Raw genomic sequence first — 144,179 nt, 5'->3', positions numbered from 1 at the left:
ATGGTTAATGTGTGGATGTTGCAGTTACAATGGAATGCTCAAGGGACAAGCTCTCTTCTTCCCATGAGTTAAAGGTCTCTGAGTTTGTGATTTGACTTAAGCATGAAAGTCAGCAAGTGTCACAGTCCTAGAGTGGCTTAAATCAGATTTCTAACATGGTCCTATAGTTTTAGGGTATCAAAAAAGTTATTGTGGTTCATTCCTACAATCCTAACTTCTCAGGAGGCTGAGATTGGGAGAAACACAGTTTGAGTACAACATAAGCAAAAAAAGAAAAAAAAAACCCACACACAAAAAAACCCAGATTAGCAAGACTCTATAACATCCGATACCTTTCAAGACTTCGTTTCAACCAACAAAAAGTGGGTAGAATGACATGCATCTGTCCTCGGAGTTACTCAGAAGTAGGAGGGTGGCAGTCCTAGGCCATTTGGGGCCAAACTTGAGGTCTTATTCAAAAAAAACAACCAAAGCAAATAGGTGTGGGAACACAGTAAATGTGGTATATACTGTGCATGCCTAACCAGCTCACGGCCCTGACTTCATTCTCCTGTAGTGCCATACAAAAGTCAGATATTCAGTTGCTTACATGCTTCAGTCCTGATCAACTAGCCAATGATTGCCAAAAGTCCCTGCAGATCTAACCATTCTTATAATATCCCAAGCCAGCCTGAAGATTACAGTTGCATGATGAGCTTGCTTGTAGTAATGTTATTTCTGCTTTGTAACTGTTTTGTTATTTATCCAAATGGATACATTTTGGGAAATTTTTACAATCTTTCTCCACAGTAGTATTTTCCAATGACACCCAAGGGCCTGTGATAAGAGAAACTTCCTTGCTTTGATCAGATTCTGGATTCCCCATATCATGGTGAAGAGAGGACAGTCAAAGCCTTCATTCAGGGCTGGAGCTCTGAAGGGGGAAAATACAGTTGTCTTTCCTTATTTGGGGTTTCTCTTAAACAAAGCAGTCATTCCTAGCATGTTCTCATTCCAATGATCTTAGTTAAATATAAGATACTTTAAAAGTTTTCTGACATGGTGTTTGGTTTTGTATAAGATTAAAAAAGAAGCACGAGGTTTATCTGAAATAAAGATATCTCACACAAAAGAGGGCAAAGAAGTTGAAAAAAAATCCTAACAATGAGTAGGACTTAGAGAAGAAATAAATGGAGAGAATGTCACCATCTATCTTAGCATAGTCCACAGGAAAAGGGAAGTGTACAGACCTGGCACAGGGTGGAGGCATGTTTGCGAAAGGAGGCTGGGGAAACAGTGAAAATATTGTGGCTGATTGATATTTAGAGAACCAGAACCTCCTCATATGACAAATAATCATCTAGTTTAGACACACTCTGTGTAGGGTATGACTTATTTTAATATATTCACACAGAATTTTGTGGTGTTGTTTATGGCTGGAAGGAATTATCTCAAGGATATGTAACATGACTTTGCAAAGGTTAAGCATGGAGAAATGTATGCCAAGAAATGAAGGTGTCAAAGTTTGCTCCTGGGGAGATAGAGAATAGATACCAGGATTTTATACTCGCTCTTACACAAACCAGTTTTTATAACATTGGGCAAGTGACCTGCACCTTTTTCACTCTAAAATAAAGGTGATAATCCTGAGAGTTGTTTGGGAAACAGTTATGATACTACTTGTCAATAGTCAACACTAATTCCTTTGATTGTTTCTTGAAATAATAAAACAAAGCAAAGCTTCAGTCTGGGAACATGTCCTGATGGTAGAGAGCTTACCTAGCATGCACAAAGCCCTGGGTTCAATTCCTTGGTACCTCATGCACAGAAGAAATTAGACTGTGGCTCAAGTGGCAGAGCACTAGTCTTGAACAAAAAGTGTCCAAAGACAATGCCCTGACCATGAGTTCAAGCCCAGGACTGGCAAAATAAATAAATGTCCTTCTCAATGTATTGGCCTTCAAAAACTCTGACAACTAGAACACTACTGATTCTGAGGAACATTTCCATTTAAACTGGAAAGCAACGACTCCATTTGTCCAGTGACATTGTAGAATTCTCTTCACTACCAAGTGATGGGGAAAGCTCACGATCCATGCAACCAGGATAACCCTATTTCTTGTCACTAGAACACATTTTCACATTTCCAGTTGTCCAGTTTTTTGGTGGGGGTGGAGCTAAGAATAAGAGACATTAAGTCACTTGGATTTAAAATGATTGTCTGATTTTATATTATTTCTCCTTTGACACATAGGTTGCTCAGTCTTTATTTTTATACATTTGGTGACTTCCTAGATACTGCTATTGATTTACCCTTCATTCTATAGAGTTCATAGTTATTGTTCATTGTTGTTGTTCCCATGGCCTGGCATATAGTCGATATTGTTATAATATCTACTCTCACTAGGAAATAATGCACATTTTTGTTGGATATCTTACTCTATGAATGTTGATTAGATTGAACTGGATAGTATTAGAATTTTATGTCTTTTTTTAATGTCATCAATTTATCAAATATTAGGAATAATGTTAAAATATTAAATGGTGTTCTCATTCTGTTTCTATCAATTCTATTTTGCACAATTGTTACTAATGTGCACACCTTAAAGATTATTTTACCTACCTAATCAGTTCTTTGCCACTGTGGAATACCCCTTAGTATCTTTATTAAAATTCTTCTTCTGGACATACTAAATCCACTAGCAACAATGTTCATTGCAGCACTATTTACCATAGCAAAGATATGGAATCAACCTAGATGTCCCTCAGTTGATGAATGGACCAACAAGATGTGGTATTTGTACACAATGGAATTCTATGCTGCTGTCAGAAAGAACGACATTGCCCCATTTGTTAGGAAATGGAAAGACTTAGGAAAATCATATTAAGTGAAGTAAGCCAGACTCAAAGGAACTTAGGCTCAATGGTTTCCCTCATTTGTCATAATCAGTAGAAACCATGGTCTCTCCTAGCAGAGATTTGCAATAGAGCAAAACCTTGATACATAAGGCCATATAGTATGACGCTAATTGAAAGGACCTCTAGGATATAGAAACAAAAGCCATATAATGAATGATTGTTGTCCTTAAGGTACTATGTTATCTCTTTTGCTGTCCCTTGGTTATCTCATATTGTTACAGTATCTCACTTTGTTATCTGATATATTGGATATATTTGTATTTGGTTATTTGAAATTGGATAGGGAAGGGGGGAAAACAAGATGGGGGTGGGGGGAGGGTAATGGGGACCAAGACATGAGAAAGGGTATCAATGTATGTGAATTAATGCACCTTCTATCTGGCAAATATCATGTAACCCTTTTATTAATTACAATAAAAATATCAAAAAATTCTTTTTCATGAAGTCTGCTTCCTGAAAGTAATAAAGCAATTTTGTTACACTGGGTGATGGCTTGACATATCTTTAAATTTATTCTTATACTTCTGTTTGTGCCAGTTCTGTTGCTTGAACTCAGGGCCTGAACAATGTCCTTGGGATACCAATTAAGCCAAGCACCACTTCCAGCTTTATCTGTGTATGTGGTACTAAGGAAGTGAATCCAGGGTTTCGTGCATGCTAGGCAAGCACTCTACCTCTTGGCTGTTTTCCCAGCCCTATTCTTATACTTTTAAATTGTGTGTAACTTATACTTAAATTAGTTGTTACTGTTGTATAGTTGATATTTTTTCTCTTTTTCTTTTTTTCCCACTAGGGCTTGAACTTAGGAGCCTGGAGATGTTGTTCCTGAGGCTTTTTTGGCTCAAGACTAGTGCTCTACCACTTGAGGCATAGCTTCACTTCTGGCTTTTTGGTGGTTAATTGAAGAATAGTCTTAAGGATTTTCCTACCTTGGCTGGCTTTCAACTATGATCCTGAAATCTCAGCTTCCTGAGTAGCTAGAATTTCAAGTGTGTGCCACTGGCATACAGCTTGATTGTTTTCCTTTTACCCTATTGTGATAAACCTCTTTTACTCAAAATGTGTAGTCAATTCACTGTAATAAAATTATTGATAAGTTTATATGCATTTTTGTCTCCTGGATATTTTTGTTTCTTTGTTTCCTCTCTCCTACTTATTTTGGCATTACTTGTTTTAATATCCCGTGTTATTGTTTAAAGACAAAACGTCCTCCATAGACTCAGTGTAGCAGATTTGGTTACCAGGTGGTGGTGGCAGTTAAGGAGGATGTGGAAAGTAGAGGAGGTGAGTTGAGCCAAAGGCAGGAAGGCATCAGAGGCCCAAGTGTAAGGAATATATCTCGTCCTGTCCCCACCCATCTGGTTTCTATCCAACATTAGATGAATGGCCTTTCCCTTATATTCCCACTGCTGTGATGGTCTGCCTTTCTACGGATGGAGAATCAACAGAGTCAAGGATTTTGGACTGAAACCTCCGAAATTATGATGTGACACAAATAGTTCCTCCCTTCAAAATATTTGTAACATCAAGGGAAAAGTGACTAACACAGCACATTTTTATCCGTGTTGGTTTTTGTATTTTGTAATAATTATCCTGGGGATTGTGGGGTGCAATCTGCACACACATACATACACATATACACACTCACAGCTCACATGTGCACAAACATACTCACACACACATGTTCATACACACATGCTCACACACACATCGCTGTGTTTCAATAGTGTAATTCTGTTTGCTTGTTATCTTTCAAGCTGTTGTTTTCGCAGTTATTGGATTTAGGATTTAGGGACTGTCTTGTTGTTGCTTTTTTTTAACCACTTAAAAGATCACATAAAATAGCCTAGAAAATTGAGAAAATTGAGCAGAAGATTTGGGTTGGGAGAGATGGAAGAGAATGATGGAAGGGGTACACTCATCAAGGTGCATTGTATTCATAACCTGATTTGTTGAAAAGCAACTCCTTTGTATCACTACTTACAATAGTAAAGATATAATTAACAAATAACCAACCAGCATAATGCAAGAGTTTTCTCAACTCTGCTGTTTCTGGTTAAAATTAGGCAATTATTTATTTTAATATATATTATGTATGTACTATATGATTAATCATCATGAAGCATAATAGTGATATATATATATATTTGTTTACTCTAAGATTAAATTATGACCTTTTCTTTCCTCCACTAGAGATGGAAACATTTGGCCTTTGCGTCATGTAAGATCTGAGAAGTCATTTGGTTGTTTGAGAAGACAAACATGTACACTTCATATTCTGCTAATAGGCTGCTTGCAATATCGACCTTTATTGATAATTGTATATGGCCTTCCACTGATGGGATAAATATCCAAATAGCCTTCAGCAGAAGAATGATTCACCATGGCTGAAAGCAATCAATCTATGCCTCAGTGACACAATTTTCTCTCTCTTGCACTACTAATTTGTTCTCTCGTAGTCCAAATGAAATAGTCCCTTGTTTATATAGTCAAGTAGCTTTTCAATTTGTTTGTTTTTGTAATACAGTACATCTTGTCTCGTATGTCCCGGACATAGGAATGTCTCCTCTACACAGTTGTGGTCTCTTTGAAGACAGAGGTTTTGCTGACACATCTGCAGCCTTCACTGCAGTGCTGAGGGACAGGTATGCCCTGGACATATCACTGGTATGGTCTGTACCTTGGCTTGAGTCTTCCTTCTTCACTGATTAAACTTAGTGTGGATTTCAGCTGCATACCTCTGTGTTTGCGGAATTAAATCATGGTAGTCATGCTGGCTCGGGTACATTTCTCTACGGAGCCTCGAAGAGCCTCAATGCCATCTAAAAGCCATCCCCCAAACAATAAACTAATAAATAATTGATTTTATTTTTACCCTTGTGAAAAGGCCAAATATGAACAACATTCAATGACAAATGCTTCAAAACACTTTAAAAGTCAATTTCCCATCTGTTTCACTCTTAGACTCTGTCTCAGAGAGTTGGTGCCTAAAATCAAGACATTTCTCAAGGTTCCCCCAATGTGGTTTAAACTTCGTCATCATAGAAGACCTACAGTAGTTTTTAAGCATCCCCATCTTTATGTCTGCATCAAAATTTCCTTTTCTGTAGCCAGTCACTGTTCCTCATTTTTCTTTTTCTTTTTTTTTGCCAGACCTGGGCTTGAGCTCAGGGCCTGAGCACTGTCCTTGGACTTTCTCAAGGCTAGAGCTCTATCACTTGAGCCTCAGCACCACTTCCAGCTTTTTTCTATGTATGTGGTACCCAGGAATCGAACCCGGGTCTTAGTGCATGCTAGGCAAGCACTCTACCACTAAGCCAAACTCCCGGCCCCACTGTTCCTCATTTTTAAGTCCACCAGTCTTCCCACTTTCTTATAGTTAATATGTGTACTTTAGCCTAAGGAATCATTTGGATAAGGCTCTTACAGCTGAGAAAAGCTTCGATGTCAGTAGTCCAGGACAAACTTTTCTACAGCTTGAATGGGTACAAAGAGACACTGTAAAACTCCTGCTTTCATTTTTCCTTCTCTTACTAAAACAATCAACTACAAATGGAGAATGGTGAGGAAAAGGTTGGGTAAATTATAAAAAGGCTGGGCAAAATTATAATATTCAATTTATATACATGTTATACATTACATATTACATATAATATATAACACATATTATATATGACACATACAACCCAACATATATTATATAATATTATATCTAATATTATACATATAATTGAGACCAATGGGGGAGAAGAATGGAAGGGACGACATTGACACGTTGAATTGAAATCCCTTTGAACAAGTATATAAAGATGATAAAAAATAAAATAAAACTATCCACCACATGCATATTTGTTGCAAATGCAGTTCACACAGAATTCTGGTAACTAAGTAATGTGACAACTTTTTATGGAAAAGAACAGCAAAGATTCTAATGATACAAGATTAAAGTTTAAAGCAATTTGCAGAATACATATAAAAAGTTCTGAAAGTTGTGCTTCTCATTAATACACTAGTAATGATTTCTTTAAAAATATCAGCTATCACCATAGTTTCTTTAAAAAAGGAAAAAAAGAATACTTTTATCATGAAACACTCTTCTTTTTCCTGGTGCCTTAATTATGTGATAATTCCCCAGTCAAGCTCTGTATCTCTATCTAGGAAGCAGGTTCTCTGTGTGTGTGTGTGTGTGTGTGTGTGTGTGTGTGTGTGTGTGTGTGTGTGTGGTTTAAGGGGATTTGAACTCAAAACCTTACTAGATAAGTGCTGTACCATCTGAGCCATAACCCAGGTTTTCTTTTATTTTTAGTTATTTTTCAGATTGGTTCTCAACACACTGGGATACTTCTTATGCCTCCTGAATATACCATTGGCACCATATATGGGCTGGTCAAAGATATGTAGCCAGTGTCAGATTCAACTTTTTGAATGCCAGGTTTTGAGCCTGTGAGTCAGGAAGATTCTAATTCACCCAGAGCCCTCTAAGCTTGTGCCCTAGGGGCAGTAAATGTTCAAGTCAAGGGGTGCCTCTGAGGAGTGTGGGAAAGTGGGGCAAGCAGGCAGAGTTCAGAATTCAGTACTAGGAAGGGAGACTCAAGAGAGGTAGGAATTATGCCTGCTGGAGGCTCATTCAGCAAGAGGGAGAAAGCTGTGGAACTCGAGCAGTCTGCCAGCCGTGGACTTGAAGTTCTCAGTCTCCCCAGGTGACCAAGCCCACTTCTGACCACCAACCACAGCACCCACCACACCCAGAGTAAACTTCTTAGCAGATCCAACATCCTAATTGTCCCTGTTCGCCACTGCTTCACACTGTTCCCACTGTGCCAAGGTGACCCCAGGCTCCTCGACTGGTAATTGTTACTCTCAACACGATGCCTGCCTAGAGTACCCAAAATTTGGGGAGCAATACTACTGATCTCTTTTCCCATTTTGACCTTTTCTGCAGAGGGAGTTCTCTCTCAGCCTTGCAAAAACTATTGCCTTATTTTTTTTTTTCTGTGTATGTGGTACCAAGGAATCGAACCTGGGTCTTGGTGCTTGCTAGGTAAGCACTCTACACTAGGCCAAATTCCTGGCCTATTGCTTATTTTAAACAAGAAGTTTGAGTCTACTTTTGTAAGGCTAGTTAGTTGACTTCAGGTTCTCCTCCTAGGGAGTGAAGGCTGGAGCTGTGGACTAGGCCTTACTTTTTTTCTGCATTACTTCCTCTTTCTCCATGTTCCTTAGATGGCCTGTCAATTAATGCTCCACTCCCTGGATTTCTAATGCTAAAGAGAATGAGAAGCCAGGACTACTTGGCTACTCTGACTTTTCTTATTCACAGAGTTGAAAGGATAATATTCCCTAGCCCACTATCTTATCCTGGAAGACCTTTAGAGTAACATTTGAAATAAGGTATATTTGTTTGTTTGTTTGTTTGTTTTTTGCTCAATGCTGGCGCTTTAGTACTTGAGCCACAGGCTCCACTTCTGGCTTTTTTGGTAGTCAATTGGAGATAAGGGTCCCCTGGGTTATGCTCAGATCTCAGCTTCCTGAGTAGCTAGGATTACAGGCATGAACCAGCACCTGTCAGAAAATATGGATTTTTAAGATCCAAAGAAATTGAAAATCCAATTAACCTCTGAGTTATGGTGTAACTTCTGAGAGGTTTATCATCTTGCTAGTTTTTTTAGTTAAATTTAGTCTAGCACTTTCAGCTGACCTCTGAATAATAGCGTCTTTGTCTCAGCCACTGGTCACACAGTCTGATAAGACCTGTTAAGATTATGACCAAGCATAGGAGATTTCTTATCTGAAACCTCTGTTCATAAAATAAAATAAAAAAGCTCTCCAAGTTGAGAAAATCATCCTAAAATGATTGCAAGCTAAGGCCAAATAATGCAGAATACCATAATTGTTTCCTTAATGGTTATATATTTGTTCATGATAGGGACAATTAAAAATAAATAAAGGAAATGGTTGAAAGAATTCATTAGGTAGCATTTGTATCTTTGAAACAAGAAATCTGCATATTTGGCCTTTTATGGTCTGCAACTTATGATACCTTTAACTTTTTTTTTTTTTTTTTTTGCCAGTCGGGCTTGGACTCAAGGCCTGAGCACTGTCTTTGGGTTCTTTTTCTCATGGCTAAAGCTTTACCACTTGAGCCTCAGCACCATTTCTGGCTTTTTTCTGTGTATGTGGTACCAAGGAATTGAACCCGGGTCTTCGTGCATGATAGGCAAGCACTCTACCACTAGGCCAAATTCCCAGCCCCTATTTTTTAACTCTATAATGGATAATACTGTTTAGATATAGTGACTCATGCCTGTAATTCTAGTGATGTAGGAAACATAAGTAGAAGGTCCAAGCCTGGGCCCAAGCACAAAGCACGGAGTACATCTGAACAAAAAAGTGGGAACTCTGGGTATGTGACTCAGGTGATAAAACATTCACCTACAAAGGCACAAGGTACTCAGTTAAAAACCCTTGTCCCACTAAACAATAATAATTTAAACATAATAATATGGATGGTACAAACTCATACACACAGAAGTAGAAAGCATTCTTCTTACATTGTATTTGGATTCTTTCCTAGATGAACAATGTGTGGTACAAGACTCTTAAAATATGGGAAAGTTTGAACAAACGATATTCCATGATACACTGTGTCATTACCATCTTGTAGATGCAAGCAGGCATTACAGGAGGTATTCAATACTTGGTTTTAACATAAGCTATGTGTGAGATTATTCTTCCCAGCTATAAACCCATATAAGCATTCTGGGGACATTTAATATAAGTAAGGCTAAGCTGTGATGCTTAGTATCTTAGATGTACTCAATGCATATTTGCCTTTTGGTATTTTCAACTTAATTATACATAGTTTTATCAAGCCATACCTGGTTACAAGGTGATTAATAACATTTGCTAAACTTACACGTGGTTTTCAGTTTATAACTAGGTGGGAAGAAACAAATGAATTTATAACTTTAATATAATCTTTAATTTTATTTTATTGTAAAATAATATACAGAGGGATTACAGTTACATGTCTTGTCTAACATTGCTACCCCTCCTTTGTTTTTCTCCTACTTTCCCTCCTCTCGGACTCCTTCCCCCAAGCTGTAAAGTTCATTTCCAACATATTGTCTTGTGAGTATCACTGTCAGATTGGTTCACCTTATGTCCTTTGTCTCACCGTTTTGTTATTCCCTTTCCCTTCTTCAAATCAGACAAACATATGTAAAAGACTAATAAAGTTTATAACATTTTAAAACCAAAGTACACTTCTTCCTAGTGTTTCCATAGACTATTTGGCCCTGAATAACGCGTATGTGATCTGATGCTGCTTTCTGTCTAGCAGACTTTCTGTATGGCCCTTCTTGCAGTCTTCCTAAAACATGGCTTAAGGGATGGAAGGGGAGGCTCTGGGGAGGGAAGAGAAGACAATGGCTGGGTGACACACAATACTATATAAGGAGTTAAAGCCATGTAGGTACATCCAGAGCAAGGTAGAACGGAGCAAGAGGAGTTTTGGTGAGTCACCAGAACATTTTCAAGGGGCCCCTGACTACAATTTGGAGAACACCAAGTTTTCGTCAGGAACGTTCAGTTTCCCTCCACCTGAGGGCTCCGGTGTCTAATGTTTGTCTTGTTATCATTGGTGATAAGAAATAAGGACTCTAAGCTTGTTTCTCTCCCAAAGCCAGTGTGACCAGTGTTTCTGAGATTATCTTTCATTAGTGCCTGCTCTTAGGGTTTTGCCTTTGCCTCAGGGTAAATTCACTGGCACACTGGGCCCCTCCCTGCACAATGTGGTACTTTCCCTGGCACAAGAACTAAGGTTGAAATTCGAGATTGGCTTTATGGGTGAGGTTCCTGTTTGCTCAAAGCCACCTCCTATCTTTCCCTTCTGAAGCCACCAAAGAAAACTCTGGAAATCCTGGAGTGACCCTTAATTAACTCAATAGGAGGAGGCACAAAGTAGCTAAAATAGAACGTCTTTCTTTTCAGTATAGCAAATATAGTCTGTGCCCAAAAGCTTTTTATGGAGGGATCATTTTTCCCAAGCTTGATCTATTATCTGGGTAAATGGAGACATTCTTTCCTCTGATCCTTTCAAATGGCCAGGTTTTGAGCAGGTAATGTTTTTAGCTTTAGTAGCCATGCTTCTGGAGTGTCCAGCTATCATCTCCAAATGCATTTCATTGTTTTAAGGGGGAAGAAGAGAGGTAATTCCAAGCTGCCTTTCCTGGGTAAAGAGTAAAGCAGACATTGCTTTGTCATCTGAAATGAGTGAGCTCATGTTCTTCTGTATGCCTCCCTCCCCTACCACCTGCTGTTTTATCAAAATATGTTTCCAGGGACTTTCAGAACACTCATCTTCCACTCTGATGTGCTGGATCTCTGGAAGCATTGAACATCTTGTGGTTTGTTTTGGTTTTCATATGTAAAATCAAGAGTAGATATTAAAGTGGTTGGAAAGGGTTTTTGAGGGGAAGAGGGCCTCCTTGTGTTACTCTGAGCCCAGACTTCCTAAGAGGAAATGGGATCTGTACACAGTTCAGGGCGCAGATGCAAATCAAAACAAAATAATTAGCCTGGACATGAAATGACTGGGAGCCATCATTTCAAGTCTAACCTTTTGAAATAAAGCCTTAGGTCTCACCAGTCTGTTATCTGTCTTTAACTGAGCTCTGAGGAAAGGCATATGAAATTTATCATCTTGGTTTTGGTGCACACTGTATTAGCTTGGCTGCTCCCTCCCACTCTCCATCCTTCCCTTTCTTCTTCCCCTCCTTCTTTCTTCTTTCTATTTTTTGAGATCTTTCTAATTAAAGTTATCTTAGGATTCTGACTAGTCAGAGCCTGCCTATATTGACAAGATTGTATGGTCTGAAAATAATGCTATAAATATCCATACAACACGTAGGAAAACAGGTGTCCCATTCCTGATTAGCATTCTAACAGAAGCTTGCTGGAGACAGTTTAAAAAAGGCACACACACGAAACAAAACATATTACTTGACAAGTTATATTTTAAACATAGGCAACATTTTAGCAAATAAACTATATCAATTATTTTAAGAACATAAAAACTGTACATATTTAATGGAGTAACAGGATGTTTGAATACATGGAGTAATATTTAAATTAGGTTAAACGTATCTATCTCTGCAAATGTTATCATTTCTTTTCGGCAAAGAAGTTTCAACCTCTTCCCTCTAGCTTTGTGACATTTACAGCACATCACTGTTATCCGTAGTCATGTGACTCGACAACAGCATACAAGACGTTTTCGCTCCTCATTATAACTGAATATTCACTGTCCAATCTTTACTTCCCTCTCCCTTCTCTTTACCTTGTCTCCCCAGCCTTGGGTAGCCACTAATCCACTCTCAACTTCTATGAGATGGAAAAACTTGCTAGATGTACCAATGTACGTTGGCTGAATGAGAAAAACAAAACAATAAAAAATAAGTATGTTCAAATTAGTCTCAGTTTTGAAAGACATCAGGATCACTTCTTCCAGTGTGATTTCTGTGTCTTTCTGTGTGTGTGTGTGTGTGTGTGTGTGTGTGTGTGTGTGTGTGTGTGTGTGTTTTCCCAACTGGCTAAAATCAGGCACTGCCTCTTAAAGTATTCTAGCATCCCTACAAGCACTGTTTATCATATAATAAAAAAGGTCCCAGTATACGTGAATTATATTCTCTAAGATCTATCATCCATGAACAGATTCAAGACTCAGGGCAACCAATAAAATAAGCTGGAGTTTAGGAAGGGTTCTAACAGGATGAGAGGACGAATAGTTAAGTCTTTAGCCATAAAAATCAGGCTCCAGGATTGCATTGCTCAGCAATTTTCTGACTAGTTTTTCACCTATGCAAACAAGATCATAAAAGGATAGTATCTGGTCAAGATACTCTCAAGATTTAACATTCGATTAGTACAGTCAAGATTTAACATTCGATTAATATATGAAAACTATCTGTACAAGAGCCAAACTAGATCTATTTCATATTCTTTTTGGAAGTTTTCACTTTTGAACTCTTATAAATCCCTTGGAACCCTCTTCAAATTACTGACGAAGTTGACCTTAACTCCTCAGCTTGATTTCCAAGATCACTGCCCACACAGAACAGAACATAGTCCTTGTTTATTTTCATCACTAAACTGAACACAACACCCTGTGAGGACAGAGGTCAAGGATTTGCTTGACTATGTCCTTGGTTCTCACCATGTTGATTAACTCAGAGTAGAGAGACAGAGAGACCAAGCCAGTATTTCTTCATTCAATCAAATGGGGAGGCAGGATTTTGATACCGATTCTCAAAGTTCAGCTCAAAAAGGACAGAAATGGGAAGGGAACACACAGGCTGAAGAGTGGAAAGCTGTGGTTTGTAACTCTTCTGGGTAATGGTGCAGTGCCTTTGCCTCTGTGCCTTAATTTTCCTTTAGGAAGTACCTTTCCTTTCAGGGATGTCATTTACATTGGAATGTTGAATTCTCCACCATGATTCCTTCACAAAATTAATTAATTAAAAGGGGATCCAATGAAGAGCTTTTACTTCATATGATTGTTATGATCATTAAATCTAATCAATATGGGGGCCGGGAGTTTGGCCTAGAGTGCTTGCCTAGCATGCATGAAGACCCGGGTTTGATTCCTTGGTACCACATACACAGAAAAAGCCAGATGTGGTGCTGTGGCTCAAGTGGTACAATGCTACCTTTTGAAAAGCCAAAGGATGGTGCTCAGGCCCTGGGGTCAATCTCCAGGACTGGCAAAAAGAAAAACAAAAGAAAATAAAATCTAATCAATTTGGGGTGGGCTGGGGGGAGCTGTGTCACTCCACGTTACTCCTCATAGCGCTTAGATCAATCTGACATTTACTTCACTTCTGTCTCTTACTTTGGGATAAAAGATTTTTTTTTCAATTACTAGACACCTAAACCGTTTATCTGGAAGTATGTGGTCAAAGTGGCTGCTAAAGATAACTGCATGCTTAGATGAATGGATAGATGACTTAGTAAGAGAGTAAACAGTATTTCTCTTTCTTTTTTCTTTTTTCTTCCAGTTTTGGGGCTTCAGCTCAGGGTCTGAGAACCATTCTTGAGCTAGACCTCTACCACTTGAGCCACAGCACCACTTCTGACTTTTTTTGTGCATTCAGTCCTAAGGAATTGAACCCAGGACTTCGTGCATGCTAGGCAAGCACTGTACCACTAGGCCAAACTCCTGGCCCCAAGACAGTATTTTGAACAACATAGTTTGTTTTCACTGCCTGTATGCCTTCTGCATGCATGAATAATTTCTTCTTTAATTAATCTGCATTCTATATCTGGCCTATCTTACAGATTATCTGTCTGTGGATAGTATCTTTTCAGCTTTCACCTTAGATGTTTGCTCTTTCATTGTAAGGACTTACCAGCCCATCCCATATTGTCTTTGCATGTTAAATCCTATATCGATTATTGTCTCTATTACAGCAAAGATTTCATGCTGCTTGACTCAACCTCAGCCTAACCCAAGTCTTAAGTAACTCCGTGTTTGGTTCCTGAGATTTCAGCTCACTCATTGTTGATTCCATGTATGTGTCATAGATAATTCTTAAATCAATAAATTGATAGCTTTGCTATGTTAAATATGTCTCAATAATATCTTGTTTTAGATATACTCATATGAATAATCTAGTTTCATTTTTCTCCAATTGTATTGATATTTTAATAAATACATGACCATATTCTAGTTTTTCATTTTAATTTTAGAAAAGGCAAGACTTTTCCTGGATTTTATCTTTTCCAAAAGATAAAATTTTTGTATTTTTTTCTTACCACTCAACCTATTACAAATATCATTTACTACAATTCTATGTTTGAAGATGCTCATAACTGTTAATAAACCAGCCAAATTCTGTGATCCTTCCAATTGATAGGGAAGGTTTGCTTGTATCTTTGCCAGAACTATGTACTATAATTTTCTTTTCAATAATAGAAGAACTAAAGTTCATTTTTACTTTTATTTCCAACTTTTCACTGTATATGAAGTTGAATAGTTTCCCATTTGCTTACACATTTTTATTCCCTGTTAGGTACATTGTCTTTTCACATAGTTTATTAATCACCTGGTAGGAAATGTGTTAGCCATCTTTGTACATAAAAAAAAATTACCACAGGTGCTACTAAACTATATTTTTAGTAGTATGAATTCACACCACCCAGCTAGTGTCTGTTTAACATAAAAGTATAAATGAGCCTAGTGCAGTGGCTCATGCCGGTAGTCCTGGCTACTTAAGAGGCTGCATTCTGAGGATTACAGTTCAAAGCCAGCCTGGGCATGAAAGAACAAGAGACTTCTATCTCTAGAAAACGGGAAGTGGGGCTTGGCTCAAGGGTAGGGAGGTAGCCTTGAGCCGAATAGCTCAGGGACAGCACCCAGGTCAGTTCAAGCCCCATGACCCATAAAAACAAAACAAAATAAAACAAAAAAAACTAAAACTATAACTGCTATAAATGAAGAGTTGCCAGTCACTTGAGAGAAAAATTTCAAATGTCAAATTATGTACCTGTATGCCTTGTGGTGAAAACCAAAGTATATGCTAGACATTGACACCTTTCTCACAACTGGCCTCTGTTTCCAATTGCAAACCAGGGCACTAAGGAAGAGACAGTTTCTATTGACCACGTATCTCAAGCGCACACCAAGCTAATCAAATCCTGCTTCATCCCTGCTAGTTCTTTGTTTAATTAGGCAAAAAATGGTTAACCAATCAGAGAAAGTAGCATCAACCCTATTGACCAGGAAAGTATACACAAATAGAATTTAACTGTATTTGTTTCTCATTTCACATAATCCACAGATGATTGTTAGAAACCTTCAAAAAGATGGAACTTTCAAGTGTTCCATTTCCTCAAATAAACCCTCAAACTAACCACAGGAGTAGCTTATATTTTGATGCAAGGCCTTATTTTTGAGAACTAACAGATGCTTTATTTATCAGGAAATTCCCATAAAATAAGTTTTACAAAATCCATAAAATTTCCCTCTCAGTATTGGAGCCCAGGTTGATGATGATTTCAAGCTGTGGACATGGCAGAACAATGGATCCCAATCCTGGCTGTTAGTATCTGATTGGAACCTTGAAATGTATTTGTGGCTACCATTTCCCCAATATTCTGGTGCAACTAGTGTGGGATAAGACCTAGGATTTTAAAAAGATCTTTTTCTTCTGTATTTCCATCCATAAACAAATGAATAAGCTGGGTGCATGTGGCTCATGCCTATAATCCTAGCTTCTCAGGAAGCTGAGATCTAAGGATCCCAGTTTGAAACTGGTTCAGAAGAAGCGTCTCTATGAGACTTTTATCTTCAACTAACTAGTAAAAAGAATGAAAATAAGGGTATATTAGTATAGTTCAAGTGGTAGAGTGCAAAAAATAAAAAGAAAAGAAAAAGGAAAATAGGGCTTGAATGCAGAGCCTCTTACTTTAAAGACCTCTTGGTTTAGAGGCCCTGAAGTTCCATTACTGGTACCAAAGGAAAAAAGATGAATAATAATAGATATTATCCTAGTTCTCAAAGGAAATGATTCATGTGGATGATTTTTGTCTCTTCATTTGCTTATTTGAAGAAATGCCTAGAAAGTATTCAGAAATGTAGAATTCAAATGATACAAGTTAATCCGGATTTTGTTTATAAGTACTTGTTTGAGACATTACATAAGTACAGTTAAGTTCTATTTCTGTATACCATTGTAGAAATATAAAAATAGGTCAGCGTCACTTGTGTTAATGTTCTGGCACATGATCCTTTTTTTTTTTTGCCAGTCCTGGGCCTTGAACTCAGAGCCTGGGCACTGTCCTTGGTCTTTCTCAAGGCTAGAGCTCTACCACTTGAGCCACAGCACCATTTCTGGCTTTTTTCTATGTATGTGGTACCGAGAAATTGAACCTGGGTCTTTGTGCATGTTAGGCAAGCGCTCTACCACTAGGCTAAACTCCTAGCCACCATAGTCCATGTTTTAACATTGACTCTTTTTTTTTTCCCTTTCTCTTCCTGTACTTTTCAGTGCAAACTGAACTTCTTCCTACACCTCCTTACCTAATTGCCTGACTGCAATGCCAGGCAATAAATGGTTGTTGACTGACTGGACTGACTTGTCTATTGTTTGGCAAGCTTCATAGACTCAATAGTAATAGTGCTATAGTGACCTCTGTTGATGAAACCAGGAAGTTCAGTATGCAGATAGCAGACTGATCTTGATGACAGTTCAATGGATTATGCCCAACTTCAGAAGACCAGAGGAAAGATACCAAGGATGAATGAGTGGGAAACATCCGCAATGGGGAGGCTTCACTGCTGATCTGTCTCTGTTGGAATCCTGCCCACATCCTTCACAGCATGCCTCATTCTTTCTCTCCATGAACGAAGTCAGGGACCTAAGATTCAATTACCTCTCTTAAATGATTATCTTAGTTTGTCATCATCCAAGGTATTAAACATCTCCTACTGGGCATCCATTTTTTTCATGAACTACCCCAAGTATTTTAATTATGCTAGTTTTAAAAATAATCTCTTCCACATTTTAGCAGGATAAGTCCCTGTGTTTTAGAATAGATTTTTTAATCTCTTCTTAGATTTTGTTTGATGTACTCTCACTATTTGTATACTGACACATGGAGCCATTCATTTGGCATCCATCTCCCCCACTGCCCTCTGAACTCCCACATCAATCTTAGGGTTTGGTGTAAGACCTAGAAGGAAAAAGAAGGACCTGCTTTTAGTGAAGGTAACTATAAAAGACGTGAAGTGAAGGTCCTAAGGCCAAGTAAAAAGGGGGAAATTTGGCCAGGAGTTTGGCCTAGTGGTAGAGTGTTTGCCTAGCATGCACAAAGACCCAGGTTTGATTCCTCGGTACCACATACACTGAAAAAGCCAGAAATGGTGCTGAGGCTCAAGTGGTAGAGCTCTAGCCTTGAGAAAGTCCAAGGACAGTGCCCAGGCCCCGAGTTCAAGCCCCAGGACTGGCATACAAAAGGGGAGACAGTTGTCCCAAATTAAAAGTTTCAGTGCTCTAGACTATCAGCCAGCTAAGAATCAACATGGAGAACGCAGCTCTAAAACAAGTGTCCTGGTTTCAACCTCCACACTGATATTGATATGGCATATGGTCCTATTTGTCCTACTAATCTGCTGACAACTGTAAGTTGAATGGAAATAAATGGGTGATGGAGATATTCATTTAAATAGAGATGCCCTGTTAACACAAAAATGGTATCTACCAAAAAAATGAGGATGATTGAAATTGAAATGTGAAAAGGAAAGAGGACCAAAAAATGAAAATTGAAGCATGCAAACATGTTCTTCTCTGAGTGAGAAATGAAAACGCACTGAATCCCACTCCATTCCCCCTCCTAAGCCTTGTCCTATGGACCCCCTCACAGTCAGCCTATGTTCTAGGCCTCTAAACAACAAGAAACAAATGTGTACTCCAAAAATCACTTCAGATGGAATTCAAAATAAAAAAATCCATATCAAATTATCAAACTATTTTAGGACTGTTTATTTTTCTTTACACACCCTGTCCCCAAAACTTTTGAAGAGCACTCAAAATGATATAAAACCCAAGATAATAACAATAATAAGGTAGAAGCAAAAAAAGAAGGGAGGAAATCAAAGATGGGTTGAATGAGCCAGAAGCAAGGTTAAGAATACATATAACCATGTTAAACTGTGTACCCTTATATGCTGACAGGACACCTGTGTGACTTTCAGCCTTCTAGTAGCCATGATTTAAAGACTGGTGTTGCCAATGAATTTAATAGAGGGTAACCATGCCTCACATTATTAAACACAGGGAGTACATGGTAAAATAAACAATGTCCATGTAAAATTTCATAGGGCTTTTTCTGCATTTATTTCTCCTGACAGAGTGTCCAATGAAATTTGAATTGCAGATGAACAAGGAGATGGTACTTGCAATAAACAACTGCTCGTTGTTTTTAACCTGTGACTGAACTCTAACACGGCACCTGTACTTTGATTTGCTTAATATGGCAACTTGGATGAATGTTTCATATCAAAACAAAAACGGCATGGCATTTTTTCTATGTAATTGCTTAAACATACAATCAAAATGAGGGCCTACATTTTTCCCCTCATATTTAACTCAATAAACATGTATTTTTTGTTGGTGTATGGGATTGAACCTACTCCTTTGTACAAGAAAAACATGATCTGTCACTGAGCTATCTCCTTCCCCAAACCTCAATAAATATTCCTAAGAATAGTTTTTAAAATATGGTCTCCAAATTTTGCATTCTTGGTATAAAAATTTAGCTCAAATATGTTACAACCCAAGATGAACCCCTGATTTGATATTCAAGAATACATTGTATTTAACAAATGAAAATGGTAAATATTAAGTCCCTAGAAAAAACTTAAACCTTGGCTCTATTTACTTGATGCCTCTTGTGGTGAACACTTGTTTGTTTCTTTTTTGTTTCCTAAACAGCACTGTCCATATCATCTTCACAAAGCTGTTTTGCACATAGGTAATGGGAGAACTAGAAATAAAATCATAGATGATCAGTCATGGACTCAGAGATTCCACAAGTTTTTGCTATTGTTTTGTTTATTTTATTTGTTTGAAATGCTCTCTTACCACATAGGCTTTGAACTCAAAATACTCCCGCTTTGACCTCTTGAGTCTACAGTTTAAATAGGGATTTCATCCAGGTAATGGTGGCCTGTAATCCTAGCTATTCAGGGAGGTGAGATCTGAGGATCAACTTTTGAAGTACTCCACCCAGGCAAGTCGCTGAGATGCTTACCTGAACTTCCTGAAAGCTAAAAGTAGAGTTGTGGCTCAGGTGGTATAATGCCAGTCTTAAATCAAAAAGCTAAGAGACAGCACCCAGGGTTGAACACATTAATTTGCATGCCAAACCACAGAGTAGGAAGGTGCTTTCCAACACTCTTAGTGGCAATAGTCATTTTGGACATTTTAATCTTTCCTGGTCTTATAGGTTAAAAGCTAAACCAACCAAACAATACAAGGCCTCACTGTTCATCCTGAATCAATTTGTAATTTGATTAGGAAGAAGGTGTAATTAACCTCTTCTATCTTTAGCAGTGCTGTGTCAGGACTCCTATGCTCAGCTCCTTTGTATGTAGCTAGCTCCAAAGGGCAGCTGTGAGGATTTGGAAAAGAGGTGATGGCAACACCACTCTGGGGAATCTTGCGGGGCTCATATTCCCATTCTCACACAGGCCAAGTGAGTGGTTCCAGATTACTCATCCTTTGGTTCCTGGAATGTCTATGTATGAGAGACTGACAGTCCATGGGGGCATATGGATGTGGGCTTGGGCACTGCAGAACAGCTGAACTCTGAGGATGATATAGATCTTACAGCCCAGGATTTCAAAGTTCTGTGGGCACGGCCTGGTTTTGAGCATCTACTCTTCCAATGCATTCAGTCTTATTTGGGGGGGGGGGAAAGTCAATGTCTCCCTTCTGTTTGCCACTATACATGCTGCCAGAATTATGCAGAGGTTAATATCATGTAATGCATAAGAGATACTCACTAGACACTGCTTTGGAAATAAACTTTACAACTTAGTGGGAGGGGAGTTTGGAAGGAGGGAAAGCAGGAGAAATGAGACAGGGATAACACGAATGTAACTGTAACCCCTCTATACATTACCCTAACAATAAAATAAAAGAAAATGAAATGAAAAAAAGAAAATGAAAAAAAATGCACGCATTACTTCACTTATGTAACTGTAGCCCCTTGGTAAAAGAATGTGTACGGTGAAGTAATGAGCCAACATATGGATGCTATGATAATTGGTTGTTAGAATTTTAGGTACAAATTTTCTATGGGATTAGGAAATAAGTCAAAAATTTAAATTAGATAAGTATCTCTTTAGTTCCCTCGCCCATTTTGTGATTAGTTTGTTGGATTTGGGGGGATTAGTTTCTAAAGTTCCCTGTAGATACTGGATATTAAGCATTTGTCTGATATATTATCGGTAAATATCTTTTCCCAGTTAGTTGGCTGTCTTTCTACTTTAATTGCTATGCTTTTATGTGTGCAGAAACTTTGGCAGAAAAGTGTATGAGAAAATGTTCATCATCCATGGTCATAAAGGAAATGCAAATAAAAACAAACCTATGATTCCACCATACCCTAATTAGAATGGCCAAGATTTTGAACTCAGACAATGACAGATGCTGGCAGGGTTGTGAAGAAAAAGGAACCCTACTGCACTGATGGTGGGATTGTAAACTAGTTCAACCACTCTGAAAAGCAGTGTGGAGATTTCTCAAAGAACTGAAAATTGACCTTCCCTATGATCCCACCATACCACTCCTGGGCATCTATCCTGAACATCATAACCCAGGATATGATGAGGACACCTGCTCAACTATGTTCATCTCTGCACTATTCTCAATAGCCAAGCAATGGAAACAATCCATATACCCTACTGCAGATGAATGGCTACAAAAATGTGATACATGTATACACACACACACACACACACACACACACACACACACACACACACACACAAAATAGCCAATAGACAAGATAAAATAACGGAATTCACAGGGCAGTGGATGAATCTAGAGCAAATCATGTTGAGACAAATCAGACCAAAGGAACAAAAGGGGCATGGTATCCTTAATATGTGGCTATTAGATCCAAACAGTACAAAAGTGAGGATTTAATATTGGTGTACTCATTGCTATGGACGTGGTATTGGAAATATAAACACAACTACATAGACATAAAAACTATGACTCTATAGACATAATGTTTTATTACATAGATTAATATATATCTATGACATAAAAACCCTCAGCCTAATTTTAATTATGTTCTAAAATCTAAGTGCCAGTGATTGTACATATAGATTCCTTTCCTGAATACTTGTTTGTTAAACATGCCATTTGAAATAAGATGTAAAAATCAATGTTAATAAATTATTTAATTAAAAAATTAAATTAGTTATTACTAGAGTAATCCCATTTATAGAGGAATATGATCCATTCTTACCATTAGGACTGGCTATTTTTAAGAAAAAGATATGGGATCATAAGATAATTTGGGATACACACACACACACACACACAGGAATGAAAGAACAAAAGTTTGTGGATTCCTGATTTCTGTGATACTTATAAACATTTGTATCTACAGAAAAATATTTTTATTCCTAGAAGACCATCAAAATAAAAACACATGAGTGCCAGTGAGTAAATGCAATCTTGTCTTTTACCTGGAAGAATCTAGTCAGTAAGACACAAGTAAAGGCGATTTGAGATTTGGGAATTCTACACTTGCTTTATGAGGAGTGGAATTACCCACAAACCTCACAGAGGCCATATCTAGAAGTGTCTTCTTACTCCATAGCCATGGTCTCTTGTGTCCTATCTGGGCTTTACTGTTCTTCTTAAGGATGCACTAGGTCCTTGACATGTCTTGTTATGACTATCTCAGAAGTGCATGTAATATTTGTTAGTTCATTTGTTTCACAAATATCATGTGTACTCTATAAATAGCACTATCCTATTTATCACTAAACTTTAAGTATATATATGCATACATGCATACATATATGCATGTATATGTATATATACATATCCATATCAAAAAAGGTCATGAGACTCTTAATAAGTAGCCAAAAAGACTGAAAATGGAGCTGTGACTCAAGTGACCAAACATCAGCTCCAAGTTGAAAACAACAGGACAGTGCCCAGGTTCTGATTTAAAGCCCAACTACTGGCCAACACAAAATAAAAACAGATACCTAAGTAGGAAATTAAAATCCCACAAGGTGCTTTAGAACATGTCACTCAGGCTTAAGTTGCGAGGTTTCACTAAGAAATGCAGCTAAGTCAAGAATTAAGAAGACAGGAGTTGAAAAGGCAGAGCAAAGAAGGACGTACACATATTTATATGCAAGAGAGGCAAAGACCATGAATGCTTAGGAGTTAATGTAGTTAGACTGAGTTTAGGGTTTAAGGGGAAAGATTACTATGGGTATGGAGTGGTGGAGTGTTTTTCTGTTATTGGCTCCTGTCACTTAACACAGATTCATCCATGTTGTTTCCCTTCTTCTATAAGGCAGTGTAATACTTCAGTATGAGTGTACAATAGATTTAAAAGAAAATATTTGCACTGGTGGCTTACACCGGTAATCTTAGCTACTCAAGTGGCTGACATCTAAGGATTACGATTCTAAGCCAGCCCTGACCAGAAAATCCAGGAAACTCTTTATCTCAGTTAACCACTAGAAAACCAGAACTGGTGCTGTGGCTCAAAGTGGTAGAATATTACTTGAGCGAAAAAAGACAGTGCCCAGACCCTGAGTTCAAGCCCCACAACTGACACATACAAAAAAAGCCACACTAGATTTTCATTGTTTCTACTTCCTGAATGTTGTAATACTATGGAATTAACAGAGCTATAATGACCAAAACAGCTTGGTACTGGCCCAAGAATAGGCCTGAAGACCAATAGAATAGAAGTGAGGACCCAGATATTAACCCAAAGACCTATGGCCACCTAATCTTTGATACAGGAGCCAAAAATATAGAATGGAAGAAAGACAGCCTCTTCAACAAGTGGTGCTGGCAGAACTGGCTAAGCACCTGCAGAAAACTAAAGTTGAATCCTTCCTTGTCACCCTGTACCAGGATTAACCCCAAATGGATCAAAGACCTCTAGGTAAAAGCACATACACTGAAAACTTTACAACAAGGAATAAAAGATATACTAGGTCTCCTTGGCACAGGTCAAAAACACAAAAAAATCAGAGAAAGTCTAGATAAGTGGAACTGCATTAAATTGCAGAGCTTCTGTATGGCAAAGGACATAGTTAGCAAATTAACTAGAAAGCCTACAGAGTAGGAGAAGATCTTCATTAACCATACAACAGACAAAGGCCTCACATCTAAAATTTATCAACAGCTCAAAAAATTGAATCACTCTAAAACTAATCTCCAAAGAAACAACCATCCCATTAAGAGATGGGCCAAAGACTTAAAGAGAGTCTTCTCTGAAGAAGAAATAAAAATGGCCTATAGACACATGAAGAAATGCTCAACATCTCTGGCCATAAAAGAAATGCAAATCAAAACAACTTTAAGATTCCACCTCATTCCAGTTAGAATGACCAGGATCAAGAAATCTAATAACAACAGATGCTGGAGGGGATGTGACCAGGAGGGATCACTACTATATTGTTGGTGGGAGTGCAAACTCATTCAACGACCATGGGAAGCAGTATGGCAGTTTCTTAAAAGACTAAACATAGAGCTCCTCTATGATCCAGCAATTCCACTACTTGGCATTTACCAAATCGTCCAGAAACAAGGACATACTAAATCCACTAGCACAACAATGTTCATTGCAGCATTAGTTATCATGGCAAAGATATGGAACCAACCCAGATGTCCCTCAGTTGATGAGTGGATCAACAAGATGTGGTATTTGTACACAATGGAATTCTATGCTCTGTCAGAAAGAACAACATCACCCCATTTGTAAGGAAATGGAAAGACTTAGAAAAAAATCATATTAAGTGAAGTAAGCCAGACTCAAAGGAACATAGGTTCAATGGTTTCCCTCATTTCTAATAACCAGTAGAAACCTTGGGCTCTCCTAATAGAGATTTACAATAGAGCAAAACCTAGATACATAAGGCCATACAGTATGATGCTAAATGAAAGGACCTCCAAGATATGGAAACAAAAATCATATAACAAGTGATTGTCCTTAATGTATTATGTTATCTCTCATCTCTTTTGCTGTCCCTTGGTTATCTCATATTGTTACAGTATCTCACTTTGTTATCTGATATATTGGATATATGCATATTTGGTTATTTGAAATTGGATAGGGAAAGGGAGAAAACAAGATGAGGGGCAGGGGTGAGGGGAGGGAAATGGGGGCCAAGACATGAGAAATGGTATCAATGAATGTGAATTAATGCACCTTCTATCTGGTGAATATAATGTAACCCCTCTATTAATTACAATAAAAAATGTATAGGAAAAAGGTAAAAAAAAAACACTATGGAATTAGTACAAGAGGCGAATAACTCAGGATCTTAATTTACTTTCTTTTAGATAAATATTGCAGAAAATCTCCATACTCTTTTTCCATAATGGCTGTCTTACTTTGCCCTTCCCCTAACAGTATGAAATTATTTCCCCTTTCCCACATCTTATCCAGCATGCCTTGCCTTTTGTTTTGGTTGGTGTTGTGTTGTTGCTGTTGTCGTAATAGTCTTTCTAACAAGTGTAAGGTGAGATAGTTCATCGTGATTTTGATGATCTTTTCCATATTTTTCCATTATCCTGTTGGTTACTTAACTATTTTCTTCAGCAAAATGTTTATTCAAGTCTTTAGGAGGTACACTTAAAACTTGTCCTAGAATGAGGAGAAATAGAGTTGCAAGTGGAGGGAGAGGGAGAGAGAGAGAGAGGGGGGGGGGGCGGGGAGGAGAGCACGCAAAGCACTAGTGAACAATAAGGATAGTGAGGTTTTCTATGTGACCCAAGAGGATGAGGATGAGGCTGCAAGGAAATGGGTATGGCTGGAAACGAATAATTGGTGGGCTGTTTTCTCATTCCTTTTAAAAGGGAGGGTAAAGTAGCGTGGGGGAGTTGGTGAAGGATTATGTTTAAGAAACTAGAGAGAGTTTGAGGGGAAAAATAACAATATTGGGAGGAAAGACCAAGGAAACTTGGCTGTTTTCTTGGCAGCACTGAAAGTTCAGATGTGGCAAGATATCATGGATTTATCATGGCCCAAATCTCAGTGCCACTTACCACAGTGCCTGTGAACATAGGTAGGAAAGTAAGTTGACATTTGCCTCATCTAGGAAAGCCTTTTGTCCAGGGTGATATAGTAGGATAAAGAAACAAGGGAATTTGAAGCTGCTGGTTTATTTTACTCAAAACCAGCACCTTAATGTGTACTTTTAACATTTTCACAAAACTGATTGAAGCCTTGGGAATTTAGTTATTTTTCATGCTTTTCAAAGGAAATCAACTCTTTAGCCAATGATAAAGAAATAGATTTCATATATATATATATATATATATATATATATGTATATAGCCAGTCCTGGGCTTGAGCTCAGGGCCTCTACTGCTTGAGCCTCAGCACCATTTCCGGCTCTTTTCTATGTATGTGATACCAAGGAATCGAACCCAGGTCTTTGTGTATGCTAGGCAAGTACTCTACCACTAGGCCAAACTCCCGGCCCCTTTTTCAAGTATTTTTATTGTAATGGATAGAAGGGTTATATTATATTCACCAGATAGAAAGTGCATTACTTCACAAACATTGATACCCTTTCTCATGTCTTGGTCCCCATTTCCTTCCCTCCACCCCAGCCCTGCATCTTGTTTTCCCCTCTTCCCTATCCGATTTCAAATAACCAAATAAGCATATATACAATATATCAGATAATAAGATAAAATACTATAACTATATGAGATAACCAAGGAACAGCAAAAGAGATGAGAGATAACATAGTACAAGAATTTTTTTCTTGTCTGTTGTGGAATTTGAACTTGGGGCCTGGGTGCTGTCCCTGGGCTCTTCAGCTCAAGGCTATCACCTTACCCCTTAAGCCACAAAACTACTTCGGGCTTTTTCGTGATTAATTGGAGATAAGAGTCTCATGGAGCTTTTAGTGGCCTGGCTGTCTTTAAACCCTGATCTTCAGATCTCAGCCTCCTGAATAGCTAGGATTACAGGCGTGAGCCACCTCGCCCAGCTCCACAACAATTTTAAAAGTAAGCGAAGAACATTTTATATCATTGCATTATCTAGAAAATCTTCCTTGAAATGAAATCATTTCAAGCATAATTTTTGGAACGAGACACCACAGAATGCCCAAGGATGCAGGTTCCCATATCCTAGAGTGTAAATACATGTGAGGAGAAACAAAGGTGTTGGTGGAAACATGAGGACACCATTGGCCTAGTAAATTGCACTGGAACATCTTTTGGCCAGTAAGTCATGTTCAAATACAAACAATTTTGGGCCTTGAGGTGGATCCCAGGTACAAAGAGAAGAATGTGGGTCTATGTATGAGACAATTACACAATCTAATTAAAATATTTTTTATAGAACTAAGCTCTTGTTTTCTTATTACAGACTATTAGAGGAACTGGTTTTACAGCCCTGTTTGATGTTATTGAATTAGGCAACAGGTCCTAAGAACAGGTTCTTAAATAGCAAATACTGGATTGTATTGTAGCATTTTTTTAAAAAAATAAGCTAAGTCTTACCTTGAGCCCAATGTATACAAGATAAAAGAACTAAAACATAGTATGTATTTTGGTTGTCTTTGTATTAAGATAAAGTCAAGCAGTGAGCCACATCAGTTGATAAGAAGGATTTTACTGTAGCCAGAGCCTAACTCCTATTTTTAATTAAGTGGCTACTTCACTTTTTCCTTTATCTCTTTCTCAGCCCTAATCTACAGATTCCCACCCTAAAAGACACAAAAAATGGTGTCATAAAGAAACAGAATAATCTAAGAAAGATTTCAGACCAACTGAAAATACATATGAAAGCAAGAGGTTTATCTTTGTGATTATTGTTCTTAATGTACTATGTGAAGTTACTTCTTTTCTTTCTTTTTCCACTTATGGTTAATCTCATTAGGTTATTGTATCTGACTTTGTCACCTGGTATATTATATATACACTTATGTGTTTATTTGAAATAGGGAAGGGAAGGGGGAAAACAAGATGATTGGGAGGGTGTTGGGGTGGGGAAAGAGGACAAAAACATGAGAAGGGTTGGAGTTGTAATGTACCCATTAACTGACAAATATAACTGTAACCCCTCTATACATTATCCCGACAATAAAATATAATAAAAAGAATTGCTGGAATTAGATTGAGTTTGGATTATAAGGAATTATCTGTCTCCTTCCTTTGATGGGGAAAGGTATTGCAAACAATTTGTCAATAGTTAAGATAAATAGAACTAGGTATATACTAATATAAGATGGAATCATTTAGTTCTCTTTATACCTTCAAATTAAATGTGTGTGCGTGTGTGTGTGTGTGTCTGTGTGTGTGTGTGTGTGTTGGAAGTGGTGCTATAGCTCAAGGGGTAGAGTGATAGCCTTGAGCTGAAGAGCTCAGGGACAGTACCAGGCCCAGAGTTCAAGTACCATAACTGACCAAAAAAAGAAAGAAAGAAAGGAAGTGTGTGTGTGTGTGTAAGGAAAGGGAACGTGTAAACGGGAATCTGAAAGAGAGAAGAAAAAGAACAAAGTAGGAGGAAAGAGCTGGGGAGAGTAGGAGACATTGAACTAATAAAATATAAAAGCAGATGGCATAATAGTGAATACAGTATAGGAAAGAAGTCTTGAGATTTTGTTTCTTCTAATTTTGTTTTCCTCTTATCAATCACCGTAGAGATGATCACAGCTGACCTTCACCGCTGGGCTTTGCCCCTGGGACTTGTGTTTCATCTGCTTTCATGCTTAGTCACCGTAACATCCTCGTGGCAGCTGTTTTTCCTGAGAGGGGCAGGCAGGGTTGTGGGTGTCCAGAAAATAGAGCACGAAAGACAGCAGGTGTTGGTGTCAGTAAAAGCCTGCCGGACTTCCCTAACTGAGAACCCAGAGTATGTCTGCATTACATGTGCACATATGCTACAAAATAAACTTTCTGGAATCTAGCTAATTTGATGTACTTTTCTAAGTTATAATTTCATAGAATCTAGTCAAGACCCTTGTCCAAGTCTGTCTTTTCTGTCAGAATCTTTTTTTTTTTCATTCTTAAGGATCAGAAAGATAAACTTGAGTGTTTTTTCTTTGCTTTGCTCAGGTCAAAACTTTCCCTTGCCCTGATAAAAATATAATACAGGGATCCCTAGATATCCACACAGGATTTCCCATGGATTCCAAACTTTGAAGACTTGTTTTACCAGTCCTGGGGATTGAACTCAGAGCCTGGGCAATGTCCTTGAGCTTTCTCAAGGCTAATGTTTTATCCCTTGAGTCACAGCACTGCGTCCAGCTTTTTCTGTGTACCAAGGACTTAGAACTCAGTGCTTCCTGCATGCTAGGCAAGCACTCTACCACTAGGCCATACTTCCGGCTCTCAAACTTTGAAGATTTTGAATTACCTTACAGAAAATGGTTTGTCACATTTGTGCTTGATCATGTACATCCTCTCATACAGTTTACATCCCCTCAATGTTACTAAAAGTACTGAATTCAATGTAAATGGACATTGTAGAGTATTATTTGGAACAATGGAAAGAAAAATAGCCACAGACTGAGTGGAGACGCATTCTTTTTTTTTTACCCACCCTCAGTCTTGGGTCTTGAACTCTAGGCCTGGGTGCTGTCCCTGAGCCCTTCAGCTCAAGACTAGCTTGCTACCACTTGAGCCAGAGCACCACTTCCAGTTTTCTGGTGATTAATTGGAGATTAGAATCTCATAGACTTTCTTGCTCAAGCTGGCTTTGAATCTTGCTCCTTAAATCTCAGACTCCTGAATAGCTAGGATTACTGGCGTGTACCACAGTTGCAGGCAGATGTATTAATGAATATTCTTCATCAACAGTCAGTTGAATCCACAAATATGTAATGTGAGCTGTTGAGTTTCCTAATTACATTTCCATAGTGCCGAATCACTTTATGTCTTACCAACATCTGTGATTATTATTTTTTGTTTATGTAGTGTTTTCATTTAGGCCACATAGGATCATGGAAATTTTCCTAGTCAGTGCCAAATAGATACTCAGGAATGATTGAAGTGTATAAATCTGTTTGAACCATCAATATAAATGGTTATTAAGCTAAATGAGAAAAAAACAAGCCGGGAATCAAGGGGACATTCTTTACTTGGGATTGAACTTGAACTCTGAGAGAGTACACTTTGCAAGATCTCATTCTTTTTGCTGCAAATACAGCTATGAAGATGGAAATGACTGAGAGTGAGTACATGTACATTTATGCATGCTGTGTATGTGTATGCTTGCATCCTCATACGTGTATAAACATTCTTTTTAAAGGAAAGGCAAAGTCTTTTCTTCTATAGTCGTTTTTTTGTTTTTTTTGTTTGTTTTTTTTGCCCTTTTCCACTCAGTTACTCAGAATTTAGTTTGTATAAAAACAAGAATGTTTGGCTGGTTACTGGTGGCTCATGCCTCTAATCCTATTTAGACAAGAGGCTGAGATATGAGGATCATGGTTTGAAGCCATCTGGTCAGAAAAGTTTTTGAGACTCTTATCTCCAATTGATCACCAGAAAACTGGAAGCAGAACTTTGGCTTCAAGTGGTAGAGTGCTAATTTGGAGCACAGTGAGACTCAGAACAATGTCCAAGATCTGAGTTCAAGCCCCAGCCACCCCCCCCCCAAAAAAAAAGCTGAGATATGGTTGTTATACTTCCAGTTAAATTCACTATGAGTGCTGTGGCGGCTCTCACAGCCCCCACGAGTACCACTACAAAAGACTGCTCCTTTTCCATTTCAGTGGTTCATTTGACTCCAGTTCCTAAGCCTGGATCGCCTGGTTTGTACCCGTGATGTCACTACTAAACAAAAACATCTGGGAAAACAGTGTCCCAGGCATGGTGTGACTTCTCCCAGGCGGCCCCTTTGATGGTTCTAGTGGTGTGTTCCTAATAAAGTGTTGTTGGAAGTCCTCTGGGCTGACCTTTAGCTTCGAGGACGGAACAGGATTCCTAGTGAACTGAGATATTGACTCCTGAGCTTAACAACTGGATTCCAGTTCCCACGGAGCTGGAAATAAATCCAGTTGGGGCATACTTTAATCTAGACCTTAAATCTGAATAGGCCTGCTTTATAGAACTGAAACTAATTGCAGTAGAGCTTCAGTGAATTCCTTATTCACATAGCCAATAGATTTAGCACTTCTTCCTATCCAAGTATCTATAGAACAAAAGGAAAATGATAGATTGGAAGCATGGCACTGATAAGTGTGTTCTAGACAGTTGTGCTTCCTCTTCCATTTGTCATCTTCTTCTGATAGTTTCTGTAAGTGCCTACAAAAATTATAAAAACAGAAGACCTCAAGTTTCCTTGGATCATTGACAACTTATGTCCTTGGAACGTATTTTCAAATCACACAGGGGGAGGAATCAGATTTCTGCACATTCAGGTTGACATTTCTTGTGTAAGGAATCTGAGGCCCTGTATAAATAGACATTCTTAGGATTCCTGGGGATTTACCTATGATCCAAGTGTGGTCAACTAATATAGATGGCTATGAGCGTTTTGTTATGTGACACCATGTATGGTGGAAGGGGGAGGAGCGTCTGAAGACCACACAGGTAGGATAGTTAATATTTGATTTGTGGATACTCTCTGTAGAATTGTAGTAGTACTTAATTCAGATTACTTGTATAAATTGCCTAGATTAATGCCTTCTCACCATCAGTTGTGACAGTAGCTGTCTAAAATAGGTAGCTACTTTCGATTTTATAAATAAAAAGCTGAGAAATTAAAAGTCTGAGAAATGTGTTCGTATTGCATCTTTTCGGGAGACTCCATGTATCTTCCACACTTGTGGTAACTACTGTGTTTCACTGGCATTCATTGGTTTGGATCATTTATTGTCAACTAATTCTGGGAGGAAAAAAATAAATGTGCAATGAATTGTTCAAAACAAAGACATAATGAATATAATTATTAAACTGACATCAAATCATCAAAGGAAATTAAAAGGTAAGCATGGATAACAATCAAATCTAATGTTTTGTTGATCTCAAATCTCACTTCTGCCAGAAAATAGGCTTAGAGAGCAAAATTTTCCTTATATTGGCAATATAATTAAGGTCATATTTTGAAATAATCAATAATCTGGATGATATTAATTCTTAAAACCCAAATAAGTGAAACTTTGTCTTCCTGAGATTGTGATAAGAACTAAGTATATACACCTTTAAAAATAGTTCTAGGCTGGGTGCCAGTGGCTCACACCCATAATCCTAACTACTCCAGAGGCTGACATCTGGGAATCATGGTTCAAAGTCAGCTCCAGAGGAAACATACAAGACTGCTATCTCCAATTTTTTAAGCAACAAAAAAGCTGGAAGGAGAGCTGTGGTTCAAATGGTAGAGCACTAGCCTTGAGCAAAAAAGCTCATGGAGAGCACCCAGGCCCTGAGTTCAAGCCCCAGGATAGGCATGACAACAGCAACAACAACAACAACAACAACAACAATCTAACAGCTGGAAACGTGAATAGTGTATCAAGTTAAATTTTTTGTAGTATTATTCCGCACAAACTTCCAATTTTTCTTTCCAAAGGAAATACATGGGATCCTTAGGTAGGAGAAAAAAATGTCTACATCCTGTCTATGACCCGGATTTTATCTTTTTTAAATTCCTCTAGTTTATGCCTCTTTTCTGTTATTGGAGTACATTTAATTGGTACCAAATAAATGTAATTTTCTTAGCTTTCAACTAGATTGACTTTATTCTAGGTATATTACATAAGTGGTGCATTTTATTCAAATGCAGAATTCTGAAGAAATTCAGTCTCAGCTTTGTGCATCGCTATTTGTAATCTATGTCTTTATTTGATAGATTTGAGCTAATGAATTTAGTATCTGGCAGGCTGTTCATTATCTTTAGAGTGAGAATTTTTGATGGCATTTACGTAAGATTTACAACAATCCATAAGAAAATGAACCTCAGTATATCACTTGCTTGATTTTGAGTGTCTATTTTATTTTGTCTCTCATGGAACTTAACTCTGGGCCTGGCACTGTTCCTGAACACTTCAGGTCACGGCTACCACCCTACCCCTTGAGCCACAGTGCCACTTCTGATTTTCTGGTGATTAATTGGAGATAGGAGTTTCATGGACTTTTTAGTGCCAGGCTGGCTTTGAACTGTGATCCTCAGATCTCAGTTTCCTGAGTAGCTAGGATTCTACGCATGAGCCACCGAGGTCCGGCTTGAATATCTTTATTTCACAAATTAATCATATTGGCTTTAATACCTTTACCTAACAATGTATACATTAAAATAACCAGATTCATACATTAAAATGACCAGATTCATAAATAAATTCAGAAATGAAACATTCTACTCTGAAATCTTCTTCCTGTCTAGTTCGATTAATCTAAAACCCCAGTGCATCAGTATTTTTCTCCACTGGCATCTGAAAGAGTTGGATTCTCCTGGAGGGTGCTAGATGTTCTATCCTGTGCTTAATCCCTTCCTTTTCTGGTTTAAATTTCATGGTCTTCAATGGTGTTTGATGCTAAGGCCCTGTTTCCTTCTTAGTAGCCACTTAGCTCTCTTGTGGCTTCCATTACAGTCTCTGTGCTATCTTATCTTTACACAAAAAGCCCAGAGAAACAGGAATAGACCATGTGTTTGAGTGACAGCTAAAACACACATACATACACAAAAGCTAAATCGCTTTTGATCAATTTTCTTAATTTTTTGAAAGGTTCCATTTCTTATTTCCTTAACTTGTGGAAATAGCAGCCATCATTTCATAGTAGTGTTATTTGATTGGCTTGAATTTTAACTATTTCCAAAAAGCCCGTATACTCAAGGCTTGGTCACGAGACTGTGGCATATTTGGGAGGTAAGGAGACGCTTTAAGAGGTAAGGTCTAGTGGAAGGAAGGCAAGGTATTGGGAATGGGATTTCTGAAGAGCATACTGGGGCCATGGTTCATCCGTCTCCCTTTTCTCTTTCCTTTTCTCCTCCTTTTCTCTTTCTTTGTTTCCATCTCTGTCTCCTGACTACCATTGCGCCACATACTTGCTGCCATGGTATTCTCTCTTGCTAAAGGCTCAAAATGCATGGCTCCATCCAACCATTGACTGAAACCTTTGAAACCCTTTCTTCCTGGTCCAGGAGTGTGGCCTAGTGGTATACGGTGCTCACCTAGCACGCACAAGGCCCTGGATTCGATTTCCCGGACCCACAAACACAGAAAAAGCTGGAAGTGGCACTGTGGTCCAAGTGGCAGAGTGCTAGCCTTGAGAAAAAAGTGTCCAAGGACAGTACCCAGACTCTGAGTTCAAGCCACAAGACTAGCAAGATAAATAAATAAATAAATAAACCTTTCTTCCTGATGAGTTGACCATCTCAGCTATCCTATCATAGCAATGGAAAGCTAGCTAACATAGTTGGTCATTTAGAAGTAACAAAACGTACTGGAAGCTCACAGTTTATTACCAGTATAACTGTCATGATGATGACCATCAAAAGCATCGTTATCCTCTTTATCACAGTCATTCATCGTTATAGCAGGATTTTCCCAGAACAGTGTTAAGAAACGTAAGCAGCTCATACCTCTGATCTTAGATGCTCAGGAGGTTGAGAGCTGGGATTGTCATTCAAAGCCAGCCTAGAAATGTAAGTTCACGAGACTTTCATTTACAATGAACCCCCAGAAAACGGGAAGTGGAGTTATAGCTCAAAGTGGTAGAGCACTAGCACTGAGCAAAAATAGCTCAGGGTTAGTGCAGGTCCCCGAATTTTAGCACAACAAATGCCAAAAGAGAAAGAAGAAATGTATCTTCCAATGTTAAATGACTTATTTCAAGTCGTGACAAGTTGTATAATCTTGAACAAAGCTGTAGGTTTTCGTTTCCTCATTTATAAAGTGAGGCACTTATATTGCTATAATTTTAAGATTTGGAATATTTAGTGAAGTGATAGAGTCCATGTTTCTAAAAGAATTTGTCTCAGTGTGAATAAGACTTTTCTGTCATGTTGGATAATTCTTGAGGGCAACTCATCTATATAATCTATCTCTGTATCTCATACAAAAATGACTCAGTATACAAAAGGTTTCATGAAGTACTAAATTTCGGGTTATATAAATAAGCAAATAGATAGATAGAAGGAAAACAGGTGAAAATGTAATAAGGGTTATGAAAGGAGAGAGTGAAGGACTGCTAAACTCTAAGTACTTTATATGAATGTATGAAATATGGTAATGAAACATATTAAAATTGTTCAAAATGAAGCCAGGGCATGAGAGCAACTAAAGAAACTAGAGAAATGAGGTAGAGTCACAGACACTGCATGCATCTTTGTAAGTATCACATTGAAACCCTTTCATACAATTAATATGAAGTAATAACAAAACAAGATAAAGATAGACAAGACACAATGTAATGCACTATTTTAAAGTAAATGTCTCTTTTTTATTATTTAGCTTCACAATAATAATAGTAAGAGCTTAGGAAACACAAAAATTCAGAGGTATATTTGCAAGTTTTTCCTCTTTGCCATTGGGAAACATTAAGAAATCATAGAAATGGCTTTGGTCTGTCCATATTGGAAATACTTGATGAAATTTTCCCAAAAGTAAATTCTTATTGAATAAGATATATATGATTTTTAGAGTGAATTGCAGAAATATAAAGGGAAGCTCAAAGAGCTTTAAGGAATAGTGTAAAGTCAAAGAGTAGTAGAGTATTGGTCTACACAGAAGGGTATGTTTTCAAGGGGGTGGGGAGTTATACCATCTTCTTCTATTGCATAAAGTGTTTTAAAAAGAACCTGTTGATATAACCTTATTTGGCTAGAAGATGAAATACATAGAATTTTAATTTGAAAAAAAAAGAGCAGTAGAGAATGTCTAGGGGGATGTTTGAGTGAAAATTGGTATTTGAAACTCCACATTCTCTATTTCCAAGATTGGATAAGAAAGTGTCAGAATTCATTTCTGTTTCCATCAACTGGGGCACTTAGAATGAATAGAAATTATTTAGCTCATGGTTCTGAAGATCAGAAGTCCAAGTCTATGGCTCTGTTATCTAGAGACAACTCAGCTGTAACAGAGTTACTCTGGGGATAACAATTCCTGAATGCAGGCATAGACTTGTCCATTCATGAGAACAGTCCTTATGATCCACTGGCCTCCCAGCTGCCCTCCTCCACACACTGTTGCAACGCAGGTCAAGGTTCTGAAACATGAACTCTGAAGGACATGTTTGGGCCATCACAAGCTATCTGACTTCCTCCTATGATAATAGCTGGTGAAATTCTAGAATAGTAAACCAAGTATATCTTTGCAAAGATAAGGGATGTTTTCCAATACTGTTTCCAGAAGTTTCTCTATGATTAGCATTTTCCCATGAAGCATTCTGTTATATGAGTACCTGAAGGTACAAAGAGACTTTTAGTGAAGTTGCAGTTACCTAGTAACTGTAGAGACTAGAAGAGTATGTGTTGAGTTGGTGAAAGAGTGTGCCTTACATGCGATAGTGGGATACTACCATAAGTTCCAGGGGGCTTCCCTTTTGCTTTCCGACTGCACTGCATGTCAGAGTTCAAGTGAGGAACAGCAGGGTTTGATACTACTTCATACTACATGAAGCAGGTACATGTCTTTCACAAAAGATATGTTATATTTGAACCGTGTATGGGGGGGGGCTTTTACAAAATAAAACAGAAAATGTCTCATTCCATTTTTCTGATTTTATGGAAGAAAATTGAAACACCACAAACCTAGTGGTTCTGAAAATTGAATCAATGTTAAAAGTGTCACACTTCTTTTTAAACCTCAGTTTGTAGAAAACATTCTCTTATTAAGGAAAACATTTGTCTGTTGAAAAAAAAGTACCACTGCTCAAAAGGAAAGAGAAGAAATCATTTACTTTCGTGCATATCAGTGCATATCCACCCCATTGTAGGATCATAAATAGGGCTTCTCTGTAAGACCAGGCTCTAAGGTTTGCTGATAATTGTATTTGTTAACATAAAATCAACCTGATTTATACTTTAAGAACCTTTTAATAGGAACAAAAAAACCATTGTTAGTATCAACTTTTCATAGGCAAATATTTTTGCAAAGAACAGTGATTGTACAAGACTGATTTCCAAGGAAGGACAATTTAAAGTATGACTATCAGGCAAGTCTGCAAAGAATACTGCGACATATTGGAAGCCAGCTATTATTAGATTCTATTGAGAACATTTTGCTACAGGTTAAATAACCCTATTCTAAAAATCCAAAATATGAAATGATACAAAATTCGCAACTTCTTGAGTGCTAGCATGACACCACTTGTGTAAAAAAAAATCAGTTGATTTCATGAGATGAATTTGCAAAGTATTTTTATAAAATTATGTGCTGTGTGCATAAGGTGAACATGAAAAGAAAGGAAATGTACATGTCAACGACTGTCCTATTGAGAATATGCTTATGTAAAAACGTCCAAACTTGAAAGAACATGTGAAATCCCAAACACTTCTGATCCCTCACATTTTGGATAAAGGATACTGAGTTTGCAGTCATTCCCTGTCCAGCCAGCCTCAGCTTCTGTCTGCAGAAGGAGTGCACGCTGAGCATGCGCATGAGGAACTGCTGGAGGTCCTAATCTCCTAGGGAGAGTGCTGGCGCCCCACTGTGGCACACAGGAGCCACTGCCACCTATGAGAGGTTCACGTTACCGCTCCAGGCTGCACCTGCAACCTTCTGGAGTTATGGTAAAGAAGCTTGCTGGAGGGCAAGGTCCTCTGCTCTTTTACACACAAGTCTCAGTGAGGGAGCGGGGGGCGGGGGGCCCCGAAGAGGAAGTGAGGGCAGGGGGTGGGGTGAGTGGAGCACACTCAGCATCTCTGCCCTTAGCTCCAAGTTTTGTGTGGTAAGAGACACCAAGTTAATTAAGCTTGGCGTCCTCTGGAATTTTCCAAAGCAACAGGATATTTAAAACCGGTCTAGTGCCAGGTTCTGGTGGCTCACATCTGTAATCCTAACTACTCAGAAGGCTTGAGACCTGAGGCTAGCAGTTCAAAGACAGCGCAAGCAGGAAAGTCTGTATCCAACACAAGACTGAAAATGAAAGTCAGCTTAAGTATTAGAAGACAAGTGATAAAGCCAAGGGACAGTGCCCAGGTCCGGATTTCAAGCTCCAGTACCAACATCAAGAAAAGAAAGAGAGAAAGAGAAGAGGGGGAGGGGGAGTGAGGGAAGGAAGGAAGGAAAAAAGGGGAAGGAAGGGAAACAAAAACAAGAACAAACTCCAGTCTTGTTAGGTGAGTCCTGGCTCTAATCCCTGCATAGTTCACGTGTTTGTGAACATGTATGTCTTGCTATTGACACTCAGTTTTATTTCCACAGCTCTTTCTTGGTATCCTATACTGATTCCAAAATCCTTTGATTTCTGAATGGTGTCCAAGATGCTATCCTAGAATTTCAGGAGCTGTTTCTGCCAGGGTACTCTGAGACTCTAACAAGCCACAGTAGATCAAAGAGCAAGCAGGAGTTGCACATTTCCCTGACAGAAGTCCCTAGTGCACACTTCTGGCTACCTGAGGGTCAATTACATGGCAGCAAATTATTTTTTCTGAAACTATGTAGACATGATATAATAGATTTATATCAGTCATTTTTAGGTTGAAGAGGAAAAGCTGGCAGAGATGTGAGATCCCAAAATCTGAACCGAGGCGCTGAGGACAGAAACATAGCATGTAAAACCAGGGAGAGTTGTTCATTCTGCCTCTGACCAGTCCCAGAGGAAGGAATGCAACCCAGATTTCTAATCTGGGTATTCAACTCGCTCATATTTAATGGGCACCCATCATGCACTAGGTTGTAAGGATAAAAGAGTGTCTTGAATAGACTAGCAGTTTGCTGTCATTTCCTAGATCTTTAAAGGGAGAGAAAGGTAAAAATCTAAAATCACTGAGTATAGAGAAGAAAAGTTATGTAGGAGATAGAAAATGGCATCAAAAGAGATTCCAGCCGGGTGTCAGTCGTCCACACCAATAATCCTAGCTACTCAGGAGAATGAAAGATATGAGGATGATGGTTCAAAGTCAGCCTTTGAATCTTGCAGGGCAGAAAAGCCTGTAAGATTCATATCTCAAATGAAAAATAAAAATCCAGAAGTGAAACTGTAGCTCAACTGATAGAGCACCAGCCATGAGCAAAAATAAATAAATAAATAAATAAATAAATAAATAAATAAATAAATAAATTCATTTTAAAGAACAGCACTCAGACCTTGAGTACAAGCACTTGTCCTGGGATTCTTGCACAGGGGACAGGATGAGAAAAGACCCTGAGGTAAGAGGAACACCACCTTTGTGTGTGTGTGTGTGTGTGTGTGTGTGTGTGTGTGTGTGTGGTATTGAGTGCTGAACACAAGATTGCTAGGGAACATTTTACTGCTTGGTACATCACATCACTGTGATAATATGCTTAAAATAACCAACTTACAAGAAGCAAAGGTTTGTTTTGGGTCCAGTGGGGTTGCTTCGCCCCATTGCTTTTGTACCTGAGGTGAGGAGGGAGAGTATTATGAGAGGGAGTTCCTTATTCAGAGAGAACTGCCCACCCCATGGTGGCCAGGAAGTGAAAGACAGATACCAAGGTCCCCAAATCCTCTTTAAGGGCATACCCCCATTCCTCCCTCTAGGGGCTCTCTTCATAAAGATTACACTACCTCCCAACAGTGCCTCAGGCCTGAGATGTGTCTTTAGCATATGAACTTTGGGGGAAATATTTAAGATCATAATAGGGGCATAATTCAACTCTACTCACCTCACTTTAGAAGATAAAGGAAAAGAGAATTGTTTAAAACTAAATCCTTCACATTGCCATTTGCAAGTCTAAACCAAAGGGCACTTTCCCAAATGTAAGAAAAGGTGGATAACCTTTAACTATAATAAACATGGAGTTACAGAGTTACAGTGATTACAGAAACTGCAATCTCTAGTTACCATAGATGTTAGAATTCCAGAAATGTAGATTTGCTGGTCATCTTGTTTACAATGCATAATCATTCTTAAGAGTTTCTACTGACTCAAACACCTACAAGCAATTATCTGGATGTACGTGTCCTATTATTTTTTTTCCATTCAGCTTTTACAACTGGCCTGATTGGCTGTCAGTAAAACTTTATGCTGCTATAACTTGTTTTGAACAATGCCTAAAATATTCTCCACTGCTCTACTTTAAAAATAACCTGCTATCTAAGGGCATCTGGTCCTGGGTTAGAGTGTGGGATGAGGCCAACCCTGGCTAGAGCAGGCCTGGGTGTGGTATTCCTTTCAGAGCCTTAGTTGATTTGCTAACTTGAGAAGTCTGTTTAAAGTGTCATGTAGTCCTACTTCTTCACTTACAAAATGGATGTAAAAATGTCTATTTCTTTTCTTTGATTTTTTGACAATCCCTTAAAAAGTAAAATAATACAGTGACCTAGTTTCCCATGCAGAGAGAAAGGAGAATAAATCAGTATAGTTCTTTTCTCACAAGAGAAAAGCATATATTTTTAATAAAAATTCCCAGTGAAAAGGAGAGGTGGGCTCTGGTTTAGAAATCTCACTGATTTTTCTTACATGGTGATGGGGGGAGGAAGGGCGATAGTGGGTTCAACTTAAGACCTAGGTGCTAGCCCTTAGCTCAAGAGGCTACACTTTGAGCCGTAGTTCCATCTCAAGCTTTTTGGCAATTAATCGAAGTTAAGAATCTCATGGACGTTTTCCCCTGGGTTGGCTTGGAATCACAGTCCTCATATCTTAGCTTCCTGTGCAGCTAGGACAACAGGTGTAAGTCACTGGCAACAGGTTAGTAGTTCTTTTTAAGTAAGAAGAAAATAAAGGGCCAAAAAACGCATACCTTTAAATTCAATTCTATTTCACATTTGAAAAGCGGATACTTTAAACAATGTTAATGAACTTATCAGGTTCTTGCATGATTTTTATTCAGGAAGATTTCATTTTAAGAAAATATTTGTACCCTTTGCTGTTATCTTACAGGTTCTCATTTAGAACTTCGAAAAAGTCTGTGTCACATTTTGAACTCTGAGTGCATGTGTGTTAACAATAGGAAAGCCACACAGACAACCTAGAAGAAGCGAGTTATTTTTATTTCAGAGATATCAAAGGGAAAAATTGTTTCATTTAACTGAGTGGCAACTGGTCAGGTCGTTTGTATTTCTTTCCGTTTCTGGTGGTAAGGATGCCAGGCCAGTAAGATTAGAACCAGTGAGGTATGCAACACCCTGGGAGAAGGTTTTGGTGCCCAGGAGGAGAAGAGGGTTGGCACTGGGGAATAAAGCGCTTTTAGATTCAGGAGAATCGCGTTCCCTTCCCTTTCTCTTTCCAAACCACAGCCTGTCCTGTAATTAGCGGAGCGGAGCAAGTGAATCTGAGCTTGGCAAATCACTGGTTTTCCATGAAATAATTATATTTCAGATGCCCTAGGACATGTTCACCTCTAAGCCTAAAAAAGAGAGCTTTTTTCCCCCCTTCTTTTTTGTTTCTGTTGGGCGAGCTGGGGCGGGGAGAGGAGTGGGGTGGCCGGTGTTAACAATGAGGAGCCCGAATCAGGAATCCCTGGGAGCCCGGGAACGCTGGGTTCTGACCAGCGGGGGCCCTGGTTTGGTGAGCCCGAAAAAAAAAAACAAAACAAAAACCCCATCTCATGTTGCATACGCTGTGTCTGCCAAGGGAAGCACAGTGAGGCTTTCCTCAACTTTCTGAACAACCCAGATAGCTCCGCAGTAGACGTGTCTGGCCCCAGCAACGTCCAGTATTTGGGGTGATGGCAGCCCCTCTTCCCACCGGGCCTGGGGTCTCCGGTGTTGGAGCCCGCGGCGCGCTCCTGGCGTGCCCAGCTCACCGGGGAGTCTCCACGCAGGAACCTGCAGGGTGGCTCCGGGTGGGGGAAGGGCGCGACGCGTGGGTCGCGCCGGTCCCTTGCCTGGACGGACGCCCGACGCGGCCTCCGGGGCGGGGACAGCTCCGGTCACCGTGCGCGCTGCGCCGCGATTCCACCCACAGCCGGTCGGCACCGGGGGCGAGGGAGAGGGGGCGGCGGGTCTTGGCACACGGCGTGGGAGAGAAGGGCGCAGAGCCATCGCCCCCGCGGCTTCTGGCGCCCGCGCTGGCCCTCGGGCTCCGGCAGGTGCGCGGTGCCCAGGTCGTTTCCCGGTCCCCGCCCGCAGCCAGCCGGGGCGCCGCGCCCGCCCCGCCCCCGTCCCCGCCCGCCGGCTCGCGGGCCGCCCGGGGCAGGGCCTGCAGCTGCGGCCCCGCGAGCCGCGGACCCGGCATGGGCTGGCGGCGGGCCGCTAAGGGCGGCTGAGCGCAGCCCAAGGTCCGCGCCGTGGCTTCTCGTGGCGGCTGCGCGTGCCTTGCCCCAGCGCGAGCCCCGCGCGGCGGAGCCCCCGGCCCGCCGCCGCCCGCGGAGATCCCGCCCCGGTGACTTCGGCCGTCCGGCTCTCCGCGGGGGCCCGTGCTGGTGGCGCTGTCCCAGCCAGCGCGATGCGCTGAGGACGCCCAGCGCCCGGCTCCGCGTCTGCACTCAGAGCCGACCCCATGGAACCCGTGGGCACCGGGCGGAGCCTCCGGGCGTCGCTCCCCAGGCTGATGCCGCCGCCGCCGCTGCTGCTGCTGCTGCTGCTGCTCCTGCAGGTGGCGGGGCCGGTGGGCACCCTGGCGGAGACGCTGCTGGACGCGCCGAGGGCCGGGGGCACCAGCTCCAACCCTCCCAGCCCCGCGAGCGTGGTGGCCCCGGGAACTACGCCGTTCGAGGAAAGTCGGCTGCCTGTGTTCACCCTGGATTACCCCCACGTGCAGATCCCCTTCGAGATCACGCTGTGGATCCTGCTGGCTTCTCTGGCCAAGATCGGTAAGCGAGCTGGACCCACGGGCTGGGGTTGGGGAACGTCTGGTGGTGACTGATTTAGGTGACTTGATCTCCCTCTCATCACTCGTGCCCACTTCGCCCCAGACCCAAGACCGGGCTACCCAACCGCTTCTGCCAGTGACTATGATTGTCGAGAAGACATTTCATACTTTGACTCTTAAGTGGGCCACGGCCTTGAAGTGCTCCCCGAAGGATTAGACAATAGAAACTTAGCCTTTGCTACTGACTTCTGCATGGAATGCCAAGTTTGACAGCTCTCTGCCCAAGTTCAGAAAGACTTATTTGCAGAGGGAAGAAGTCTGGAAGCTGGGGGTGGGGGGTGGGGAGGTACTTCTTAGGGACAAGCCAGCAGGGAGAGTAAAATCTAAAACCCCACGTGTGCAGGAAAGAGTTCCTGGGCTGTGCCAGGGACCCTGGCTCGTCCCTGATTAGCCAAATGACCAAGAACACTGGAGTGCCCCGGGTCCCCTGTTTCTTGGGTTGTCACTCTCCAGGAAGCATTTGCTTTAGAGGTGACAAGGCCAATGAGGCAGATACAAATTTAAGACTTGTAACATCAGCATTAAGAAAAAAAAATAAAAAGGTCTGTGTTGTTTGTCATATGCTGCCTGCCTGTATAACATGTGATACATATATATATATATATATGTATGTATTATTCACCCCCGAGCATGCTCTGCTTTCCTTTCTCCCTTTCTCTCTCATTAGTCAATACCTACTCTTTCCCAGCAGAATATCTTGAACTCTTATTTGGAAAGCATTCTACAATGCTTTCCCCATCTCATCTTATATATGTCATCATGGAGCTTTATTTTACTTCTTGTATTCAATAATAAGGCTTGACTTTTTATAATGTGTTAATTGCTATTGTCTTGTTGGACAAGAAAGTTACAAAGTGAGGCTCAAAAGGATGCCCTTGTTACTTTGGTTGCAGACATTTGCCTTGTTAGATGGGGTGAATTTTTGTAAAGGAGGAAAAGACACATTGCCTGTGATTCTAGAGGGAAGCATTGACCAGTGGGAAGGGACGTCTGTGATAAGCTCCCAGGAAAGAACAGAGTGGGGTGTAAAGTTCAGAAAACCCAACAGGGTGTCCTCAGGGAGGCTGGGATCACCTCCTGAAGAGAGGAAGTATGTCAACTGGCTTTTCAAGGATGACCAAAATCTGGCTGGTTGGAGAAAACAGGGGCCAATGTTTCAGAGAGGAGTGAACAAAGACATAAGTTAGAAGGATATTGCAAGACAGGTGGAGATGATGATATATAAGAGGGTGGCTGTTCAGGGAGGTAAGCATAAGGCACACTTCTCTGTCTGATTACATTAATTAGATCATATTGGAGAACAAAGGCGCACCATGCTGTTTAATGACTTCCAAGTCTGTAATTGCCTGATTTTGGCAGTGTGCTGTCTGTTGAGTGTTTTAATTCCCCCTGAGCAGAGGTAGCTGGATTTCCCTGTCTCTCACAAAGAGATATAAACCTGTGGTCTCCAAAGATAAACTCAGAAGCTGTGTCTTCAAAGGGTCTCAACCACAGCACTGCTGCCTGTAGGGAGTTTAGGGCTTTTAGAGTCTCTTCTGAGAGATGGGTAGAAACCGAAATGTGAGAGTTACATGATTGGGAGCTAAATGCGTTATTCTGTTTCCTGTCATACTACCTGTCACTTCAGGGTTGTGCTGGTACCTACTTTCTATTATTGCATCCCTGTTGCCTTTTCTATTCCTACTCCTTCTGTTCTTCACTCCTGATTATTTTAATCAGATTAATTACACTAATTATAGCCGCTAGTAGGCACTTAAGTTCATTATCCCTCATTTTCACACCCTCCATCCTGGGTAGGTATGATAGCCTGGACACTGAGAAACTGAGCCAGAGCTCTAGCCAGGCCTGTCTGATGTCTCTCTTTATCTTTGTGTCTGCCCTGGAGGCTCGTTCGTTTGCGAGGGTGAATGGAAATAGTTACATCCCACATTCTAGGACACTGTAAGGAGAGGGCAGGACACAATTGTCATCTTCAGTAGCAGTGGCCCTGGCACAGTCATGGCAGTGGCCTTACCGCTGGTCTTAGCATTCTAGGCTCTTTGCCACTGCCATAGGCAACTCTGTGTTTCTCTCTCTTCCTGTCTCAGTCTCAGCCATCTTTAAGAGTTCTTATTTGAAGGATGGCCGTGCACACACTTGTTCTCTCTCCTGGTGTTGTTCTAGTCATCTTTTAATTGTGTGGTATTTTATTAAAAGATGTTTTCACTGTGTGTACCAGATATCACAGGTATATTTATCTACCTAGTAGGAGCTTTCTGTGCCCGGATGTTCTTGTCTTACCTCTATTGTATTGGCTGGTGGAAATCATTCCCATTGAATTCGCATGCTTTCTTGAATTCCGTATCTCTTGTTCCCATGTATTTGTCTTTTTCCTTCTTGCCTGTGAGCAGTGCAGAGGTGATAGCACAGATGTTCATGTGTGCCACCCAGACAGGGTTTGGGGTAGTCAGTTATAGATCTCAGGGGTTATTTGAAGAGTGTAGATCATGGGGTAAAAAAAATGTCGTGTTAGAGTTTCAAAAGTGAATACTTGGCTATTCACTATACACGTGCTTTTCTTTTTTCTGTTGTAGTAGAATTTGTACTCAGGATCCTGAGCTTGTTGGCAGATACTTTACCATTGAAGCCAGGACAATAGTCCTTTGCTTTTAGTTTGTTTTGTTATATTAATTAGTCTTCTACTTTTACTTAAGTTGACTTAAGACTGTGATCCTCCTACCACCACCCTAGTAGCTGGGATTAAAAGCATAAAGTATCACACCTGGTTGTTGTTGTTGTTGTTGTTTTCATAGTCCAATTCTTTCTTGATTCTTCAGCTGCGTTCCTGGAGGAACCTGCAAATGTCAAGAATTCCCAACTCTTTAACTCAACATCTACCAAGGTCCTCAAATCTTTTAGCTTTGAGCAAGACTTTCCTGGAGCTGTGAGACAATCTCATGGATGATTAAACAGAGATGGAGTCACTGAAATTCTAACTTTCGCCTTGGAGGAACTATCATTTTGGGCAGGGGGACCCTCCATGTCCTAAATTCCTTAAATTTGGAAAGGAGGATGATTGGAACTTTGTAGGAGAATGTGAAGCTCTGAGGAAACCCAAATGCCAAACCAGGTAGCATGCTGTGAATTCATTGGGGGTGCTTTTATTCAAGTACCTGGTGTTCCTGAATTTACCTGTCCCAGAGAACATGAAGAAACTTGGTCAGTGATTAATCCATACAAGGATGAACAGGTTACCCAAAGTGGAAGCTCCTAACAACATTTGTAGGAGGTTTAAATAATCTTTCATGAATTTATAACAGTTTTCTAGATTGCAACACATTGTAACCTTAAAAATACTATACTTTGAAGGCAGACAAATTTTTATTGAAAAATTCAACTTCCCATTGTTTGGTATGATTATCAGAGGATATTAACTTATTAATTATTCTGTGTTTTTTTTTTTACTTAACTTACTCTGTTTTTTTAAGGCAGTTCTGTAGTTCCTGAAGGGATGGCGATGACGAAAATGATGATATGTATGTGTATGTGAAGTAACAAAACAAGTAATAGAGCATAGTAAATTTAGTACATCTTGGAAAAGCTTTAAAGATTTTTAGCAAGGAACATTTCCTAGTTTGTTTTTTCCTTGAGTCCCTGCACATGTGATTCTTATTATTCTTTCACTTTGAATATTTATATTTTGAGCAGCTACTGAATTTTTTTATAGTTATAAATCTATACACATCTGATTAATCCTGTGTTCAGGGTTGGCATTTGACAGTCTCAGTAGTTAAAATAAGTAGTTAATGAATCAAGAAGAGAAAATTTTTCTTGGTGTATTTTTAAACTACTCTGATTTCTTTTCCTGTGAACTCAGTCAGTGAGGTTGGTTCTCACCTGAGTAAACTGGCCTGTGAATTCTAGCTCCGCTCAGGGTTCAGGGTTCATGAGGTCCTTGCCCTTTGAAACCACAGAGCTCTCTTCTTCATCCTGAACTTCCTCCTGTGCCCTAGTAGTATCCTGAGATCTCCTCAGCTGCTCTGTTGGCCCCGCCTCCACACTGATAACCTTGTCCTATTCAGGTCCTTTGTCTCTAAAGCTGGGATTAGACTGCAGAATTTTCTACTTCTCCCCATCTTGCTCTCTGGAAGTCAAATAAATTGCATTCTTATTATTTTAAGGGAAAGGCAGAAAACAATTTGGCTCACAAAGATGTTTCCTCTGGTCTCCAAATTGTCTTGAAATGGAAATATGAAACTCAAGAATTACATACCTCTCTGACTAACAGAGATTGGGATCTCTGAAAATACTTTTCCTTGTGTTTTTGTTTGTTTCTTGTGGTGTGTTTCTGTTTGACTTACCTGAAGCTTATGGATCATCGTTGGTTAAAGGGATGAAGCTCCAAGTCTTCACTCATTATTTGAACCCCATTCACTTTCAAAGGGCTTCCAATATCAGTATGCTCCCAGCATGCACTGGGTCTTCATCAGACAGGAAGGAAAGTTTATATTCATTCTCTCCCAAGTATTCCATCCAGTAAGGTCCCCCCTACTTCTGAAGGATGACTTTGAGACAGTTCCCATTTTCTTTTTAAAACTAACTTAGGCAGATTCTTTCATTTTGTCACTATGCCATACTGAAGAAATACTTTTGTGCCTGTTAGAATAATGTCAGATATCTTTTCATCAATTAAAAATGTTACTGCTTGTTTTTTATCAAGTATAATAGGGAGAATAGCATTTATTATGAACGAGATGCATCATTTCTTGTGGAATTTTTCAGTGTCTGAATATCTTAAAGCTCTCAGAATAAAAGGATTAAAAATAAATTTTTAATAAAAATAAAGTCCTAAGGAGTTCATAAAGATTATTCACATTAAATTGTTCTTCATGGGGTTATAAAACCTTGCCTATAAAAATGGAGTGAGCTGGAGAGTTTGGAATATTGGGATAGATTTCGAACAATGATTTAATTGTGTTTATTAATTTATAATTCTGTTTGATTTTTGTTTGTTTCTTGGATCATTTCAGTGATGTAGAGTTTTGTATGTGTGTCAGAAGAAATACATTTTCTGATTTTAAAGATCTCCTATTTTTCTGCTAATATTTTTTATTCTTTAAAAAATTTGACAGGGGCCACAAGTTTGGCCTACTGGTAGAGTGCTTGCCTAGCATGCACAAAGACCAGGTTCAATTCCTAGGTACCACATACATAGGAAAAAGCCAGAAGTGGTGCTGAGGCTCAAGTGGTAGAGCTCTAGCCTTGAGATAGTCCAAGGACAGTGCTCAGGCCCTGAGCTCAAGCCCAGGACTGGCACAAAAAAATTGACAGTAGTAGGCTTTGAACTCAGGGTCTTACACTTGTTAAGAAGATGCTCCCCTTCTTGAACCACACTCCCAGGTTTTTGACTCCAGTTGTTTTTTAGGTAAGATCTCATGTTTTTACCAAGAGCTTGCCTTGAGCCAAATCCTTCTACACATACCTCCAACATAGAATGCTGCCTGGCTTACTTATTGAGATGTGTCATGACAAAATTTTCATCCTCAGCAGGCCTGCATCTGTGATCTTGATCTCTACCTCCTCATTATCTGTGGCTGTATACCAGATCTTGCTCCAATATTTTTATTCTTGTTTTTTAATTTTTTTTTGTGCCAGTTCTGGAGCTTGAAATCAAGGCCGGGAACTGTCCCTGAGCCTTTTTATGCCCAAGGCTAGAACTCTACCACTTGACCCACAGTGCCACTTCCAGCTTTTTTGAGTAGTTTATTGGAGGTAAGAGTCTTATGGAGACTTTTCTGCTTGGGCTAGCTTCAAACCCTCATCTTCAGATCTCAGCCTCCTGAGTAGCTAGGATTACAGGTACAAGCCATCAAGGTCTGTCTATTCTTGTCTTTCTTGATTAAATTTCTCAGAAGCTAATGTATCTTACAGCTAAAAAAAATATCAGCTTTCAGCCAGACGCTGGTGGCTTATGCCTGTAATCCTAGTTACTAAGAAGGCTGATACCTGAGGTTTGCAGTTCAAAGCCAGCCTGGACAGACAAACCCTTGAGAATCTTATTTCTTTTTAAGGCCTTGAGATTCTTATGTCCAATTAACCACCAGAAAATTTAAAGTGGGACTGTGGCTGAAAGTAGTAGAACACACCTTGAACAAAAGAGTTCAGGACACAGGACCTGAGTTTAAGTTCCACAACTGAGAGGAAATAAATAAATGAATGGAAATTAGCTTTCAGTTGACTTCTGATATAATGATATCTCTTCCTACCATTTTGATGTACTTATCCATACTTTATTTGGGCTTATTCATCAGTTGAAAACTTGGATCACTAATTAATTTATTTTTCTAAAATGCTGATTTTCACTGTACCTACAAGAGTAATTACTCATTCCCAGCTACTGATAGTAACTATAATTTCAACAGTTTTGTTCATGGTATATTATGTTCTTCTGAACCTGAGTTCCAAAAGTGACATTAATTTATGCTAAAATGATATCAGTCTTATTTAAATGTACAAAGTTGCTTCAATAGTTTACTTGTTATGGTTTCTAATAAGACATTATTTTAGTTTCACATTTTCTCCAAACTGTCGATGCTTTGTTGTGCTCATTAATTTTAAAGCCAATAATGTGCTCAATACTTAAAACTAAGTGATAACAAATACATACTCATGATATGAAAAGTTTAGGTAAAATAGCCTTTATTGTAGATAATGATAATAACCTTTATTGCAGATAATAATAATGAAGATACAGACAGAAAATTTCCGGAAAATGGCTTTCCATATAAGTTGTATATCATTTTGACTATTCAGTAGGAAACTACAGCTCTTCAAAAAAGAGAATTTACTATAAGACATCACTTAGAAATCCAGAATAAATGCTTGGTGAGTCTTATCTGAACCACCAAATTGAAGTCCATAAAATGAATTTGATCCTTATAAAATGAAAGAAATGAGCCATGACCTAAAATTGGATTATTAAGTAAAATTCTTAAAGAAAACTCAGGAGGCAAAAGGATCTTTCCTAGAAGAATAGCAGTATTGTGTATTAACCCTTGTTGCTCAGGAGGCTGAGATCTGAGGATCTTTCTTCTAACCAAGCTGGGGCAGAAATGTCTATCTTATGCTTATCTTCAATTAACCACTAAAAATCTGGAAGTAGAGATAGGGCTCAAGTACTAAAGTACCAACATTAAGCAAAAAAAAGTAAAGGACAGTGTCTGGGCCCTGAGCCCAAGCCCCAAAACTGGCACAAAATAAAAATAAAATACAATCTGGAAATATACCTACTTTTTGTCCATTATGTAGATTTTTTGGTATAGAATCTTCACTGTCATTTAGTTTTCAATATTTTCAAGTTTTTTTGGGGAGCAGGTCATGGGCTTGAACTCTGGACTTGGGCACTATCCCTGATCTCTTCAGATCAAGGCTACCCACTCTACCCTTGAGCCACAGCTCCACTTCCCATTTTCTAGAGATTAATTGGAGGTAAGAGTCTCACATTCTTTAGTGCTTGGGCTGACTTTGAACCACCATCCTCAGATCTCAGCCTTCTGAGTAGCTAGGATTACAGGCATGAGCCACCGTGACCATTGCCCAGTGATTTTTTTTATTCTTTTTCAGTAATTATTTGGAATTTCATGTTTTGGTTAATGAATACACAAAGATTTATAGTTCTAGATTTTATACATATTTTTACATTTGGGTTGGATAAGTTTGATATGAATTTTCAGTATTGATTGGGAAATCCTTTGTAACTTAATATGGGACTTTTAATGCTACATTTTATATATTAGCTTGAGAAGAATGTATATTCCACAGTGGGTGAATATTTTATGCATGTATACATGCATAATGAACATATACATGGAAAGAAGTTTCTAATTATGGTGTTAAATTCTCCAATCATATTCCTAGGTTTTGGAGACTTTGTCCATTTCTGGGCTACATAGTATCAACTATTAGAGCTGTGATATTAATTATACTTTCCTCAATTTCTTTTGGACATGATTTGATACTGTGTTTTTCAGTCCTTTCTGATTTAATGTTGTTATATCTTTTAATGAGTTCTTCCTTGAATTCTATTCTTGCGCCTGCAAGCTGATGTTTTTATATTATTATGTCTGTAGATGTGGAGATTTGCATACATTTGCCTTATGTGTGTTCCCCACATCAGTGTTTTCCAGATATATCTTCTCTGGTACCTTTGCCAACAAATCAGTTGCATTCTTTTTATTCAGATCTTTCATTAAATGATATAGTTGGATTTTTTATTTTTAAATTTCATTTTTTATTGTAATTCTATTGTCCTTAAGTACGTATACAATGGGGTTCCAATGCAACACTTTGGTTTATGACAAATTTATCAGTGTCACCTCTTTTATCCTTTTCTAACCTCATCTAGCTCCTATTTTTAAATTTTGAAATTGCTTCAGTTTATCAAACAGAAATACAGTCACGCTTATTGTAAGTAATGATTTATTCGGACTTACTTTGTGATGTATTTTACTGTGCTTTGATGTCTTTTCTTTCTTGCAGTATTTTAGCTAGGTTAATTTTTACTAAGCCATTATTTTGTCTTTTAGGTTGCTAGTCTTTGAAGGCTATTCATTAATTATTATGAATATCTGATATAAAAATAGCCAATCAGAATGCTTAGAGTTAGTCTCCACTCATGTTTTCTTGTCTATTCTGTTTCGGATGACTTGAGGAACATAAACTGGAACTCGTTGGTCTCAGTTGTTTTCTGTATAAAATGCCAGTTGGGCACAGTGGCTCATGCCTGTAATCTTAGCTACTCAGGAGATCTGAGGATCGTGGTTCAAAGCCAGCTTGGGCACTAAAGAGAATGAGACCTTATCTCCAATTAACCACTAGAACACTGAAAGTGATGCATTAGCTCAAGGGTGGTAGCTTTGAGCTGTAGAGCCCAGGCCCAGGGTTCAAGCCCCATGACCAACAAAAATAAAAATGAAAATAAAATGTAATGCATAGACTATTGTGAGAAATAAAATAGTTAATATCTATTTCCTGGAGCATAACATTTACTTTTTTATTATTGTTATTATCTTCTTCTTGAGTCATATTTGAACTTTATTAGTTTTAAATGCCTTTGTCAGAATTATTAGTGAGTTTACCTTGTACTACTCTTCTTCAAAATTAGATTGCATTTACTATAAGATTTATTTAGATTTGCAAGCATGTTTGTCACCTTTTTTCCTTCTAAATTGCTCCACTTTGATTGAAGTATAAACCCTAGTGTTCAGTTTTATATGAAATATCTTTATTTTGTTTCTTCTCTTTTTAAAAAATTTTTTTTATTGTAATTAGTAAAAGGGTTACATGATATTTGCCAGATAGAAGGTGCATTAATTCACACACATTGATACCCTTTCACATGTCTTGGTACCCATTTCCCTCTCCCCCCCACCCCCCATTGTTTCTTCTCTTAAATGAAAATATTCCTGGGTAATTGCTGGCTGGAGCTCATTATCATTTCACGTGGATAGAATTTCTTGGTGCCTTCCCTCTCTTTTCATTCCTTTATTTCTCATGGATTTCATTATTAATTTTTATCCTACTTACCTCGTACCTCTCAGTATGTTTCTAATCTGTAGGAACATAATCACTAGTTTTTTTATCCTAATTATATTTTTATTTTAATTTTCTGATACTTTTTCAAGTCTTTCTGCATGTTGTTCATTTTGTTCTACTTAATTACACTTACTCAATTACTACTAATACTTAAATTTCCATTCCTCCTTTCATTACTTATTTAAACTATATTCATCTTATAGTTATTTTTTGACTTCTAGTTTTCAGGGGGCTGATACTTCTTGGCTATTTCTCACGTAGAATGCGATGGCATGGTCTGCCTAGTCACACAAAGGGATGTTTATTTGGTTAAGTCTATTTTTCTTAAGCTACACATTGTTCTTATAGCATTTTTGAATATTTTCATACCTGGAATCTATAGCTTCAATGATCCACTTTAGTACTAGTTTCTTTTTACTATTATTTTTTTTTGCCAAATCCTAGAGCTTGAACTCAGGGCCTGAGCACTATCCTTGGACTTTCTCAAGGCTAGAGCTCTACCACTTGAGCCACAGCACCCCTTCCAGCTTTTTCTATGTACGTGGTACCCAGGAATCAAACCTGGGTCTTCATGCATGCTAGGCAAGCACTCTATTACTAGGCCAAACTCCCGGTCTAGTACTAGTTTCTTAGCTATACTTTATTATATGCATTAAGTATTACTATACACCTTAAACCAGTGAACCAGTGTGTGGTGGCAACCTGGAGTTTTATACTTCACAACTGAATCTTTCCTTGGCTCAAAGCCATAAAGATTTGTCTTGTTTCCTTTCCCTTTTCTGTCTACAGGTCTCTCTCTCTCTCTCTCTCTCTCTCTCTCTCTCTCTCTCTCTCTCTCTCTCTCTCTCTCTCTCCCTATTTATTTGTTTAGGACAAAGTAGTTCTTTGAGACTCAGGAATTTATGCAAGAGTTCTTCCTTTAGCAGTCGGAAATCAGATTTCTTGTTCTCATGTAGGTGTTAAAATGCCTAATTCTAAGACATAGGACTTGTAGTTATATCAGGAGCTGCCTGGCTCATGGCAGTTCAAAATCCTACTGATGTTATTCACTTAGATTCCTTTATTTCTGGTCTGCAAGTCATATTCCTTTATTTTGACTTTGGCTAATATTAATGTGTGTTTTCATTGAGAAGGGACTGTGTGTCCATATTATTGACTATCTCAGTAATATTTTTCATAACATATTTTAAAGAGATACTTTCTGTATGGTTTACAATTAATGCCTATATTTTCTCATAGATAATCACAATGGCTCCTCTTTAATGTAAATTAAAAAATGTACTTTTCTCACTTTTTTGTGCCATCACTGGGGTTTGAAGTCAGAGCCTTATGGCCAGTACTCTGCCAAATGAGTGACACTTCTCATCTGGCTTCCCCCGCCCTCCATTAATTGGAGATACAGTCTGGTAGATTTTTCTACTCTGCTTGGCTGGCTTTGAATGGAGATTCTTAGCCTCCTGAGTAGCTAGTGTAATCTACCAGAATCTGGCTTCTTTTCTCACTTGAAAAAAGTATCTAAAGGTATGAAACTATGACTATACTACCTTCATTTAACATTTGATATCTTCATGTTTGGAGAAATAAATAATGCTGAAGTTGAAGAAATATTGAACCTAAATTCTGGAAATCCTAGATTAGAAATAAAAAGTCCATGTTTTAATTCAGCTGGGACATTAGCTTGGTTTTAGAGTCCTGGTAAATCTTTACCTACTTAGTTCTCAAAGTTGTGATGTATATTTGTCTTGTGCACTTATCATTTCTACAATACTACTGTGAGTATTTTTTCCTGTGGGAAGGCAGTCATTTGTATTTTTTTAAAAGCTTTTACTTCTATAGAAAAAGAATGTTAATCCGTGAGAAGCATGTGTTTGTTATATTACAATGAAGTGTAGACCTGGGCGTTTTGTCATTCTAAATGGTACCTGCACAATTACAGGTTACTATCTTGTAATTACTTCTTTTAAGTGTAATGAATCATAATTGATACACTTCCTGAAACAATATTATACACTGTTCATCACTGTTCATTCCAATCTTAAGTTTTCAGACTTATCCCTTGTTTGAAGATACCTTGTTTTCCTCTCATTCTCTAGTCATTCCAATAAATGAGAAATTCTTTAAAAAAAACTGTCCATGTCATACTAAATCTACTAGCACAACGATGTTTATTGCAGCACTATTTACCAAAGGAAAGATATGGAACCAACCTAGATGTCTCTCAGTTGATGAGTGGATCAACAAGTTGTGGTATTTGTACACAATGGAATTCTATGCTGCTGTCAGAAAGAATGACATCGCCCCATTTGTTAGGAAATGGAAAGACTTAGAAAAAATCATATTAAGTGAAGTAAGCCAGACTCAAAGGAACTTAGGCTCAATGGTTTCCCTCATTCGTCATAATCAGTAGAAACCTTGGGCTCTTGTAGCAAAGATTTGCAATAGAGCAAAACCTAGATACATAAGGCCACATGGTATGACGCTAAATGAAAGGACCTCTAGGATAAAGAAACAAAAGCCATATAATGAATGATTGTTGTCCTTAATGTACTATGTTATCTCTCATCTCTTTTGCTGTCCTTTGATTATCTCATATTGTTACAGTATCTCACTTTGTTATCTGATATATTGGATATATGCGTATTTGGTTATTTGAAATTGGATAGGAAAGGGGGGAAAACAAGATGAGGGTGGGGGTGGGGGGGAGAGAAATGGGGACCAAGACATGAGAAAGGGTATCTATGTATGTGAAGTAATGCACCATCTATCTGGTGAATGTAATGTAACCCTCCATTAATTACAATAAAAATATATGAAAAAAAGAAATGGCAAAAAAAGGAAATGGCAAAAAAAAAACCCTGTCCATGTGACTATACCAGAATCATAATTACAGGTCCATTCTATGTTGTATTGTTATGGAAAGGGAAATAGGGGAAGGAAAGAGGGAAAAATGAAAGCTCATAATTGTATTTAAAGATATTCTAGTAAAGACTGGCATTGTGGCTCAGTGCTGGCTCAATGCTTGTCTAGCATTCATGGAGGTTCAATCCCTGCCTCACAAGAAGGAACTCACTGCTGAAAAGGAATCAGATTTACATGCATGCTCTGGTGAGGAAGCGCTCTAAGAGGGCTCAAGAACTTTATTATCCATGAAGAGTTCCCCAGTGGGTCCTCATAAAGTAATTCCATGGCTGTGTTTCTGTGACTCCACCGCTGGTTCTTCTGCTGCTCCCACTTCCTGGAGTAGCAGGAATTGTTTCCTAAGGATTAGCAGGGTGGGAAACTTGAGCAGTGTAATGTGACCAGTGTCATCTTTTTTTGTGGCTTGGGAGGGTGGAGATGGGTGAGACTCTCACAGTTTCTTTCATAAAATAGTAATAGGGAACAAGAATGGAACATTATTACCTGCTAGTTATTTGGGCTGAGTGCTTTACATTCATTATTTTATTTAACCTTTATAATAGCTACGGGAGGTAGGCATTATTCTTCCTCCCAGGTTTTTTGTTTTTGTTTGTTTGTTTGTTTTAGTAGATGAAAGAACAAAGTTTCAAGGACTTAGGTAAGTAGGCATCACACTTATCACACTAACAGGTGGGCACCTTCCTTCCATGTCTGATTCTGTCACCCTACGTTTCATGGAAAAGAACATTAGGGTACATACTGCCCTCTGCATGGATTCAACAGCAAGGGGGTGGTCAGATAATGAAGAGATTTGAAAGCATATAGGAGGTGTGGGGTGGGAGAGGTAAGTACTCTCCATTGTATGTTAGAGATTTGAACATCATCAGAACTTGGTATCCATGGGGGGATTCTGGAACCAATGCTAGAGAATTCCAAAATCAACCATATCATTATTCCTTCCAGTTCACCTGAAGTGTCTAATCTCATCCATTCTCCCTTGTAGCCAGAGAAATGCACTTGAGTCTCATGTTTGTCTCTGAACATCATTTGACAATCTTAGATTGTCATAGGAAAATTAGACTATATGCTGGAGGTTTGTGGCTTATGTTTGTAATCCTAGCTACTCAAAAAGGTTGAGACCTGAGGATCAAGGTTCAAAGCCAACCCCAGCAGGAAATTCCATGAGATTCTTTAGGTAATCAATAAGAAGCCAGAAGTAGAACTGTGGCTCAAGTGGTAGAGAGCTAGCCTTCAGCAAAACAGCTCAGAGATACCACTCAGACCTTGGTTCAAGCTCCAGGACACACACACACACACACACACACACACACACACACAATTAGACAAAATACATCTTTCAGAGGATTCTTATGAGAACCAGTTGAAATCAGATCTGAAAGTTGTACCCACATATAGTATTGGTAAGAACTCCTAAGAATCCTGTAAGTTTTATAGTGTAGATATAACGAGGTGGCAGAATGCACTGGTCATTCCAAAGCTAGAACATGAAGTCTAGAACTTTTGTGTCCTGCTCCAGTGTTTCCATTATGCATAGACTGTAAAGCTTTAATGCTTTTGAAATTCCATAATCTTCCCAATCTATGGTTTGTCTCCCACAGTTTCAGATACCAATGATCTACAATGGTTATACTTAACTTTATATTGTGACAATTGTTCTTATTTTGGTAGTAGTTATATTGTTAGTTATTTACAAGTTACGTTTTGTCATAGATCCAGCAGCATAAATGTGAACATGTATAGATTTTAGTACTATCTACAGATCCAGCCATACATTGGAGGTCTTAGAAATTATTTCTCATGGATGTTAATGATTCCTAGCTTCTAATAGGCCAAATCAGATAGACTTATAGGGGAAAAAGTATTAAATACAATGTAGCATACATATGTACACAATTTGAATGGTAAATCTAATCATACACATAGATACTTACATGCACATCAGTTAATACCTGTTTGTAAACTTCCTAAGAGAAAGGACTTTATCATTTTGACCCTGTCTGGAATAGTATATGGCATGCAATAGTGACTCAGTAAGTAATTACAACGTAAACAATATTTAGAAACACTTTTTGTTTCATCTTACTTTCCTTGTATGACAATTAAGGTAACCACGCACTTGCTTTGTGCGCAGGATTCATGGTTTAGATCTCTTGTCCTGATATATTTGTCATTAATATGCCCCTTTTCTCTCAAATATCCTAATTTGGATGATAATTCATTTGGTCTCCTCACTTAACTTTATCCATGTGCTGTTATCAGATATACTTTGAATGGTAACTTAAACTGCTGTCCACAAACCCAGTTGTATCTATCACCTACTAGCTGTAGCTGTGGTGTTGTTAATTAACTTGTCCAGTCTCTGATATTTTGTCTGTAAAATGGGAGAGCAATGATAATAGCACCTGTTTTCTGTTGCTATTAGGACAGAATTATCAGACTTAAAAAAACAAAAACCTTGCTATCTTAAAGACTCCAGAAATTTTGGTAGCCTCAGATGAGAACAAATTTCTTGCTTCCTGCTCCCAAACATAACACTATGATACCATAAAGGCCTATTTTGTCCATTTGTTCCATGACACATTGGTAGATTGTTTAGATGTTCTGGCTTCCTGCTGTTTGTGTTATGAATAGGTTTCTTTCCAAATCATACATATTTCAGTTTCCAATGTTGCATAAGTGAAAAAAAAAGAAAGAAGATCATCTTTTAGCTTCCCACACAGCTAGTTTGCAATGGAAACGAAAAGCACTGCACACCTATTGTTTTATTCCAGATCCTCCTTGGAAACTGAAGGTTGTGCAGCCAGGCATAATAGGTGGAGGCCTAGAAGAGGCTGGACAGGCGAGGATTAGGGGAGGGGAGAGAGCTCACACAATCGGGTGATTTCTTCCCTGCTGGAACAGACCCCTGGACTCTCCCTTGCACTTCCAGGGAGGCCCAAAGTAAGCTACTGTGTATCATCTTTGTCACCAGGGTCTATTGTCACATCAGTTCTTGTGCCTGTGGCAGAAATATAATTTTTCAGCAAATACTTTACAAATCTTTGTGGTAATAGGGTTTCTTTAGGACTCTAGATCAGAAATACATTTGTACGCCATGTACCTTCTAAGGTAATGGATGCTTTTGTCAATCTGTCAATCAGTGTACCTGATCATACATTGGCTGACTGTACACTGTCTCTTATCAAACACTACAGGTAAGGAGAAACGATCATGAGAAACCACCCCTTTTTTTCTATCTGGTATAAACTCCTGGACTTTAGAGTTAGAAAGGATACACTGTTAGTGTCCACAGCCCCAGGCTGCCTTCTTGGTACAATTCTTGTGAAGCATCTGGAAGGTTATAGAAGAGGATGACCCCAGAGAGAGAAATCAATCATTTTAAGGGAAATCAGAAAACATACGTACATGTGGAAAAAGCTCTGACCCAGTCTCTCTGTATCCTGTTGCCCAGGCTAACTTTCCTCTGAGCCTTTATCACCCTCTCACATGGTTATTTATTCATAAGCAAGCTGCTACTCACTGTGCATTTCTTTGATAGAGGCTCAGGCATAGCCTGTGTCGTTTTTTGTTTCCTTACGATGTGTATCATTCAAACAAATGATGTCCAAATTCCCAGTAGCATTCTTATTGTATTCTGTTGTTTCACATCCACAATCTACTCCAAAGGACTTACTTTGTTTTGTGTCACTGCTAGTAATCCTTCATTCATGTGCAAACATTCTCAAGGGTGCTAAGAGGTTGTGCTAAAGGGATTTGATTGACAAGACAGCTGATTTATATACCTATTCCCTCTGCAGTGATTTTATTTACTCTTTTTTAATTTGGCCTTGGTCTTTTAATTTTGCATTTTGAGACCACTGGGACCTGCAGAGCCATGACTGTTCATAAATTAGATAATGTGTATAATTGTCAGGAGTCCATCCATTCATTTCTTTCCACTTAGTGTCTCAATAGGTTTGATCATTATTTTAATGGAACATAATAACTGTAATCACAGAGGAGCCACAAGATTCTCTATCAGGCTGAAATCGGTATACCCATCCTGATGTGAACCCTGATTTACAGACCCATTTTGTCAGTGACTGAGGCAAAGTAGAAAAGCCCTTGAGTTGCAGACCACCGAGCTTTTCATCAGAAGTCAGGAAGGAGACACACTGAATGAGAGGATTTGATTCTAGATTGTTCAGCAAATAGTGTAATTTACTGAATCTGGTAGTTTCTTAGTTTAGCTTGGTCCACCACAGTACAAATATTTCTCCTACCATGTGACTGCCATGGAGTGTTAGCAACCACTTAATTGAAAAATGAAATTAGGTAGCAATTACTGGCAATTGTGGGTTCCTCTACTTTACTTTCATCTACTTATTTTAAGTAACTGGTAGATTTGTTTTGCAACCAGGCTCCCAAAGGATGGAATATAAAGCAAGCAGAAAATAAAGCTCCTACATGATGTGTTTCAGTGGGTGGACCAGACTCCCAGAAAAACCTTGTATGGTTTAAGATAGCAGTAGGCAAACAACTAAAACCGAAAGTGGCATAAACCACTTATTAACACATGGTTTGAAAGAATGACAAATCGAAGGATTGGAACATCTAGCCCAGGGCAATGGAGCAAAAATGGCTTTCAATTCTTGGCCTGCATGGAAAGTTTTGAATCTAGGTTACAGGATATCAGAAGTTTGACTACCACCAGGGGCATTGAGTCTTTCCTTGGCTTAGTTATACAAAAAAATCCATTCAGAAATAATCACCAGAACTTAATCATTCCTTGGGCATTGCAATTCTTACATGAGAAGTTTACAGTCCTCAAGTTTTATCTGTTATGTAATCTCTTCAAGTCTAACCCTCTCTTGGTATGACTCCTTTAGGAGATGGTATTTATCAAATGGGAGGGAATAAAATAAAAAGTGAGATCAAAAAGGATCTGTTGAATTTGCTTTGTGGCTGTAAAACCTAAGCTATCTTTCCAACAGGTTTCAAACACACTGTGTGAACCCGACGCAGTGCTGAGCTTCCTCTGAAACATGAGACCAGGACTTTTCTAAATAAGAAGACGCATTAGCCTGTCCAAGGGCAGTGCTCAGTATTTTAACAGAAGGATCTTGTTTCCCACCTGGCTGGATCAGAGATTGCCCTGCTGTCTGTGGATTCCCTTTCTCAGTTATTAGAAGCCCACATTTCACACCCAAATATGTACATAGAGAAAACAGTCCAGGGTCGTGATTATTTCCTGGATCATAGTATTCAAGTGAACACAACTGAGTGAGTTTTAACTTCTGGTCTGTCTTGAAGCTGTCACATGTGTGTTGGACTTTATTATGCTGTGTTCCAGGAGTATTCTGCAGAGTTCAGTGTTCATGTGACAAACCTAGTGGCTTTTTTTGTTTCTGTTTTTGTTTGTTTGTTTGTTTTATTGCTTATCCTGGGGCTTGAGCACTGTCCTTGAGCACTTTTGCTCAAGGCTAGTGCTCTGTCACCTGAACCACAAGACCGCTTCCAGCTTTTTCTGTGTATATGGAACCCAGGAATGGATCCTAGGACTTCATGTGTGCTAAGCAAGCCCTCTACAACTAGACCACGCTCAGGGCTAAACCTAGTGTTATTCTGCGGATTGCTGGGGAGCTTAGGGATGGGAAAACATGGGCATTTTCTCAAGCAGGGTTAGCACCAACCTCCTTCCCCTGGAAGATTTTATTTCTAGAATCAAAAAGGAAAAGGAGACTCAAGTAATTTGCAATGGTGCTGTTCCTTTTACAGCATAAGTTGTGCTTTTGTATGATAAGAAACAATTAGTATTAAGTATAGGGAATTACAATTGACATACTTCATAAAAGGGTTCATGAACAATTGTGTGTGTGTACCTGTAAATTCCCCACATCTTCATACACAGCTTTCAAATCTACAAAGAATAATTTCCAGATTCTTGTTTAAAATGTGAGCTTTGAAATGTCTAGTTCCTGCTACTTATAAAGATTGCATAAGGTGGTAAAGCGCTTGCCCAGAAAGCACAAAGATCCGGGTTTATTCCTCAATACCACATGCATAGAAAAAGCAAAGAGGTGGTCTGGCTCAAGTGGTAGAGCTCTGGCCTTGAGAAAATCCAAGGACAGTGCTCAGGCTCTGAGTTCAAGCCCTAGGACTGGCCAAAACCAAAGATTGCACAAATGCAATCAGTTTCTAAACTTGTATTCAGTATTTGGAAACACTAGAGGGGATAAACAAAATCGATTCACAGCACTTGTGTGAATTTGCTGGAGAGAGAACTTCAAGCCTGAAGTACTCTACCACTCCATTTACTCCCAGTTTCCTCTATTTTTATTATCATCTTTAAGTACTTTTAACAAAGCAGTTTATGGATACAGTATATCTTTATCAGTGTCACCCCTTTTGCCCTTGCAGCAACAAAATTCACACTTTGAAGACTGATTTTTTTCTGCATACTTTCTCACCATCATAAAGTGCATAGGAAGTGAAAATTCAGGCTCAAGTGGTAGTATGCCAGCACTGAGAAAAAAAATGCTAAGTGAGAACATGAGACCTTGAGTTCAAACTCTGCTTTTTGCACAAAGTAAATAAATAAAGGAAGGAGGGAAGTAAGGAAGGAGAGAGAGAAGGAAGGGAGGGAGGAAAAAAAAGGGAAAGAAAGGAGCGAGGGAGGAAGGGAAGAGGGAGGAGGGGAAGAAAGAGGGAGGGAGGAAAGGAGAGGAAAGGAAAGGAAAGGGAAGGAGGGAGGGAGAACGGGAGGAGGGAAGGAGGGAGGGATAGAGAGAGAGAGTGAGAAAATAAACACCCATCTGTGGAAACTTTCTAAATGTGTGGTGCTGTCTATATTTATACCTGGTTCTATTTCAGGGAGCCAAGTCTGTCATGTTGGATCCTTATGCACTCAAGTCAATAGTCAGTACAGTACCCACCAGGTGAACATGCTCCCCTAGGATATCCACTAGCAGAGACCACTATTTGGAGAACAGAGTTATGCAGGATATAAGGGAAGGTACTCATGTTTACACCCTGAATAATGAGCACAGGTAAAGAAGTTGAGCTGATGGGATTCTTTCATGATCTGTAAAAAAGAAGGCCCATTATGGAAGCAGTTGACACCCCTGCAGTTATTCATATCCTAAATAGAAATAGTGCTCTCACTAATGAGAGGCAGTTTCCTTTATATGTTAGCAGATAAATGAATCTAGTGATTTTACTAGAATAATTATATTGTTTTACTGGATAGTATTTCCAAGAAACCTATAGGAGAGTAAATAAAATAGACGTGTAGTACAGTTGATGGGAATATTTGTTCAATATGCAATAATCTTCTCAATCGCTTCTCTATATTTTGACATTTTTTATGAGTACAGAATTAAAGTAACAGTGACAATGTGGGGTTGGGAGAACAAAATAAAAAAAAATCTCCATTTCTTGGAGTTCATTTTGATAAACATGATTTTATATGATCATGATCATGAGCTTGTCGCTATTGAGCCCTTGTGATACTCTTCCAAAAATATCTCCTTTGGTCTCACTGTGTGAGTGTCTGGAGTCCTATATTATTTATCATGTCTGAATGTATTATTTCTTGTCTTTTATCATCTAGTGTGTTTACTTGTAGATTTATTGGCACATTCTATTTACAACAAATGAGGGAAAACATACAACCTGTGTTTCTTTGGGTTTGGCTTACTTCATTTAATATTGTTTTTTCCAAGTCTTCCCATTTCCTTACAAATGGGGCAATGTCATTCTTTCTGATGGAAGCAGAGAATTATAATATATATATATACATATATATATATATATCACATTTTCTTGATCCATTCGTCTGCTGAGGAATATCTTATTTGATCCTATTTGTTGGTTTTGGTGAACAATGCAGCAATAGATATGGTTGTTCTGGTAGCTTTTGTGTAGCTTGTTTGTGCTCTAGGGGATAAATGCCCAGGAGAGGAAGAGTTGGATTATAAGGACACTCTATGTTTAGTCTTTTAAGGAACCTCCATACTGCTTTCAGGAGTTGTTGAACAAGCCTACATTTTCACCAACAGTGTAGTAGTGTTCTCTTTTGGCCACATCCCTGGCAGCATCTCTTTACTTGTTATGAATCAGACAAGGGCTTCATATCTAAAATATACTTAGAGTTCAAAAAAATTAACCTTCCTACGCAAATCAGTTAATATAATTCAACACATCAACAAGAGTAAGGACAAAAAAATCACATGATTGTCTCAATAGATGCAGAAAAGGCATTTGACAAGATCCAATACCCCTTATGCTAAAAGCTCTGGAGAAACTAGGAATCCATGGAACATTCCTCAATATAATAAAGGCTGGGTATGACACACCCACAGCGAGTATTATACTTAATGGCAAAAAGCTAAAGCCATTCCCTCTAAAATCAGGAACGAGACAAGGATGCCCACTCTCTCCACTCTTCTTTAATATAGTATTAGAATTCCTAGCCAGAGCAATAAGGCAAGAAGAAAGCATAAAGGGGATCCAAATAGGGAATGAGGAAGGAAAAGTCTCCCTCTTTGCAGATGACATGATTCTGTATTTAAAGAACCCTATAGACTCCACTCCCAAGCTCCTTGAGCTGATTTAAAACTTTGGCAAGGTAGCAGGGTATAAAATTAATCCTCAAAAATCAACTGCCTTCCTCTATGCCAACAGAGAGAGGAACAAGGCAACAATCAGGAAAGCAACTCTTTTTGCAATGGCCTCAAAGAAAATAAAGTACCTAGGAATTATCTTAACTAAGAATGTAAAGGACCTTTTTGATGAAAACTTTAAAACCCTGAAAAAGGAAATTAAAGCAGAACTGAGGAAATGGAAAAACCTCCCAGGCTCCTGGATTGGAAGAATCAACATTGTGAAAATGACAATCTTGCCAAGGGCTATCTACAAATTCAATGCAATACCCATCAATATCCCAATGTCATTCTTTAAAGAAATAGAAGAGGCAATCCAAAATTTCATATGGAATAATAAAAGACCCCGTATAGCAAAAACACTTCTTAGCAGAAGGAACAGTGCAGGAGGAATTTCAAAACCAAACTTTAGACTCTATTACAGAGCTATAATCATCAAAACAGCTTGGTACTGGCACAAGAACAGGCCTGAAGACCAATGGAATAGAACTGAGGACCCAGATATTAAACCACAGACCTATGGCCACTAATCTTTGACAAGGGAGCCAAAAAAAATAGAATGGAAGAAAGACAGCCTCTTCAACAAGTGGTGCTGGCAGAACTAGTCAAGCACCTGAAGAAAACTAAAGCTGGATCCTTCTTTGTCACCCTGCACTAGAATTAACTCCAAATGGATCAAAGACCTGGAGGTAAAAGCCAACACACTGACAACTTTACAAGAAGAAATAAGAGACACAAAAGGCCTCTTCGGCACAGGTGGAAACTTTCTCAATAAGGACCAAGAATCACAACAAATCAGAAAAGGCTGGATAAGTGGGACTGCATTAACAATATAATGAGTGATTGTTGTCCTTAATGTACTATGTCATCTCTCATCTCTTTTGCTGTCCCTCGGTTATGTCATATGGTTACAGGATTTCACTTTGTTATCTGATATACTGTATATATGCATATTTGGTTATTTGAAATTGGATAGGGAAGGGGGGAAAACAAGATGAGGGGTGGGGGTGGGGAAGAGAATGGGGACCAAGACATGAGAAAGGGCATCAATGTATGTGAAGTAATGCACCTTCTATCAGGTGAATATAATGTAATCCTTCTGTTAATTACAATAAAAATGTATGAAAAAATTAACCTTCCCTAGAAAATAAATCCTCAAAGAAACACCAACCCAATTAATAAATGGGCTAAAGATTAAAGAGATATGTCTCAGAAGAAGAAGAATGGCCAATAGACTAATGAAAAATGTTTAACATCCCTGGCCATAAAAGAAATGCAAATCAAAACAACATTGAGATTTCTCCTCAGCCTAGGTATTATTATCAAGAAAACTGCCAATAGCAGATGCTGGCAGGGCTTTTATTTTCTTTTTGGTAGATTTTTCCCACTGATATTGCAGACTGATGCTGTAGGGGGAGGGGAAACAATCAAATGTGTAACATTCAACTGGTTGTTTTCTTCCGCCACCAATAACTCTGGTTCTCTGGGGAGATCATCTAGATAACCTGTAATTTTGTTTCGACACTAACTACCTAGAAATTTATAAAAGATCACAGTCCATTGCTTATGTGCATATATATGCTTATGTTCTTATACATATATCATTTATATAATCTTTCAGTAGTTGTACAGAATGGTTTAAATTTAGTCTTAATTATATGCATCCTGATGAATGTTAGCCCACATCTCTCTCAACCTCACCTATCCCATTTTCACCTGTATTCGCTGAATATTACACCTGTATCAGTCCTCTCTCCATTACTCAAGTCCTTTTTCCTTTGTCCTTCCCACTCACAATAACACATGTTCCAGCTTTTTGTCTTCCATTTTCCTAAACTGTAAACTTGTTTTCAGGAGTTACATCATGGAAATCTGCCCAGGAGTCCATCGTGCTTTAGTCAATTTGCTTTCCTATATATGTAACTGGTCCTGTATATGTCTCCAGTTTTGATATCTAATATCTGACCAATTGGTTATAATTTGGGGATTCTCATTGCCTCTGCTCCAAGTTTCATATTTTGCTGTAACAGTTTACAGAACTCAGGGGGAATCCTGAAGTTGTCTGGCTTATTGCAAAGGTCATACATGAGGGGCTTAGATGGAAAGACATCTAGAACAGGGTCTGGGGGAAGGGACAGATATTCTCAGGCTTTTCCTGCCTCAGTTCCTTCGTGTGTGCACTAAGCCAGGGTCTCTCTTAACTTAGCATTGAGGATTTTATGGAGGTTTCATTCCTATGGACCTGTGATTGAATCATTAGTCACTGGTGCTTAAATTTCACCTCCATCTCCACAGAGTTTGGGTGGCAGTCTCCAAGTCCCAATCCTCCAATCATGCTTTGGTCTTTGAGGCAGTTGGTTCATGTTGAAGATACCAATATACCTCCAGACAACCGTCATTTCATTCACTTACGGAAGACACGCTCAAGACACTCTCACGACTCCAGCTTTTTACTGGTCCTTTGGAGGTAAAAGCCTCATGAACTTTTCCACCTAGGCAGATCTCAGCCTCTTGAGTGTGAGGAGGTTACATGTGTGAACCAGCAGTGCCTAGCTTCAGTGTGTGTGTGTGTGTGTGTGTGTGTGTGTGTGTGTGTGTGTGTGCACTCCTACTGCTAATCCAATTAAGGAAGTTCCTTTCTATTCTTCACTGCTGCAATCTTTAATCGCAAAGGGATGTTGGAGTCTTTCAAGTGTTTTTTCTCCATCAGTTGATATAACATATGATTTTACTGTTTTAATCTGTTGATATTGCTTCCTGAATTATTATTTCCTGAATTATTCTTTCCTGAATATGCAGCCAGTCTTGCAACCTGAAAGAAACTTCATTTGGTCATGGTTTATAAATCATCTTAAGTGTTGCTGAATTCCTTTCTAACAACTTGATGAGGATTTTTGCATGTATTCATAAAGGATTTTGATCTGTTATTCCTTCTTTGTGCTACATGATTTTGGAGTCAGGGTAATAACAGCTTCATGAAATGAAACGATTGTGTAAAATTGGCAATGTTCTGTAGGATTTACTAAAACCATCTGGGCTTGAAGATTTCTCTTGGAAGAATCTTTAAAATTATAATTTCAATTTTTAAATTTTCTTACGTGTTAGCGATAGTCCAGCCACATCCTGTATTTTGTATGAGTTGTAGCAGTTTTCATTTTTTAAATTTATATATTTCATGTAACATGCAGGTGCGCATAAACTTGACTATTCCTGTTAGACTCTTTTGATGACAACATCCACAGTGATACTCCTGTTTCATTTTCAGTACTGTAGAATTATCTCTGCTTTTCTTTTCGACTTCAGGTTGCTTGATTATTGTAAGATGGTGGAATTCGCTAGTAGGTGGTCTTCACTGATACCGTGGGGAAGAAAGATCCCTTATCGGTGAAGAAAATCATTCTACTTCCTTCTTTTTCCTTTTCTGACACCTTCACCAATGTAGAGGCTGGGGTTTTTGCTACGTTCTAGCAAAGGTCAACTTTAGATACACCACTCAGAACGATCCAGGAGTGGGCTGTGGTTTCTTCTGTGGGGTTTAACAAGAGTAGGGCAGCCATTGTCTAAAACTTCACTTTCTTGATATACAGACTCTCCACGTCTCTTATTCTGATAAAGCAGCCATTGTTGGAGCATTTCTTGTCTCTATTCATTGCCATTTATAGCTCTTTGGCTTCTTCAGCTCCAAGTCTGGGATATTGAAAGGGACACCATTGTTCCACTGTCAGCCTTTAAACCTGGAGATTCCAGCAAGTGCTCCTTCTCTCCACCTTCCAAAATTGTCTGTTTGCTTTGTATATAATGTTTATAGTGTCTAAGTCCATTATGAGTACTGAGTGAAAAAGGATAGAGTAATATGCTCCAACTTCTCAGAATTAAAAATCTGTTTTCCTTTTTAATCTTTACTCTTATCTTTTATATTCTTGCACACGTTTTAAGAAAGGTGAATTCAAACATTCTTAACATTCTTTATTTTTGTCACTGATGATAATTTATCATTTCTTAAGTGAGGATTAGCTGCTAGTTTTGTGAGTTCTTTGTTGTTTGTTTGATTCATGTCTGGCCTGCTTGGAATTTTCCACAGTTGTAGAACTGAAAAGGAATCTTGTATGCAGCTGTGGGTTTTTATCTCCTAATCTACCTGCTCCAATCTTTCCTGATTGGTATATGGCTTCTCACCTTACCTGACCTTCTTGTATGTCTCTATACCATCATCTGGATTTGTTGTTTCACCCTTGTGATTCATAATGGGTGTTATAAAAATATACAACGATGTGTATGGCAGTGGTATTGTGAAAATCTGAAATCAGAACCTTAGGATGTGATGGCATTTTCACAGTGTCCTGTAAAAACTGGCTGCCATTTCTTCTGGTCACATCAGTTATCCACTGCTTAACCTTCATAGTAGCCATTCTTGGTTTTTCACATCTGAAGTATTCTATTTTTTTCTAGTCCTGAGCTTGAGCTCAGGGCTTGAGCACTGTCCTTGGACTTTCTCAAGGCTAGCACTCTACCACTTGAGCCTCAACACCACTTCTGGCTTTTTGCTATGTATGTAAGGTACCGAGGAATCGAACCCAGGTCTTCATGCATGCTAGGCAAGCACTCTACCACTAGGCCAAACTCCCAGCCTCTGAAATATTCTATTTTTACTTTTATGCCATCTTAGTAAATAAACCTATGTTATGGCCATTCTTTTGATCTCTAATGTATGGATTAATCCTTGACCATCTGTGTCACACTATACTCCATATCCAGCTGGATAGCACAACTGTCACAAATCATCGCTCATCCACCCTCTTCTTGCACTCAGTGCCACTTCCATCACGGTCATCAGAATCTCTCTTCTGGATTAGTAGGCCCCTAAGTATTCTGCCTCTTTCCTTTCTTGAACAGCAGACATAATGGCCTTTTAAATGTAGTATTTTCCTGTCTTTCTGATGTTGTTTCTCCCACATTCTCCTCCATTGTCTGAGCTCCAGGCAGATCGCCTTCTTGTTCAGGGTTCCCAGCCTCAGCCCTCTACTTTTTCTCTTTTCTCCAATATCCTGGAAAATGCTTCCACCTCTATTCAGGATTTTGTTCAGGTTTTGTTCATCTAAGAGACTCTTTCTGATCACCTGTAAAGTATTTCCTCCCTCATGTCTGCTTTTCTTCGTGTGCTTAGCACAACCAGATACTCCATATTTATTGATTGATTTTTCTGTTTCCCACTGCTAGATTGCCACTCTCCAGGACAGAGGCTCCGTGTGAATCCCTGCTGTGTCTGTAATGCCTAGTATGGTACCCTGTCCATGAAAGGGTCTCTGGAAATAATACAAGAAGTGAAACAAAAACTACCAAACAGGGTTGACCAATTCTGTTGCTTCTACTTTCCTGCTATTATAAATAATGCCCCAGTTCTCTGTACATGAAACTTTTTCTTTAATTTTCTAATCATATAAACAGACTACCTACAAACGATACCATTCTTTCTGTTATTATATGTAGATACCCTCTTGCATTGCTAAATCATCACTGTGTATCTTCAACCCTTTCTTTGTGCTGAACTTTCCCAGCTGCCATTCATGAGATGGGACATGTTTAGAGAATGAGATGTTCCTAAACTTTAGTCTCATGTTTATAGACAACTTCAAATGGATTTCCAATCCATTTGGTTTTGCTTTTCTTTTTTTTTTTTTGCCAGTCCTGGGCTTGAGCTCAGGGCACTGTCCTTGGACTTTCTCAAGGCTAGAGCTCTACCACTTGAGCCTCAGCACCACTTCTGGCTTTTTTCTATGTATGTGGTACCGAGGAATCGAACCCGGGTCTTCATGCATGCTAGGCAAGCACTTTAACCACTAGGCCAAACTCCCAGCCCCTGGTTTTGCTTTTCTAAAGAAGCCTTGATCCATTTGTTCCTAAATTTCAGTCTTTTGTCTCTTGTTTCTTGGGAGGGGCTTTTCTCTGTCACCTGGAACTAGGTGGTACTAAGATTTTTTTCACCGGCTCCTCTAAGCCACACTATAGACATAGCCCCTCAACATTTTGCTTTCAGGACTTACATAGTGTAGCTGCTTGTTGTTTGATTGCTGCCCTATCCTTCTTCCTTGTGATCCAGGCCAGTCACACCACCTCTTTCTCACTGACCCAGTCTTTCCTCAAGTCATCCCACTCTGAATTCACATAGCTACAATCTGGTCGTCTTAATTCTGGATATGAAAACATATGTATTCAGCCATTTTAATGCCACCTACTCCCACAAAGCCATCCTGAGTCTCCTCATCAGAAATGATTCCTATTCCTACCCTGATAACTTAGTACGTCTCTTCTTCCATAGCACTTGTCATTTTCTACCTCATGTCATGATTCATTATAGTCTTCCACATTAGATATAAGCTCCCTGAAGTCAAGGTCCATTAATGATTCACTTTTAAGTGTCTCAGATTCTTGTCCACAAATTAATAATATATGATTAAGGGTTTAACTCTGGGCTTGTAGCTGTCCAAAGTCCATATGGATGGAAAAATCATTAGGTTTTCTTTTTTCTTTTTTTTGTTGTAAGTGCCAAGTCATTTATGAAAATACCATCTCAGTTCTTTAGAATAACTCTCACAATTTTTAATGTTTCAATTGAATTTTTTAGTGTTAGATTATTTTAAGTCTCTTGCAAAGCTATTAAAGGGAACAGTTTTGAAAGGCCATATGTCTATAGTCTATATTAATTTGGTATGATGATGGCTAAATGAACATTTCAATCCCAGGATATGTCTAAGTCTTAGGACAAGTCCATATTTACATGTTAATAGGGTTTTTTTTTTGCCAGTCCTGGGCCTTGAACTCAGGGCCTGAGCACTGTCCTTGGGCTTTCTCAAGGCTAGATCTCTACCACTTAAGCCACAGCACCACTTCCTGCTTTTTTCTATGTATGTGGTACCAAGGAATCAAACCTGGGTCTTCGTGCATGCTAGACAAGCACTCTACCACTAGGCCAAACTCCAGCCCTAATAAGTTTTTGATATATATATATATATATATCTGTTTATTCCACTTATTTTCTGAAGAGTATTTTGTATATTATGCATTTTTCTTTATTCTCATTATTTTTGACTCAATTTGATTTTACCTCTAGAAGTAAATTCTAGTATTCAGTCTTTATGAACTTGAGTTGCCACCTATTGATAGCAATTTTTCAGCACATCAGATTAAAGTTTGCTTCTTCCTATTTTCTCCACCTGTATGTCTATTTATACATTTAATTTCTATTGTTTAAGATACATATTTTATAGCTCTGTTATTTGAGATGTATAAAATGCATCAAGTGCTTATTGTTTATTTCTTTTACAATTAAAAATCAAGTTTAATATACTCCACAAGCATAATACATATACTTCCGTTAGACCATACTTGACCTAAATCAGTGGTTTCCCAGAGACAACTTAGAGGATATGTAGCCTTGAGACTTCGTTCTGGATTAGCCAGCCATAGTCAGTAACATGTGTGTAGAGTACCCACGAATACTTGTCCTGTACTTAACCTGAATTTGGCAAATATTTGTTGATCTAGTAGATACTGTATTTGCTCAGCAAGGCCTTTAGAACTATAGAATAAGACATTAAATAATACAAAACATAAAACATTTATTCGAACATTTGTATTTATTATCACACAGAACTAGTGTAGTATATTTCCTCCTAAAATTTTTATCCCTTCCCCAGTTAATTTCTTCTTCCCCTTTGTGCTAAGGACAACTTGTGGATTGTTTAGTTTGAGTTTTGATTGTTGCTTTTAAAACTGATCATTTTTAATGCTTTTTGTTGATCATTTTCTCTCATTCTGTTTTTTACATTGTTGCTCTTTTTTGAATCCTATCTGAAAACTTCCTGTATTGTTTCTTTCCCTCTGTCTTCCCAGAATTTGACAAATAGGTTATTGTACATATAATGTGAAAGTATGGTGAAGTAATCTCATTGAAATCATCTATAGATCTGTGTATTTTTAGCTCAGTTAATTTTTCCACTGTATTGAGAGTAATTATAGATCTGCTCTAAAAGAAGCATATCTTTATATTTTATGTAAAAGAACTTTGATCCTGGTACCCTGCCCACTGAATTTTTATTACAGTTAAATAAAATAATAAATATTATATCTATCCTCATAGACATTTTGTGTGTGTGTTGGTAATAAAAGTCAAATGACACAAGATCCAATGTCTACTATAAACAAAAGTTGGTAATAAACAATGGAAAAACAAATGTGTAGATAGACTAGGGTTGATTTCAAAATATGTCCTGCAACTTGGTTTAGTAGGGCCTGAAGACTAAAAATAATGTCTATATTTTTAAATGGTGAAAATCTAAATTCTAAAGAAGAATTTTGTGTGTTCTTATGAAATAAATTTGTGAAGGATTCCAGTTCCAATGTACAAACATAAACTTTAATTGAAACACAGCTATACTCCCTTTCATTATGATCTCATGGTCACATTTTTTAATTGTCTGAAACTGATTTAGAACCACAATCCTCAGATGTCAATAGTTAGTATTACAGGTGTGAGCCACTGGTGTCCGGCTGAATATTTCTTGATAGTAATAAAAGTGTATCATTCTGGAAAAGCAAATTATGCCACAAGTTCATATCCCTTTGCAAAATACTCGGTGGTGGTAGAAGGTTGTTGCTGCTCCTGATTTTACTACTACCACCAGATTTTCCTTCTTCTTGCTTCCTCCACACCCACTTTGGCTCTCTGACCCAATAGCCTTTCTTTCTAATTGTTTCCTGCATTTATTTGTTGCTGCGTTTTATTTGTTCCTCCAGGTGTGTTTCCCACTGGCTGGGGTTCCTGGTCAGGATCAAGCAAGTTGTGTGAATGTGGCTGGCATTCACATCTGTGATGCATGGAGACAGTATCTTTCTGGTCCTGGCTTTCTTCTACCTACTTGGTTTCCCCTCCTCAGCTCTCAGGTCATTTCCAAACAATGAGAGGAGCCCATGTGTGACAGATCAGTGAAAGTCTTGGGTCCCAAAGTTTTGGTTGGTGAAAAGAAAGGAAAAGACAAGAAGAGAAAGTGAGAGTCTCCAAAAACAGGCCTTTATTGCTATTTTCTGCATTATCTCAATGGATTCTTTTGATTCTGTGTATTTCATTCAAGGATTTGTATGTGTGTGTCTGGATATTTGTCTTAGCTTTTTTTGCTCAAGGCTGGTACCTCACCACTTGAGCCATACCTTTACTGGTAAATTGGAGAAAAGAATCTCATGAGCTCTCTTGCTTAGGGTGGCTTTCAACTGTGATCCGCCTCAGATCTCAGCCTCCTAAAAAACTAGGTTTACAGAACATGAGCCACTGTCTTCCAGCACATTCAAGGATTTTTATCTTCTTTTTTTTTTATCATGTGGGGAAGGTTACCTAAAGTTTGAGGGCATCAGCGATGTTTTAGCCACATGAGTATGCATTGTGCAGTAAAATGACCCCCTTATCCTTACAGCTCTACCTGGACAAGCATTTGTCGAGATGATTAGATGGGGCTTAGTCATGCTAAAAAAAAACCTCACAGACACTGACAGAGAGTGGCAGAGCTGGGTGGCAAGTTTGAGCTATATAGTCAGATGGCTTCAGTGGAAGAACGTGGCCAGGAAACCTTCATGCTGGGCCCCAGTTTCAGAGGAAGGTGATTGTTCTTGAATCCTGGGAGAACAGGAGGCTGCTATTGGCAAGTTCTTATCATACAGGAAATGTTAGTTGTAAAGGGAGGCAGCATGTGGGCAGATTACAGAGATTTGATTTTCAGAGAAGTTTTTTATTTCTTTATTGGACAGTGAGGCTAGCTTGGGGTCATGGGTAAAGAACAGCTGGACTGGTTGGGTACATGAATTCTCCACCAATTTCTGTAGCCTGATGTAGTATGAATAATAAAATAATAAAAGCAATGGAAAGGTTTTTTAAATACTTCACATACAGATGTTGACTGTTTAGAAATTAGTTTTTTTAATCTCTTTAAATTATTATAATGGCATTGCCTCTGCTCATAAAATATTGCATGCTGTGACTGTAGCTCTGTTTGAAATCAGAATTTATTTATTAAAATGTTTGCGATTTTAAGTTTCTAAGGACCTGTTTTACTATTTTAATGTTATCATCCTATAATTCAGCTACATTTCTGCTTCAGGCCTTTGTGCTGCCATAACAGAGCCTTCCAGATGGTGTAATTTATAAAGAACAGACTTTCGTTTTCTCAGTTCTGGAAGCTGTAAGTCCAATTTCAAGGTACATGGTTTCTTGCTGTGCACACCCATAGCAGAAGGCAGAAGGGCAAGCAAGGGCAAAAGAGTAACTTAACCAAGCAGACACTGCAGAAAGCTTTATTTAAAGTGGTTTAAGGCCGCTTATGGCTAAGTCACCTCCAAAGTCCCTATCTCTTGATCCTAGCAAACTGGAATTCTGGAGGGGCGCCATTCAACCATAGCAACATCCTCATGTGCTGCCTTAATTCTGAAACATACTGTTTTGTGACGACTTCTTGTTGCCTTGCAAATACAGATTCTCTTCAAGCCTTGTCAAGCTACCTTTGTGGGTTGCGTCACTTTCCATGTTGCCTCTTGCACTGGCCCAGCCTGCATGTCTCTCCTCTTTTCCAGCTGTAGGCTGCCTCTACTGGGTTCTCTGTATTAAAAACCTAAAGTGGCCTCCAGTATGAATTGGAAGGAAGATATTTTCTTCCATTTCATACATTCTGAGAAGAATCATTCTTCTCTAAAAATGTAATGCCTCTTCCACTGAGTCTTCTCATTTAGTCTTATTTGGGGCTTAATCCCACTTCTGTTCATATTGGTGTAAGTGGCACATGTAGCTGATCCTCTACTCAACTGGGAAATCTGAGATTGGAGAACATGCATTTTTATAATCAAATGAAGTAGTTACTTAGTTTGTACTGATGAATTTATTCATTTGTCTCTGAAGGGATACACATCTTAAGACGTGAGCCTATCCCATATTCCATATGAAAGAATTTGAAATGAAAAAATAAGTGACTGATTTTTATTGACACAAAAATGAACAGTTGCAATCCCATGGTTGACTCCAGCCCTGTTGACCTTGGGAAGACAGTACAGATTTGGTTGCCACTGAAATTTTAGGGTGGGAAAATAACTGCTTTGTTGACTTGTTAGAGCCTCTCTGAGAATGAAATGCTGATTTGAAGTTTAAGTTGTGTCTAAGTAAGTATGTGTTTGTGTACACCGAAATAAATGTGAACAGTTTTAAGGCGATCTGGGTTATATGTATTTATTTATATGTTTTACTTTGGAATGCCAGTCTATTGCCTGTCTGTAGCCAATTACCCTGACCTGGGGAGTGTAAACTTAGATGCATCCACGTAACCCACAGCTTATGTCTTTAATTTTTCCCAGGCTTTCATCTCTACCACAAATTGCCCACAATCGTGCCTGAGAGCTGCCTTCTTATAATGGTCGGACTCCTCCTGGGCGGGATTATTTTTGGTGTGGATGAAAAATCTCCCCCCGCAATGAAGACCGATGTGTTTTTCTTATATCTTCTACCACCCATCGTGCTGGATGCTGGCTATTTCATGCCCACCCGCCCCTTCTTCGAGAACATTGGCACTATTTTCTGGTATGCAGTGGTAGGGACCCTTTGGAATTCCATTGGCATCGGGGTGTCTTTGTTTGGCATCTGCCAGATTGAAGCATTTGGCCTCAGTGACATCACTCTGCTCCAGAACCTGCTTTTTGGCAGCCTGATCTCAGCTGTGGATCCCGTGGCTGTCCTCGCTGTCTTTGAGAACATTCATGTCAACGAGCAGCTCTATATCCTGGTCTTCGGCGAGTCTCTGCTGAATGATGCAGTAACAGTGGTGAGTGATATGTCCTTGTGATGTGCACCACCCTCCATTTTAGAAGATTTAGAAGCACAAATAACTGACCAAACTCCTTCTGTTTGATATTGCTCCCACAACATGCTTCTCATGCCAGGGGTTATTGGGACAAGTGGTTTCCTCACTCGGCAATCAAGGAAAAAGTTGTGTAGTGGATACCAGCTGGCTTTCCTTTAATTCAGATCAGCTATCTACTTGAGAACCACCTGAGATCCCATGGGTTGAAGGTTAGGATTCACCCCCATTCCACTTCTGATGCCAAGTGCAAGATGCACATTGCTTTTCCTTGTGTTTCTGACCCACAAGTATACATTGGGATTCCCATGGGCTCTTTGCTAAACAGCACTTAGAACTTACAGGTCTATTAATTTTGATCTTACAAAGGATCAGATGCACAGGTGAAAAGGCATGTAGGATGGGGCAGGATGTTTTCCTACATTTCCTAAAACACTGTCCTCAAGGACTCCTCATGTTCAGCTATCCAGATGCTCTATGAACCCTGTTTTTGTGATTGTAATGGATGTTTCATTACATAGGCATTTTTTACTATCTTATTGACCATTGGCAATCACCTTAACCTTCAACCTGGCTCCCTCCCTGGAGGTGAAGGGTGAGGCAGAAAGTCCCAACCCTTGGCTCCTGCCATGTCCTGTCCTGAAAGTACACCAGAGCTCCCAGCCATCAGCCACGTGTAAGCACATAGATAGGAACTTTTTACTCTAGAGAGTCCAATAATTTTAAAGGTGTTTTTAGGAGAGAAAGATCAAATAAATATGCACAACATCACAAGCTTTCATTGGATTAATGATGTATATTTATGTTTGATATTCTCATACACAGTTAATTCCTTATTTTTATTTCTTTATTATTATGTACCATGTGCCTCACTTTCATTTTGCCCTAGACCCCATCCAAAATGTAGATGATTTTTTTCATACAAATCCTGGATGTGCCAAGGAATCACAAACATGATTTTTGACTTTGGGTGCCATTTTGATGTTTCAAAAATGATGATCTTTGACCATAACTAAAAACCCCCTTCAGATCCGGAAGATTTTGTAGGAAGTACTATGCTGTCAATATACGATATGTATAATGCATGTATGAAATGATAATATCTGCTAAGTGCTGATCTCTGATTTGCTTCTTATGTTAATGATTTTAGGGAACTATTTCATCACATGTTCACTTTCTGCCCCTATTCAACTACCATGTGTTTGATCCTCATCATTTTCCCATGAGTAGATATTTATTCAGAAAACACAAATTATGTTTAATTCTCCTTTAATTGCCACATAATTAGACTCAGAAGCTGTTATGATCATAATGTTTGCAGAATTTACCTCCACCCTACCTTCCAAACTCAGGCAACAGAGAAGCACAAGGGACACTCGGATGTATCTCCTTTCCCACTCTGACCTGCAGAGAACTAACTCTCTCTCTCCCTCTCTCTCTCTCTCTCTCTCTCTCTCTCTCTCTCTCTCTCTCTCTCTCTCTCTCTCTCTCTCTCTGGAAAGATACTGACAGGATATTCTGGACTGACAAAGCAGTTAGTTATTACTAGTGATGCTGCAGAAAGTGTGACAGAAAAGACAGCCACAACCCTTTTTGTGTTTCTCTTACTGAGCTCTATTTAACAACCTATGTAGGATGTATTCTTTCCCATTTGCTAAGAAAATTGAGTCAGGGAAACCAATTAAGTATTCTGAAATCTTTTAGCTACAGCCTACTAAAAAGCAGATCTCTGAACTAAATAGAATGTCATCTCTATGGATGTCTATTAACCATATGTGGACATTATTACATAGAAAATAATTTATTGATAGCTTATTGACCACAATTTTTAAACAGAAGCTAAGACAGGTATTTAAGGAAAGCTGACAACTCACTCAAAGTCACCAAACCCACTTCATGTGTTTGATTATTTATTAACAGTGAATTAACCTTCAACATTAAAATTTAACTGGAAATGTACCATAGTAAAGATGTTTTAAACCTTTTTCTCTTTTCCTCAGGCATCAAGTTTTCCATTGTGACTCAGATTTAATATGCAGACTTAACCCTTGTTGAAAGAGATTGTGACCATTTGAATATAGTTCTTGGAGAGTCTAGTTAGTGTAAAAAGGATTTTATAGGAAAATAATTCCTTGTTGCTATCCTTGTAGGTCAGCTCTGCAAAGTCAGGTTGGTTTCAGAATGACACACCAGTTCTATGCCTTCCTGCCTCTTAGGAGCATTCTCATTCAAGTACCCCAATAGCCCATTCTTTGAATGTGTACAGAATCAGATTTCAAGAAAGGATCCAACTACATCACAATTTGGAGTGTTTCAAAGCAGTAGGACTTCCAGAGGCATATATTGTGCTTCCTCTCAAGATGCACAAAGCCATGTACTATGCACAAAGAAGGAGGGCGCTGTGTCACACTGTGAGCTTGACATTGCAAGGACAGAGAAAAGGCATGGATGGTGTTACAGGTGGAGGCTTTATTTTTTCCATAGCCAGAGCCTACAAGTCAAAACAGTTCTCATGGTATCATAGGAAAGACATACTTTGGATTTAAAGCTACCTCAAAACACAGACTTGCAGATATCAGGATCTTTAGGGGTTTGCCTACCTGATGCCAAAAAATACGCTATCTGCTGTCACCAAAATGGCTGAATTTAATGCATGATAAGAATAAGTAGAACTCTGGTGTATCATGTTTTTATTTGCTTTCTAGCCAGATATCCTCCAAGAATAAAGGTAGAGATGTTGGATAAGAGATTCTTCAATTTAGTCATCTTGTCTTATCCCTAAGAGACACTCAAGAATTTCATAGCATAGGAAAAGGAATGGAAATATGGATATAGTCAGCCACAGGGGTGTCATAGTAGGAGTTCTAGGTGTAAGGATATAGGTAAAGCAGAGCAAAGTAATGTTAGAAATGTGCTTATAGAACAATTAACTTCTTTCGGATGATGCTCCATCCAATATTGGTCTAGAAAGCTTAGTAGGAAGCAATGCTAGCATAAAAATGACTTAAAGCAAGAGAAACTTCCAACATATGAATTGTAGATCTAATCCTTCATGTTATTGGTCAATTTATGATAGATTAGAATTAATCTATCACTTAATTGTTGACAAATGGTTGGAAGCAATAAAACTGATCTTCTGTTTTTGTTTTTTATCTGTGTGGTTGCCAGTCCTAGGCTGGAACGCAGGGCCTGGGCAATATCCCTGAGATTTTTGTCTCAAGACTACCACTTTTTCTCTACTACTTGAACCACCGGCTTTTCTTGGGGATTAATTGGAGATATATGTCTCATGGACTTTCCTGTCTACACAGGCTTTGACCTTTGATCCTCAGTTCTATCTCCCAAGTAGCTAGGATTAGAGGCATGAGGCGCTAACACCTAAGGAAGCTTCCATTTTTAAAATAAGATGGTTGTATGGTTCCTTTAACATAAATACTTTATAAAAGCTTTTCAACCTCCAAAGATTGTTCAGGTTCTTGTTATCTGAGAAGTCTTGCTGTTTACACAGTAGCACATGACCAAGTATGATGTTCACAGGGCCATTTCCAGTATCGTTCTTAGAATCTATTAATGCAGCCATTGGAATAAAGCTCCCAAGAAGACTTAAGGAGCTTCTGCCACAATTCCTAGTGGTCTATCTGTTACCAGGCTAGGTTAAAGTGGGCTGGCTCTGCACATAGAAGCTAGAGACTTATTCCAGAAGGCAGACTCTGTAGGTTATGAAGTAGAATTTCTCTATAAGAAGGCAGAGGGCAAGCAGTGAGCACTTCAGATCTCACAGAACTCACAAAAGAAACCTGAAACTCCTTTCCTAAAAATGTTTACCTTTTATATTTCATATGAAAAAGATGACCTAGATATTATTTACTGGAATCAAGCTATTTCCATTAATAACGGTATTTACCCAGTTTAATTCTATGACTTACATGATTTCAATGAACTAGATTGTATATAAAATTCAAAGTAATTTATATATGTATATATACAAGAAGTATATTGTGTATAATGTATGCTATACACACACGTATATATATATATGTATTAGAAATAATCATAGAGAATAAACCTCTGATCATGTGTCAGGTTTCAGAGCACTCAGCTTTCAAATTAGCCCTTTATATAAGTTGGCAAATAAGAACTTTTGGAGTTTTAATCTCCTAAATATGCAAGTGACAAATTGAAGCCCCTTTTAAAAACATTGCTATAATGGTCATGTGCAAAGGGGTTATCGTTACATAATTATGAGTACATTTTTTTTTGGAGCAGTGCTATCCCCTTACTTATTTTCTCCCACTTCTTCTTCAATCCCAGGTTTTAAAGTTCATTTCCAACATATTGTCTAATAAGGATCCTTGTTGCATTAGTTTACTCTTTGTCTCACCATTTCTCTGATTCCTCTTTCCCTTCCCCAATCAGATGAACTTACATACAAGCCAAATGGTTGAGAAATCAAAACAGTGACAACAGGGAATAAACCAATGGTGGGAAAAAGAAAGAAAAAAATAACTGCAAACTTTACAGTGAAAAGGAAAAAACAAAACCTTCAGTTCCATTTCTTAGCGTTCCTTTCTTTTATGTGGTCATATGCACATGGCTATTGAGTTATTGTGACCATCTGACAAAAATATCTTAAACATAATCTAGTTATTAGGAATGAGGGAAACCATGCAGCCTATGTTTCTTTGGGTCTGGCTTACTTCACTTTAATATAATTTCTTCCAAGTCGTTCCATTTCCTTATATTCTTTCTAATGAAATCATAGAATTCCGTGTATAAATACTACATCTTCTTGATCCATTCATCTGCTACGGGCTATCTGTGTTGGTTCCATATCTTAGCTATGGTAAATAATACTGCAATGATCATGGTTATGCTGGTAGCTTTACTGTGGCCTTCTTTGTGATCTTTTGGTTAAATGCCCAGAAGAAGGATTGCTGGGTCATAGGGGATCTCTATGTTTAGTCATTTGAGGAACCTCCGTACTGCTTTCCAGAGTGGTTGAACAAATTCATATTCTCACCAACAGTGCAGTAGTGTTCCCTTTAAGGAAGAGCATCTGTTATTGTTAGTTTCCTTGATAACGACTATTTTACCTAGGATGAGGTGGAATTTCGATGTTGTCTTGATTCACAATTTTTAATGGCCAGAGTTGTAGAACATTTCTTCATGTGTCTGTTGGCCCTTCTTATTTCTTCTTCAGAAAAGTCTCTCTTCATGTCTTTAGCCCACTTATTAATGCAGTTGTTGCTTCTTTGAGGATTTGTTTTGGGGAGGGGTTAATTTTCTGAGCCCTAAGTATATTTTAGATATGAGGCCCTTGTCTGATGTATACCTAGTAAAGATCTTCTCCTGGTCATTGGACTTTTTATTTATCTTGTTGGACGTATCCTATGCCATGCAGAAACTCTGCAGTTTAATGCAGTCTCATTTATCCAGCCTTGCTGTGACTGGTTGTGTTTCTGATTTTTATTTAGGAAGTTTTTATCTGTACCAAGGAGCCCTAGTGTTTCCCCTATCCCTTCCTGTAATATTTTCGGGGTACTTGATCTTACACTAAGGTCCATATGGAATTGATTCTGCTTCAGGTTGGTATGTAAGAATCTAGCTTCATTTCCCCACACATGTATAGTCCATTGTGCCAGCGTCTTTCTTTCATCCTGTGTTTTTGGCTTCCTTATCGAAGGTTAGATGGCAATAGGTCTGTGGATTCATTTTGGGGTCTTCAATTCTATTCCATTGGTACTCAGGCCTGTTCATGTGCAAATACCAAGCTGTTTTCATAACTAGAGCTTTATAATAGAATTCGAAATTTAGTATCGATCTTCCTCCAAGCTTCTGCTAAGCTTTGTTATTGCTATTTGGGGTCTTTTATTCTATATGAATTTTTGGATTGCTTCTATTTCTTTAAAGAACATTGTTAGGATATTGATGCGTATTGCTTTGAATGTGTAGACAGCTGTGGGCAGTATTGTCATTTTCATGATGTAAACCTTCCCAATCCAGGAGCATGGGAGATTTTTCTACTTCCTTCGGTCTACGATAATTTCCTTTTCAAAGTTTTCATCATAGACATCTTTCACATCTTTGGTTAAGTTAATTCCTAGGTATTTTTAGGCTATTACAAAAGGACTCACTTTCCTGATTTCAGTCTCATTTTTTTCATGGTTGGTATATTAAAAAAAAGATTTTTGAAGCCATTTTTTCCAATCCTGGGCCTTGAACTCACAGCCTAGGCATTGTCTTTGGGCTTTCTCAAGGCTAGAACTGTACCACTTGAGCCACAGCACATTTCTGACTTTTTTCTGTGTATGTGGTACCAAGGAATTGAGCCCAGCTCTAAGTGTGTGCTAGGCAAGTACTCTACCACTTGGCTAAACTCCTGGCCCAATTTAAAGCCATTTTTTTTGCCAGTCCTGGGCTTGATCTCAGGGCTTGAGCACTGTCCTTGGACTTTCTCAAGGCTAGAGCTCTACCACTTGAGCCTCAGCACCACTTCCGGCTTTTTTCTATGTATGCGGTACCGAGGAATCGAACCCGGGTCTTCGTGCATGCTAGGCAAGCACTTTAACCACTAGGCCAAACTCCCGGCCCTTAAAGCCATTTTTGCACAGACTCATAGGAGATGCATTTTTAGCCCAGGTACATCATAGTTATATAAACATAATAAGTATACATATATAAATTAAAATTTCAGTACACTTTTCTGCATAGATTCACCTTTTCTACATAGATTCAAGGACTTAGTATGAATAAACTAAGAATGGGATTGTGAGTAATTATAACTAAAAGAGGTCATTCTGACCTTTTGGTGTCAGATTTGGCCTAAAACAATGTGTCATTATGGAAGGCTTTCTGCTTGTCAAAGTATCTCCTCTACCTAAGATTTGCCTTCAACTTGGTATGGGTATTTGGAGCAGTAGCCTTAATCAGGTGGAACTTTCTCTGGTATGCTGAAAGAAAAGTACCTGTGTCTTAGCTTTACTCTTTACAATATATAAAGAGATATTTGAGAATGTAATTTGAATAGAGTAGATGATGGAGTTGCCAGCAAAACAAGTTTTTTTTTTTAAGGGTTATGTGTGTATGGCCATCTGTAGATTCTCCCTTTCCTGTGAATCCAGTCAGTTGAGCTTTCTCCAGGAGCCTCAAAGTGTCCTCCATGGGGTGAGGTGAGGAATGGGAGATGAGAGACCTGAGGAGGAGAATCGCTAAGTGAGTACAGAAGGACTTTCTAATTTCATTGGGAAGCTATGGCACTTAGTGAGAGGTAGCACCACCAACCAGAGATGGCACATCAGGAGGTGATGAATGCTTTGGGATCCAATTTTGCATGTTGTAGGAGACCAGAGGAAAGGGCGAGTTACAAGGGCTATAGAAGTCCAAAGGGGCATTTGGTAGGAACAGCAGCTTCAGTAGCTCTACTTTGAAGACAGATAAAGTTACCCTAGGTTTAGGGACTAGTTTCTAGTGAGGGAAATGGCAGGAAATCAAACAAGGGCAGAAATGTATAAAGATGGGTTCTATAGAGCAGTGCTGAATCCTGTTCTAGTTTTTCCAAAGTGTTGTGCAGCAGTTTTTTTAAAAGTTTAAAATGGTTGGGCACCAGTGACTCAGGCCTGTAATACTAGCTACTCAGGAGGCTGAGACCTGAGGATTGTAGTTGGAAGCTGACTCAGGCAGGAAAGTCCATGAAACTCTTATCTCAAATAATCGACTCAAAAAGGCTGAAAGTGGCACTGCTACTCAAGTGGTAGAGGGCTAGCCTTGAGCGAAAGAAGGTCAAGGACAGTGTCTAGCTCTGAGTTCAATACTGAGGACCCCCCCAAAGAACAGAATGAATGAATGAAGGAAGGAAGAAAGAAATGAGAGATGGACAAAAGAAGGAAAGAAGAAGGGAGGCAAAAGTAAAAGATGTGCCAGATATATTATTTCTTTTCTCTTTTTCCCCCTCATGGTTTATTTTCTGTTGTTACTGTATCTGACTTTGGTACCTGTTATATTGTATATACATTTATTTGTTTATTTGAAATAGGGAAAGAAGTGGGGGACAAGGGGAAGGGGTGGGGGAGGAAAAGTGGGAGAAAAGCATGGGAAGTAATATACCCACTACCCAAGAAATGTAACTGTAACCACTCTATACATCATCCAGACACTTTAAAAAATCAATTAAGAAATGGGCAAACAAACTGAACAGTTCCAAAAAGAAGTATCAATTTCTAATAAACACACACATGAAAGATTATTAAACCTTTCCAAAGTAAGGTCACCGACAGTTTCAAGTTAATTCCCTTGTGTGGGCTGGAGGCAGGGAGAAGTGGTAGCAGCTGGGACAGAAAAGCAATGTCCAAAGAAGCCTAGCAGGAAGACTTTCATTGAAAAAATAGAAACTCTCTATAGAGAAGTGCGGTAATCTTGTCTCTATCTTCTCTTTCTTCTGGAGTGCTGGTGACTGTCATCTTTGTCTTTGGCAATCATGAAGCACAGAGGTAGAACATCTCTGGTCTTCAACTTGGAAGCAGTTGCTTCCATGTTGTTGCCATGGTGACCTGGTGCCTGAAGCAAGTCTCTGGCTGACAGTAGGAAGCTACAGCAAAGTCTACTTGAAGTCAGTTTCTACTTGGACTAGTAAATGATAACATTTTCATTGTATTTAATTCCTCAAAGGTGCAGGTCTTGCTCATTTTTAAGTTATTTCTTGGTGGCAGAAGGTCAAATTTTCTTAGAGTTACACCAACAATTAAGAGAAAGGAAAATCTCACAGTTTTCTGAATCATCACTGCTATATGAACACCAATTTCTATCTATTTGTGTCTGTCTGTCTGTCTGTTTATGTAAATGTATAGTTACCTGCCAGTCTATGTAGTTATTTACATGTAGTTATCTCTATATATTGCATCTATTAGACAACATGAAAATCATAGTAAGATGTTTATCATCAGGAAAGAAATATAAATATATATCAAATATATAAAATAAATGTTTATATATATCAAATTCATAATGCAGTATACTGCAAAAATGGCCATAACTAAACCAGAAATAGTGAGGTGTCAAGCAAGCAGCAGGCAGAATGACTCACCCAGTAGGGTCAAGCCTTGAGCACCTTAACCAGGTCAGGAGAATTGTGTTCCTATATTGCCTCTGACATTTTATGTTGTTTGACCTTGGTCAAATTGGATCAATTTTTACTTTCTCAGAACTCAAATGAAGATGTCATAGAGGCCTGATCTCCAATATTCTTCTCTATTGGCTCACCTGAAGATGTTGAATGGTCCTTAGAGTTGTAAAACATCATCACACACAAAAAATAACATCATGAACCTTGCTTGACTTGAACTTGTTTTGCGAGTTTTGTGAAAAAAAATCAATGAAAGGGAAGTCTAAAGGCAGTTCTCCATCCTGCTGGCTCAGTGCCCCCTCCAACGGTTGAAGGAACATTTTCTCAGAAGTGCCTAGCATTCTTGAATTAAACCAATTCTGTGAAAGAAACCAGACAACAGACAACAATGTAGCATCATTTCTTAGAGGCGTTAACTATGTGTGAAATCATAGCACACGCATGTGCGTGTGAGCACACGCACACACACACACACACGCACACGCACACTACCTCACTATAACACAACACATACTTGCTCCTTGCTTTGAAAGATTTTTCCTTTGGCCTGGGGATCAATGGTTCACACCTGTATTCTGAGCTACTAATGAGGCTGAGATCTTAGGCTCTTGGATCAAGGTCATACCAGGCAGTAACGTCTGTGAGTTTCTTATCTCTAACCACCAAAAGCAACCAAAGAAAAATAAGGCACGATGTGGAGATGTGACTCGAACGACATAGAGCCAACCCTCAAGAAGAAAAAAAAAATGAAAGTTTGAGGCCCTAAGTTCAAGCCCCAGGACCAGACACAAAAATTCTTTTGAATTTCATATGACACCAGGCATATCCCTATGTATATAAGTGGCATGAAGAGGTCAGGTCTGTGGTGAAGACCTTGGGAAGAAGACTCTCCTTGTGTGACTTCACGGTGAGTCTTTGGAAAGTAAACCATTTCACGCTAGCACTGGTAAGTTTTACTGTAACACACAGCGTCACAAACCATAGTGCTAAAAAAGAGCTGGGTATACTGGATAGTAAACAAATATTTTTTGAAATCTCTCTCCTTTGACGTCGAGAAATGATTTCCTGGACAGCATACTTTTCATCAGAAACAATAGTTTTGTTTAAAAAAAAGCCACAAGATTAAAAGGTGTTACAAATAACTCTACAATGGTTCCCCATTTCCATCCGCTTGGGTTCACAGAGGAGAAGTCACTCATCGAGGGACAGGTGGTGCGTATGGGCCCAAGAGGCGAGAAGAAAGTAGACGGGATCTTTCTTACGGTGTGTTTTCTCTCCCCCAGGTCCTGTACAACCTTTTCAAGTCATTTTGTCAGATGAAAACCATCGAGACCATTGACGTGTTTGCAGGAATTGCTAACTTCTTCGTGGTGGGGATTGGCGGGGTACTGATCGGCGTCTTCCTGGGATTCATAGCAGCATTTACCACTCGTTTCACTCATAATATCAGAGTCATCGAGCCGCTCTTCGTCTTCCTGTACAGCTACTTATCCTACATAACGGCGGAGATGTTCCATCTGTCAGGCATCATGGCGTAAGTATTTCCTCCTTAAATGCCCTGGTAGATAAAGTCCACTGAAGTTGTGCATTCTAAGATAAGGTATTAAAATGGACTAAGTTTTTGCCAGGACCTGAAATCTTAGCTACTCAGAAGGTTGAGATCCGGGGACTGAGGCTCAAAGCCACTTGTATTAAATTTTCTTATCTTAAAAAACGTAAATATAGTATGGAAAAAAGGTAAAAATATATTTTCTTACTTTTTCTTAAAATTATTTGAAAGTAGAGAAGCACTCTTATTCTCTGGGATGAAGATGAAAAAAATACTTAAAATTATCTTTTGTTTCATATACAATGTGATAAACAACCTGTTAGAGTTGCTCTCAGTTAACATTATAAAATGCTAGAATCTGATTGCTATTCATTCTAGTCCATGTGGGAGGCTGTAAAATATTTCCACAGGATTGTATAACCTGAATTTCCAACACAGCTCTACAATTGCTAATGTTCACCCATTTGTAATCCTTTTTTTTTTTGACAGTTGTGGGACTTGAACTCTGGGCCTGGGTGCTGTCCCTGAGCTCTTCAACTCAAGGTTACTGCCCTACTCCTTGAGCCACAGCACCACTTCTGGTTTTCTAGTGATTCATTGGAGATAGTCTCATGATCTTCAGTGTCTGGGCTGGCTTTAAATCTCAATCCTCGGATCTCAGCCTCTTGGAGAGTAGACTCTAGGATTACAGGAGCGAGCTACTGAACCTGTCTATTTGTACAATTTTAATGATAGAAATTTTTAATGATACATGTGATTGGAGATAATACCTTAAAGCCATTCAAAGCATAATTTGGCGAAATGGGGTAGGAGAGGTGACCATTTGACGTCCAATAGTTTGATAAGATACTGATCTCTGACTGTAAGGAACCCAAGTGTTAAAGAACTACTAAGGTATCTAGAGCAATTCCACATATGGGCTGCAGAATGGTAGTGTTGGGATCTCACTGAAGCCTTTGGAATGTCACTTTGACATACCAAATCATCGTTGTCATCATCATGCTGTCACGTTGTGGTCATCCTCTCTCTAGGGTCAGCAGGAAATACTTCACTAATGAATAATTAAATGGCTTTACTTTTTGTTTTGGCATATATTTATTTGCAATCCTATAGACACTAGACCATATGCCAGGACTTGCTGAATGTATGTAGAGTTTGGCTCTTGTGGACATGGTACTCTTTGTTCCGAAATTTTCTCTTTCTTAGATTTTGGTTATGTTTTGACTAAAGAAAAAAAATCCCCTAAGTTCATTTACATATGGATTTGAATTTTAGAAACTATAGAAATTCTCGTATCAGCGCTTTCATATCAGAAGCAGAGGAGACAGATGACAGAGGAGGGGAAAGGCCACTGAGAAAGGAGAGTGAACTCATTGCCATGAAACCATGAGCTAAAGGTGGAGTGGTTTTCTGTTTCACAGAGAACCTAAATAAAGCACCGTATTAATCCAGTTTGACCCAGTAATGAAATGTTCCGAGTCTTCCTGGTTGCTATTCATATCGTTTGTATGACTTCCAGTTTGATCTCTGTTCTCTGAGCAGTGTCAGTGAAAATGTATGATCCATTAGTTACGAGGTCTGTGAAAAGACTGTGGGAGGGAATGCAGTCCCTAGTTTCACAGGTGTTCTAGAAGCAGTGTGTGGTGGTGGGATCTTGAATTGCACAATCTCAGCCCATAATGTCCTCTGGACCACTTGTGCATGCAGATGTTCTAGAACACTCAAGTTGTAGCCAACTAGTTTTCTGGTCTAATGTCCAAAAGCAGAAATCTGGGTCTCTGAAGAACCACATTCACTGAAGGGTTGTGTGGTTTTGGATTTGAGTACATCAGAAATCTCAGTGAGGCCTGGAGTGTGTTGAGATTGAAAGGCTTGTTCTGCATCAAGTCATGAGACGTTTGTGAAGATGGAGTCATCATAGACTTGCTCTGGGAAATCAGAAACTAGGAAACCAAAATGAGGGCCACCTGGCTTTTATAAGTACCCAGGGTAATTTTCTACTGTGCTTTATGGATGGATGATAAGCATTGCATTTATTTTTTTCAACTTCACAGTGGAAATTTATTTGACAACAATGCATTATAGGAAACGTTCCCTTATTCAATTTGATCTAATATTGTTATTGTCTATAGTATGCAAGAATAACAAAGAGACAGTTAAACAAGACATTTCAGGAGCAGCATCTATTTTTGCATCTAGGATTACCGTGCACACTCATTATCCTATGTTGTATAGGAAATGAAGGGAAAGATTCACCGCAGTGTGCTATTTTCCTCTCAGAAGTGAGGCTCTGGTTTCGTATGTGGAATTATCTATGTGTTCTGCACAGCCCGAGCATGTATGATGCCGTAACACTGCCATGTGAAATAGATCACAGATGCTCATGTGCCCTGTGAAGTGTGAAGCATGCATTTCCCCACTATGAAATGTGATGTGTGATGTGTACACAGCCTTATCTGATGACATTGATTCCAGGGATACAGAATAATCATACCACTTCCAGTGGCATGATTCATATACACTACTACTAATGATAAATTGGGTAAATCACACCGAAACTGAGACTTACTATTTCTAAATTCCTACCATACTTCATACTAATTGCATTCTTTTCCTTGTCATTTACAAACGAATTTTCAGGTGAATGGAAATGCTCAGTACTTACCCTCAATCGCTTAAGGGAGTGGGGCAGGCTTCTAGAAAAGAAGGTGGACAGAGAGTGTGGGCAGGTGAGCTGGAAATGTGGTGATTTTTTAAAAATTATATACATCAAGCATTTATTAAGCAGACAACACTGTGTTGAATTTATCCAGTTGAGGATATCTATTTTCTTTTTCCAGTGTGCCATTACCTAGAGCTCTGGGGACAGTGTGAGACAAAAGCAGCAGACCAGAGAAGTCCCTGGTGTCCAAAAGGGAAAAAAAATTTCCCCTAAGTTCATTTACATATGGATTTGAATTTTAGAAACTACAGAAAGCCTCTGTTGGCATCTTTGGATAAAGAAAGTAAATATGAGGGGAAAAAACCCTCAATTGCCAATGCATAATCATTGTGAACATTTCTGTAAGAAAAATCATGAGTAGAGACAAGAATTTCTAAAATTGATAACTATGTAACTATTAATCATGTCTCTAATCTATGAGATAGTGAGAAAACAGAAGTGTTTTCAAATTTAGAAAAGTTTTGTGCAGTTTTATTTTCAAAGCAATCCTGTCTTTCCACCATTCTTTCCTTTTGTTTTTCTTTTTAAGGATTTGTTTAATAGGAAACTTGTTGCACAATTCCCTGCTGCCTTCTCTTTTTTTTCCTGTCTACCTTCCTCCACACTTCATTCCTTTGTCCTCTTAATGCTTTCCAGACTGTAATTTCTCTGTACATGAGCTTTGTTATGGATGAACTCTTGGACAGTTTGTCCTAGAATGAGATTTTGCAGTAAGCAGGTAGTTAATAAAGGAATATGATTAAAAAGAAGCTTCATCTTGTATAACACAAGACTTGGCTTTGAGTTCAAAATCCAACCTGTTTTCCTTGGTAGGAAATCTGTATGCAAGATATGCCAGAATTTTGCTTTGGTTTCTTTAGTGAAATGCCAGAAGTAATTCACATGGACAAACCCTGTTGTATTTTTCTGTTTTTTGTTAAACATGACACTAATGTTATATGCCTTTCATTGACAACTAAATTATATAGTGTGAGCTAGAATTATATGTGCCTTTGACCTCTTTGCTCTGTAATCTGTCTGGAAAGATGACTTGGGGATTTTGAGATGTGGTTTCACCTTTGTGTCCTTCCTAATATTTCCTTCAAAACTTAATTGAATTGTAAGGAATCATTTTCTTTTGGTAGTCCTGGGCTTGAACTTAGGGCCTGAGCCCTGACTTTGGGCTTTCTCAAGGCTATAGCTTTACCATTTAAGCCACAGCACCACTTCCAGCTTTTTCTATGTATGTGGTACCAAGGAATCGAACTCAGGTCTTCATACATGCTAGGCAAGCACTCTACTACTAGGCCAAACTGATGGCCCAGGAATCATTTTTGTTCATGTTTTCCCACAGGTTCATGAATGACTTGGACTTAAATATAAGAGAAAATATGAAATTCCTTATTTGAAATAATTTTCTCCTTATTCCTTTACTGGAACTAATAGCTATGGTAGGAAAAGCTCTAATTCCCTCTCCCAACTTGTGTGTGTGTGTGTGTGTGTGTGTGTGTGTGTGTGTGACTAGTGTGTATCTATGTGGGATTGCAACCACAATTGTAGACCTAAAGCAAATGAAAAATGTCTACAGTTGCTTAAAGAAGAAAGTTTGAGAGCATTAGACACCCTCCCTTATGAAAATATTATCTCATGTAATAGAGACATGATAAACGCTTACCTAGTTATCAATTTTAGAAATTCTTGCCTCAAAGGACATAGCTAGTAAATTAATTAGGAAGCCTACAGAGTGGGAGAAGATCTTCACCAACCAAACAACGAACAAAGGCCTCATATCTAAAATATATCAACAACTCAAAAAATTGAATCACTCCAAAACTAATCACCAAAGTAACAACCATCCCATTAAAAAATGGGCCAAAGACTTAAAGAGGGTCTTCTCTGAAGAAGAAAGAAAAATGGCCTATAGACACATGAAGAAATGCTCAACATCTCTGGTCATAAAAGAAATGCAAATCAAAACAACTCTAAGATTCCACCTCACTCCAGTTAGAATGGCCAGGATCAGGAAAACAAATGACAACAGATGCTGGAGGGGATGTGGCCAGGAGGGATGACTACTACACTGTTGGTGGCAGTGCAAACTCATTCAACCACTATGGAAAGCAGTATGGCAGTGCCTCAAAAGGCTAAACATAGAGCTCCCGTATGACCCAGCAATTCCACTAGCACAACAATGTTCATTGCAGCGCTATTCACCATAGCAAAGATATGGAACCAACCTAGATGTCCCTCAGCTGATGAGTGGATCAACAAGATGTGGTATTTATACACAATGGAATTCTATGCTGCTGTCAGAAAGAACAACATCGCCCCATTTGTTAGGAAATGGAAAGACTTAGAAAAAATCATATTAAGTGAAGTAAGCCAGACTCAAAGGAACTTAGGCTCAATGGTTTCCCTCATTCGTCATAATCAGTAGAAACCTTGGGCTCTACTAGCAGAGATCTGCAATAGAGCAAAATCTTGATACATAAGGCCATATAGTATGAAGCTAATTGAAAGGACCTCCAGGATATTGAAACAAAAGCAATATAACGAATGATTGTTGTCCTTTATGTACTATGTTATCTCTCATCTCCTTTGCTGTCCCTTGGGTATCTCATATTGTTACAGTATCTCACTTTGTTATCTGCTATATTGAATTTATTTGTATTTGGTTATTTGAAATTTGATAGGGAAGGGGGGGTGGGGGGGAGGGTAATGGGTACCAAGACATGTGAAAGGGTATCAATGTATGTGAATTAAGGCACTTTCTATCTGGCAAGTATCATGTAACCCTTTTATTAATTACAACAAAAATATTTAATAAAAAAAAGAAAGAAATTCTTTCCTCAAGCCAAGTGTGGTAGCTCACGCCTGTAATCCTAGCTATTCAGGAGGCTGAGATCTGAGGATCAAGGTTCAAAGCCAGCCCAGGCACAGAAGGACCATTAACCTCTAGAAAATGGGAAGTGGGACTTGGCTCAAGGGCAGGGTGGTAGCCTTGAGCTGAAGAACTCAAGGATAGTGCCCAGGCTGAGTTCAAGCCCCATAACCCACAAAAAGAAAGAAAGAAAGAAAGAAAGAAAGAAAGAAAGAAAGAAAGAAAGAAAGAAAGAAAGAAAGAAAGAAAGAAAGAAAGAAAGGAAAGAGAGAGAGAGAGAAAGAGAGAGAGAAAGAAAGAAAAAAAGAAAGAGAAAGAAAGAAAGAAAGATATTCTTGTCTCCATTCATGTGGCAATGACTTTTCTTTAAGAAAAGTTCACAACACAATGACTACCTATTGACAATGAGAGATTTTTTCCCCCCTCATATTTACTTTCTTTATCCAAAGACACCAACAGGGCTTACTATCTAAAAGTCACATGCATATGGAAATAAACATAAGGGGATTTTTTTCTCTTTTTGGACAACAGACACTTCTCTGGTCCTTCCCATTTGTCTCACACTGTCCCCAGAGCTCAAGTTAATGACACTTTGAAAACACCCTGTCCTGCAGAACCAGGTTTAGCCTCTGCTATAGCTTACAACCCACTGGGAAATGTTTCTCTTTGATATGCTCCATGAATCTCAAAAATGGCTGAGACTCATTTCACAAATGACAGGAAAGTTAATGCCCACTATTACTTAGTTTCATTTGAATGGTTAATAATTCCTTAGACTTTCTTCACTCAAGGGTATTTTCTACAGATTGTGCCAATTATTTTGATGGTGATATTGCATTGAAAGTAGGAAGTGGTCATTTCTTTTAGTCTCATTTTATGAATGTGTAGTTGAAGCCCAGATAGGCAAAACCTGGTTGCAAAGTGACTTAGTAGGTAATAAATTCCTGGACCTTGGGCCTCTGGTGATAAAGCCAGTCAAGTCACTGAGAAGGAAAAAATGTACCACAATTCTCTTTTGATCCTAGCTGGGGATTTGAATTCAGGACTGAGCACTGGTGCTCTCTCCCCTTGAGCCATCCTAGCCAGTCTTTTGACTGTCCTGAGTCTAAGACTCATTTTAAGTTCCTACCCAGTTACAATACAGGTATGCACGCTACATAGGTATGCTCATGAACTACTTTCTTTTGAGCTCATATTGTTACAATTTTCTTCCTTGTTATCTGATATATTTTATATGTGCTTAATTGGTTATTTGAAATTGGATAGGGAAGGGGGAAATCAAGATAAGCAGGGGGAGGGTGGGAGGGAAATGGGGACCATGTCATGAGAAAGGGTATCAATGCTTGTGAGGTAATGCACCTTCTATCTGGTGAATATAATGTAACCCTTCTATTAATTACAATAAAAATATATGAAAAAAGAGTGAGTGTGTGCAGCCACAAAACTCACTAGAGCCTATATGAAAAGTGAACTATATAACTGGTAGGTGTGGACCAGGGCGAAAAACTGGAAAAGAGCATCAAAAGGGGTAAAATTACCCGAAAAGAAATGTACTCATGTTTTCTGTATTGCTGTATTGTGTGTGTGTGTGTGTGTGTGTGTGTGTGTGTGTGTGTGTGTATTTGAATTAGGGAAGGGTAACAACAAAGTGGTAAGACAAAGAACAAAGGGTGAACCGATCCAACAGCGATATTTATAAGACAATATGTTGGAAATGAACATTACAGCTTGAGGGTGGGGAAACTGGGAGGGAACAGAAAGTGGGAGAAAAACACGGGAGAAAGTAACAGGAAATGTATTCATTAATTTACATATGCAACTGTAACCTCTCTCTACATCACCCTGACAATAAAATTTAAGTTAAAAAAAAGAAAAAAAAAGAATTTTGAGCCAGGCACCAGTGGTTCATGGCTGTAATCCTAGCTACTCAGGAGGCTGAGATCTGACGACTACCATCAAAGCCAGCGTGGACATGAAAGCCTGTGAGACTCTGATCTCCAATTAACCACTAGAAAAGTGGTGCTGTGACTCAAAGTGATAGAGTGCTAGCCTTGAGCTGAGGAGCTAAGGGACAGTGTCTAGGCTTAGGATTCAATCCCCATAATCAACAACGTGTGTGTGTGTGTGTGTGTGTGTGTGTGTGTGTGTGTGTGTGTATGAAAGTTTAATTATTTTAATTATGAGTATATATATATATATAAATAAAATAGCCAGCCCTAGGACTGAGCTCAGGGCCTGAGCACTGTCCTTGGACTTTCTCAAGGCCAGAGCTCTACCACTTGAGCCTCAGCGCCACTTCTGGCTTTTTTCTATGTATGTAGTATGGAAGAGTAGAACCTGGGTCTTCATGCATGCTAGGCAAGCACTCTACCACTAGGCCAAACTCCTGGCCCTATTTTTAATTAAGTATACTTTTATTATCTTTAAGAAGTTGTACAAAAGGTTTGCCATTCAACCAAGCAGTGTATGAATACAGTACATCTTATCAGTGTCACACCTTTTAACATTCTTACCCCCCTTCCCTCAGTTTGCGTAATGTTGTAGACTATGTGCTGAATTTCTTTTTGCCATTAAACAGTCCGTAATTTTATGGGTTTCTAAAGACAATCCTGAATTAAGACTTAGTCTCAATTTGCACAGAATTCAAAGGTAAAGTCTAACAAACTATTGTGTCTATCATGGTTATTTTTAAGAGCATCTGAACTTATAAATCAACTATTAAATGTGAGGTAGATTAAATATATTTTATTTGATATCTATATAAACTGCACTAAATAATTTTCAGTAAGTTAAAGGCAACATTTCAGACACAGTGAATTCTAAATAAAGTGGCACCATCAAAAACAAGAAATATTAAAATAGATATAGTGTTGTTTTGTCTTTAACCATTGCTGTTAATAGGCTAGCAATTCAAGTACAACACAATTTTACATAAATCAAGACTGTCCAGCAAAATATTGTCAGTCATTCATGATCTGAATTCTAATGTCAGAGATCAATTAAATTAAAATGTACATAAAAAGCCATGAGGTATTTGTTTTGTAATAAATAGGGTATGCCTTTTGTTTACTAGTGGATTTTTTGAAATAAGCTAGCAAATCTTCCTCTTTCCTCTTCTTTTTTTTCCTGTGCCAGTATCAAGAGGCTAAAACTCAGAGCCTCATACTTTCACTCAGCTTACTTGTTCCTTGGTGGTACTCTACCACTTGAGCCCTGTCTTCAATACAGCTTTGTTGGTGGAAGGGCAGTCCCAAAGATTTTTCTGCCCAGAATGACTTTGAACTATGATCCTCCCAATCCCAGCCTTCTCAGTAGCTAGGATTATAGGCATGATTCACGACTGCCTGCCCTTCCTTTTTTTTTTTTTCAATGTGAGCAAAGATCCCTTTTGTTCCAATGATGTTCTTTTTGAGGTTCTCCAAATAGTCCTCTGGCATATCCTCTCCACAGTTGAAGTTCTTGCCCTTTGTGGCATCTCCATAATGGATACCTAATGCTGTCTTCTGAGAGAAGTACAGAAGTCAACAGCCTGACTTTTGTACCCACGTAGTCTACAGAAATTTGGTCCTGCCTGTTGCCCTTCTCCATAATATGGCAAAAGGGTGCACCTCTCAACAAAAATGTTGCCTTTCTCAAAATCACCCATTTTGTAAAATTGTTTTTTATTTGCTCCCACAACAAAGTAACCTGCTTGGAAGGCAGACATCTGAGGCTGTCAATGATGCTTTTATAAAGAACATTTCTGTGTGAACGAGGAAGGTTAGAAAGGAAATAATAGAGGAGAAACTGAAGGGAAGGTAGATGATGATCATTAAGGTCCAACTGAAGCCATCTTGAGGGGAAGAAATTTGGGGGTTTGCTTCTATGCTGTGTGTGTGTGTGTGTGTGTGTGTGTGTGAGAGAGAGAGAGAGAGAGAGAGAGAGAGAGAGAGAGAGAGAGAGAGAGAGAGAGAGAGAGAGAGAGAGAGAGAGAGAAAGAGAGAGGGAGGGGGGGCTAAAAAATCAACCCTTTGCCTCAAACATGCTAGACAAGTGTCTGTTGAGCTATTCCCTCAGCAGAGGATTTCTGTATAAACATCTTCAAAACTTAGCTGAGGAGAGATATTGTGTTGGCAGTGGGATTGAATCCTACATAACAAACAAAATGCTTCAAACTAATATATTGCCTGCCATTTTCTGAAAGTAGACAGATACGTGTTTTTGCCTTATTTTCTTAAGACCATATTAAAAACATTACTTTTACTTTTGTATTCATCTATGTTTTCCCCAGAGAAGAACTAAAGAGTATCAACTGAGATTATACATTAAGTCTCTGGAGACTATGTATTCTAAAATGTCTTAATCTAAATAGTTTTGAAAGACACAAGAATTATTTTGGTGGGAGCAAAATCAAAATAAAATAAATGGGGTTTTTAAAGTCTAAGTAGAATTACACATCTTATCATTGAAGATTGTAAAAGGTATTATTTTAAATTAATCAGTCTTTTCCATTTGCTAATGTATTTCTGGTTCTCTTCATGGGATTATTAAGTACATTGTACTAATGAAAAAATAACATATCTAAACAGACACCCAAGCAGATTTAAATTTCTAGAATACATTCCTAGAATGTATAATAAATTTGATAAATGATATATATGACTAATTCATGAAAATCAATATATCACATTGCCAGGATGAAATTGTTCTATAATATTAGAATGTTCATACTGTTTTACCTCTTATTAGGACTCTTCAGGCTGCTGATTTCTTTAGTCTTGATAACAGAGTGGATTTTAGAGGAAAGTTAGCAATACTTCACACAGAAGAAAAGTAATGCTTGCCTGGTTAATTGAGCTGACAATAAATTGTAACAATTTCCTCCTAAATTAAGAATTTATTATCTTAGGTATCTTTGAAGAAGTCTTTGCTTAGTCAGATGATGCTACTACTGCTTTGTTTTAGAGTCATTTCTTGAGAATTCTTCACATCAATATTTTTTTCCAGTTCTGGCTTGAACTCAGGGCCTGAGAACTGTCCTTGGGCTTTCCTTAAAACTAGTGCTCTACTACTTGAGCCACATCACCACTTCCAGCTTTTCTATATATGTGGTACCGAGGAATCGAACCCTGGTCTTTGTACATACTAGGTAAGCATTCTTCCACTAGGCCAAACTCCCAGCCACCACATTAATATTTTTTAATGATACCAATGCTGGTTTAGGTTTCAAAACTATTGACTAGGAGCAATGAGTCATGCTTGAAATCTCAGCTTATTCAGAAAGCAGAAATATGGAGGATCATTTTTCACAGCCACCTCAGGTGAAAGTGAGACACCATCTAATAAAGGAAGCCAGATATGGTAATGGTAGTTCACGTCTGTACTCACAGTGATGGGGAGGCCAAGGTGAGGAGGATCATGAGCCAGTCCTGGGAAAAAGCAAGAGCATATTAAAAAATAAAGAAAAAGAATGATGAGGATGTGACCAAAATGAAATCTTGAGGTCATGCCTGATAGATAGATAGATAGATAGATAGATAGGTAGATCAGCTAACAGATAGAGATCACTTTTAGCAACAAGTAGGCCAAATGTAACATAAAACAATGATTTAGATTTACAATTTATGATACTATACATTTTTGTGTTACTGTTATAAAATGATTGTCTTTCATTTCTCAAAGCATATTTTTCCTGAGAACTGACACTGAAATATACAGTCACCACGTGCTTTCACTTATGAGAATGTCTCATTCAGACCTATGGTTTAACTTCCTGACCCCTTCATGACAAGATAGAGCAGAGAATTCAGATAAGAATGTTTTGGGTTTAGATCTTAAGGGTCTTCTGAAAGCCCATGGGCTCAAGGATTATTTGTCAACCTGTGGCACTTTTGGGAGATGGTAGAACTTTGAAGAAGTGGGGATAGCCAAAGGACATTAGGTCATTGAGGGCATAACCTTAAATGGGCTATTGGTCCTTTTCTGTTTTTTCCCTTCTCTGCAGCCATCAGGTAAGCAGCTTCTATGTCCTGTGCTCCTGCCATGATGTACTGAATCAACACAATTTCAAGGCAATTGGACCAAGTGGCTATGGACTGAAACCTCTGAAAACATGAGGCAACATTTTGTGTTGTGTACCCCCTGGTTTTTTTATCAGTAGAAAGCTGATGAATCCAAAAATTAAGGCTCACTCTTCCAATGACCTGTTAAGGACTTGAAGGAGAATTTATTCTTTCCTCCTTTAAATTTAACAATCCTAACTTTACTTCTCAATGGTACTCTGCATTGGTAGAAAGTGCTCTGGGTGAGATTAGATCTCCTCTGTTGGTTTCTTCCCAAGGTGTCTTTCATTTCTTTTCTTTTCTTTTTTTTTTTTTTGTTGGTTGTGGGACTTAAACTCTGTGCCTGGGTGCTATTCCTGAGCTCTTCAGCTTTAGGCTACCACCCTATCCCTTGAGCCACAGTGCCACTTTTGGTTTTCTGGTGGTTAATAGAAGATAAGTGTCTCATGGACTTTAGTGCCTGGGCTGGCTTTGAACCATGATCCTCAGATCTCAACCTCCTGAGTAGCTAGGATTACAGGTGTGAACCACCATGCTGGATTTTTTTTGCCAGTCCTGGGCTTGAGCTCAGGGCTTGAGCACTGTCCTTGGACTTTCTCAAGGCTCTACCACTTGAGCCTCAGCATCACTTCGGGCTTTTTTCTATGTATGTGGTACCGAGGTATTGAACCCGGGTCTTTGTGCTTGCTAGGCAGGCACTCTACCACTAGGCCAAACTCCCAGGCATGGGCTTTTTTTTTTTTAATATGATTTTTCCTTTTTTTTTTTTTTTGCCAGTCCTGGGCTTGAGATCAGGGCCTGAGCACTGTCCTTGGACTTTCTCAAGGCTAGAGCTCTACCACTTGAGCCTCAGCACCACTTCCGGCTTTTTTCTATGTATGTGGTACCGAGGAATCGAACCTGGGTCTTCATGCATGCTAGGCAAGCACTTTAACCACTAGGCCAAATTCCCAGCCCAATATGATTTTTACTTCCCTCTGAGTGTTTCCTTACCTCATTCAAACACAGAAGTGGACTTTTTCATTATTCTTGAAGGATGTAGCCAGGTAGGTATCCTGGAGTCTACTTTTCCATGTTTGCCATAGAAGTTAATCCCCAGCTATTTGAAGTAACGTGAGTCAGCTGAGGTCCTGACAGCCAGGAACCAAGTTCAAACAGTAGAGAGGCTGTGTTAATGAGGGGAACTAAAATCATGCTGTTTTAAGTTAAAAAAGGAGATTCATTGGATTATACAAAGAAATTCTTGATATCGACAGCTGTCTATACAACAAAAGAAGTCAAAGACCACACTACAGTTCAGTTTCTTGGAAACCTCAGAGCAATTTGCTTCTGAGACTTCAATTACATTTCTCTGCCAAGAATGCTCTTCTGTTTACCACTGAGGCTTCAAGGCGAGCATTTCTACGGCCATTGCGTCATGTGTTACTTCGGACAATCAAGCTTTCCTTGACAAACATACTTCAGCACAGATTGGGATGGATAGTGGCTGCTTCGTTCAAGTTCAAATTGAGCCATAAGCTGCCTGAGAGATCCTCCTCTGCGGGGAAAAAGGACATAGGTGGAAACCCAGGAAGTTAAAAACCTAATAGTTACCATGCTGTTGTTGTTCATGCTTGTAATCCTAGCTATGCAGGAGGCTGAGATCACAGGATTTTGATTTGAAACCAGCTTAGGCGGGAAAGTCCTTGAGATTCTTTGTCTCCAGTTAACAAGCAAAATTGGATAGTAGAGTTGGGGCTCCAGTGGTAGAACACTCGCTGTGAGTAAAAACTCGCAGGGACTACACTGAGAACCTGAATTCAAGCCTCAGAACCAGCACAAAATAAACACAATGCAAGAAAGTAAGAAAATTCAAAGTCCTATTCTTATTTTTTGAGGCATCTCCAAACGGCTTTCCATAGCAGTTTCATCTGTTTTTATTCATATGTCAGGAAAAATGGGATTATGTCCTTTGCAGGAAAATGGATAGACGTGGAAAAAAATGTCAAGGAAGCAGATTCAGAGAAACAAAGAATGCATGTTTTCTCTCATATGTGCAAGTTATATCTAAATTGCAACCATATATGTAAATATGTACAGGGTCGTGTGCATATGTGCACACACATATCAACTGGAGGATTGTACATGCAGGGGAGGATTCGAGTGGTATCACTTCTTTGAATAACTAACTTAAACCTGACAAAATGAATACTAAGAAACTGGAAATTATTGTATCAGGGGAGGTAGAATTCACGGGGTAAGGGCAGACAAATGAAGAGAGTAATGTTGGGAGAATGCAGACATAATACTCAATATGTATGTAAAAGCTGAATTAGGAAATTTGAGGAGATAGGTAAGGCTGGGAAAGATGGGGGAGAATGATGAAAGGGGCACTGTACTCCTAAAAATGATACATTGAAATGAAACCCTCTGTACAACTACTTAAAGAAAATAAAATTTTAACGCGTATCCCATATTAGCTTTATGTTCACCCTTCAATAACATTTAAATAAACTTACATGCTTTTAGCATTTTTTTCTCCATGGAGCCCATTGCATAAATCTCACTTGTTTTATCCCAACATAGATTTACATAGCAATCACTTAGAAATGCTATTCCTGAATCAGTGATTCTGATTTTCCAAGGTTATGGGTAGGGCCCAGGCCAGGCATTGACATTTCTTCAGAAAATTTTAATCATCATGGGGTCCACAGACCACACTGTTTTAATATACATGTTAATTGTTTAAGAACATCCAGAAAGTTCAGGGCACAGTGGCTCATGCTTGAAATCCCAGCTACTTAGGAGGCTGAGCTCCGAGGATCGTGGGTCAAAGCCACTGTAGTCCGAGAGACTCTTAGATCCAATTAACCATTAGAAAACCACAATTGGCACTGTAGCTCAAGGGGTAGGGCGTTAGCCGTGAGCCGAAGGGAAGAGCTCAGTGGCAACACCCAGGCCCAGAGTTCAAGCCCCACGACTGACAAAAAGTAAATCCAGAAACAAGTCATGTGGGTGTTCCCAGAACCCATGAAGAACCCTAAAGTAATAATAATAATAATAATAATAATAATAATAATAATAATAATAATAAATGTGTGTGTATTTGGTACAGCAATATTGGATAGTGGTTTCTCATATCTAGGTCCCAATATATACCAGGAGTTGGAAGTTCTCCAAGTCTTCCCTCTTCTCTGAAGCCTTTCTCAACACTCCCCAACTATAGTCAGCAAACCCCATGGGTCCTATGCTATCTTGCATGCGGTTACACTTTGGACAATGAGCTGTGATTCTTTTCTCTGCCCAAAATTGCCACTCCTTTAGGTTCCAAAAAATTGATATATAAATATTGGTTGAATTGAAAGAGTTTCAAAAGGACAAAAAGAAGATGTGGGTTTCATTGAAATGGAGATCCCTATAAGAATAAACCAGTTTTTATGCAAGTTTGAATTTTCTTATTTCACTTATGGTATTTTATTTATTTTATTTTATTTTTTGCCAGTCCTGGGCTTGAGCTCAGGGTCTGAGCACTGTCCTTGGACTTTCTCAAGGCTAGAGCTCTCTACTCCTTGAGCCTCAGCACCACTTCTGGCTTTTTTCTATGTATGTGGTACAGAGGAATCAAACCTGGGTCTTTGTGCATGTTAGGCAAGCACTCTACCACTAGGCCAAACTCCCAGCCCTATTTATGATATTTTAAAGAAGATTTTTTCCCACTTTTTTATGCTTGGGTCTTCCTTTGTAAACACTTTCACTTGCATTTTCTCATATGTCAAACTCACTTTCTCTTGCTTGTCGGGTTTCCTGGAAGAAGCAGTTCTCTATATAGTAAATTCATGCCCTGAAATAATTCATTTACCTCACATGAATGACTACTTTATTCTGAGAATATGCAGTATACCCTTAGTCACCAAAAAGATCTGGCTTTAATTAACACAGAGAAAACTTTGTCAATGCTTGGCACCAGGCTTGGCTTTGTATTTTGCAAAATTTTAATTGAAAATATATAACTATTATTTAAATTGAAAATGTCCTATAATTTTGTCCTTATTAAACATAAGCAGATTGGCAATGAGAACAGATGATTTTTGCAGCATTCTGTCAGCCTAACTCCCTCTAAGCACTCCAGATTCCAGGAAGAGTCTCCTAACACTAATGAGGAAAAAAATTAGAAGTTTCACCTTTCCTTCTTTAAAAAAGTATCTATAAACTGAAATAATGAGCACAGCCTCTTCTCCATATGGTTGTATGCAAAGAAAGAATGTGTGTACATTTGTAATGTATTCTTCATAATCCAAACTCTCCTCATCTTCAACATTGATACTTGGTCCTTTTGGCTCTAAAGGTCACGCACTTAGGACTCTGGAAAAAAGAAAAAAGAAAACTAATGAACATGAACTTGGCAGCAAAGATAGGCATAGAACCATGCTGAGCCGAAATAAATGCTAGACCATGTTCTTCCTAAATATTCATTCTGATTGAAGGGAAATGAGTATCTATAGAAGCCTGGCTTCACTGAATGGTCTGATGGAGTACTATTTAAAAATTTATTTGGTGAAATTTTCTATTTGGAAGGTAGTCAAATAACAGATTATCAAAATAGAAAGTCTGTTGTTTTTCTCCTCTTAAGAGTCTGTGGAGCTAGTATTAGCTGGCTTGATTTTTGTCTATGCTGTATTTTGAATGATATGGGGATGCAGGAAACCACAATTGCTGGTGAGCACAAAAGCCACTAATTACAGTGCTTTTGCCTCACCATCTCTAAATTGGTGATAATCACTATACATTTATGTTAAAGCAGGGCATGATAATAACAAAGTAGAATGAGCCAGTGAATTCTATACATGCCTGACCTCCATGTAGATCCACAGAAGGTAACCCAACACCTGTCAAAACATGGTATGCTTTGATACATTATATACCAGGTGTTGAGAGAGATTTTGGAAAACAATGTCAAAAAAACTATCGCAAGAAACAAACTATCTTTATCCTCCAGATTTATTTCCTTTCAAATCTGTCCTCTGCATGCCCTTAAGAATTTTCTTCCCAAATTACAAATCTGTTCATATTATAAGGCCATTCCCAGTAGCAATATTTCTTTATAATATCAAAATGATGTGTCAGACATGATACTACCTATGGAAGATACTTTTGTTTTTCCTAATGAAGTTTCTTCTTGGGTTTGGAGGAGCTAGAAAGAACAAGATATTGGATAATTGTATAATCAAAGTACAATTTATCCTACAGACAAACTGCAAACCAAAAATATTTGGGCAAAAAAATTTGACCCATAGTGACTAGGAATGTAGAGTGCTTGCCTAGCCTTCACGAAAGCCCTAGGTTCTATTCCCCAGTACCACATAAACAGAAAAAAATTGGAAGTTATGCTGTGGCTCAGAATGATAGAGTGTTAACCTAGAACAAAAAGAAACTCATGAACATTGCCCAGGCCTTAGGTTCAAACCCTAGTTCTAGCATCCAATTTTTTTTTTACCTGTACTAAAGATGTATAGAATTTCCTTGTCATAATTCCCTATATACAATATTCCCCAAATGCAACTGTTTACATGGTATTAGATGGCATAAATCATCTAGATAAGGGAGATAATGCAGGGGGATTGGTTCAGTTCCTATGTGAAGACTGTGTATCCCTGGATTTTGGTCTCTACTGAAGGACCAGAACCAGATACCTGTGAATCCTGAAAGGGGACACTTCCATCTTATTTTTCTTACTTGGCAGACTGTTCTCATCACAGAGGATTTTGTATTGATGTCCCCACTTTTGTGAGAAAAGTAACAGTTTCCTTCTCGGGAGTTCAAAGCATCCTTTCCATTCCTTATCACGATCACCTGTAGTGTTGAGTGCTGACAATTTCTTCCCTTAGATTGCATATTCTTCAAGGTTGAAATTGTGTCTTACTTGTTTTCATATTCCTAGATCTTCACATGGGATTTGGCCAGAGTAGAAGCTCAGAAAACGATGGTTGATATTAGTTTGTGGTTTACAATCTTATTAACTCATATAGAGATTATGAAAGAGAGACTTGCATGGAAAGGGAAAAATGGATCAGACACATCATGTAACAAATGTAAGATCATATTATGAATAGTACAGGCCAGTAATTTTTATTTTGAAGGGAACTTGGCAGGTGTTTTCTAAAATATATACACTCTATGTAGGCAGTTATAAATAATGGTGTGGACATTAATATGTTGATGTTATATACTAAGGATTAGAAGCTGAAGGCTCCAAGTGTGGTTTCATTTGTCTTTGCTTGTGATGCTACTGCGATGTGCTGTAACATGACACTGCTCCTGGAAAGCTCATGACCGTCTCGTACTGGCCTAAAACATAGAAGTGTCTTAGCTCTAGAAGCATCTTGTGACTCTTCTGGAAAAATAAAGAGAAATCAAATTTGCCGTGATGGTGAAGGCTTTAAGCTCTAGAAGTAAAGTTCTCAAGAGGATTGAGACATTTGTATTGTTCTCTGTTCTTGGGGCACTGATATACCTATGCCCCTCTATAGAAAGAGATTACATCATTTCTAATTTCGTGTGCTTATGACAGTGTTAAAATGAAGTGGTCTGACTTCTGCTTATAGTATACTACAACAAAGTTTCTTTGCAGTGGAAATCTCTCCAGGCCTTTGCCTGAATGGCTACGTGCACAAAATTCCCATGATCGACCAAATTGCAAACATTTGAATATTTGTTCCCAGTCCCTACCGTGCACTGTTGCTGTAAATGGACAATAAACACTTTTTCTGAGTAGGGGTAATTCTTGTGTGCTGCGTCTGTGGTACCCCCTGCCCCGTGTCCCAGGGTACTCTTCCCTGTGAAGTAATGTGAGTAAGTATCACAGATGCTGAGTGTCTGTATAACATTAGCATCTCTCCAGGTCACATTTACAATATAAAACAATGGAAATGGACTCCAAACAGTCGCACAACATTAATTCATGTATTATTCCTACCCCAAACATGTCCTCAGTCACTTCTGATGGATGCATTTGGATTCATTGATCACAAAATGAACTAGAGATTGTTTGTCTGAATGGTTCCAGTGAACAATAGGGACTTGTTTTCCGAGGGGAATGTTTTAGCACATTTACAGAGTATTTATTCTCCAGGTCTTATCTTTGTTTTTTTCTTTCTTTCTTTTTGGTCAGTCCTGGGGCTTGCGCTTAGGGCCTAAGAACAGTCCTTGGGCTCTCTCAAGGCTAGTGCTCTATCACTTGAGCCACAGCTCCACTTCTGGCTATTTCTGTGGCTCAAGTGGCAGTTTGAAGAACCAACTCGAGAAAAAAGGCTGGCTAATTTGTTCTTTGGTTCTCGTTATTCTCCATATGTGTATGGCCTTAAATATTTCCTAATAGAACCTCTTGAAGTATCTTTTGTAGCAGAATTAGGGCATTTCAGGAAACATTATGGACATTACAAATTATGTTTGTTACAAATTTTCTTCACTCAACATTTAACAAAGTCTCTTTAGTTTTTGTTGCTGTGAACATCTTCCATTAATAAAACATGTTACAATTCCAATATGTAAGTTATTTAATATGATGTTTTATTCTCCTTAGTTTTTATTGTGAGAAACTACTTCTTTTCTTTTTCTTTTCTTGGGGGTCATGGGGTTTGAACACTGGGCCTGGGCACTATCCCTGAGCTCTTCAGCTCAAGGCTACCACCCTACCTCTGGGCCTAGGCGTTGATCCTGAGCCACATCCCCACTTCTCATTTTTTAAAGATTAATTGGAGATAAGAGTGTCAAGGTCATTAGTGCTGGGCTGGCTTTGAACCTTGATCCTCAGATCTCAGCCTCCAGAGTAGCTAGGATTATAGGCGAGAGCCACCATGCCCAGCACTACTTTCTTTTTCTAAAAAATAAATAAACCACTTGTATTTTATTGTTTGGGTGATGTGTAGAGGGGTTACAGTTACATTCATCAGGGAAAGACTAATGATATTCCTTTTCATGCTTCTCTCCTACTTTCCCTTCCCCAAACCCCGCTCAATCATGTGAGATGCTACTTTCTAACAGTCCTGTTTTGAATAGTTGGTCCATAGTCTAAAAAGATAAACATTTTCTGAGATGTAATTTAATCAGGATCCAATAAAATGTGTATATCCTAATTCACAGAGCCTGTTACGAGCTTTTCTTATGGGGCAAAAAGCACTTTGCAGGTGAGATTATATCAGCCTTTCTGGTTTGAGAGGGTGTGTGTTTGCAAGTATTGGGGCTTGAACTTAGGGCCTAGACAATGTCCTTTAGCTTTTTCTTTTTTTATTGTAGAATTTATTAGGGCCAGGAGTGTAGCCTAGTGGTTGAGTACTCTCCTAGCATGCATGAATCCCTGGGTTCAATTCCTCAGTACCATGTACTCAGAAAAGACTGGCTGGCGCTGTGGCTCAAGTGGCAGAGTACTAGCCTTGAGCAAGAAGTGTCCAAGGAAAGTGCTCAGGCCCTGAGTTCAGGCCCCAAGACAGGCAAAAAAAAATATTAACATTGATTTTACATCATATTTCAAATGACGTGTTTAACAAACAAGTATTCAAGAAGGGAATCTCTATATACAATCACTGGCACTTAGATTTTTAGAACATAATCAAAATTAGGCTGAGGGTTTGTATGTCAAAGATACATATTAATCTATGTAATAAAACATTATGTCTATAGAGGCATACATTTTTATGTCTATATAGCTGTGTTTATATTTCCAATATCATGACCATAGCATTGGGCCCGCAAATATTGAGTCATCGCTCTTGTACTGTTTGGATCTAATAGCCACATATTAAGGATACCATGGGCCTTTTGTTCCTTAGGTCTTGACTTGTCTCACTCAACATGATTCGCTCTAGATTCATCCATTTCCCCGCGATTGCCATTATTTTATCTTATCTGTTGGCTATGTAGAATTCCATTGTATGTATATATATACATATATATCACATATTTTGTAACCATTCATCTGCAGTTGGGCATCTAGATAGTTTCTATTGCTTGGCTATTGTGAATAGTGCAGAGATGAACATAGCTGAGCAGGTGTACTTCAGCTTTTTCACTCAAGGATGAGCCACAACTCTGTTTCTGAATTTGCAGTAGTTAAGTGTCTCATGGACTTGACTAGATGAGTCTCATGGACTTTGCTACTGGTCTAGCTTTAAACTAAGATCCCCAGAGCTCAGTTTCCTGAGTAGCTAAGGTTACAGGCATTGGGCACAGTGCCTGGCTTACTCAGGCTCGTAAGAGAGGAGTTTGCACTGGATTCTCCAGATGGATTGGATGTGATCCCATGATCCTTATGAGAGGGAGGAGGAGATGTGTTCCCAGGAGAGTAGAGTGATATGGACTCAATGCCAAGCAATGTAAGCAACCTTTACAAATTAGAACAGAGGAGGAACAAATTCTTCCTGAGAGCTCCCTGAAGGCACACAGCCCTAGAAGATGACTTTGAACTTCTAACTTCTGGTTTTCTAAGATGATTCCTTGAAATTTGAAGCTACTAAACATGTGCTATTTCTTTCAGCAGCCACAGGAAACAAAAACTGAGAATGGATGAGGCTGGGGTCAACAGGGAAGAGACATGTCCTTTTCCATTAGAGACCCCTGGGCTCACTGAGAAGTGCAAACAAGGAAGGGTTAGATTTACAACACTGCTGGTTTTGAATCAGACTCTGTGGATTAACACCTGGCCCTACTGTTTACTGGCTGTGTAAACTTGAGTAACTGAACCTCTATCTGCCTTTGTTCTCCAGTTTGTAATGATGGGAATGATACTTGAACTTGCATCATATACTGGTTTAAGAGAGGTAATCCATACAAAGTGTTCACACAGTTCTAAGCCTGCAGCAAAGGGACTATAACATGCACTCATATTGTATAAGCCCTCAGCAATTCAAAGGATTTAACCACATGTTTATGGCTGTTTCATTTTTATTAGCACTCTTCATGAGGCCACTGGTTCTCTCAGAAACCACATAAATCATGTGTTCAGCACTCTTATAAATATAAAAGAAACATCTGCTTGTTCTGTGGCTGTGAAAGCGTGGCTGTGATAGCATAGCTAGGTTCCACTTGCATTGGTGGAATTTGTTTTGTTTTAATAGGTGGCACAGAAATAAATATACATCTCTTCTATTTGAAAGATAACTATGCTTCTTGTAATAAAGTTTGTCTCTGGTGACCCATTAGGTCTTAACTCAGAGGACACCGTTTGCCTGGTTCTTCCTGTCTATTCTCCTTACAGTAGGAAGGTTTCCTTAAGATAACAGAAATCTCTGGGAAGAGGTAGGACCCCAGGGAGAGTAAGGTGTGTTTGGGGGTGGGGGAGGGAGTACAGCATGTTGTGTCATTTCAGTTCTAGAGATGGGAGAGTGTGGGAGTCATTACAGATCAGTCATGCCTCCTGGATGTTGGTTTATGGCTTGATTTTCACTCAATGGAAGGTGGAGTCACTTATTTAAATTCCCTCCTCCGGTGCCACCTGCTAATACTGAAGTTCCTTTGATTCTTTATAAGAAGAACCCCTCTCCATTGGGGGAACTAGAGACTTGTCACCCAACTCATACTAAACTTCCCTTAGTGAGTGGCATGAGAGTGGTTTGGGGATGACATTCTGGGCAGAGAAGAACTTTTGAGCCCAGAGAAGATGTTCAGGCATGAGAGCACATCGGGCACATGGCAGGTAGGAGCATGTGGTGTATGCCAGGTGGAGAGAGGGCAGCAGGTAAAGCAATGACTATGTGCTGAAGGGATGCTGTGAGGATCTTACAGTACCCAGTGTATCGTGTATGCTCCATTTTTGTCCAGGTGTGCAAAGATACCTCATGGGAACAGTGATTATGAGAGTGGAAATAAAGCATTCTGAGGTCCTCAAATTTTATAAGTAAATGGTAGAGAAGACAAGCAAAGAGATTTCTTTTAGCAATTTTTGGAGGTGACTTCTATTTTTTAAATGCATAAGTAAATTCATGAAAAGATAAAGAGGAATGAGACACAGAACTAAGGAACCCAGAGCAAAGCAAACCAAGAATGAGCAGTTCCAAGAGACATAGGACATGAAGAACTGAAACAATTGACACCCAGTCCCAGTGGTACAGAGAGGAGCCCATCAAGGGGACATAACAGAGGAGAGAAGCCCAATGACACTCCAGTTTTAAGTTTAATATTTTATGCAGTAACTTAGGATTTTTCAAGAAGAAAATAATGTAGTAGAGATAGGAGAAAAGATTGTTTTCTAGGAAAATAGCCCATTTCATTTTTATTTGGGACTGGTGTTATTTGCATTCTCTATGCAAAACTAATGTTGGAAACATGGATCTGTTTCTAACAGAAACACCTGTAAAGATGAGGGGTTAGAGACCTGGATGAGGCCGGGTCATCCCAGCGCTGGCATGAAGGAAGACCTGCACATTCAGTAAGATCTACAATGTTTATACACAGATCACATGCAGGTATAAAGTGCAGTCCAGTATGTTGTAGTTATAGCTGGGAGAGTGGAGGTATAATTTAGGCTTTAGGATCTGTGTCTGCTATTCAGATTAGGGCCATTGTCATGTATCTTCCCTTTCAGAATCACAGCTTGTGCCATGACTATGAATAAATACGTGGAAGAAAACGTATCTCAGAAGTCCTACACGACCATCAAGTACTTCATGAAGATGTTGAGCAGTGTCAGTGAGACCCTGATTTTCATTTTCATGGGAGTGTCTACTGTTGGAAAGAATCATGAATGGAACTGGGCCTTTGTCTGTTTCACACTGGCTTTCTGTCTGATCTGGAGAGCAATGGGTAAGGAGCCCTTGTTAATGATCATTGAGTGACCCTAACACTCAGTCAAGTTCTCTTCCTCTAGACGCTCTTGTTGTGCAGTGGCTGCTTGATCCTCTATGTCTTCCTTCTTTTCTGCTTCTCCTTTTCTTCTTCCTCCAATTCTTTTCCTACTCTTTCTTTTCTCTCTCTCTCTCTCTCTCTCTCTCTCTCTCTCTCTCTCTCTCTCTCTCTCTCTCTCTCTTTCCTCTCTCTCTCTCTTCACCTCCATTTCTTCTCTTCTTCCCCTCTTCTTCTTCTTCCTCTTGCCCCTTTTCCTTCTCTTCTCTCCTTTTCCATTCATTCTCCTTCCTTATCTCCTTCATCTTCTCCCTCTCCTCCATTTCTCATCCTTCCTTATGCATTCTTTTCTTTCTAGATTTCTGCATACCTTTGTTGTAAATCAAAGCCTCTCACTTAGGGTCTCTCATTCCAATAGATAAAACCTTGTTATTCCGGAACAATAATAGTCAAGACTGTAAGACTTAGCAGTGTTAATAAGACGTAGGAGAAGGGGAGAAGCCTTAGGGCATATTCTCAAACACTTTTCCCTGTTTAAGACGTACAAGGCAGAGCTCTTCACGTGCTCACCTTCTTGCCTTACACAGTCTATTTTCTCTTGCGTGTGTCTTTGTAGGTGTCTTTGTTCTGACTCAGGTTATTAACTGGTTCCGGACCATTCCCCTGACCTTCAAAGACCAGTTCATCATTGCATATGGAGGACTCCGGGGTGCCATCTGTTTCTCCCTGGTGTTTCTCCTTCCTGCCACTGTGTTTCCTCGGAAGAAGCTGTTCATCACGGCTGCCATTGTCGTCATATTCTTCACTGTCTTTATCCTGGTGAGTGGAGCTTTTTCTCGGAGAAAATACTCTCTCCCAGAAGGAAAGACTGTCTCTGAGACTATCCTGAAGAATTCTGTTGACAAGAGGCAAAGTGGCAAAGATGTGTTTAGGCTGTAGTAGTCCTGGGAGTAGGGAAAATGATACTTCCGGTCTGACTTCATGTCATTGGTTTGTCCTGGGTGCTATGAGAGTCCAATTTGGTCACTTGGCCTGAGCAGAGGAATTGTTATTTAAGGAAACTCAGCGAGGTGAGCTAAGCTTACCACTGGAACCTTGTGCACTGCACTTGCTAATCCTCGTCATTTGCCTTGCTCTCTGACCTAATACGTGTGCTTGTTAAATGTTTGTTGTGCGCAGTGAACTCCTAACAGCCATTTGATGGGAGCTGACTGACAGGGTACACCCCCGTGGATTACAGGAATGGGCGAGCCGAGCTCACTCTTGGCTAGCAGTACGTTCACTGTTGCATTTTTCAAGTTAATTAGTACACTAGTTCTCAGGAGATTATATCTGGAGGGTATTCATTTAGCAAATATTTATTGGACTTCTATTATATGTCATGCCCTTCTTTTAAAATTTATGAAAAGAACATAAAAAGATCATTGTTTCCACAGAACTCACATCTTAGCAAGGTGACAAACTCTGAGACAAAAAAAGCATAATGAGTATAGTATAGAAAGCAAGAGGCTGTGAAATAAAGAACAGATAGGATATCATGCCTGGAGATGACAGAGCATGAAAGAGATTCTGGAATCCTACATTAGACAGGACTGAGAAGGACGGTTCTAATTAGCTCAACTCTTCTCCAAGAGAAGGGGAAGCCATTGGAAGGTTTTGTGCAGAAGCTTGATGTGTTCTGATGTACTTTATAGATGGATCACACCGGGTTACATGTTGAAAACAGGTAGAAAGAAAGGAACGAAATGAGAGACTATGGTGGATTCCAAGGCAGACATCAGGCAGACTCTGGTGGTGGGAGAAGAATGTGTGAGAAGTGGAGAACCTAGCAGCCATTTGGAGGTAGATACAGATGTCAGAGGTCAGATACAGATGTGAGGAAGGATGAGGCATAGGTGATATCAGGGGCTGTGGTCTAAGAAGGGTAGACCTGGAGGAGCAGATGGAGGAAGGGAAGTTAGAAGTTCAGTTATCCATCTTCTCAATGAGCCCTGCAGTAGAAATGCTGAAGGGGTAAATATTAAGAGCCTGAAACTGAGAAGGCAATCATCAGAATGGTATGTGAAGTCATGAAATCAGATGCGCTTGCTGGGGGAGTGAACACACATATCAAAGATACTAAAACACAAATAAATACATAACGAGCAAGGACTGGTTCCTGAGGAAGCCTCCAAGCTTAAGGAGGAGAAAAGGCAGCCCCCCAAATAATAATAATAATAATAATAATAGTAATAATAATAGGCAAAGGCAAAGAAAAAATCAAGTGAATAGTCACAGAATGCTTTGTTAGAACTTAGATCAGATCGGAATAATCTGCATTTGAATTCATTTAAACCCTGAGAACAATTCTGAGACATCTATTTTTTCCATGAAGAAAGAGGAATGCTGAAACTGAGCTTAAGTAATTTTTCCAATAAAAGGCAAACCAGATTGGTTTTAAGCAGGAAAGAAGTGCCTGATAGAGATCCTGGGGCAATAATGAGTGTCTAGTACTTTATATGTATATTATGTATAATATTCATATATACATGATATATATGTATCACAGTTCTCTTCTTTCAAGTCTTCAAAACTGCTCAGCCCTCCTTCAGGAAGAGTCCACTGTGTAAAAGGATGGACTGGGAGACTTCGGCCTACATCAAGGAGATGATCACTTTCTGTTACTGTTTTTGTTAAAAAGAAAAAAATCACCTTTATGATGACATTCCCTTCTTGGTCGTGGAGTATATATTGGGTGCTCGGAGCAGGGCTTTTCTACACAAGTTATCTCATTGTGTCTTCACCTCTGAGGTGGAGATGAGGGCTACCTCCTTCACAGCAAATCTATTTTCTGCTAACACCAGAACACACCTTTGTAACTGAGTGAAGCAGAAGTTGAGTCCAGCATGGGCTATATACACTCAGCTCTTCACTTATCCCATGCCACTTGGTCACTTAAAGAAGACTTATTTACCAGGTAATGTTAACAGTATAGTCATGCATCACCCAATGGCAGGAATAAGTTCTGAAAATGATGTCATTATACTTTGCTATTGTATGAACATGATTGAGTACACCTATACAAAGGGAATTGGTATAGTGAACTGTGCATCAACACTGTGTGGCATAAACTAGCCTTAAGGTTTTCTTCTTCCTTCCTTCCTTCCTTCCTTCCTTCCTTCCTTCCTTCCTTCCTTCCTTCCTTCCCTCCTTCCTTCCTTCCTTCCCCTTCCTTCCTTCCTTCCTGTTTTTATTTCTTTGCTTAATATTTTTCATTGTAGTTATTAAATTAAGACACAAATGCACACCTCAGCCTAGGCCTATGGTGGTCATTGTCTTTCACTTTTCCATTTTGTCCTACTCCAAGTTCCCTGACAGTGAAAACCTATAAGAAATGGTTGCTTCCTATGGTAAGTAGGCTTTTCTTTGCAATCTGTCCTGTAGTACCTGCCCAAGACAACTCTATAATAGAGTTTACTTTTTTTTTGTCAATCCTGGGGTTTGAACTCAGGGCCCAAGCACTGTCCTTGGGCTTTCTCATGACTAGAGCTCTGCCACTTGAGCCACAGCACCATTTCTAGCTTTTTCTGTGTATGTGGTACTGAGAAATGAAACCCAGGGCTTCGTGCATGCTAGGCAAGCACTCTACCACTAGGCCAAACTCCAGGTACCTAGAGTTCACTTTATAAGTGAACTTAAGCACAGCTTAAAATAATGGTTAACCATACAGTATAGAAAAGAAGTGAATGACAGCTGGAGACTGATAGCTAATATTTATAATCTGAACTGTTAGGAGGCTGAAATCTGAGGATCCCAGTGTGCAGACAAATACAAGAGACCTTTATCTCTAGTTAACCAGGAAAAAGCTGAAAGTGGAGGAGTAGCTCAAATGCAGAGTGTTAACTGTGCATAAAAAAAATAAGGGACACAGCTCAGGCCCTGAACTCAAGCTCCAATTACAATACACATACATACAGAGAGAGAGGGAGAGAGAGAGAGAGAGAGGAAAAGAAAAACAAATGCAGGAGGAATAGAGTTGTTTATTATTGTTGTCACCTGTCATGTGCTAGACATCGTGGTATGAGCTCTCTTTTTATGTGTCTGGCAGCACAGCAGGTTTGTTTATACCAGCAGCGTCATAACACATGAAGATTGCCTTGAGCTATGGAGTTGTAACTGCTGGGACTGCACATCCTAGCTGGTAGGAGTTTTCCACCTCCATTGTCATCTTATGGGCCCTCTGTTGCACATGTAGCCTGCTTCTGATCAAATGCTATGTTGAGAAACCATACTGTCGTTTCAGTTAGAGTTAACATCGCAGGTTTTTGTTTGAATTCTCCATGTGGATTTGGATCTCTTCCTGTCTTCATCTTTTGCCTTCAGAATCTATAGTACATTTTCGAAATTGAATTTTATTGTGGGGGTAATGTATAGAGGGGTTACAGTTACATTCATCAAGTAGTAGGTGCATTACTTCTCATACATTGATACCCCTTCTCATGTTTTTGTCCCCATTTCCCTCCTCCCTCCCAATCATCTTATTATAGCACTTTTTGCTTAACAAGACATTCAAATCACCCCTTTAATACTTTGCCTGGGGCAACATTGTAAAGTGAATTCGTTTTGTCTAGAGTATTTGAATAGTCTGCCCTAGTATCCAAGGGCGGAGTGAATGATTTGCCTTCTCTTTCAGGCCTGCTTTCTCTCTTCTCACTCCCCTCAGTGAGTCCTGCCAGGGACTAGTGAGCTTCCGCACTGATGACTGCTCTCCATCCTTCCAGAGTGGAGACTTTCAGATCCGAGAACCAAACTCTATTTGAGTCAGGCCTAGTGTGACTTGGAAGGAGGTCATTGGGGGAAGACCAAAGTAGTCATGATCGTTTTCACAGTGTGTCTCAGACAGCTGCAAAAGTAGGACCCACCTGCAGACATCGTGAACTTGGTGCATTTGTAGTCACAGGCAGTGCAATATCAGAAAAGGAGGAATTCAAGATCAGACATAGTGTGCAAGCTCAGAGGTGTGTGTGGAGGGGTGGTCCTGAGGCTTGAACTCAGGGCCAGGGCCTGGCAATATCCCTGAGAATTTTTGCTCAAGGTTCTACCACTTGAGCCATAGCTCCACTCTGGCTCTTTTGGTATTTAACTGGAGATAAGAGTCTTAGGGACTTTCTGCATGGGCTACCTTTGAGCATTATCAGATTTCAGCATTTTGAATACCTAAGATTATAGATATGAGCCACTGGAGCCTAGCTTTTTAACTGTTAGGTTTGTCAGACATAAAATTATATTTTTCAGTCAAAACAAACATAGCATAGGCAAAAGAAGAACACATTTCAAAAATATATATAACTATGTATAGGGTTATACATATGCTAACTAATACAAAGTATCCTTATACTCATAAGTCTTAACTACCTTACCTTGACATTTAACCAAGAAATTGTGTTAAAGGTCCACATACTCACGTCCTTCTGTTTCACAGTAGGAAGACCCACAATGTGCCTTCATCTTGTCGGTCATACAGCATGGTTCAATAATGACACCTGCCCTGCGTATAACTAACAAGCCATAGTTGGGTAGAATTTCGTAGAATAGAGTCCTACAGTCAAATGATTCTAATCATTTAAGATAGAAAGATGAAGGCAAATGAGTCAGCATGAGGGAAGAAAAGTAAGAGATTCTTCCCAGTGTTTTTGACTGAGAAATCAGGTAAGAGAGGTGAATTTTAACATAGCAGTGAGTGCTCAGGAAGTACTAGTTTTGAAGGGTAGAAAATTGGTTGTTTCGTGTTAGGTGTGTATTTTTGCTTCTTATATATTGGAGTGGAACTATTGGCTAGGCAAGGGTAGATATGAGATTGCAATAATTTATGGGAGAAGACAGTGTGGGAGATGTAAATTTTAAATACAAGTTTGCCTCCTGTATAATTCCACGTGGAGGTATATGCTTACATGCATGATTTAGCGAGAGAATGAATCTCCATCAAGTAAAGCTAACAAAACGAATACCAAAAGCTGAAATGAGATTGTAAGGAGGGCAGGCAGAGCGTGTGTGAATGTGGGTGTGTGTATGAGTATGACGTGAATGTGATAAAGGAGATGCGAAGTGGGAAACTGGTCTGGGGGTGGGAGGGAGCCAATGGGACAAGGAAGACTAATGGTAGGGTTGACTCTGAACAAGATAAACAGGACAGACGTGACTTGGATAGACATGTTAAATTGTCAACCCGTTGTACAATAATTTCAGAAAGGAATTAAAGCAATAGTTGGGAATTGAGGGATCCAGACAAGGCTTGTGAATCGTGGGAGATTGAGTACAACATGGTGAAGAGAAGATGGGTCAGGAAGTTTCATCCACAAACCGAAGGTCAGACATGTTCAAGAAAAAGAGGACTAGGACAAAAGAAGTTCAGGCAAGATGTGAGTAGAGAATGGGTCACTGACCATGGCATAAGGAGGTACATCTTTACAGGAGCACTGACTGGTTGCAATGGAAAGGAGAAAGGAGTAGAGGTGCTAAAGCAAGGAGGTGGGCAGATGAGCGTACCTGCTGAAGAGACTTCATTTCAGTTGTTTTCCTGATAGAAGCCCCATGTTTGATGGTGGGAGAAACAGTAAAGAAGGAGACCAGAGGAGGAAAGAAAAAGACATGGCTTAGGAGGTAGCAGATCTTCCAGAAGTCATGATTGTGTACTACTAAGAGTAGAAAGCCACACAGCCCAGGGCCAGGAGTTCCTACTTGAATCCTGTGGAGCGCTCTTTCCACTTGTCCAGTTCTCAAACACACCTTGTACGACTGAGATTACAACATCTGTGTTCAAGTTTGTAATGTGAGAATGACTACATATAACATAGCATGGCAAAGACAGTGCTGCTTCTGTTTCTTTCTTTTCTTTAATAAATGAAAGTAGTGTCTTCATGTTTTGGGGTAAGTTCACACTAAATCAGCAAAGAACTATAAGGTGGTTTCTCCTCTCCCCTCTTCTTTTTTAAGTATTAATTTTATAAACAAAACTAATTTTTCCTGAAGAGCAGACCTTTGGACTGGTTCCAGACAACAGATTTATATTTTTCTTATGCTCTTACATTAATGGATACAGGGAGGCACTGGTGAGAGGAAAAGAAAGACAAACACAAAAAAGAAAATCACACTGCCTCTTGTAATTCTCTCAGAACTTGTCAAATGATCCTTGAGTGAAAAAGCTATGAGGCAACCCAGGCTCTGAGTTTGTCAAGCCCCACTACTGGCACATCCACATATACCCCCCCCCAAAAAAAAACAGACATCCAGGTTAAGTAGAAAAGGCATATACAAATTCCACTCACCTCTATGATAAATGGGTTAATGCAATGATAATGGTAGGGTGATAGAGTAATTCCATGTTCATTAAATAATTCCTATTGAACACAACAACAAGACAACTGCAGATAAGTTCCAAAAGAAATATGTTGCTTGGGTTTTATTTGTTGTGAATGATTGTGCATTAGATTTTAAATTGATTGGCAGGGTGGGCCACCTCTGTTTCTTTCCATTGTTCAGTTGTGATTTATTCATTTATTTCATTCATTTCTAGATTATTTGTGAATTGGAAGGAGTTCCTGGCAGGATGGCTCTGGCCTTGTATACTATTATTTATTTTTATGGCCTATCCTTCCAAATACTGGGGACTCCCTTGTTAATTACTAACAGAGTCCTCTGAAGAAACTAGATTGCTTTAAAAGGGCAATTATTTTCCTTGACCTACTTAATAAACTTGTGGCTTCATGGAATTTGGAGCTCAGTAAAGTCATTCATCTGTGAAAATTCTGTTTGCACTCATTTTTTATTAAAATTATGGAACACGTGTTGATTGGGAAACTTTTTTTCTCCCATTATTTCAAAGTGCTAGACTGCAATACAAATAGAAAACAAGATGTGTATTATGCCAAATGTGGTCAAAATCAGTCAACACTTTAGAATGTTAAAATCAGGTTTACGCTAAAAAAATGCCCAAAGTGGAATTGTTGGAACAACAACAAAAAAATCAGTGCCTTGCTCGTAAAAAAATATGTCTATGGTTAGAGGTGTGAGTGTCGTGATTTCAGCCTCTCTTGAAATGGAGATATGGAGGTTCACAGTTCCAGGGTAGCCTGGAGAAAAGAAGCAAGAGAAGTGGCATCTCTGTCCAAAAGCTTGGAGTAGTCATGAGTGCCCATCAACCCAGATGTGCAGGTGTTATAAGAAGGACTGTGTTTTATGTCAGGGAGACAGAAAATTAAATACTTCGCTGAAAAAAAAAATTAAACGAAGCAAAAGGGCTAAGAGGTGGCTTATGTCATAGATTACCTGCCTTCCTCCTTACTGGAGAAGTCTCTGAGTTCCCAGTACTACAAAATAAAATGGGTGTGTTTACATTTGCCAAAAAGCCTTTTTCTTTTCTTTTCTTTCTTTTCTTGTCTTTTCTTCCCAGTGGAGATGGGAATTGAATCCAGGGACTTGAACATGTTAGGCAAGTGCTTTACCATAGAGCTATGTCCCCCAGGAACATAAAGAGTACATGGGAAGGGGTATCAATGTTCAAGAAATAATGTACCCACTACCTGATGAATGTAACTGTAAACCCTCTGTACATCACTCCAACAATAAATTTAAAAAAATTAAAAAGAACATAAAGAGTGCAGAGGGGTAAGGTGAAAATCAAATGGCAGGGGACATACCTTCCTCACAAAAATCTAGTAACCTTTCCTAACCTGGTAGCTTTAAATCCAGGTGACAGGGGCCATTTACTCACCAAACATGGACGTCAGAAATCATCGCTCACTTCACATGTTCACCCATCTTCATGTGCCTGACTTTGGTGTCAATAGATATGTGTATTTTGAAGTTATTAACTGGTAGTTTATTTTCTATCTGTGTGTTCCCTTCATTTTCCCTTTTTGTAAAATTTTTGGTTACATTTACTCATCCAGAGCAATTTTTAAATCAGCCTCTCAAGTTCAGTTAAAAAACTTTAAGAATATATTTTTGGGATTGCATGCCACATACATGCTAATTGATAGAGAAATGTCATCGTAATGTTATCTGTCCAGGAAGTTCATGCCAGTGTTAAAGTCAAATTCTTTAAATATCCTTAATTTTAGTTTATAGTTACTTAATGATGGTTTATGTACTTATAGAATATATAAATATACAAAATTTATATAATTATAAATGCAATTTTGTACATATGAATATATAGAGAATATATCAATATTTATATATTTAGTTCTATATATATAGCATACAGAGCATATTATTATATACTAGTTACACTATATTTTATATATATTCATATATATTATTTATATTTTTATAGCTATGGGATCTTTATTCTTTACACAAACAATACATGTATTCACATTTAAATTGGGCATATTGATTTTATATCAATCACTTGATTAAACTTGCTTGTTATTTTGAAGATGATCCTAGATCACCCACTGGTAACAAAACTTGTCACTTCACTGTCAGCATTTGTGTCTGCCTTTACTTTGTCCATTTTTGTTATTGAGCAGGGCCTATATAACTGTGCTGAATAGTAAATGGAAGGCATTCTTTGGTGCCTCCTGGCTGTAATACCCTTCTTTAAATGTTTCACTGTTAAATGAACTGCTCCCTGTAGCTTTCTAGTGGATGTCTTTTATTTTGTTGAGGAGTTTCTTTTTTTTTCCGTTGATTTCATCAGTGGCTTATAATTCTCAGCATTTTGCACATTCCATGTGTCCAGAACGTCACCCATACCTTTTCCCTCTCCTCTCCTGGTCCTGGGCTGTCTGAAATTTCTGCTAGGCGATACTCCCAAACTCTCTGAAGATTTCTACTGAGTGGGTCCTTGACACACTCCCTGTGTTTCTCCCTGTCCTCCCTCCTCTACTTTACTTTGTAACTTCTTTCACATAGATCTGACTTTGTATTGGGCTCCCAAATCCTAGAGCTGGGACTTTATCTATTACCCTTTGTGTTCCAAATATCCCTGCTAGGTACTCAGTAGAAGTTCAGTTAAAATGCTTTAACAAATTAAAAAATTAAAAAGTAATATCTGTGGATAATACAAGAAAGCAACTCCGTTGTACTCTAATAAAACTTGATTATTTCCTTCGATGATATTCTCAGTTTTATCCTTTTTGTCTATTGTTTCGTATTGGCTCACAGCCTTTTGAAAATAAGCCAGCTATGGGAAAGGAATTAAAAAATGAGCAAAATGTTACATTTTTCCTTCTTCAGTCTCTGCAGCAGACAATGGGTTATTACTGATGTCTTTTAACTCATATAAAGGTTCACTTAATTTGTTTCATTTATTTTTTGAAGGGAATAACCATCCGACCACTGGTAGAGTTTCTTGATGTTAAGAGATCCAATAAGAAGCAGCAAGCTGTCAGTGAAGAAATCCACTGTCGGGTATGTATTGATGGAGAATTACAACATAAATGGTAAAAAAGACCCATATATTTAAGTCATTAAAGCAACATTTCCATGAACCACCAAATAATCACATACCCATGACAACACCAGCAAGCTCCTATATAGACAGAGTGCAATAAAGTCCTCCCTTCATCTTAAAACTATCTCTACTGCACAATGATTGCCAACTTTCAGACTATTCAAAATTCCAACTCAACATGGTGATCAAGATATTCAAAAGACCACCTAACGTTATCATGGCACACACCTCTATTTGTCTGAAGACAAAGTGGTTTATTTATTGCTTCCAATAAAGTAAACAAAAACTACCAAGGTCAGTAGCACTTCAGCATGATAGAGTGAAAATTACTGACTAATCGAGTAGTCCAAATTGTTCTGTTTTGTTTTAGTTTTTTGATCACGTGAAGACTGGAATTGAAGATGTTTGTGGACATTGGGGTCACAACTTTTGGAGAGACAAGTAAGAAGGGCTGTGACTTATGGTGCATGCGTTGGGATAACCCTGGACTCAGAACATACAGACTTACACAGTTTTCTCCTTTAAGAGAAAGTCCCGCTATAAGAGATATGTAGGTTAATAGCAGCAGAAATGGGATAGAGGCTTCTTCTTCTCTTGCATAAGTAGCCAGAGGTTTGGAGGCTCAGATTTAACAGATGAGCTCTCTTCCACAGAGTCCTCTGAGTTGACCACTAATGGTGGTTTCCATTTTCAAGATTGCTTGTTGGACTAGAATTATACTTCAGTGTGTGCAATTCCAGGCTGCATGAAGAAGAAAAGATAACAAAGAAATGGAAGAAATATGTTACCTGCCTTCAAAATAAGGTTATCAGAAGCTCTCACACAATGCTTCCACTTCTATTGCATGGCCGGCACTTAGTTATATGGCTATGCCTGATGCAAAGAAAATGCAGTCTAAAAATTGAGGGCTCCATTACTGATTATTCTGCCACAATGCCGAGTGAAACACAATGGTCCAGAGAATCAGAGGATATAAATAAATGAGAAGGGCTTAAATTTGATGAACATATGACTGGCAGGCAAGAGTTTTGAAGTAAACACCATTTATTTGTACCCTAAGACACAATAACCACTTCTAAAGTGTATTTATAGGACGTTTCTCCCTCCTGCTCTTCCCTCCTATCCTGAACCCTCCCCTCCCTTCTCTTCTCCTCTCTTCCCCTCCCTTAACAAATGTTTCCTGCAATCACTGCCTTACGTGAAGTTGGCCAGCCTGCCAGTTTATACCATTTAACACGAGAGAAGAATTTTTGAGTGTTTTGCAACATAACAAAGGCCAAAAGTATAGTTACATAGGGCTGTGTGTGTGTGTGTGTGTGTGTGTGTGTGTGGTGTATCAGAAAGAGTGAAAGAGAGGAAGAAAGGGGAGAGAAACAGAGACAGAGACAGAGAGAGACACAGAGACAGAGACAGAGACAGAGAAGGAATACAATAAGCTATAATAGCATTTTAATGCCAGAGCAAATTTTACAATGTTTACATCGCTGTTAACTAATGTGGAAAAGTACCTTGGGCTTAACATTATCTCATAAATAAAGGAAAGATTTTATGCATTGGGAGAAAACCCAGTAAACCACATGGGAGAACCAGGTTATAAAACAAACTGAAATCTGCATTGCAAAAATACAAGAAAAAAAACTTGGCCATTTCTTTTGGGAAACATTAACTTATCTGGAAGTAAACCTGGCACCTTAACATGTCTATCTCGTGGCTCCACCCAGTCTTAATTTGTTGTGTGACCTTGCTCATGTAGAACTCAGGGGAGTCTTTGTCTGTAACAAGCCAGTGAACCAGACTTTCCTCCCCACCCTCTAATCACTTTTGTTACCATGCCTATTTGCTATCTATCTCTCCCTTTCAACCCAACCACACTCGGTGTGTGTGTGTGTGTGTGTGTGTGTGTGTGTGTGTGTGTGTGTGTGTGTGTGTGTCTATCTGTCTGTCTGTTTGTGTGTCTGTCTGTCTGTGCCTGTGTGCTTAAACCATACTTGAATCACAGCTCCACTTTTTAGATTTTTCCGGGGAAAGTGTTTAATTGGAGATAAGAGTCTCACATTCATGCTGGGACTGGCTTCAAACCTTGATCCTCAGATCTCACCCTCCTGAGTAACCACCAGTGATCAGCCCAACAATGTTTGTATTTTATTTATTTATTTATTTGTTTGTTTGTTTGTTTGTTTGTCCTCTTGGCCAGTCCTGAGGCTTGAACTCAGGACCTGGATGCTGTCCTTGGGTTTTCTCAAGGCTAGAGCTGTACCAGTTGAGCCACAGCACCACTTTCGGCTTTTTCTGAATGTGTGATACAGAAGAGTCGAGCCTGGGTTTTTGTGAATGCTAGGCAAGCCCTTTACCACTAGGCCAAAGTCCCAGCCCCAATATTTGTATTTTCCTTGGAACACTTTTCCAAAATGGTGAGTGAGAAATGTAAGCAAATGAACATATTTTCTTGCAAAAGTGAAGGGCTCCACAATTCTACCACTTTAATTCCTCCAAAAAAAAATAGACATCAGTAAGCATGTGACTCATCTCAGCAACCTGTACATAATGGGAGGAAGAAGGAGCGGTCAGCGCTGTGATCCTGTGGGTTTGATTTGGAATTCAGGCGGGAATGTCAGTGGCAGTCTGATTCCTCTGGCTCTCTCAGGTCATGGTCACTATTCCTGGAATCCCTAACTGGCCCTGGCAGACCTCTTAAGGTAGCCAGGCTAGTTGGAGCATGAGTGCTAAAGATGTCAAAGCCATCTTTTGGCTTATTTCTGAAAGGCAAGTTATCCTTTAACGTTTGTCTAAGCAGTGAATATACTTCACGTACTATCCCATAAGCACTTACAGATTTTCATCATGCCCAGTTCCCACATAAATTTATAACTAGGGAAGTGAGTACAGTCATAGGCCCTTTTAAAAATCAGAAACGCACAGGTTACCTCTCTGAGATAATGTAATCTTGATGGTCTAACAATAGCATTCAGTGGTAAGTGATTGCTTTATGTGTTGGGCATCTTGTTTTTTTTTTCATCTTTATGCCATGTTCTTGGCAGAGAATTCTTGGAGCATTTGATCCTTCAGGAATGGGATGAAAGATAATCCAGTGGGGACATTTCTCAGATTCAGCCCAAAGAACCCTAATGATGGTGAAAGAGAACACCTATGTGTATCTTGGCAGAGAAATAGATGGGGTGGCATTAAAGCAAAGAAAGGAAACAAATACCTCAAGGAACAGATCAGATATTCTTGTCATTTATGTTTACTCTTCCCTTTACTTATCTCTAGTAAAAAATGCTAAAACAATAATAACAGTAAAATGAAGTTTATGAAGACCTGTTGTTATTGAGAATCCTGGCTCAATGAGCCTAACATGAAATTCAAAATAAACACAGGAAACAGTAGGGCCAGTCTTCAGTGTAGGGGCCAGTCAGTACCAAAGCAAATTAGAGATGGCTCAGAGCTCTTCAGAGTCCTCTGGTATTTAGAACCAAGGATCAGTGCCAAGAATGCGGGTGAACACTGGTTTCTTTCACGGGACAGGTGTGCTATATGCCCTCTGCAATATATTTATTTCATTCTCATCAAATATTTATTGCATGCTGTTTCACTTATATATTGGCACAATAATGTTTCATAGTAAACAATGCCAAAAGTAGTTTCTCAAAATAGCTATCCTGGATTATTAACATTTACAAGGCAAAGAGCTGTGAGTCACAAAGCTGAGCTGATACAGGTTAGCCTTGTTCAGGCTGCATGCAAGTAGAAGTCACATGATCCTAGCTGACTTCGTGTGCAGTGATGGGAGGATTTGTTCATGCTATACTATGCAAGTTCTCTCGTGATTATTTTGCAAGCATTAAGTGAAGACCCCACCGGGCAAGCCTACTTTAGGCTTCTTCTTTCATCCTCATGTCACCAATTGACCATTCACCATTGACCGAAAGGACTATTACTGAGCCCCATGCCTGGGAGCAAGGGAGGTAGTCACCTACACCATGGTACAAAGACATTGCTGGAGTAATATGGCAGAAGAGGTACATATAATGAGAGACACTGGGATCCCTCTTCTACACAAGCCTACAGAGTGCTGAGCTCCTGACAAACATGAGCAAGAGACAAAAATGATTCCAATTCACAGAGATTTCAGATTCTAGTACAAAGAGGCAGAAAATAACGTGTTACATATCTTGCCATAAAGCGATCATTGCTATACTTAAAAATAGATCTGGGAAGTGAGAGAGGGCACAGATTGGAGGAGGCTGTGCACTTGTAACAAGAGAGATGGGAAAGCCTGCTTTGAGAAAATTGCCATTGAGAAGAGGCTTACAGGAGGTGTACACACGCATCCTGCAGGAGTCTGTAAAGTAATAATGAGTACAAAGACATGGGCGACAACTGTGTGAGGCAGGATGGACCCAGGAGTCTGCACCCGAGGAAAAGGAGTGCACTAAGAGGTGCAGACACACGCTCTGCTGGGCCCTGGTGCATTTAATCAGGTGAGAAGCAGAAATTGCATCATTTGACTAGCTTTTTTTTGTCAGTCCTGGGGCTTGAACTCAGGTCCTGGACACTGTTCTTCAGCTTTCTCAAGGCTAGTGCTTTACTCTTGAGCCACAGCACCACTTCTGGCTTTTTCTCTGTATGTAGTATCAAGGAATTGAATCAAACCCAGAGTTTTATATGTGCCAGGCAAGCACTCTACTACTAGGCCAGGCTCCTGGCCCCTTGATGGACTTTTTAATAGGAATATTCTTGCATTTTTATTGCGAATGCCACAGAAAGAGAGCAATTTGGTGCCTAATTCAGTGCAAAGGTTCAATAAGAGAGAACCAGACCTTGGACCAGTGTCAGAGCAGGAGAGAGGTGGTGTGAGGTGGTTGAGCTTTGCATGTATTTTGATGGTGGAACCAATAGAAATTGCTGCCATATAGTGTAGTTTCCCAGGACATCTACAACAAGTTTCATACGGTAGATAGCTTAATCAAAAGCAATGAGTTTCTCAATGTTCTGGGGGCCAGCAGAGCAAGCCGCCACAGGGTTGACTTAACTTTGAGTGCTGTGTGAATTTGTTTATGCTTTTTTATTTCATGGCGGTCTTCTTCCTGACTCCATGTAGACTTTACTCTGCACATATCTATATCCGAACAGTGTCTTCCCATAAAGACACCAGTCTGGTTGGATTGGAGTTCTCCCGGATGTCTTCATCTTAAGTGCCCTGGCCAAATGATGTTTCCAAGTCTGGTCACATGCTGTGTGTTTGTTAGGGATTTAAGAACTGAAATTTTTGGTGGTGGGACACAAGTCAGCCCATAATGCATACAGCATGTGTTATGAAAGAAAGACTCAAGGTAACGCCATAATTTTTCATCTAGGGAGGAGTCATCATTATAGGAGAACGGGAGAGGATAGGGTCAATTGCATATCATCTCTGGAAGGCTGTTAGGGGTGATTAGATAGATAGCGGCATGCTCTTGGCTGGACATTCGGAAGGAATGCTGGAGCTAGGGAGACAAGTTCTGGAGTCAGTGGTATGGAGAAGACAAAGGACTGGCAGAGAACTCCTTATTCAGCAGTCAGAAAGAAGGGAAAGAACCAGCCAAAGCAGCTGTGAAAGAGGTGTATTGAGGATCAGAGGGGAGTGTGGTGTATTGGAAACCAAATGTTGACACTGTATTTAACAATGAGTTTAAGAAAGTTGAGATTAATCACTTGCCATTGTATTTCTGTTGTGAGGTTCACTGGTGCCCTTCGTCAGAATATCTTCTATGGAGTGATAAGAGGCAAATTCCTGATTTATGAACATTCAAAAAGCACAGGAAGGGAATTGTAGATACTGATATTGATAAGTATTGATAACACTTGAATGACTTGGCTTAATATGGAGGTAAAGAAATGACAAATGGAAAAATATAGGCAATTTTAACTAGTGAGTATTAGATCTATGTATCCTATGGTCATACTTAAAAAAGTATCAACACATGTATACATATACTTCTGTAGATATGTAGCACGTGTATTTTATATGCACACATTTACATGTAGGCATATACACAATACATATTATGATCTATGATGTGCATACTTTGTATACACATATCTTTAAGTGTGCTATGTACAAATAAAACACTATGATCAAACTAACTAAATTATGTGACTTTATTTTTATAGATTTAAGAAATTTGATGACAAATATCTTCGGAAGCTTTTGATTCGGGAAAACCAACCCAAGTCAAGCATAGTGTCCTTATATAAGAAGCTTGAAATAAAACATGCCATTGAGATGGCAGAGACGGGGATGATAAGTACTGTGCCTTCCTTTGCATCTCTAAAGTAAGTGTGGCTTTGCAAAATAAAGTCAGTATTTTATTATCGTGTTTTAATTTATAAATATTACTAATTTTAGTGTTTATAAACATACATGGTCCTTTGAAAGCAAAAGTAATAATACAAACTCATCTATGACCTAGAGTTATACTTATTATATCATAGTAGATGGAGATTTTTGTTTACATGTAAAAAGCCTCAAACTATGTATCTTAGGTTATGCTTTTGTATTATGCTACCATGAAACTGACTAATCATAAAATGTACAGAGTTTACACAGAGTCCTAGTTGAAGTTTGGGAATAGTGAACATCTCATCTGAGCCTTTTGGGAAAAGTTAAATAATGCAGACATCTGGGTCTCACTGAATCCAGACCAGTTAAATCAGAAATCTCTAGGGCTGAGGCCCAGGAATAAGTACATTTAAAAGTTCTTCTGTGTACAAATACCACAACTTGTTGATCCACTCATCAACTGAGGGACATCTAGGTTGGTTCCATATCTTTGCTATGGTGAATAGTGCTGTAATGAACATTGTTGTGCTAGTGGATTTAGTATGTCCTTGTTTCTGGATGGTTGGGTAAATGCCAAGTAGTGGAATTGCTGGGTCATAGGGGAGCTCTATGTTTAGCCTTTTGAGGCACTGCCACACTGCTTTCCATAGTGGTTGGACGAGTTTGCACTCCCACCAACAGTGTAGTAGTGATCCCTCCTGGCCACATCCCCTCCAGCATCTGTTGTCATTCATTTTCCGAATCCTGGCCATTCTAGCTGGAGGAAATGGAAAGACTTAGAAAAAATCATATTAAGTGAAGTAAGCCAGACTCAAAGGAACTTAGGCTCAATGGTTTCCCTCATTCGTCATAATCAGTAGAAACCTTGGGCTCTACTACCAGAGATTTGCAATAGAGCAAAATCTTGATACATAAGGACATATAATGTGAAGCTAATTAAAAGAACCTCCAGGATAGTGAAACAAAAGCCATATAATGAATGATTGTTGTCCTTAATGTACTATGTTGTCTCTCATCTCCTTTGCTGTCCCTTGTTATCTCATATTGGTATAGTATCTCACTTTGTTATCTAATATATTGAATTTATTTGTATTTGGTTATTTGAAATTTGATAGGGAAGGGGGGAAAACCAAGACGGGTGGGAGGTGTGGGGGGGGAGGGAAATGGGTACCAAGACATGTGAAAGGGTATCAATGTATGTGAATTAACGCACCTTCTATCTGGCAAATATCATGTAACCCTTTTACTAATTACAATAAAAAAAAAGAAAAAAAAAGTTCTTCTGGACGACATGCATTCTCTGGAGCATTTACTTGCACTGGGCAATCTAAAATTTTTTTTTCAGTGCAAGACATGCAGTGATCTAATCTGTTTCCTCAACTTTCAGGAAAAGGAGGTAAAGACACAGACCTAGACTGGTGAGGTGACTTCTCCTCAAGTCCCTCAATAGTCAAAGGCAGCACCAACAATTCAGCAGCTCGAAGCAGGGCAAGTTATTTCATTGGGTAAATGCCATCCCTACTCTGATACGGATTATAGGCTCTCACTGATTCTTCTACTCTAATTAAATTGGCGTGGAGCTCATTTAAAGTCAATTTCATGTCATTAAAGTGTTACCTAGAGAAAAGTTAAAGTGAGAGATGAGAAAATTTCCAACTGTAACCATGATTTTTAACTAGGATTTGTGTCTCTTATAAAAAAAATGGAATTTACAGGATCCAGGATAGCAGGAGAGGGAGAGGTCAGCAAGGTAATGTATTTCATTAGAAATGGCAGTGAGTTATGCTGTAAGGTGACTGACATACAGCCTCAGTTCTGTGAAGAGCTTGCTATGTGAACTTGAGCTGGCCCATCTCTTTCCCTGAATGTGAGTTTCTGTATAACAGAGGCATAAGAGTAGGTTTAACTTGATCATTAAGGTTTCTTTAAGCTTACACATTGCTTCTGGTCTTCCTCATGCTTGAAGTCATATCAAGAGACAACTCTATTATCTAGTTTTCCAAAAGACAGTCATGGTCTGTGTAATCTCACATGTGTGCAGTCTCAGTGTTGCTCTGTGTACAGTTCTTTTTTGGAAGCATAAAGTCAAAGATTTAGGGTCCCGCATTAAGTTAAGATGGTCATCCATGTCTTACTCCTGTAATCCTAGCTACTTAGGAGGTTGAGATCTGAGAATAATGGTTTGAAGCCAGCCTAAACAAGAAAGTCCATAGGACACTTAACTTCAATCAACCACTAAAAAGCTTGAAATGAAGCTATGGCTCAAATGGTAGAGCACTAGCCTTGATGAAAAAAAAAAAGGCTTAGGGACAGCACCACCCAGGTCCTGAGTTCAAACCATAGGAACAACACAAAAAGAGCACACAGAAAAGGAATGTTCATAGAGAGACACATAGACGTTATATTGCCTTTATGTAGACAATCAATCGTCTTTACATAGATTATTCCACTTTTCCCAAAATAGTTTATCTTAAAAAAATAGAAACAGGGGCCGGGAGTTTGGCCTAGTGGTAGAGTGCTTGCCTAGCATGCACGAAGACCTGGGTTCGATTCCTCAGCACCACATACATAGAAAAAAGCTGGAAGTGGTGCTGAGGCTCAAGTGGTAGAGTGCTAAGTCTTGGGAAAGTCCAAGGACAGGGCTCAGGCCCTGAGCCCAAGCCCAGGACTGGCCAAAAAAAATAGAAACAGAAATAAAGGACATAAGAAATTGTATTTCTGATATATGAACTGAGTTAAAAAGATGTTACAATCTGTCTTCTAAACGCAACTAGAAAATGGGGGAAATGTTGTTAAAAATGGAGAGGAAACCGTGAGTTTGGTCTAGTAGTAAGAGTGCTTGCCTAGCATACATGAACATCCAAGTTCAATTCCTGGGTACCACATACTTAGGAAAAGCCTGAAATGATTCTGTGGTTTAAGTGGTAGAACTCTAACTTTGAGAAAGCCCAAGGCCATGAGTTCAAGCCCCAGGTCTGGCAAAAAAAAAATGGAGGGTACCAAGACAGTGAAGGATTTCTTAGACAAGAGACAAGAGACAGGAGAACAGGAAAGACCAAAGACATGAAATTGGTGTTGAGAACCAAATATTGCCTGGAGCTCTCACTTAGTTTCAACCACATCCCAAAGTCTAAGAACTAAATGGAAGTTTGACACAGTCATTGACTTTAAAAAAAGGAAAAAAAATTGAAATTCAGGATCTAGCAAAGTCAACTGTTAGCCAGTGGTTGGTTGTTACAAGGTGTAGTCTTTAAGAAAATGAAGTCAAGCTAAGAATTATTTCAGCCCATGGTTGTCAAAGCCATTTTAGCGTCCTATTATGCCAAAAAACAAATGCTTAAAAAAAGGGAATTTTAATTCTATGTTGAAGAAAATGACACTATTGGGAACCATAAAATATATATAAATACTTATATAAAGTGGTTTTATATAAGTAATGATTAGAAAACATTAAAAATTTCAAATACATGAGTAAGAAAATGTGACTTAAAATGGAAACAAATGAGAGTCTTCTCTGAAGAAGAAACAAAAATGGCCTATAGACACATGAAGAAATGCTCAACATCTCTGGTCAAAAAGAAATGCAAATCAAAACAACTCTAAGATTCCACCTCACTCCAATTAGAATGGCCAGGATCAAAAAATCTAATAACAACAGATGCTCCAGGGGATGTGGCCAGGAGGGATCCCTACTACACTGTTGGTGGGAGTGCAAACTCGTTCAACCACTATGGAAAGCAGTATGGCAATGCCTCAAAAGACTAAACATAGAGCTCCCCTATGACCCAGCTATTCCACTACTTGGCATTTACCCAATCATCCAGAAAAAAAGACATACTAAATCCACCAGCACAACAATGTTCATTGCAGCACTATTTACCATAGCAAAGATATGGAATCAACCTAGATGTCCCTCAGTTGATGAGTGGATCAACAAGATGTGGTATTTGTACACAATGGAATTCTATGCTGCTGTCAGAAAGAATAACATTGCCCCATTTGTTAGGAAATGGAAAGACTTAGGAAAGATCATATTAAGTGAAGTAAGCCAGACTCAAAGGAACTTAGGCTCAATGGTTTCCCTCATTTGTCATAATCAGTAGAAACCTTGGGCTCTCCTAGCAGAGATTTGCAATAGAGCAAAACCTTGATACAAAAGGCCATATAGTAGGATGCTAAATGAAAGGATCTCTAGGCTATAGAAACATAAGCCATATAATGAATGATTGTTGTTCTTAAGGTACTATGTTATCTCTCATCTCTTTTGCTGTCCCTTGGTTATCTCATATTGTTACAGTATCTCACTTTGTTGCCTAATATATAGGATATATTTGTATTTGGTTATTTGAAATTGGATAGGGAAGGGGGGAAAACAAGATGAGGGGTGGGGGTGAGGGAGAGGGAAATGGGGACCAAGACATGAGAAAGGGTATCAATGTATGGGAATTAATGCACCTTCTATCTGGCAAATATCATGTAACCCTTCTATTAATTACAATAAAAATATATGAAAAAAATGGAAACAAATGAGAGACTAAACAAAGGACACAAAGGAATTCAGGTAATGACAGTATCAGATAGACACTGATATTATTAGAGATCATTTAAATGTAAAAGATATATGATCCTGGTGACTCACACCTGCAATCTTAGCTACTTAGGAGGCTAAGATCTGACGATCACCATTTGAAGCCAGCCCAAGTTGTGAGACTTTTATGTCCAATAAACTACTCAACAAAAGTAGAAGTGGTGCTGGGCTCAAGTGTTAGAGCACAAGCCTTTAGCACAAAGAGGCAAAAGACAGCATGCAGGCCCTGAGTTTGAGTCCAGGACCAGCAGAGAGAGAGAGAATGGGAGAGGAGAAAGAGAGGGAGAGAGGAGGGAGAGAGAAAGAGGGAGAGAGAGATTTGATCTGAAATTATTTAGGTGAACTAAATTGATGGAATTTATGATCTTGTTTGATAGATATAACAGCAGAAGAACTGTTGAGAGGATGGACCAGTTTGAAAATAGATTAGACAGAAATAAAAGCATAAAGTAAAGCAAAGAATAAAAAAGGGACTGGAAATATGGGTAATAAAATAAGTGTATAGTTTCTGGTGAAAAAAAAAAGGTTTAGGAGATGGTGAGAAAGAAATAGAACCAGTATTTTGAGAAATAATGATGGAGAACTTCTGAAGATGATCAAAGAAAAAAAGTGACAAACTTCAAGCAGATTAGATAAAACGCTTTCACCAAACCTAAATACCTGATGTATAAAACAGCTGAACCTTGAAAGGGAACTATTAAACCTCCCCAGAAGAGGAAAAGTATTTCCATGCTCTTCAACATTAAAAAAAAAAAGCATGAGAACTGATTTTCACCAAATGCAGCAGGAACTAGGGGTATCTTCAAAAACCTGGAAGGATATAATTATCCCATTTTGGGGACACTTTAAGCAGTGTAGTTACCAATGAACAGCATAAAAAAGTGAGAACCATCTCACCAATCGAGTATGACAGGGACATTATTTATAGAATGAAAACAAGAAATAATAAGGTAGACTATCACCCTGTTTCCCATCATTGGGGAACATGTTTTTGCCATTCTATGTGTCTTGGAATGGCTATCATGTTGAATATGGATATGGGGTTTTAACAAGTAGAGCTCACAAATATGGAATCTTCAGATAAAAAGGACTAACTATATTTATACACATTTTATAAATAATGTGTTGACAAATGTTCGTAATGAACTATTTAAAAAGACAAAAATTTTAGAAAATACAGGTAATTAAATTTGTGTGAAAAAAAAAAAAACTCTGGGAAATGGCACTGCGGCTCAAGGGGTAGGGCTGTAGCCTTGAGCTGAAGAGCTCAGGAATAATGCCCAGGCCCAGAATTCAAGTCCCATGACCGACAAAAAAAAAAACCTGTTATTTTATATAGTGTCAGAAAGGGTCAGGTTTTTTATTGTTCCTTCTTCTAAAAGTACCAGCTGAGAAGCGAGGCATGGTGTGACATACTTGTAATACCAGCATTTCAGGAAGCTAAGGCAAGGTGACTGGAGGTTCTATGCTAACCTGAGCTACATAAAATGATCATGTGTCAAAAAAATCTAAACGAAAACAAAACAAACAAAAACAGAAACAATAACTAAACTAATAAATTACATGAATAGACCCTGTAAAAACATTAAAGTTATGTACCATTTGGCACAAAAATAACCTTAAAATTGTCACTAAAATATGCTTTACTGAATAATTTAACATCTTTTAAAGTATTGAGTAACTTCCAATTACTGTTTACCTATTCATTTACTTACCTAATTGATATAACCCAAAGGGCTTGGTCTCAGGGCCTTGTGTTTGCTTAGCTTGCCTTTTCATGGCTGGCACTCTACCACTTGACAATATGTCCAGACTGATTATTTTGGAGATAGAGTCTTATGGTTGTTTTTTGCCCAGGCTCACTTCGAATTTTAATCTTCCAGATCTCAGCCTAGATTTCAGCTAAGATTTTAGGTATGAGGCATTGGTGTCGAGGTCAAGTGCTAGGTGTTCTTTCTTTCTTTCTTTCCTCTCCTTTCTTTCTTTCCTCTCCTTTCTTTCTTTCTTTCTTTCTTTCTTTCTTTCTTTCTTTCTTTCTTTCTGTTTTTGTCATTAATTTATATACATGTATATCCAGTGAACATATTCTAACCAGGTGCTGCTAACTTTTACACAAAGTTTCCTCCCTCGACCACCCCCCTCCCACCACCCCCCTCCACCACACACACCACAAAGAAAAATGGTTTGTGTCTCCAATATAAAAAAAAAACCTTGGACTGTAATATTGGATGAAAGTTGAAATATTCTTTGTGTAAACTTTCACAGTGATTGCCGGGAAGAAAAAATACGAAAGCTCACACCTGGTGAAATGGATGAAATTCGAGAAATCTTATCAAGGAATCTATATCAAATCCGCCAGAGGGTAAGAATCATTTATTTCCCAAAGTACTTGTGTGAAAATACTTGGCTAAATATATACTTTATGCATGCTGACAGTCTGCTACTATGGGCTTGGAGAGAAACAATTATGTGTTGACAAACTGAGAAGAAAGCAACTGACATTGGGCTTTTCCTTTTTTTGGGGGGAATACCTTTGTAGCTTAGATTGGAGTTTCGTAAGGTGCTATAGATTCTGCTTAACTCCTGTCCTCTAAGCCAGTTCCTTCTCAGTATTTCCATGGCGAACACCTCATCATCATAATGTTGGGTGAAGATTGCTAATGTTCAGAGAGTGTGTGCATTTGCAAAGCCTACTTCAGCACACTGCGTGTATCATAGGGTTTGATCCCTGGACAAAGACAGATGAAGAAATAGAGGCAGAGGGAGGTGCACAGGTCATGTGCACTCAGCTTCTCAAGGGTCTTCTTCAGTCCTGTGGAAGCCACGTCCATGGCATCTGAGATGATGTTTCCACAGGCTGCTTCCCTCCCTATCACTCCACCCTTCTCTCTAACTCTCCCCCTTTTACAGCCTTACACAAATATAATTCCAAATGAGTCATACAGTGAAGACAAGATGAAATGTCATAAATTTTTTAGATGAGAACATTGGATAAAAGATGAGTAACCCAAAGGTATAATAGACAAAAGCAAAAATCAATGAACTGGAATTTCTCAATTGTATTTTTTCCTCTATTAACCAATACTGAAGGAAGGAAAATGGAATTCAGCCTTGCTTGGAGAACGTATTTGTACATTAGTCTAGTCAGTCAAACTCCTGTATCTACAATGTCCAAAGAATGCTAGAAGTTACAGAAGAAGAAACCAAGTAACGCAACTTATGATAGAAGCACAAATTTTTAAAAATCTCATGAATAGTATAGACACATTTGCATGCCATTTGCCAAAGCCTCAGTTTTATTCCCCCACCCCCCGCCTACTTGTGGGGCTTGAACTCTGGGCCTGGGCAATGTCCTTGAGCTGAAGAGCTACTGCCTTTGAGCCACAGCGCCACTTCTGGATTTCTGGTGATTAATTGGAGTTAAGAGTCTCAGAGAATGTAGTTCCTGAGCTAGCTTTGAACTGCAATCCTTAGATCTCAGCATCCTGAGTAGCTAGCATTATAAGCACGAGCCACCACATCTGGTTGGTTCTTTTATAAAAAAAAATCATTATGCATTTGGCCATTTTATATTTCCCAGTTGAATATCAGGAAATTAAAGTCTTCATGTAAAGGACAACAATGATACTTAGCTAAATATCTAATGAGTTCAATATTAAAATTATGTATTTTTGTTCCCTTTTATTGGCAGCATTCTCCCAAAGTGAAGCAAAACAGCAGTTGTGGCCTCCAGGATAAACTCCTTCTGAATTTGATCTCTTTGTTACCAAGCTTTTCTCCATCCAACCTTATCTAGACCTGCTTCACTCATTCTTCACAGAAGTTTCTTGAAGTTTATGGTCTTCTCATCTCTCTGCCCCTTTCATCCTCTCCCTTTTCCCCCCTCCTCTCCTCTCTTCTTTCTTAACTCCTCCTTCATCTCTTTCTCTCTCTATCTCTTTACAGGAATACCAATAATGCACAGAGACTCCATGTTAATTTCTCCCAGAAACTACCATATTATCCCCCCAGCCCTTTCCTTGAGAGATTCCATTTGGAACTGATATAGAGTAACTAATGTTAGCACTCCATTTCATGCTTTTGTATTATTGTGTTACCCCAAGAGGTCCAATTTGATAGTAAACCTGCTGAAGCAGAAATTAAATCTTACGTAACCTTTGCATCTCTCTGCAAGGATCCAGCTTTCTGCCAATTCGGTTAAAAAATGCACTTAATAACTAATTATGATCTATTTGGAGATATAAACAATTGCTAATTATGATTTATTTTGGAAAATATGACTTCTCTTATTTATAATGATTAATTTTGATTTATTTTAGGAAATAAATTATAAAATTAAATTACTAATGCTGGTTTATTTCAGAAAACACAGTTTCTTTTTTTTTTTTTTTTGTGGGTCATGGAGCTTGAACTCAGCCTGGATGTTGTCCCTGAGCTCTTCAGCTCAAGGCTACCGCCCTACCCTGGAGACCAGCCCCACTTTCCATTTTCTAGAGGTTAATTGGAGAAAAGAGTCTCAGGTCCTTTTGTGCCTAGGCTGGCTTAGGACCTTGATCCTCAGATCTCAGCCTCCTGAGTAGCTAGGATTACAGGTGTGAGCCACCGCGCCTGGCTAGAGAATATCATTTCTATTTTTTTAATTTAATTTTATTGTTGGGGTGATGTACAGAGCGGTTACAGTTAGTTTCATCAGGTTGTAGGTACATTACTTCTTAAACATTGTTACCCCTTCCCACATTTTTCTCCCACTTTCCCTCCCCCAAGCCCCTCTTACTCATCTTGTTCCCATTTCCCTTCCCTTCTTCAAATAAACAAATAAACGTATATACAATATACCAGGCACCACATTCAGATACAGTGACAACATGAGATAAAGCATAAAGGGAAAAGAAGAGAAAAGAAATGGCTTCACATTGTACATTAAAAACAACAATCCCAAAGATAAACCTCTTGAGAAAGTAGCATTTCTGTATAGTTTCTAAAGATAAAAATGATGACATGGATAGGCCTAGTGTGGAAAGTTTACTGGGATGTGATCATCACCCATGGCAACAGCAGTCTCACTGACAGCTCCTTGGGGGAAAGCACAAGTGTTGAAGCGATTTCACAAGCACAGCACCACCGTGGCTCAGCATGGTTGCTTGTGATAGCAGTAATTACAATTCAGCTGAGAATGCATGGGAATCACTTGTGTTTTTTTCTTTCTACCAATAATGGCTACTGACGAGGACAAGGCAGCTTGAGGCAGGCAGAACACTGGATGGAGTCCAGCTCTTCTGCTCATTTATAAAAATCACATTCACTTACATGAAAGGATGCAGTCTTTTAATATTTTGAAATGGTTCACTTTTTTTTACTTTTGATGTTATTTATTTCTCCAACTCATTTATAGACAAATGGCTGAAACACTTGGCTCCGTAGCATTGCTGTATTAATGGCAGAGCTGGAACCAGAATTCAAGTTCTTCAACGTGCTTTCAATTTTGCTTTGTTTTATGTTATGCTTTTTCTCTGCATGAGGTTGTAAGTGCCAAGCAGAGAGGCAAATCCAAAGAAAGACTGTCAAGTTTTAGAATTCGAGAGGAAATCGTCGATCTTTGGGTAAAGTATTGCTTATGCATGTTTGTTTCAGACTTTGTCATACAACAGACACAATCTGACCACTGACACAAGTGAGCGGCAAGCCAAGGAGATTCTGATCCGACGGCGGCACAGCTTGCGAGAAAGCATCAGGAAAGAGAACAGCGTGAATCGTGATCGCAGGGTGAATGCCTGGGACCTGCGGGGTGTGGGAGGTAGAAGGTGTCTCCAGGGCAGGACCACAGCTGGCGATGACCAGATGGCATATCTGTCAGAATGACTGTGGAAGGTCCATTTCCAGAGACTGTGGGATGGAATTTATAAAAAAAAGTCATTTGGCCATGTGTGAAATATGGTCATTGAGTAGCTGTAGTTTCAACTCCTAAAAAGGCTGAGGTAGACAATGTCTACTTCACCCACTAGCCGGAGCAACACAGGAGACCGATCTCAGAATTAAACACAAACAACAACAACAAAAATCTACTGAAAGGGAGTGAAAGAAACAGAAACAAAGACAAAGGAGGAAGAAGAAGAAAGAGGAGAGAAGGAAGGAGGTGGAGAAGGATGAAAGTGGAGGAGGAGAGAAGGGGAGAAGAGAGAAAGTATAATAAAGTCTTTTCAAATGTGTCTCAAATACCTGCTACATTGTAACTACATGGAAACTCTTCCTGAATCAAATGATTTCTATTCTAGTAGTAAAGAAAGGTACTAGCAAGAGACTCTAAATTATTTATTGTGCTTAAAGACAAAAAGTACTATATAGAATATAATAGTGATAATGGTGATGGTGATGATGATGATGATGATAATAATAATAATAAAATCTGGGTTCCCAAAGGAAGTTGGTAGCACAGGGAAGAGAGAGATAGTCAAATTGTAATCTTTACCAGAATGGCCAGGCCAGACTCTCTGGAAAACAAAGTAGCTATGCAACTCATGTTAGTGACTGATTTTCTGAGAAACCTTTCACTTGGACATATCCTACAATATGTTCACGCAAACTAAGAAGCTGTGGTGTAAGTGGCTAATGTGATCTTCCAGGAACACTGTTGTATAGCAAGTTGGTCAGCCAGTGTGCACATGACTGCATCTGAGCTTTCCCATGTGAGGAAGCAGAGGATGGAGGACTGAAGGTGGGTGGATGGGAACCTTGTATTCTCTGGGAGCTGCAAGAAGCCCAGAGCAGCTGGGGACAGAGGAGTTCTAGGTTCCTTCGTTCAGTACCCCAGCTGGACTGGGCATTGTCAGTAGGTAAAGTAGAAGATTTACAAACGACATGATGACTTACTGATTTAGTATAGCAGGTATTACATCTTTTAAAAAATATTTTATTATGTTGAGTCCTCAAGGTGAAAATGATCATGTGTGAGCAAGGAGATGGATCTTTATGAGTGAGTGAGAGTATGTGAGAGAGTGCATGAATGTGAGTGCATGCCAGTTCTCGTGATTGAACTCAGGGCTTACAACTCTTGCTAAGCTTTCCCAGTTAAAGGCTGGCTACACGTGTACTTCCAGACTTATGTTTTATATGTGTAAAATGTACAAAAGTGTCCATTACAAGTTACGTGTAAAAGCTAACGATGGCATTTGTATTATCACTAACGTTGCTTTGGGGACACTTTTGTTCAAGTATTTTCAATATTTATTCAAATAAAACTTAAATAGGCTATTCTTATTTCTAAAATAAGATTTTATTCAAGATTCCAAATAGATGAGATCCTCAGTCTTTCTAAGTAACAACTTTTGTATGTCTTTTTGCCAGTTGTGGGGCTTGAACTAAGGGCCTGAGCACTATTATTGGATTTTCTCAAGGCTAGAGCTCTACCCTTGAGCCATAACACAACTTCCAGCTTTTTTCTATGTATGTGGTGCCAAGGAATCAAACCTCGGTCTTCGTGCATGCTAGGCAAGCACTCTATCACTAGGCCAAACTCCCAGCCCTTGTATGTCTTTTCAATTACAATTGTTATAGCCTCTCAGAAAGTAACCAAAGTTCAGTTTTAAGATCAAGTTTTATCATAAAAATTTCAATTTCTAATACACAATAAATGTCACTCATGCAATCTGAATAAGTATTTTTTTTTAATGTTTACAGGCATCTACTTCAACCTCCCGGTATTTATCGTTACCTAAAAACACAAAGCTTCCAGAAAAGCTACAAAAGAAAAAGATTATTTCCAATGCAGGTAATGGATACAATTTGGGCAGAAAGAAAAAAAAAAACCTTATGTGCATCTACTAGTGCTTGTAGAATAGATAAATTTTATTTTTCATTAAGTCTGAGTTCAAAACTTGCAAATCTAAAAATCACACGATACCTGTTGTTTAGCATCACTATCCTTTTGCATGTGTTCATGGTATATGATACACAATCGGAGGAGGAAAGGCTGAAGAATGGCTGTGACTGAGCCCCTGAGCCACTTGTGCCATGGCAGAGCCTTTTGGCTTTACTTAGTTTTTTGATGGGGTTTCAGCTTTTGCCTGGGCTGGCCTTCAACCGCAATGCTCCTGTCTCTCCCTCTTGAGCAGCTGGGGTTACAGGCCTGAGCCACCACATCCAGTCTAGTAGCTCCTTTGGAACCCAGTTATCACCTGTGTAAATTACATGTTTCTGAGGATTAAATGAGCTCCTGGATTACAAAATGTCTGGCCCACAAGACACTCTTCAGACTCACTCTTCACTCTGAATTTACTCTCCTGACTATGAATGCCCTTGAGGGGTCCCAAGATGCATGGCTGCTCAGCTGCAGGAAGAGTTGCCTGGCCCACTGTGGCACTGAAGTCATGGGTAAGACCTCCTCTTGCCTTATAAGGACACATAGCCAGTTGTCCCATTGCTCTTTCTTTGCTCTTTTATAGATGGGAACAGCAGTGACTCAGACCCAGACTGCGGGACCACTGTGCTCAATTTACAACCTCGAGGCAGGCGCTTTTTGCCAGAACAGTTCTCCAAGAAAGCTCCCCAGTCCTATAAAATGGAATGGAAGAATGAGGTGGACGTGGATTCTGGCCGAGGGCAGCCCAGCCTCTCTCCAGCACCCCATAGTAAAGAAGGGGGCACTCAGACGCCAGGGGTCCTGCGAGAGCCTCTTCTCTCCAAAGACCGGTTTGGCCGTGGGAGAGAAGATAGTTTAAGTGAAGACGTCCCCCCCAAGCCTCCACCCAGGCTGGTCCGGAGAGCATCAGAGCCTGGAAACAGGAAAGGCCGATTTGGGGGTGAGAAGCCTTAATGGAGAAGGCCAAAGCAAATTTGGGGTGACTGACAAAGCACCGGTCTGGTTGGGCACTTTAGAACCTGATACCATGGTGAACTCCACTTAGAACCCTATCTAAATACTTGTCGTTGGGGGGAAGCCAAGGCATTGAATCACGGGATGAATGTGTATTCCATGAAGAGGAGAATCAAAAAAGGAAATCCTACAAAAAATGTCTTTTGTCTCTCTTTCCTAGCAACTGCATTCTTTGCAGGTTTGAAGGAAATAATAATAATAATGTGTGCCTTTAATGAACTTGAATGACAAACTTGAAATTTTTAAACACAACTTTGTTGGTGAAAATTTTAATATATTACCTTGATGCCTCAAATTTATTTATGAAAAATAATTGTGTATCTCTGTACTGTTCAGTTTTTAAGTGGATGGGGTGAAGTGTACCGAGACCATCTGTCTAAGGGGTAAAGGTCAAGTTTTAAAGTGTACATCCTAAGCTAGGGATTGGATTCTTTATCTTAAGGTGGTTGAAGGGTGGGTAGATGAAAAAACAGAGCCTCCAACAGAATTTTCTGATTCCATACCAGGAACCCCATAAGAATGTCCGCAAGCAGACCCACAAGGACTGACCCCAGCAAATAGACTAGAGATGCCTTTATGAAATAACAGGCAAGTTGATTTAGTCCTTAACTTATATTTGGGGATGACAAGTCTCCCCTCCTGTATAGGTAATACAAACCAAAAGGCTGGCCAGCTTTCCAATGTTTGACAGATTTGGTGGCAGCTTTTTCCAAGAATCCCCCATGAAGCCCTTACAGCCAATGGGGAGAGAAGCCTGTACCTCTGCTTCCACTGTTTGCAGATGCTATACTGTGCAATCCTGGGAAAAAGGTGCAGGGCATACCCATCTACGACCACCTGCTTTTGCTGTAAAACATTCTAGAATTTTTTGTTCCAGTCAGAGGTTCCAAAAGCAGATCACAATAGTTTCTATAAACAGTATTAAAAAAAATGTTGGTGAGATTTCAGCTTTTGACTTTTGCTCAGGAAGCACTTTGAAGAATGAGGGAGTCCTCTGTTTTGCACTCATTAGTAATTAGTTTACCTCTTTAGGTTCCAGTAATGTAGTGATTCAAAGTCACCCTGTAAAATCAGGTTCTATTTTTTTTCGGATTACTTCTTAGCAGTGTAGCAGAGAGAAATGAAGTGGGATATCATCATTAAAGATTCATATTTAAATCTGTCTCTTAAATTGTAGATTTTATTGACTTGTTATGGTTGTTTTCTCAATATTCCCCCATTTAAAACTTGATGGAACAAGATTATGTAGTTTTGGATGTAGATTGAATGGTTCACTGGTTCAGTTTGGAAACTTTTCAGTCTGCAAAGGTTACAAGAGGTACTGCTAAGGAAAAGCGCATATAAATTAGGCCAGAGCCATTCCTCATCAAGTCTCCAGCATATCTTCCAGTCCCATCAATCTCCTTTCTTTTTCTAATATTCTGATGTCTTGGAATACTGCTGAACACTTGGCATTAAGTTAAGGAAGAATGGACAAGATACAAGTTCATACAAATAGTTTATTTCCTGGCAATCCTTGGTTGATTAGCGGAAAGTAGTGTATGATACAATTGGAAGACTACAGCTCTGTGCCAAAAAAATCTCAATTTAAATGAAAATAATTATACATATGTTCATATATAAAATTGTTGTAGAACTTTATCATAGAAAGATAATTCATCTAACAGATGTGATCTGAACATCTAAGAATGTCAGTAAGAAGTATATATTTATGGCATCTGGACATGAAGTCTAAATAACTTAAAAATAAATTGCTTGGGTTTTTAGATGAATAAATATTGGACCTAAAAGAGAAAACCAGGAAATTTTAGTAGAAATTCTTGCTAAAAGGGTTACAACAAATTCTAACTTGACTAAGTGAAAGTCTCTTAGAGAATTCGAAGGATGTCCTATATTTCTGGAAAGGAACACCTAAGTCAGTTTAATTATTATGAATCTGAAGTTTTCCTTCCCTTTTGGTGGCAACAGTGATAAAAATAAATTTGATTTTAGCCTGTTCTCTATACTTCATTCTTTGGGTAATTATTAAGTTCTAATTCCTGAGGAATGAAACAAGTTGAAGGTAAAACCTGCCAATATAATAACAGAAAATTCTGTAATATAGAAAGAAGCCTCATCTTTTGTCAGTGACTCATTTTATTCCTTAAAATGCCTGAGCCAATGAAAATTCCCTCATACCTGTGGGATTTGGGTAGTTCTTCTGTTTATTGTAATAGCCTCTTAGTGAAAATTCAGAGATCAGTGATTTATAGACACTGTGAGTGGCTGACACTGGGAAGATTTACACAGACAGCAAACAACGAGGAATCAATACCAAAAATCCAGTCATTTTTAGTGTGCATTTTGTTTATTTGCACCCAGAATTCTTGGGATGAAATTTCATTCAGTGTTTTCCAAAGTTTATAGTGGAGTGTGTCCTGTTTTACTGGAAATCAGGGTGTTCATAAATAAAAAGTACAGAGAAGTGGCATCATCACATCTCATCATATTTTACCTTTGTTACATTGTCTACAAATAGTGTTTATGTTCACACTGGCCTTTGAAGATCAATTATGAGAGAGTCGAATTTTTGCCAATTCCAAGTACACACTGGACTTTATTTAAAGGTAATTAGAAAGATCATTTTGTTCTGATGAAGTCCCTGTTGGTATTATCTGCTGAGGCTGGAGCACCATCAAGGTATGGATTCCATACCGCCTAGGATATCAAACCTGCTGATGCTCAGGCTTGATAAACAAAACAGCATAGTGTCTGCACATTATCTTCACAATCCCCCCCCTCCGTATACATAACATCACTCCAGATGAGTTATAATACCTATAGTATATAAATGTTATTTCAATACTATACTGTACCATTCAGGAAAAAATGACAAAAACATTCTAGAGAAATGCATTCTTTGGAATATTTTCTGCATCAGATTGACAGAATCTGCAGATATGGAAGGTAGGCTGTACACAGCTCTGGCTGACTTGAAGTAAGAAAACTCATGACTTAGAGCAGATTGACAAACGGGTCACTGCTGAAATGTATGGACAAAACACCCATTTGAGTAGTTTTGGTAGTGTTGTGTTGGTATGTAACGTTTAAAAACCTCTTGTTTTCCTCTAATTTCTTTAAATTGTCCAAATAAATTCTATTTTACTACCTCCAAGAATGGTCAATCAGTTGTTGTGGCCCAGATCTCTTAGGCACACAGTCCGGTATGAGTTTTATTACGTTTCGTGTTAACCTACTTACACTTTCTTGATGATCACAAGTTCAGTCTAGACAGCAAAGGGATCCCCTTGACCAGTTCAGAGAGATTCTCTGGGACTCTATCTACCTTCACACTTCAGGGTATGAACATGTCATTTCATGGGCTCCTCTCTGGTTTGTTTCACTTGTGTGACAAACTACTTTGAATGAGATATTCACGTTTTTTCCCTTCACTATTTCAACGAATCCTCTTGAGTTATATGTAACTAGAAACCATTTTCATGAGGCACCTATGATCCAGTTTTGGTTAACTCTGCTTGCCAAACAGGAAAAAAAAATTCTATGCATACTTCTATATGAATGCATTGAAGAAGGAATTTGATGATTTTCCTATTTCCACTTAACAACATTTAAATATACATTACTTATAAAACTTTGCTAATGGGGGACTAGTGGTAAGTATGTTTTCTTATAGGAAACAAATGAAAATGGAGTTATCCTGGGGAAAATAGCATTCAAAAACTGGAAACTTGAGAAAGTCCTTCAAAGAACAATGATTCAGTGTTGCTACAATCTTTTAATTCTATTAATTTAAAATACATTTATGTCAAATGAGGCTAACATCATTACTATGTAATAGCACTTGATTAGAAAAAACATTTTAATTGATCCATTACTTTTCTCTAAAACATGATTCTTAAGGATTCCATTATAACGTGCCCAGAAATATTAAGGACTGAGTTCTCAAACCAGTCAAAAAAAGTTAATGAAAATTATTATCTCACCAAATGACTTTTAGATGAATGAACCCACCAAATTTTAGGGTTTTACTAGTACATATGAAAAACTCTATTCATAATACATGCTTAGTAATAATCATGCACTCTAAATAATCATGTGTTGTATTTGTTACTATCACTGCCTTTCTCTATTGTTAGGCTTATATACATTAAATATAATACTTTTTTAGGAGAAAATAAAGATTTTGTTTTCAAAATTTGCATTTTCAGGCCATTAAAAATCCCATTATATTAGTTCAAAACTGTGGATCAAAACATTCATTTAAAC

General features: G+C 38.9%; 1 protein-coding gene across 1 annotated transcript; it reads left to right on the top strand.

Moving 5' to 3' along the window:
- The first annotated feature begins 42,204 nt into the window (after positions 1 to 42,204).
- Positions 42,205 to 140,535, top strand: Slc9a2 (solute carrier family 9 member A2). The gene is made up of 12 exons (XM_090336297.1): positions 42,205 to 42,517; positions 75,096 to 75,559; positions 85,997 to 86,247; positions 109,440 to 109,657; positions 110,313 to 110,515; positions 120,002 to 120,091; positions 120,505 to 120,575; positions 126,288 to 126,449; positions 133,310 to 133,406; positions 136,676 to 136,807; positions 138,719 to 138,809; positions 139,483 to 140,535. Exons 1-12 carry the CDS (start codon positions 42,205 to 42,207, stop codon positions 139,851 to 139,853), a joined length of 2,463 nt encoding a protein of 820 aa, XP_090192423.1. The 3' UTR covers positions 139,854 to 140,535.
- Positions 140,536 to 144,179: the final 3,644 nt, after the last annotated feature.

Source organism: Megascapheus bottae, chromosome 7, assembly GCF_031878675.1.
Source record: "Megascapheus bottae isolate mThoBot1 chromosome 7, mThoBot2.hap1, whole genome shotgun sequence".
Classification (NCBI taxonomy): domain Eukaryota; kingdom Metazoa; phylum Chordata; class Mammalia; order Rodentia; family Geomyidae; genus Megascapheus; species Megascapheus bottae.
Note: the sequence above shows the minus strand (reverse complement) of the source record. Positions and strands in the feature narration are given on the sequence as shown.

Bases quoted from the DNA above. Each gene is read 5' to 3' on its own strand.
- Slc9a2 (XM_090336297.1), top strand. From the start codon at position 42,205: ATGGAACCCGTGGGCACCGGGCGGAGCCTCCGGGCGTCGCTCCCCAGG. The intron at 133,407-136,675 runs GTAAGAATCATT...TGTTTGTTTCAG, and splicing joins TATATCAAATCCGCCAGAGG to ACTTTGTCATACAACAGACA. The intron at 138,810-139,482 runs GTAATGGATACA...GCTCTTTTATAG, and splicing joins AAAGATTATTTCCAATGCAG to ATGGGAACAGCAGTGACTCA.